This window comes from Oncorhynchus nerka, linkage group LG22, assembly GCF_034236695.1.
Source record: "Oncorhynchus nerka isolate Pitt River linkage group LG22, Oner_Uvic_2.0, whole genome shotgun sequence".
Taxonomy (NCBI): Eukaryota; Metazoa; Chordata; class Actinopteri; order Salmoniformes; family Salmonidae; genus Oncorhynchus; species Oncorhynchus nerka.
Window position 1 is genome coordinate 99,728,500 of NC_088417.1, and position 120,000 is coordinate 99,848,499.

The following is a 120,000-nucleotide window of genomic DNA, read 5'->3' on the forward strand; positions in this document are numbered from 1 at the left end:
AACAGTATTAGTGATATAAACAGTGTTAGTGATATAAACAGTGTTAGTGATATAAACAGTATTAGTGAGTGATATAAACAGTGTATTAGTGATATAAACAGTGTATTAGTGATATAAACAGTGTATTAGTGATATAAACAGTGTTAGTGATATAAACAGTGTTAGTGATATAAACAGTGTTAGTGATATAAACAGTATTAGTGATATAAACAGTGTTAGTGATATAAACAGTATTAGTGATATAAACAGTGTTAGTGATATAAACAGTGTTAGTGATATAAACAGTGTTAGTGATATAAACAGTGTATTAGTGATATAAACAGTGTTAGTGATATAAACAGTGTATTAGTGATATAAACAGTGTATTAGTGATATAAACAGTATTAGTGATATAAACAGTGTTAGTGATATAAACAGTGTTAGTGATATAAACAGTGTTAGTGATATAAACAGTGTATTAGTATAAACAGTATAAACAGTGTATTAGTGATATAAACAGTGTATTAGTGATATAAACAGTATAATATAAACAGTGTTAGTGATATAAACAGTATTAGTGATATAAACAGTGTATTAGTGATATAAACAGTGTATTAGTGATATAAACAGTGTTAGTGATATAAACAGTGTATTAGTGATATAAACAGTGTATTAGTGATATAAACAGTATTAGTGATATAAACAGTGTTAGTGATATAAACAGTGTATTAGTGATATAAACAGTGTATTAGTGATATAAACAGTATTAGTGATATAAACAGTGTTAGTGATATAAACAGTGTTAGTGATATAAACAGTGTTAGTGATATAAACAGTGTTTGTATTAGTGATATAAACAGTGTATGTGTAACAGATATGAAACAATCGGTAGCAATAAGGCAGTAATTCACTTCAAGCTCCCTGAGACTGATTCATAGGAACAACTGGGACATTTTTACATGAAGACAATGCTGTGTTCCTAATGGCACACTCTGGTCTAAAGTAGTGCACTATATAGGGAATAGGGTTCCATAGGGCTCTGGTCTAAAGTAGTGCACTACATAGGGAATAGGGTTCCATAGGGCTCTGGTCTAAAGTAGTGCACTATATATAGGGAATAGGGTTCCATAGGGCTCTGGTCTAAAGTAGTGCACTATATATAGGGAATAGGGTTCTATAGGGCTCTGGTCTAAAGTAGTGCACTATATAGGGAATAGGGTTCCATAGGGCTCTGGTCTAAAGTAGTGCACTATATATAGGGAATAGGGTTCCATAGGACCTGGTGCAAGTACTGACATTAATTTAAAACAGGAAAGGCTGTAATTTCACTAGTAAATTAATTAAGATTAGACATCATTCAAAACCACTGCAGAAGGTTTAGAGATTTAGTGAGAGTTTTCTAGACCCTAATATTCCCGAGAAGTGACACTTATCAACATCAACTGAATTGATTAACATCAATATCATCCCTAGTCTGTGACGGGTTATCCTCTGGGAATAGATTATGACACATGGAGAGATATGACAGAGAAAAAAACTACTCATTTAGTTTTCTGCATCGTACACGTACACACACACACACACACACACGCACACACGCACGCGCGCACGCGCGCACACACAAACACAAACAGCGCGAGAGAGACAGAACGCAAATTTCTATACATGTTTATGTTTTTTTAAATAATCTACATATTTTTCAATGCATTGTTTTGCAAGGTGCAGATCTCGATGAAGATGCAGCCCTTTTTCCACTGGCTACCATCAGTGGGCTGGGTTGGAAGAGTATGACTCACAGTCTACGGTAGGGTTAGTGATGACTCATGAGCGCAAAACATTGCAGAAATGTAGCAGAATGTGCAAATTGGAACAATGTATCTTGAAGCACACTTATGGCAACAATGTAACGAACAATGTAACAACGTAAGATTCTAGAATTCGCACTTACATTATAACACTGCTCGCGACTCAAATCTTGTTTGCAGGTGTCTGCTGCCTAGCCGATGTTTCTTTACCACTGAAACGATCCATCTTCACAACCTATGGAAAGCAAGTACAACGATAAAAACATAACGTCTACAAAACGTTTAATTTCAGCACAACACATTTCGTCGACGGTTTGCGAGAACGAATGTTCATGGATCCATGTAACAAATGTTTCAACGTACCTTTCGCAAACTATTATATTTGCACGGTGCTTCTTCGCTTCCTTGTGAGGATGGCTGACTTGTCTGTCGTGGACAGTGATCACAGACACTCTCTAGAAGAGTGGGCGATCCAACACGGTCCTAGTGCCGATGGGCCTCTTTGCGCTGTCGCTTCACATTCAACAGGTTACCTGTCCCATCCAATGGTCCCGACCTACACTCATAACCATAAAACACACCGAGAATATCACTGCAGAATCAGATAGATAGGTTCTTTAACACAGTGGAAGTATGGAGATAAACCACCGACATAATGATTTGCGTGTCCACAATAGATGTGTAGTTGTAAACACAATTTGCAAGTGTGTAAATGAGTTGTAAACATGAAAGAATCATTTGTAGTTGTAAACGCATTCTCAAACGTGTAACTGATGAGTTGTGAACATGAAGAGAAAAAAAAAACATTTGTAGTTGTAATCGTTTTTGCAAACGTGTAAGTTAATATTTGCCAGGAATAATTGCACCTGCGCATGTCAATTTCGGGCAATCATTATTTTTGACAGTACTTTAGCGCCCTACTGTGACAACAATATTTGCACATGTGCAAACAGCCATTTGCAAACAAAGAGAGGGAGAGCAGGAGCTCTGGAAGGTGGGACCTGTTTCTTCTAACCAATTAGATGAGGTTTTTCATAGACCCGTATACTCTACACTGGTTGGTTGGTGACAGCTCACAAAAGGCTGTGCTGTCTGGCGCAACCAATGTCCACCAATGATTCCCAGATATTAGCTGCAGGTCCCGCGCCAGAACGAATCAGTTGACATGTGATTTCTATAGGGGTGCCCGCGCCAGAACGAATCAGTTGACATGTGATTTCTATAGGGGTGCCCGCGTTGGCATTTGATTTCTATAGGGGTGCCCGTGCCAGAACGAATCAGTTGACATGTGATTTCTATAGGGGTGCCCGAGTTGGCATTTGATTTCTATAGGGGTGCCCGTGCCAGAACGAATCAGTTGACATGTGATTTCTATAGGGGTGCCCGCGTTGGCATTTGATTTCTATAGGGGTGCCCGCGCCAGAACGAATCAGTTGACATGTGATTTCTATAGGGGTGCCCACGCCAGAACGAATCAGTTGACATGTGATTTCTATAGGGGTGCCCGCGCCAGAACGAATCAGTTGACATGTGATTTCTATAGGGGTGCCCGCGTTGGCATGTGATTTCTATAGGGGTGCCCGCATTGGCATTTGCTTTCTATAGGGGTGCCCGCGCCAGAACGAATCAGTTGACATGTGATTTCTATAGGGGTGCCTGCGTTGGCATGTGATTTCTATAGTGGTGCCCGCGTTGGCATTTGATTTCTATAGGGGTGCCCGCATTGGCATGTGATTTCTATAGGGGTGCCCGCGTTGGCATTTGATTTCTATAGGGGTGCCCGTGCCAGAACGAATTAGTTGACATGTGATTTCTATAGGGGTGCCCGCGCCAGAACGAATCAGTTGACATGTGATTTCTATAGAGGTGCCCGCGTTGGCATTTGATTTCTATAGGGGTGCCCGCACCAGAACTAATCAGTTGACATGTGATTTCTATAGGGGTGCCCGCGCCAGAACGAATCAGTTGACATGTGATTTCTATAGGGGTGCCCGCACCAGAACGAATCAGTTGACATGTGATTTCTATAGGGGTGCCCGCGCCAGAACGAATCAGTTGACATGTGATTTCTATAGGGGGGCCCGCGCCAGAACGAATCAGTTGACATGTGATTTCTATAGGGGGGCCCGCGCCAGAACGAATCAGTTGACATGTGATTTCTATAGGGGGGCCCGCGCCAGAACGAATCAGTTGACATGTGATTTCTATAGGGGTGCCCGCGCCAGAACGAATCAGTTGACATGTGATTTCTATAGGGGGGCCCGTTTTTTTTCACAGGACCGCCTGAACAAATGTTCTTAATAAGTGTTATAAGACCGTCAGACAGGTCCTGAGTTTCAACTTCGGGAAACTTGATTATTTTATATGTACCTTTTCCGTTTCATTTCGATAACATGTTCTAAAAATTATTGTCATGGTTAATTATACAAATCTTAATTAAAATAAAATCAGATATAGCCTATAACTCAGAGATAGTCTATAACTCAGAGATAGCCTATAACTCAGAGATAGCCTATAACTCAGAGATAGTCTATAACTCAGAGATAGTCTATAACTCAGAGATAGCCTATAACTCAGAGATAGTCTATAACTCAGAGATAGACTATAACTCAGAGATAGCCTATAACTCAGAGATAGTCTATAACTCAGAGATAGTCTATAACTCAGAGATAGCCTATAACTCAGAGATAGTCTATAACTCAGAGATAGCCTATAACTCAGAGATAGCCTATAACTCAGAGATAGTCTATAAGGTCAGAGATAGTCTATAACTCAGAGATAGTCTATAACTCAGAGATAGTCTATAACTCAGAGATAGCCTATAACTCAGAGATAGCCTATAACTCAGAGATAGTCTATAACTCAGAGATAGTCTATAACTCAGGGATAGTCTATAACTCAGAGATAGTCTATAACTCAGAGATAGCCTATAACTCAGAGATAGCCTATAACTCAGAGATAGTCTATAACTCAGAGATAGTCTATAACTCAGAGATAGCCTATAACTCAGAGATAGTCTATAACTCAGAGATAGTCTATAACTCAGAGATAGCCCATATAGGCCAATACAGCAGTAGGCCTATAACTCAGAGATAGCCTATAACTCAGAGATAGCCTATATATCAGAGATAGCCTATAACAGAGATAGCCTGTAACTAAGAGATAGACTATAACTCAGAGATAGCCCATATAGGCCAATACAGCAGTAGGCCTATAACTCAGAGATAGCCTATAACTCAGAGATAGCCTATAACTTAGAGATAGCCTATAACTCAGAGATAGCCTATAACTCAGAGATAGCCTATAACTCAGAGATAGCCCATATAGGCCAATGCAGCAGTAGGCCCATAACTTCCATGGTCAACTAAGTAAAATGCATAGGCCTAAAGCCAACAAATGAAAACAGTAAAAATATCCTGATGAAAATTGCAAGTTATTTCAATCTCATTAATCTCTCTACTCCTCCACCAGTCTGCCTCCCTTTCTATCTGTCTTGATTTGAGCTATTGACTAGGGAAGTGCAAAATTGTATCAACTCAGCAGGTTTCCCTCAACGTTATCAGGACGCACGGAACCCCACGCGCTCACACGAAGCACTCCAAACAAAACACAATGAAAAAAAATGACAAAACTCCAAAATGATGGTTATGAAATAAAAACTCCAAAATGATGGTTATGAAATAAAAACTCCTAAATGATGGTTATGAAATAAAAACTCCTAAATGATGGTTATGAAATAAAAACTCCTAAATGATGGTTATGAAATAAAAACTCCTAAATGATGGTTATGAAATAAAAACTCCTAAATGATGGTTATGAAATAAAAACTCCTAAATGATTGTTATGAAATAAAAACTCCTAAATGATTGTTATGAAACAAACCAACACTTGTTTCTCACAAGTGTATCAGGTTGTGGACTCCGCAAACAACGTTTCGACTCCGAGAATGAGAACTGTAAATGACTGTAAAACATGCGTTAACAGAAATGAATGTAACCAAATGACATGGATTAACGGTACATTTACTAGCCTACTGGTGGCATATGTAATGGGGAATTTATATTTAAAAAATAATAATTTAAACAATCAAAGGGCAAACAATTCACACAATGAAACAATGAATGTGCAATTAATTAACGGGGAGACCGCGGACACGTTCTGGAGAGCTGAGTGCATGCATTCTTTAGAGTAATGTCCATATCTTCACCACACAGCCCTCCTCTTCTTCTTTTCTCAACTTTTTAATTTATACTGCCCAAATGACTGGCTTTCCAAATAGACATACGCCTTTGCACTTTATGATTTAGAAACAATTCACAGCTATTTAAAAACAAAAACAACAAAAATAATCCTCTGTGGCTAAATCAAGCTCTCTGGTAAAGTCTTCTGTATTATTTTATTTAGACAGGAGTAATTATATCATTTTGGCAAAACATCAATTTACTTTAGGGGAAGTCAGCATCCGAACAGTGCACTGTGCACCCGCAAACTTTCCTTTCTAAATCGCAAGTGGCTGAAACCAGAGATCTGTTTAAAAATAACGAGATGCTCATGTCTCCGCCATAATCGCAGGCAGTCATTGTAAATAAGATTTAGTTCATAACTGACTTGCCTAGTTAAATAAAAGTTAAATAAAATAATAAAAATTAAAACAATGCGAGTCGTTGTCCCGAAGGTGGGAGTCGACAGACTTTGGTCTGCATATTTTCCCCATAAAAAAACGCATTGGGTTTATTCAGGACAGAAAAGGTATGACCTGCCATACTTCCCTTTGTCCAGACAGCATCAGATAGATGGTCTACACATAAGGAAACAGAGGGGCGCTGTTTTTCACTCGCTTGGATGCTTTATCTGAGATTGATGCGTCTTTCTGACAGCGCGTGTAAATGATCAATATTTCAATATTTAATTTGGACCGGAAAGGAAGTAAGGTAGGGCGGGCCAGGACCCCTACGGCCCGCCCATAACACCGGCCCTGGTTGGCTGTCATGGAAGGTACATTTAAATATCTTTCTTTTATGGCTATGTAGCAAGATTTTTTTCATCATTGTATAATGTTATTGGAAGCTATTAGCCAGGTCATCGTTATGAAAGTTGCTCTACGTCACTATTTGGACGACCTGACCAAATTCACATAGAAATTAGAGTTTATTTTCTGCACTTTCTTTTTTTTGCTTCTTTTACTTTCGTTTTTTTTTTTTGTAAACCAGCTGAAAATATACTATAATAAAGAATATAAATGCAACATGCAACACTTTCAAATATTTTATTGAGTTACAGTTCATATATGGAAATCAGTCAATTAAAATAAATAAATTAGGCCCTAATCTATGGATTTCACATGACTGGGAATACAGATATGCATCTGTTGATCATAGATAGCTATTTAATAAAAAGTAGGAGTGTGGATCAGAAAACCAGTCACTGACCACCATTTTGCTTCATGCAGTGTGACACACCTCCTTCACACAGAGTTGATCAGGCTGTTGATTGTGGCCTGTGGAATGTTGTCCCACTCCTCAATGGCTGTGCGAAGTTGCTGGATATTTGCGGGAACTCGAACACGCTGTCGTACACGTCGATCCAGAGCATCCCGAACAGGCTCAATGGGTGACATGTCTGGTGAGTATGCAGGCCATGGAAGAACTGGGACATTTTCAGCTTCCAGGAATTGTGTTGAGTTGATGGTGGCGGATGACTGGCACGACAATGACCCTCGGGATCTTGTCACGCTATCTCTGTGCATTCAAATTGTCATCGATAAAATGCAACTGTGTTCATCGTCCATAGCTTATGCCTACTCATACCATAAACCCACTGCCACGGTGAGGCACTCTGTTCACAACGTTGACATCAGCTAACCATACACATGGTCTGTGGTTGTGAGGCCGGTTGGACGTACTGCCAAATTCTCTAAAATGATGTTGGAGGCGGCTTATGGTAGAGAAATAAACTTTAAATTCTCTGGAAACAACTCTGGTGGACATTCCTGCAGTCAGCATGCCAATTGCACGCTCCCTCAAAACTTGAGACATCTGTGGCATTGTGTTGTGTGAAGAAACTGCACATTTTAGAGTGGCCTTTAATTGTCCCCAGCACAAGGTGCACCTGTGTAATGATCATGCTGTTTAATTTGTTTATTGATATGCCACACCAGTCAAGTGAATGGATTATCTTGGCAAAGGAGAAATGCTCACTAACAGGGATGTAAACAAATTTGTGCACAACATTTGAGAGAAATAAGCTTTTTGTGTGACTATGGAATATTTCTGAGATCTTATATTTCAGCTCATGAAACATGGGACCAACACTTTACATATTGTGTTTATATATTTGTTCAGTGTACAATATTTTGGTTATGGAAACTATATTTCACAGCTGTTTAGATGGTATAATGATTCTCTACACCAGGGATGGGCAAACTCAGTTTGGGGGGGACGATGACGACGACTCAGTCGGGGTCTTAATTAACTTCCTGTTGAGAGTCAGAATAATAGAATGCACAAGGTGCAATTTCTAAATGTGTTTGTGCATCAGCGGTCACTCAATTATCTCATGTCAGCAACATTGTTTTAGATGGGTAAGTTAGTCTAGCAGCCAGCTATCTAAACGTGTAGTAAGCATGGTTGAATTACCGACTGGGGCGGGGCCCACTAATCATCAGTTATCCTATTAACTGCATACATTTGCCTCCACCCTATAGCAAAATAGGTAGAATTGCAGGAAATGAGTTGTAAAACTGCACATTTGTCTCTCTGCCCCATGGCAAAATGAGTAGAATTGCATGAAATTAGATATTAAAATTGTAAAATCTCTCTGCGACATGGCAAAATGAGTAGAATTACAGATAATAAGGGATACACACAGATATGCATTGAGATACATGAGATAATAAGTGATACACACAGAGATACATGAGATAATAAGCAATACACACAGATATGCATTGAGATACATGAGATAATAAGCAATACACACAGATATGCATTGAGATACATGAGATAATAAGCGATACACACAGATATGCATTGAGATACATGAGATAATAAGTGATACACACAGATATGCATTGAGATACATGAGATAATAAGGGATACACACAGATATGCATTGAGATACATGAGATAATAAGGGATACACACAGATATGCATTGCCAAACAACGCTACTGACACATTCTGGTTTGGAGTATTTTAACAAGGCTGAGTGTGGCAGTAGCGTTGCAGTGTGAACAAAAAAATAAATAAAGAGATTGACAGGAGACACTCTTTGCAGAGGTGCTAAGTAAATGTGGGCAGGCAAACATTTCAAAATTCTATTTGATGTGTCTGAGATTTTAGAATGAAAAAAAAAGAACTCTAGAACTCTAAAAAGGTTCCTTCTAGAACGTAGCCGGATGTTCCGGGTTTCCAGATGAAATTTAAAGACAGACTTCGAGGAGACTTACACTTTTGGACGTTACCAAGGCAACACGCCATCTTAACTCCTCCTCCACACACTCACTCTATTTATAAAATAGTTCTAAAGAAAACCTCTTCCGAATAGTGTTTTGTTTGTTGTTGTTATTCTGGTCAATACCGGTATGTCGGGCAGTGATTCCCAGACTCAGTGCACGTTTGGGCTTTTTTCCCCCCTAACATTACACAGCTGATTCAAATGAGCAAAGCGTGATGATTAGTTCATTATTTGAAGCAGCTGTGTAAGTTATTTATAACCTAATAGGTTTATTCTGTTGTCCCCATTGGAGAACCCTTTTTGGTTCCAGGTAGAACCCTTTTTGGTTCCAGGTAGAACCCTTTTGGGTCACATGTAAAGACCCAAACCAAAAAAAAGGTTCTCCCTGGAACCCAAAAAAAAGAGTTCTCCTCTGGGGACAGCCGAAGAACCCTTTTGAAAGCCTTTTTTCTAAGAGTACATGCAGGGCACAGCCAAGGCCCCCACTTAGCATTTTATTTACGTAATATGATGACAAGCCTTGTCCCAAACCATTGCATGACAAGCAAAGACTATGCACATCATCATGACACTTACACACAGATCATGTAGAACAGTCCCTCGGGCAAATCAGCATCAACTTTAAAATAAAAAAAACAGATATAACTTTATTGGTTCTTATGATAATGATGATGATGATGATGTCTGCTCATTACAGATTACATGACAGATGCTGCAGTTTTAGAAAATAAAGATTTGAAAATCATGCCTGTTACAGGCTAAAAAAAAATAGGATATTGTTTATTACTGTTTATTCTCTGTGTTGGTTTGGGGCGTGATAGTGATGAGGGTGGGTCATCTAGGTTTATTGTATTTCTATGTTGGCCTGATAGGGTTCCCAATCAGAGGCAGCTGTTTATCATTGTCTCTGATTGGGGATCATATTTAGGTAGCCATTTGCCCCATTGTTAGTTGCGGGATCTTGTCTACAGTTAGTTGCGTATTGTGCACACCAGTAGCGTCACGTTTCGTTTGTGCTTTTTTGTTTTTGTTTTGATGAGTTTCGATTTATTAAAAATATGTGGAACTCTACGCACGCTGTGCCTTGGTCCGACCATTACGACGAACGTGACCCTGAAGGGGGAAAGTGTGACAGGCTTTGGTTTTTCCATTTATGTTTTGAGGTTTGGACTTTAGCACGTAGAGCTTGTTAGCACGTAGGACACACCGATTGGTGTCACCTCGTTAGTCAGCTTGTCTTACACCTGTGCTGGTTGCCTTCTCGTTAGTTGGAAGGTGTTTCACCTGTGTTGGCCCAGGTGCTATTTTAGAGTGTCTGGCCCAGTGCTCCAGTTGTCTGGACAGACGTGGAGGGTCGACACCTTTAGTTGTCTTTCTAGATGTGGAGGGTCGACACCTTTAGTTGTATTGATAGATGTCAACTCCTTTAGTTGTATTGATAGATGTGGAGGGTTAACTCCTTTAGTTGTATTGATAGATGTGGAGGGTCAACTCCTTTAGTTGTATTGATAGATGTGGAGGGTCAACTCCTTTAGTTGTATTGATAGATGTGGAGGGTCAACTCCTTTAGTTGTATTGATAGATGTTAACACCTTTAGTTGTATTGATAGATGTTAACACCTTTAGTTGTATCTCCTTTAGTTGTATTGATAGATGTGGAGGGTCAACTCCTTTAGTTGTATTGATAGATGTGGAGGGTCGACTCCTTTAGTTGTATTGATAGATGTGGAGATTCAACACCTTTAATTGTATTGATAGATGTCAACTCCTTTAGTTGTATTGATAGATGTGGAGGGTCAACTCCTTTAATTGTATTGATAGATGTCAACTCCTTTAGTTGTATTGATAGATGTGGAGGGTCAACTCCTTTAATTGTATTGATAGATGTCAACTCCTTTAGTTGTATTGATATATGTGGAGATGTCAACTCCTTTAGTTGTATTGATAGATGTGGAGGGTCAACTCCTTTAGTTGTATTGATAGATGTGGAGGGTCAACTCCTTTAGTTGTATTGATATATGTGGAGATGTCAACTCCTTTAGTTGTATTGATAGATGTGGAGGGTCAACTCCTTTAGTTGTATTGATAGATGTGGAGGGTCAACTCCTTTAGTTGTATTGATAGATGTGGAGGGTCAACTCCTTTAGTTGTATTGATAGATGTGGAGGGTCAACTCCTTTAGTTGTATTGATAGATGTGGAGGGTCAACTCCTTTAGTTGTATTGATAGATGTGGAGGGTCAACTCCTTTAGTTGTATTGATATATGTGGAGGGTCAACTCCTTTAGTTGTATTGATAGATGTGGAGGGTCAACTCCTTTAGTTGTATTGATAGATGTGGAGGGTCGACACCTTTAGTTGTATTGATAGATGTCAACTCCTTTAGTTGTATTGATAGATGTCAACTCCTTTAGTTGTATTGATAGATGTCAACTCCTTTAGTTGTATTGATAGATGTCAACTCCTTTAGTTGTATTGGTAGATGTGGAGGGTCGACACCTTTAGTTGTATTGATAGATGTGGAGGGTCAACACCTTTAATTGTATTGATAGATGTCAACTCCTTTAGTTGTATTGATAGATGTGGAGGGTCGACACCTTTAATTGTATTGATAGATGTCAACTCCTTTAGTTGTATTGATAGATGTGGAGGGTCGACACCTTTAGTTGTCTTTCTAGATGTGGAGGGTCGACACCTTTAGTTGTATTGATAGATGTCAACTCCTTTAGTTGTATTGATAGATGTGGAGATGTCGACTCCTTTAGTTGTATTGATAGATGTGGAGGGTCGACACCTTTAGTTGTATTGATAGATGTTAACTCCTTTAGTTGTATTGATAGATGTGGAGATGTCGACTCCTTTAGTTGTATTGATAGATGTGGAGGGTTGACTCCTTTAGTTGTATTGATAGATGTGGAGGGTCGACACCTTTAATTGTATTGATAGATGTCAACTCCTTTAGTTGTATTGATAGATGTGGAGGGTCGACACCTTTAGTTGTATTGATAGATGTCAACTCCTTTAGTTGTATTGATAGATGTTAACTCCTTTAGTTGTATTGATAGATGTGGAGGGTCGACACCTTTAGTTGTATTGATAGATGTGGAGGGTCGACACCTTTAGTTGTATTGATAGATGTCAACTCCTTTAGTTGTATTGATAGATGTCAACTCCTTTAGTTGTATTGATAGATGTTAACACCTTTAGTTGTATTGATAGATGTGGAGGGTCGACACCTTTAATTGTATTGATAGATGTCAACTCCTTTAGTTGTATTGATAGATGTGGAGGGTCGACACCTTTAGTTGTATTGATAGATGTGGAGGGTCGACACCTTTAGTTGTATTGATAGATGTCAACTCCTTTAGTTGTATTGATAGATGTCAACTCCTTTAGTTGTATTGATAGATGTTAACACCTTTAGTTGTATTGATAGATGTCAACTCCTTTAGTTGTATTGATAGATGTTAACACCTTTAGTTGTATTGATAGATGTGGAGGGTCAACACCTTTAGTTGTATTGATAGATGTGGAGGGTCAACTCCTTTAGTTGTATTGATAGATGTGGAGGGTCGACACCTTTAATTGTATTGATAGATGTGGAGGGTCGACACCTTTAGTTGTATTGATAGATGTCAACTCCTTTAGTTGTATTGATAGATGTCAACTCCTTTAGTTGTATTGATAGATGTCAACTCCTTTAGTTGTATTGATAGATGTGGAGGGTTAACATCTTTTAGTTGGCTCTCCTTATTTTGATTTCTAGACAAACCATCCTTTATCTAATTTTGTTTTGCTCCGCCTTTTTGGTTTGCTTCCTGTCTTTAAGATTGATGTGGGTTTTTCCTCTACTTAGGCAAATTTAGTGGCCACTCATGGTGGGTGTCTTAGGTCCCAGTTGTTGTTGCTATGCAACTTTCAGTGGACACACCCATGAGTATCTTTCAGAACCTCTCCTAAAACCCCCACCTGTTTTGGTGGTTGTCAATGACTCTTTGTTAGTTCCCCTTTCTGTTTGACTGACATTTTTGGTGGGTTTTCTTGTTGGGGAACATAACACCACAAAAACACACGGTAGAAGTTACGTACTTTCCTTCTATAAAGGTTATCTACTTACTCCCCTGTTGTCATGGATACTCTTGATTCTACCATCAACACCTGTGGGGGGGCAGGTAGATTTTTTCAGGACAGCCTACTATTCTGTCTATAGTTTAAAAAAAGGGAAAGCTTTTCACAATACTGTCTATTCAATGTCTAATTAGTCTGAATACTGATAAAAAGAGAGTGTGAGCTGGGGGGGTGTGTTCCTTAGCTTTAGGTCATTGGTATAGTTCTGAAGGTACCGTTACTTCCTGAGTGGACCAGAGGATGACAATAAGAGCTTTTACTACCAGATGAAACATAAAACTACAGACATTTGTTTTTTCATTCATAAAATTGTTTAAAAAACAAGTTTCCATGACAACAAAAACTGTATGTGGAGAAGCAATGAATATCCAAATCCGTGCATGCATACATGTTACTGTTCACTCTGCTATTGAAGCAGAAACATTGGTTCTAAAACATTGGATCCCAAAATGTACCTTGACATGCCACATCTCACACCTGTGCATTCCCTTATAAACCTCTCTGTGCATCTTAACTCCAGTGTGAAAGTAGTGCTGTGCAGAAAATATTGCAATCAGTTAAATGGTTGGTTTTGGGGGGGGGGGGTCCCTGTTACACGTTCATGGAAAGGCTCTAGCTAATGGATTTTAGATCTAAAGAGACCTCCCTTCATTAATATAGGATAGGCCTATTATACTGTACTGTAGTGGGGGAAATTGATGTGATTCATGGTTCAGTACAGAGTACCGTAGGAGGAAAGCATATCACATTGACTTTCTCCCAAATTGCACCCTATTCCCTACATGGGGCCCTGGTCAAAAGCAGTGCACCAGACAATGAATAGGGTACCATTTGGGACACATCCATGGTTCAGTACAGAGAAGAAGGAAAACATAATTTAATTATTCATAGCTGTGTTCATAGATAATAACATTTCACTAGAACAAACAGGAGAGAAAGACATTGCCAGGAACGATCAGCACTTCAGGGTTATAATCATGTTTGATTTGCAACAGTCTACACCCCTAGCAGCATGCTGTGACAACACACAAGGCCTTCACATCTATCCAGGGAAAGAGATTAAATGGAGCCTATACAGTCTGTGTTTATTCATGTCTGAGGCTATACAGCCTCTTCTGCAAACTGTGTTTATTAATGTCTGAGGCTATACAGCCTCTTCTGCAAACTGTGTTTATTAATGTCTGAGGCTATACAGCCTCTTCTGCAAACTGTGTTTATTAATGTCTGAGGCTATACAGCCTCTTGTGGAAACTGTGTTTATTAATGTCTGAGGCTATACAGTCTCTTGTGGACACTGTGTTTATTAATGTCTGAGGCTATACAGCCTCTTGTGGACACTGTGTTTATTAATGTCTGAGGCTATACAGCCTCTTGTGGACACTGTGTTTATTAATGTCTGAGGCTATACAGTCTCTTGTGGAAACTGTGTTCATTAATGTCTGAGGCTATACAGTCTCTTGTGGAAACTGTGTTCATTAATGTCTGAGGCTATACAGTCTCTTGTGGAAACTGTGTTTATTAATGTCTGAGGCTATACAGTCTCTTGTGGACACTGTGTTTATTAATGTCTGAGGCTATACAGTCTCTTGTGGAAACTGTGTTCATTAATGTCTGAGGCTATACAGTCTCTTCTGGACACTGTGTTCATTAATGTCTGAGGCTATACAGTCTCTTCTGGACACTGTGTTCATTAATGTCTGAGGCTATACAGTCTCTTCTGGACACTGTGTTCATTAATGTCTGAGGCTATACAGTCTCTTCTGGACACTGGTTTATTAGAGTCTGCTCTCTTTTTTCTTTCCCCTTCTCCTATCATCACAATAATCCACGTACCAAATGTCACCCTATTCCCTATGCAGTGCACTATATAGGGAATACGGTGTCATTTGGGACAAAACATATGACAGGGAAGCATCGTGCCTACAGGGAAGAGTCATGCCTACAGGGAAGCATAATGCTCGGGAGAATGCCCTGCACTGACAGTGCCTGAATATCCACCCGTCTGATCTGTTTTCAACTTAGTTATAGGATTTAATCATTCTATTGGGGACAATTGATCATTTTGAGAAACATCAAGATTGGTCCATTTTCATGTATTTATAACATGTTATCTACCTCCTGTACATTAGAAATGAGCTCCATATTTACTTACTGCAGCGACAGGTCAGTGCACGGTAGTCTATTACTATAATACATATTACAGTCCGATGTTTGTTGTGAATGTGCCCTCTAGTGGAGCCAGCGTGGACGCGGAAATGTCCTTCCTGCCACGTGACGTCACACGAATTCGATCACATGACAACCTCGGAGAAAAAGAAAAACAGAAAATATTTCAGCCTGCGTTTTCACTTTGGTAAGTTTTACACTATAAATTCAGTGTTAATACATTTTTCATTTCACTATTACCAATATAGTTACTTATGAAATAGTAAAATACACTAACCGCTCATCGTATTGTTTTGTTGTTGAAAAATCGCCACTCTTCTAACCAAACTAGCACCTCTTGTTTAGCTAGAAATGGGCTCCTGCAAGCATCCTGTCTAGGCAGAAAAGCAACGCCCTCTTCTAGCTATGCAATTTGAAGAAGTAAACGATTGTAATGATGATTTATGTGTACATTAATAATTAGCGTGCAGTTATATTTTCTCTGTTTTCTTTCGTGTTTATTACTTGACTTACACGTGAGTGGTCCTCTGTAGCTCTGTTGGTAGAGCATTGCCATTGCAACGCGAGGATGGTGGGTTCGGTCCCCGTGATCAATCATACGTTACATGTGCATGCTTGCTAAAATGCCTATGTCTCACCGATAGCGTGAGGCATTTTGGTACACCAATGGAACGTTTTGGTACACCAATGGAACGCGGCGTTTGTGTTGCAGCATTGCGTTGCAAGGCGTTCTGTGTGGTGCATATCTTGGATTGATCAAACTGTGTGCGTGAACGGCTTGACAGAAATGGTAGCGGAAGGTGAATGTGAAACTGTCGGTGTGATCTAGGTGTACATGCGCAAAACGGTACGCAGCGTCAGCTGGATATGTTTACAACAACAGTTCAACATTCACCTTCTGCTACCGTTTCTGTCCAGCCGTCTACAGCACACAGTTTGACGTATTACGTGAGATAAATCCAACGTCCTCACCACACGGAACGCACTGCAACTTGTCTCTGCAACGCAATGCTGCAAGGAAAACGCAGCGTTTCATTGGAAAGGGATGTACTTCTGGTGGACCAAAACGCAATGTCTGTGTGATCGAGGAGTAAGTGGCTTTATACATTATTAACCCGATCACACCCGTTGTGTGTCATGTTGCTCTGACAGGGAGAGAGAAAGATGGGATCAGCTGTCGAGAGGACGGATGAACATGTCCGAGAATACTTGATATATCGTGGTTTCACCGGCACACTGAAGCACCTCGACTCTGATATGAAAGCAGACAAGGAGAAAGGATTCAGAGTATGTATAAAACAGTGTATTTGAAGTCATTAACCATCCAGGTATTGCAAAACGCACAACAGCAGTAGCTTGTTCTCAGCGTTGTCAAGACAGCACAAACAGATGTGTGACCAGGCTATAGCAGTTGCTTATAGCCTTGTTACTCTGACCGATAGAGACAGGTGAGAAGTTAGATCTTTGTATGTACACTATATATACAAAAGTATGTGGACACCCCCCCATTCAAATTAGTGGATTTGGCTATTTAAGCCACACCTGTTGCTGACAGGTGTATAAAATCAAGCACACAGCCATGCAATCTCCATAGACAAACATTGACAGTAGAACGGCCTTACTGAAGAGCTCAGTGACTTTCAATGTGGCACCGTCATAGGATGCCACCTTTCCAACAAGTCAGTTCGTCAAATGTCTACCCTGCTAGAGCTGCCCCCCGGTCAATTGTAAGTGCAGTTATTGTGAAGTGGAAACGTCTAGGAGCAACAGCGGCTCAGACGCGAAGTGGTAGGCCACACAAGCTCACAGAACGGGACCGCTGAAAAGCGTTTAAAAATTGTCAGACCTCAGTTGCAACACTAACTACCGAGTTCCAAACTGCCTCTGGAAGCAACGTCAGCACAATAACTGTTCATCTGGAGCATAATGAAATGGGTTTTCATGGCCGAGCAGCTGCACACAAGCCTACGATCACCATGCGCAATGCCAAGCGTTGGGTGGAGTGGCGTAACGCTCGCTGCCATTGGTCTCTGGAGCAGTGGAAACACGTTCTCTGGAGTGTTGAATCACGCTAAACCATCTGGCAGTCTGACGGATGAATCTGGGTTTGGCGGATGCCAGGAGAACACTACCTGCCCGGATGCTTAATGCCAACTGTAAAGTTTGGTGGAGGAGGAATAATGGTCTGGGGTTGTTTTTAATGGTTCGGGCTCCTTAGTTCCAGTGAAGGGAAATCTTAACAGTACAGCATACAATGACATTCTAGGTGATTCTGTACTTCCATTTTTGTGGAAACAGTTTGGGGGAATTCCCTTTCCTGTTTCTGCATGACAATGCCCCCGTGCACAAAGCGAGGTTCATATAGAAATGGTTTTTCAAGATCAGTGTGGAAGATCTTGACTGGCCTGCACAGATCCCTGACCTCAACCCCATCGAACACCTTTGGGATGAATTGGAACGCAGACTGCGAGCCAGGCCTAATCACCCAACCTCAATGCCCAACCTCACTAATGATCTTGTGGCTGAATGGAAGCAAGTCCCTGCAGCAATGTTCCAACATCTAGTGGAAAGCCTTCCCAGAAGAGTGGAGGCTGTTATAGCAGCAATGTTCCAACATCTAGTGGAAAGCCTTCCCAGAAGAGTGGAGGCTGTTATAGCAGCAATGTTCCAACATCTAGTGGAAAGCCTTCCCAGAAGAGTGGAGGCTGTTATAGCAGCAATGTTCCAACAGCTAGTGGAAAGCCTTCCCAGAAGAGTGGAGGCTGTTATAGCAGCAATGTTCCAACATCTAGTGGAAAGCCTTCCCAGAAAAATGGAGGCTTTTATAGCAGCAATGGGAGGACCAACTCCATATTAATGTCCATGATTTTGGAATGAGATGTTTGAAGAGCAGGTGTCCACATACTTTTGGCCATGTAGTGTTTATGTATGTACCAGAGGAGGCATCTGAGGGGAGGACGGCCCATTATAATGCCTGGAATGGAGTCAATGGACTGGAGTCTACCACATGGAAACCATATTATGAGCCGTTCTCCCCTCAGATGCCTCCTCTGGTATATACAGTACCAGTCAAAAGTTTGGACACACCTACTCATTCAAGGGTTTTTATTTAGAGTAGAATAATAATGAAGACATCAAAACTATGAAATAACACATATGGAATCATGCAGTAACCAAAAAAGTGTTAAACAAATCTAAATGTATTTTATATTTGAGATCCTTCAAAGTAGCCATTCTTTGCCTTGATGACAGCTTTGCACACTCTTGGCATTTTCTCAACCAGCTTCATGAGGTAGTCACCTGGAATACTTTTCCAACAGTCTTGAAGAAGTTCCCACATATGCTGAGCACTTGTTTGCTGCTTTTCCTTCACTCTGCGGTCCAACTCATCCCAAACCATCTCAATTGGGTTGAGGTCAGGTGACTGTGGAGGACAGGTCATCTGATGCATCACTCTCCTTGGTCAAATAGCCCTTACACAGCCTGGAGGTGTGTTTTGGGTCATTGTCCTGTTGACAAACAAGGATAGTCCCACTAAGCGCAAACCAGATGGGATGGCGTATCGCTGCAGAATGCTGTGGTAGCCATGCTGGTTAAGAGTGCCTTGAATTCTAAATAAATCACAGACAGTGTCACCAGCAAAGCACGCCCACACCATCACACCTCCTCCTCCATGCTTCACGGTGGGAAATACACATGTGGAGATCATTTGATGATCATCGCCTACTTTGCGTCTCACACTTCTTTGGTTACTACATGATTCCGTATGTTATTACATAGTGTTGATGTCTTCACTATTATTCTACAATATAGAAAATAGTCAAACTAAAGAAAAACCCTGGAATGAGTAGGTGTGTCCAAACTTTTGACTGGTACTGTATATATATATATATATATATATATATACACACACACACACACGAGGTACTTGTCAAAAACCTTTTGTTGTGTGTTTTTATCCCAGGTCAAACTTTAAATTATATCTTATTGTATTTCACTTCATAATATTTAAGCAATAAAGCCTGAAGGGGTGTGGTATATGGCCAAGGACTGGTCTTATGCACGACGCAACGCGGCGTGCCTGGACACAGCCCTTAGCCGTGGTATATTGGCCATATACCACAAACCCCCGAGGTACCTTATTGCTATTATAATCTGGTTACCAACATAATTAGAACAGTAAAAAATAAATGTTATGTCATACCCGTGTTATACGGGCTGATATACCACTGCTTTCAGCCAATCAGCATTCAGGGCTCGAACCACCCGGTTTATAATAAGGTTTATTGGACTATATATATTTTTGTTCAGGTGGATAAGATCATTGATCAGCTTCAGCTGTTCATCCAGACCTTTGACCTGAATGGCCTGAAGGACTACTGGGGATACCTGGACCGTAGGCTGTTCTGTAGACTGGAAGACATCTACAGACCCACAGTCTCCAAACTACGGACCAGTCTCTTCAGATACTACGTTGTTTACACTGTACAGGTGCATATAGCCTTCTGTTGTTGTTGTGTTCTTCTTGTTGTTCTTCTCTTGTTACTCAGACATTATGTGTGGATCGCCCAATGGTGTTGACTGATTATTGATATGCATGTGGATCGCCCAATGGTTATTGATAAACAGTATGGCCTCTCCCTACCTAACTCCTTCTCTACCTCTCCCTCTCTTCATCCCTCCTCCCTCCCTCCCTCTCTCCCTCCCTAACTCCTTATCTACCTCTCCCTCTCTTCATCCCCCTCTCCCTCTCACCTCATCCCTCCTCCTTCTCTCCCTCTCACCTCATCCCTCCTCCTTCTCTCCCTCTCACCTCATCCCTCCCTCTCTCTTCATCCCACCCACCCCCTCCTCTCTCCCCCCACTCCTTATCTACCTCCCTCCCCCCTCTCTCCCTCCTCTCTCTCCCTCCCTTCCTCTCTCTCCCTCCAGTTAAAGAACATAGAGAAGACACAGGAGTTTTTCCAGCGTCAGGCTCAGGAGCTGCAGGGCCAGCCGGAGTGGCGTGATTGGTTCATCCTGCCGTTTATGCCCGCCCCCGAGCAGAACCCCTTGTTCTCGCCGTACTTCTCCCGTCAGTGGTCTGACACCTTCCTGGTCTCACTGCACAACTTCCTCTCTGTGCTGTTCCAGTGCATGCATATCCTTTTGTTCTGTGGGAAACACTACAGACACACGATGACTACAGACACTCTAGACTACAGACACACGATGACTACAGACACTCTAGACTACAGACACACGATGACTACAGACACTCTAGACTACAGTACAGACACTCTAGACTACAGTACAGACACTCTAGACTACAGACACACGATGACTACAGACACTCTAGACTACAGACACTCTAGACTACAGTACAGACACTCTAGACTACAGACACACAATGACTACAGACACACAATGACTACAGACACACAATGACTACAGACACTCTAGACTACAGACACACAATGACTACAGTACTGACACTCTAGACTACAGTACTGACACTCTAGACTATAGACACTAGACTACAGTACAGACACTCTAGACTACAGACACTCTAGACTACAGACACACGATGACTACAGACACTCTAGACTACAGACACTCTAGACTACAGACACTCTAGACTACAGACACACGATGACTACAGTACTGACACTCTAGACTACAGACACACGATGACTACAGTACTGACACTCTAGACTACAGACACACAATGACTACAGTACAGACACTCTAGACTACAGACACTCTAGACTATAGACACTCTAGACTACAGTACAGACACTCTAGACTACAGTAAAGACATTCTAGATTACAGTGCAGACACATACTCTCAGAGGCTAGCCATCAGGGTAATATCGGTTCACTGTGTTTTGCTTGTCTTGGGAGATGTCACGCTGCATCGGCATCACACCAGGTTGTGTCGACACAATCTCCAGATGTCGTAAAGAGGAACGTGGAATCCTTTCAACACAAGGAAGTCAACGGCAACGTATCAATGTCCATTTCAAACGTCAACAAAACTATACATACTATCCTTTGAGTAGTTTCTTCCTTGACAGCAAACCACCGCAGCCTGTGCTCCTGAGCTTTGACTCTGAGGTCCAGAGGACCACTGGTCTACAGGAGGAGAATGATCAGCTCAGACACATGGTCTGTTTTCTCATCTAATAACGAGCCAGTTTGTGCTTAATACCAGAGAAGTTTGAAACCAATACACTCAACATTGATTTACTTCCTGTAAAAACCACACGGGGTATACTCATACCAACGTTGTTTAGGAGTGTGACAGTTACTTCACAGTTTACAGTTGGTTATTTACAGGAATCACTTGTTAAGTCTCTCCGTTTCCAAAACTGTGGCGCATACTGCTTCCCTCATGAGAAAGTCTCAAAGGGCCTAAGGATGGCTGCTAAAGCTCTCTCTTCTCTCTCTCTCTCTCTCTCTTCTCTCTCTCTCTTCTCTCTTCTCTCTCTTCTCTCTCTCTCTCTCTCTCTCTCTCTCTCTCTCTCCCCATCTTTGCCCCCCTCTCTCTCTCTCTCTCTTCCCATCTTTGCCCCCCTCTCTCTCTCTCTCTCTCTCTCTCTCTCTCCCCATCTTTGCCCCCTCTCTCTCTCTCTCTTCCCATCTTTGCCCCCCTCTCTCTCTCTCTCTTCCCATCTTTGCCCCCCTCTCTCTCTCTCTCTTCCCATCTTTGCCCCCTCTCTCTCTCTCTCTCTCTCGTCCCATCTTTGCCCCCTCTCTCTCTCTCTCTCTCTCTCTCCCCATCTGTGCCCCCCTCTCTCTCTCTCTCTTCCCATCTTTGCCCCCTCTCTCTCTCTCTTCCCATCTTTGCCCCCTCTCTCTTTCTCTCTCTCTCTCCCATCTCCACCCCCCTCTCTCTCTCTCCCTCTCTCTCTCTCTCTCTCCCATCTCTACCCCCCTCTCTCTCTCTCTCTCTCTCTTCCCATCTCCCCCTCTCTCTCTCTCTCTCTGTCGCTTCCCATCTCTACCCCCCTCTCTCTCTTCCCATCTCTACCCCCCCCTCTCTCTCTCTTCCCCCTCTCCCCTCTCTCTCTCTCTTCCCATCTCCCCTCTCTCTCTCTCTCTGTCTCTTCCCTGCCTCCAGCTATTTTCCCTGCAGGGAGAGGCTAAACTCAAGAAGCAGGAAGAGATGGTGCATCACAAACTCCCCCCCTACGTACAAAACATGGACCGCCTCGGAGACACTGAGCTGTGAGGACTAACTTTGAGCTTGGATTGACCCACTTTGGGGTTGAAGGGAGGGGTTTTAGTGAAGGTTTTAATAATTGTATGATATAGTTATTTGGTTTGTATTTTCTCCTCTTTGTACGATACTGTAGATGTATAATTTAACTAATATAATATATATTAAAACTGTTTTAATGTGTTAACGTATGAATAAGGACGATGAATAAACAATTCACCCTGAATTGTTGTTTTTCCACCATGATTAGTTTCAGTTGTTCTGTCTATTTGCTCTATCCTGGGATGCACAGCTCAGGCCCTTGAGGGCCCCAGTGGCTGCTGGGATGCACAGCTCCGGCCCTTGAGGGCCCCAGTGGCTGCTGGGATGCACAGCTCCGGCCCATGAGGGCCCCAGTGGCTGCTGGGATGTCTGGAGCTCTGGGCCTGTATTCATAAAGTGTCTCCGAGTAGAAGTGCTGATGTGCGATCAGCCCCCCCCCCCATCTTATTAATACGATTTAAAAGACCAAACTGATCCGAGATCAGCATTCCTACTCTTGAGACGCTTTGAGGACACGGGCCTTGGTATGAAGGGCATTGGTTGACTCCTGTCAGGGTTTGGCTTTGGGAAGACAATACCAAACACTATGTAGCAAAGGAACCACAACACAACGCTGTCTGAGGACATTTCCAGCTAGTCTGTAGTTTGGTCTTTAGTTTGTAACGTGTAACATTCTATTTAACAAAGCAAATGGCTCGCAACAAGGTAGGAACCACTCATAAAGCTTAAACACACCACTTAGTAAAGAAGTCCAGTGTAACAGATTCGTTGGAAACTGAATCAAAAAAAGTCTTCAGACAAGAAATCTAGTATGTGTATTTTCTCACGGCGCTTTCCATTTTCTTTCAGAACAGTCTTGGCTTGTCTCCCAAATAGACCTTGTTTACTCGCTAGGCACACAACAGCACATGGTAACTGACGGTTAATTGAGTTTTACAGCTGTGAGTGGACCTGCACACAGCATCAGCGAAGAATGGGGTTTTAAAAAGCAGCTGAGGTATCTGATATCTCTAAATGTTGAATCCATCTTATTGATGACAACTTTTCAACCACTTTGGTCTTCATCGCCTCTAATACCTCTAGATCTTCTTGATTCACATTTGATTCATGTTTGATTCCCGCTTGATTCATGTCTGACTAAATGTTTGATTCATGTTTGATTCACATTTGATTCATGTTTGATTCCCGCTTGATTCATGTATGACTAAATGTTTGATTCATGTTTGATTCACGTTTGATTCGTCTGTGCTCCACAGGGACCTGGTGACGAGCCAGCGTAACCCCGCCCTCACCACCACCCCTTCCAGGAACTTCTTCTCTACATTCCTGCCCCAGGCCAGACGGGTACCTGGCAAGATGCCTCGAGGACTTCCTGGGTCCTCGCCAACACAGGCCTCGCTGGGACGCAAGGACACCGCAGCCAATCAAGTGAGGCCATATGTTCTTCCGGAAATTAGGCTCTTTTTTGTTTTGTTTTCTGGGGGGGCATCGCTTGAGACTGAGACGCTGGACTTATAGACCCTCAGGGATGCGTTTTAAGGGGCTAGATAAAGTTTCTGTGGAAAATCCACTCACTGCTTGTGCCATATTGTTCTTGGATCACTGTTACTCAAGTAAACTTTTACCAATATTTAGCCGTTTACACCATTGATGACATGACTAGCGGTATGTATTTACAGTTGGTATCATACTGTAAGTATTCACCCCCCTTGGGATTTTTTTTTCCGCATTTGGTTGCATTTTCAAATTGGGATTGATTTTTTTTTGGGGGGGGGGGTCATTGATCTACACAAAATACAAAATTATTACAAAAATGTCAATCTAAAATATAGTCTTTACATAAGTATTCACCCCCCTTTGTTTAGGCCTAACTTAGTTCAGGTGAAACATTTTGGCTTAACGAATCACATAATACGTTGTGAAACAATAAGTTTACATAATACGTTTACGTAATAAGTTCCATGGACATTGTTTTTGAATGCCTAACCTTTCCTCTGTCCATACATACACCATCTGTATGGCTCTTCAGTCAAGTTTTTGAATTTCAAGGACAGATTCAACAACGAATGACCAACAAGCTTTTTTTTTTCTCGAAAAGCCTCATAAAGAATGGCAGTGATTTGGTAGATGGGTAACAATAACAAATCAGACGTTTTGAATATGTCTTTAAGCGCGTTCAAAGTGAATAACGATGCTGTGGATTTTTTATTTTTTTATTTTACCTTTATTTAACGAGGCAAGTCAGTTAAGAACATTAAAAACAAATTCTTATTTTCAATGACGGCCTGGGAACAGTGGGTTAACTGCCTGTTCAGGGGCAGAACGACAGCTTTGTACCTTGTCAGCTCGGGGGTTTGAACTTGCAACCTTCCGGTTACTATTCCAACACTCTAACCACTAGGCTACCTGCTGCCTCTACACTCTAACCACTAGGCTACCCTGCCACCTCTACACTGTAACCACTAGGCTACCTGCCGCCTCTACACTCTAACCACTAGGCTACCCTGCCACCTCTACACTCTAACCACTAGGCTACCCTGCCACCTCTACACTCTAACCACTAGGCTACCTGCTGCCTCTACACTCTAACCACTAGGCTACCTGCTGCCTCTACACTCTAACCACTAGGCTACCTGCTGCCTCTACACTCTAACCACTAGGCTACCTGCTGCCTCTACACTCTAACCACTAGGCTACCTGCTGCCTCTACACTCTAACCACTAGGCTACCTGCTGCCTCTACACTCTAACCACTAGGCTACCTACTGCCTCTACACTCTAACCACTAGGCTACCTGCTGCCTCTACACTCTAACCACTAGGCTACCTGCTGCCTCTACACTCTAACCACTACGCTACCTGCTGCCTCTACACTCTAACCACTAGGCTACCTGCTGCCTCTACACTCTACCCACTAGGCTACCTGCTGCCTCTACACTCTAACCACTAGGCTACCTGCTGCCTCTACACTCTAACCACTAGGCTACCTGCTGCCTCTACACTCTAACCACTAGGCTACCTGCTGCCTCTACACTCTAACCACTAGACTACCTGCTGCCTCTACACTCTAACCACTAGGCTACCCTGCCGCGACGTGTTGAACTCGCCAGACACATCAAAGATACAGTCGTCCTCAGAGATGTCACCAGGAAGACATTGGTGACTTTAAAACAGCTACAGGCTATGATGGGAGAGAACTGAGGATGGATCAACGACCTTGTGATGAGAACTTCAGACATACAGAATAAAAATATTCCAAAACATGCATCTTGAATGCAACAAGGCACTAAAGTAATACAAATAAATATACTATTAGGCCTAAATTCAGAGTTTTATGTTTGGGGTAAATCCAACAAAACACATCACTGAGTAACTGCCTCCTTATTTTCAAGCATGGTGGTGGCTGCGTCATGTTATGGGTATGCTTGTCATCGGCAAATACTGGGGAGTTTTTCAGGATAAAAATAATCGGAATGGAGCTAAGCGCAGGCAAAACCCAAGACGAAAACCTTGTTCAGTCTGCTTTCCACCAGACACTGGGAGATGAATTCACCTTTCAGCAGGACAATAACCTAAAACACAAAGCGAAATCTACACTGGAGTTGCTTACCAAGAAGACCGTGAATGTTCCTCAGTGTCCTAGTTACAGTTTTGACTTAAATCTGCTTGAAAATCTATGGCAAGACTTGAAAATGTCTGTCTAGCCATGATCCCCATCACCTTGACCGTGCTTGAAGAAATTGGGAAATAATGGGAAGATATTGGGAAAATAATACAGTATACAGTATTAATGTTTATTATACAGTATTATTGTTTATTTTTCATTAATCATTACAGAGTATTTTGTGTAGATCGTTGACAATTTAAAAGAAATACATTTCAATCCCAATTTGTAACACAATAAAATGTGTGTGTGTGTGTGTGTGTGTGGGGGGGGGGGAATACTTATGATGGGGTGTTTTTGATTACAGACTTAACTGTGTTTTGGAAAACAAACCGCTTTCATGTATTTTATTCTGGGAAGCCCAAGGAACCAGTAGCGGCCTCCAAGGAGCCCAGGCCGGTCTGTAGCGCTGGGGGAACCAGTGATCAGCAGGCTGGGTCTACTTCCCACCCCAGACAGAGACGACACCAGGACCACGAGAAGGAAAGGAAGGAGCTCTTCTCCAAGCCACAAATTCAGGTTTCACCTACTGTATTACTAAGGAAAGGAGGATGTTGCCTAGTGGACATATTTAGAATTGAATTCCACTTTCCCTCCTTCAATAAGCCATAGAATTATAATGACGTTCTATTTACATGTTACATTCCAAAGAGGTCAATTGGAATGACCAAAACAATGGAAATGCCATGGCAACGCCATTCAAGTTTTATCGTCACATGCACAGTAGAGTGAAAGGCCTTTGTTGTACACTCTAAACCCGACAGCAGTAACCAATAACAATGTATTACTAAAAATAACAAAAACACATGACTGGGAATCGGAGTTGGTTTGACATGACTGGGAATCGGAGTTGGTTTGACATGACTGGGAATCGGAGTTGATTTCACATGACTGGGAATCGGAGTTGATTCGACATGACTGGGAATCGGAGTTGATTTCACATGACTGGGAATCGGAGTTGATTCGACATGACTGGGAATCGGAGTTGATTTGACATGACTGGGAATCGGAGTTGATTTGACATGACTGGGAATCGGAGTTGATTCGACATGACTGGGAATCGGAGTTGATTCGACATGACTGGGAATCGGAGTTGATTCGACATGACTGGGAATCGGAGTTGATTCGACATGACTGGGAATCGGAGTTGATTCGACATGACTGGGAATCGGAGTTGATTCGACATGACTGGGAATCGGAGTTGATTCGACATGACTGGGAATCGGAGTTGATTCGACATGACTGGGAATCGGAGTTGATTCGACATGACTGGGAATCGGAGTTGATTCGACATGACTGGGAATCGGAGTTGATTCGACATGACTGTGTTTTCTCCGTTTCTGTATGAAAATATGTAGTGAACTCCATGACAGTAGCTAAAGCAAGGAGCTGTAGCAGCACACAAGTAGACTCCAAATGCATGCTGGGCCGGCATGCCCTGAGCTCCTGAAGTGAGTGCTACTGGAGAGAAGACCGACCTCCAGGCTTTGGGGAATCTCGCTCCAGTGAAATCGGGCACGTTCCGCTCCGCTCACATACTCTTCTGAGAATACAGATATGCATCTGTTAGTTACAGATACTTAAAGAAGGGTAGGGATGTGGGATCAGAAAACCACCATTTGCCTCATGCAGCGTGACACATCTCCTTCACACAGAGTTGATCAGGCTGTTGATTGTGGCCTGTGGAATGTTGTCCCGCTCCTCTTCAGTGGCTGTGCGAAGTTGCTGGATATTGGCGGGAACTGGAACACGCTGTCGTACATGTCGATCCAGAGTCTCTCAAACATGTTCAATGTCTGGTGAGCATGCAGGCCATAGAAGAACATGTTCAATGTCTGGTGAGCATGCAGGCCATAGAAGAACATGTTCAATGTCTGGTGAGCATGCAGGCCATAGAAGAACATGTTCAATGTCTGGTGAGCATGCAGGCCATAGAAGAACATGTTCAATGTCTGGTGAGCATGCAGGCCATAGAAGAACTGGGAAGGAAATGTTCAGATTCCAGGAATTGTGTACCGATCCTTCCGACATGGGGTCGTGCATTATCATGCTGAAACACGAGTTGATGAATGGCACAACAATGAGGCCCTCTGTTCACAACGTTGACATCAGCAAACCACTCGCCCAAACGACTCCATACACGCAGTCTGCGGTCGTGAGGCCGGTTGGACGTACTGCCAGGTTCTGGGTTGGCATGGTTACACGCAGTCTGCGGTCGTGAGGCCGGTTGGACGTACTGCCAGGTTCTGGGTTGGCATGGTTACACGCAGTCTGCGGTCGTGAGGCCGGTTGGACGTACTGCCAGGTTCTGGGTTGGCATGGTTACACGCAGTCTGCGGTCGTGAGGCCGGTTGGACGTACTGCCAGGTTCTGGGTTGGCATGGTTACACGCAGTCTGCGGTCGTGAGGCCGGTTGGACGTACTGCCAGGTTCTGGGTTGGCATGGTTACACGCAGTCTGCGGTCGTGAGGCCGGTTGGACGTACTGCCAGGTTCTGGGTTGGCATGGTTACACGTAGTCTGCGGTCGTGAGGCCGGTTGGACGTACTGCCAGGTTCTGGGTTGGCATGGTTACACGTAGTCTGCGGTCGTGAGGCCGGTTGGACGTACTGCCAGGTTCTGGGTTGGCATGGTTACACGCAGTCTGCGGTCGTGAGGCCGGTTGGACGTACTGCCAGGTTCTGGGTTGGCATGGTTACACGTAGTCTGCGGTCGTGAGGCCGGTTGGACGTACTGCCAGGTTCTGGGTTGGCATGGTTACACGTAGTCTGCGGTCGTGAGGCCGGTTGGACGTACTGCCAGGTTCTGGGTTGGCATGGTTACACGCAGTCTGCGGTCGTGAGGCCGGTTGGACGTACTGCCAGGTTCTGGGTTGGCATGGTTACACGTAGTCTGCGGTCGTGAGGCCGGTTGGACGTACTGCCAGGTTCTGGGTTGGCATGGTTACACGTAGTCTGCGGTCGTGAGGCCGGTTGGACGTACTGCCAGGTTCTGGGTTGGCATGGTTACACGCAGTCTGCGGTCGTGAGGCCGGTTGGATGTACTGCCAGGTTCTGGGTTGGCATGGTTACACGTAGTCTGCGGTCGTGAGGCCGGTTGGACGTACTGCCAGGTTCTGGGTTGGCATGGTTACACGTAGTCTGCGGTCGTGAGGCCGGTTGGACGTACTGCCAGGTTCTGGGTTGGCATGGTTACACGCAGTCTGCGGTCGTGAGGCCGGTTGGACGTACTGCCAGGTTCTGGGTTGGCATGGTTACACGCAGTCTGCGGTCGTGAGGCCGGTTGGACGTACTGCCAGGTTCTGGGTTGACATGGTTACACGCAGTCTGCGGTCGTGAGGCCGGTTGGACGTACTGCCAGGTTCTGGGTTGGCATGGTTACACGCAGTCTGCGGTCGTGAGGCCGGTTGGACGTACTGCCAGGTTCTGGGTTGGCATGGTTACACGTAGTCTGCGGTCGTGAGGCCGGTTGGACGTACTGCCAGGTTCTGGGTTGGCATGGTTACACGTAGTCTGCGGTCGGTCGTGAGGCCGGTTGGACGTACTGCCAGGTTCTGGGTTGGCATGGTTACACGCAGTCTGCGGTCGTCAGGCCGGTTGGACGTACTGCCAGGTTCTGGGTTGCCATGGTTACACGTAGTCTGCGGTCGTGAGGCCGGTTGGACGTACTGCCAGGTTCTGGGTTGGCATGGTTACACGTAGTCTGCGGTCGTGAGGCCGGTTGGACGTACTGCCAGGTTCTGGGTTGGCATGGTTACACGCAGTCTGCGGTCGTGAGGCCGGTTGGACGTACTGCCAGGTTCTGGGTTGGCATGGTTACACGTAGTCTGCGGTCGTGAGGCCGGTTGGACGTACTGCCAGGTTCTGGGTTTGCATGGTTACACGTAGTCTGCGGTCGTGAGGCCGGTTGGACGTACTGCCAGGTTCTGGGTTGGCATGGTTACACGCAGTCTGCGGTCGTGAGGCCGGTTGGACGTACTGCCAGGTTCTGGGTTGGCATGGTTACACGTAGTCTGCGGTCGTGAGGCCGGTTGGACGTACTGCCAGGTTCTGGGTTGGCATGGTTACACGTAGTCTGCGGTCGTGAGGCCGGTTGGACGTACTGCCAAATTCTCTAAAATGACGTTGAAGGTGACTTATGGTAGAGAAATGAACATTGCATTCTCTGGCAACAGCTTTGGTGCACATTCCTATTGTGATGTCATTATGGGGTATTGTGATGTCATTATGAGGTATTGTGATGTCATTATGGGGTATTGTGATGTCATTATGAGGCATTGTGATGTCATTATGGGGTATTGTGATGTCATTATGAGGCATTGTGATGTCATTATGGGGTATTGTGATGTCATTATGGGGTATTGTGATGTCATTATGGGGTATTGTGATGTCATTATGGGGTATTGTGATGTCATTATGGGGTATTGGGATGTCATTATGGGTTATTGTGATGTCATTATGGGGTATTGTGATGTCATTATGGGGTATTGTGATGTCATTATGGGGTATTGTGTGTAGATTGAGGGGGGGGAAACTATTTAATACATTTTAGAATAAGGCTGTACTTTCCAAATGCACTGTAGTAAAACAACTGATCTAAAGAAAATCAACTGATTTCCCCGAACAAAAAATACCTCTACCCCGTACAAGTGTTGTACATGTACCATAACCCACATAAGAATTCACACGAGACACGCTGTAACCTGCACATAGTCTACATAGGCTACTTGATGACCAGTGGACCTGCAGTCTTAAGCTATTGTAACCTACAATCACAGCTTTCAGCTGCCGACTGGCAGACATTTGACATATTATATAGATATTCAAATCCTCCTGTTGCAGGATTATTTTCCCCCTGTGACGAAATGGGTCAAATTAAGATCCCACGTCTGTATATGGGGTCTGAAGGGAAGTATAGGAAGTAGTGAAGTATGGAAGTAGTGAAGTATAGGAAGTAGTGAAGTATGGAAGTAGTGAAGTATGGAAGTAGTGAAGTATAGGAAGTAGGGAAGTATAGGAAGTAGGGAAGTATAGGAAGTAGTGAAGTATAGGAAGTAGTGAAGTATAGGAAGTAGTGAAGTAGTGACGTATGGAAGTAGTGAAGTAGTGAAGTATGGGAAGTAGTGAAGTATGGGAAGTAGGGAAGTATAGGAAGTAGTGAAGTATGGGAAGTAGTGAAGTATAGGAAGTAGTGAAGTATAGGAAGTATGGGAGGGATTCCTGGCTGTATTATCAGGAAGCTAAATCCATCTCGTCTCTTCTTTCAGGTGCCTGAGAAGAGAGGGGAAAGTGGGGACCCAGAGCCTCAACTTGAGGGGGGGACCACCAGCAGTGACCCGATAGACCCTCCTCCCCCCAGCCAGACACAGGTCAGCGGGGAGGGCCAGAGGGGTACAGGGGTGCTGGGGGTGGAACATCCCTTCATCAAGCTCAGTCAGGAAGAGTACGGAGAGCATCACTCCTCGATCATGTACTGCAGGTAGGACATCACCGTGACGACACACCTGTTACAGTCAGCGTCTAGTGGAGTGGAACTCCTGATGAACATTATTGATCTACTACAGGAGCTCTTAAGTAATCAGACATATTGATCACCGGGATATACTGAGTAATCAGACATATTGATCACCGGGATATACTGAGTAATCAGACATATTGATCATCGGGATATACTGAGTAATCAGACATATTGATCATCGGGATATACTGAGTAATCAGACATATTGATCATCGGGATATACTGAGTAATCAGACATATTGATCACCGGGATATACTGAGTAATCAGATGTAGTAATCATCGGGATATACTGAGTAATCAGACATATTGATCATCGGGATATACTGAGTAATCAGACATATTGATCACCGGGATATACTGAGTAATCAGACATATTGATCACCGGGATATACTGAGTAATCAGATGTAGTAATCATTGGGATATACTGAGTAATCAGACATATTGATCACCGGGATATACTGAGTAATCAGATGTAGTAATCATTGGGATATACTGAGTAATCAGACATATTGATCATCGGGATATACTGAGTAATCAGACATATTGATCACCGGGATATACTGAGTAATCAGACATATTGATCATCGGGATATACTGAGTAATCAGACATATTGATCACATATTGATCACTCCAGTGTTACATATCTGTTCTCCTTACTGAGCCAAACAGAGCTGTACTGCCCTGGTTACATATCCACCATAGTAACAGAGCTGTACTGCCCTGGTTACACATCCACCATAGTAACAGAGCTGTACTGCCCTGGTTACACATCCACCATAGTAACAGAGCTGTACTGCCCTGGTTACACATCCACCATAGTAACAGAGCTGTACTGCCCTGGTTACATATCCACCATAGTAACAGAGCTGTACTGCCCTGGTTACACATCCACCATAGTAACAGAGCTGTACTGCCCTGGTTACACATCCACCATAGTAACAGAGCTGTACTTCCCTGGTTACACATCCACCATAGTAACAGAGCTGTACTGCCCTGGTTACACATCCACCATAGTAACAGAGCTGTACTGCCCTGGTTACACATCCACCATAGTAACAGAGCTGTACTGCCCTGGTTACACATCCACCATAGTAACAGAGCTGTACTGCCCTGGTTACACATCCACCATAGTAACAGAGCTGTACTGCCCTGGTTACACATTCACCATAGTAACAGAGCTGTACTGCCCTGGTTACATATCCACCATAGTAACAGAGCTGTACTGCCCTGGTTACATATCCACCATAGTAACAGAGCTGTACTGCCCTGGTTACACATCCACCATAGTAACAGAGCTGTATTGCCCTGGTTACACATCCACCATAGTAACAGAGCTGTACTGCCCTGGTTACACATCCACCATAGTAACAGAGCTGTACTGCCCTGGTTACACATCCACCATAGTAACAGAGCTGTACTGCCCTGGTTACATATCCACCATAGTAACAGAGCTGTACTTCCCTGGTTACACATCCACCATAGTAACAGAGCTGTACTGCCCTGGTTACACATCCACCATAGTAACAGAGCTGTACTGCCCTGGTTACATATCCACCATAGTAACAGAGCTGTACTGCCCTGGTTACATATCCACCATAGTAACAGAGCTGTACTGCCCTGGTTACACATCCACCATAGTAACAGAGCTGTACTGCCCTGGTTACACATCCACCATAGTAACAGAGCTGTACTGCCCTGGTTACACATCCACCATAGTAACAGAGCTGTACTGCCCTGGTTACATATCCACCATAGTAACAGAGCTGTACTTCCCTGGTTACACATCCACCATAGTAACAGAGCTGTACTGCCCTGGTTACACATCCACCATAGTAACAGAGCTGTACTTCCCTGGTTACACATCCACCATAGTAACAGAGCTGTACTGCCCTGGTTACACATCCACCATAGTAACAGAGCTGTACTGCCCTGGTTACACATCCACCATAGTAACAGAGCTGTACTGCCCTGGTTACACATCCACCATAGTAACAGAGCTGTACATCCCTGGTTACACATCCACCATAGTAACAGAGCTGTACTGCCCTGGTTACACATCCACCATAGTAACAGAGCTCTACTGCCCTGGTTACACATCCACCATAGTAACAGAGCTGTACTGCCCTGGTTACACATCCACCATAGTAACAGAGCTATACTGCCCTGGTTACACATCCACCATAGTAACAGAGCTGTACTGCCCTGGCCATGGAACCATGCTGGAAAGGACAATGTGAATATAAACTGTCCGAGTTGGAAGTGGTGTTGGAGGGCCAGTAGGAGACCCTCTTTCCTCTCGTTTAAAAAAATATATATATATATCCCAATGCCCCAGGGCAGTGATTGGGGACATTGCCCTGTGTAAGGGTGCCATCTTTCGGATGGGATGTTAAAACGGGTGTCCTGACTCTCTGAGGTCATTAAAGATCCCATGGCACTTATCGTAAGAGTAGGGGTGTTAACCCCGGTGTCCTGGCTAAATTCTAAATCTGGCCCTCAAACCACCACGATCACCTAATCATCCCCAGCTTACAATTGGCTCATTCTTCCTTGTAACTACTCCCTAGGTAGTAAATGAGAATGTGTTCTCAGTCAAATAAGAGACACAACACGGTACGGTTCAATGTTTTTGAAAAGGGTGTTAATGAGGTCCAGCTCCGTTGTGTACGTTCACTGTGTCTCCTGTCTCCGGTCCCAGGGTGGACTGCTCAGGGAGGAGGGTAGCCAGTTTGGACGTGGACGGGGTGATCAAGGTGTGGTCCTTCAACCCCATCATGCAGACCAAGGCCACCATCATGTCCAAGTCCCCTCTGCTGTCCCTGGAGTGGGCCACCAAGCCCGACAGACTGGTATGACCTCTGACCTCAACCTCAATAAAAAAAAAATGTTTTTTTTTTAGGCGGCAAGGCCATTTGGCCTTCAAGAGGTAGCCAATCATCTTTCCAGGGCACCACGGCCCTCTGCTAGGGCACCAAGGGTATCTGCTAGGGCACCAAATGTATCTGCTAGGACACCAAGGCCTTCTGCTAGGACACCAAGGCCTTCTGCTAGGGCACCAAGGGTATCTGCTAGGGCACCAAGGGTATCTGCTAGGGCACCAAGGGTATCTGCTAGGGTACCAAGTGTATCTGCTAGGACACCAAGGCCTTCTGCTATTGCACCAAGGCCTTCTGCTAGGGCACCAAGGCCTTCTGCTAGGGCACCAAGGCCTTCTGCTAGGGCACCAAGGCCTTCTGCTAGGGCACCAAGGATATCTGCTAGGGCACCACGGCCCTCTGCTAGGGCAACAAGGTGCCCCTGCTAGGCCACCAAGGTGCCTCTGCTAGGGCACCAAGGGTATCAGCTAGGGCACCACGGCCCTCTGATAGGGCACCAAGGGTACCTGCTAGGGCATCACGGCCCTCTGATAGGGCACCAAGGGTACCTGCTAGGGCACCACGGCCCTCTGATAGGGCACCAAGGGTGCATGCTAGGGCACCACGGCCCTCTGATAGGGCACCAAGGGTACCTGCTAGGGCACCACGGCCCTCTGATAGGGCACCAAGGGTACCTGCTAGGGCACCAAGGGTACCTGCTAGGGCACCACGGCCCTCTGATAGGGCACCAAGGCCCTCTGCTAGGGCACCAAGTGTACCTGCTAGGGCACCACGGCCCTCTGATAGGGCACCAAGTGTACCTGCTAGGGCACCACGGCCCTCTGATAGGGCACCAAGGCCCTCTGCTAGGGCACCAAGTCCATAACCCAAATAGCAAATTAAATTGATTTGAAAGCCAAAAACAGTAGCTATTCTGTTAAGAACAATATAAGTGTATGTAAACGTCCATAAATAATGATCCTACATGTTGAAGTGTAGGTGGACAGCCTATTGGCTACAGTGTGTGGCTCAACGCCACAGCCTATTGGCTACAGTGTGTGGCTCAACGCCACAGCCTATGGTATTGGCTACAGTGTGTGGCTCAACGCCACAGCCTATGGTATTGGCTACAGTGTGTGTGTCGGCTCAACGCCACAGCCTATGGTATTGGCTACAGTGTGTGTATCGGCTCAACGCCACAGCCTATGGTATTGGCTACAGTGTGTGTATCGGCTCAACGCCACAGCCTATGGTATTGGCTACAGTGTGTGTATCGGCTCACCGCCACAGCCTATGGTATTGGCTACAGTGTGTGGCTCAACGCCACAGCCTATGGTATTGGCTACAGTGTGTGGCTCAACGCCACAGCCTATAGTATTGGCTACAGTGTATGTATCAACGCCACAGCCTTTGGTATTGGCTACAGTGTGTGGCTCAACGCCACAGCCTATTGGCTACAGTGTATCGGCTCAACGCCACAGCCTATGGTATTGGCTACAGTGTGTGGCTCAACGCCACAGCCTATGGTATTGGCTACAGTGTGTGGCTCAACGCCACAGCCTATGGTATTGGCTACAGTGTATCGGCTCAACGCCACAGCCTATGGTATTGGCTACAGTGTGTGGCTCAACGCCACAGCCTATTGGCTACAGTGTATCGGCTCAACGCCACAGCCTATGGTATTGGCTACAGTGTGTGTATCGGCTCAACGCCACAGCCTATGGTATTGGCTACAGTGTGTGGCTCAACGCCACAGCCTATTGGCTACAGTGTATCGGCTCAACGCCACAGCCTATGGTATTGGCTACAGTGTGTGGCTCAACGCCACAGCCTATGGTATTGGCTACAGTGTGCGGCTCAACGCCACAGCCTATGGTATTGGCTACAGTGTGTGTATCGGCTCAACGCCACAGCCTATGGTATTGGCTACAGTGTATCGGCTCAACGCCACAGCCTATGGTATTGGCTACAGTGTGTGTATCGGCTCAACGCCACAGCCTATGGTATTGGCTACAGTGTGTGGCTCAACGCCACAGCCTATGGTATTGGCTACAGTGTGTGTATCGGCTCACCGCCACAGCCTATGGTATTGGCTACAGTGTATCGGCTCAACGCCACAGCCTATGGTATTGGCTACAGTGTATCGGCTCAACGCCACAGCCTATGGTATTGGCTACAGTGTATCGGCTCAACGCCACAGCCTATGGTATTGGCTACAGTGTATCGGCTCAACGCCACAGCCTATGGTATTGGCTACAGTGTATCGGCTCAACGCCACAGCCTATGGTATTGGCTACAGTGTGTGGCTCAACGCCACAGCCTATTGGCTACAGTGTATCGGCTCAACGCCACAGCCTATGGTATTGGCTACAGTGTGTGGCTCAACGCCACAGCCTATGGTATTGGCTACAGTGTGTGGCTCAACGCCACAGCCTATGGTATTGGCTACAGTGTATCGGCTCACCGCCACAGCCTATTGGCTACAGTGTGTGTATCGGCTCACCGCCACAGCCTATGGTATTGGCTACAGTGTGCGGCTCAACGCCACAGCCTATGGTATTGGCTACAGTGTATCGGCTCACCGCCACAGCCTATTGGCTACAGTGTGTGTATCGGCTCACCGCCACAGCCTATGGTATTGGCTACAGTGTGCGGCTCAACGCCACAGCCTATGGTATTGGCTACAGTGTATCGGCTCAACGCCACAGCCTATGGTATTGGCTACAGTGTATCGGCTCAACGCCACAGCCTATGGTATTGGCTACAGTGTGCGGCTCAACGCCACAGCCTATGGTATTGGCTACAGTGTATCGGCTCAACGCCACAGCCTATGGTATTGGCTACAGTGTATCGGCTCATGTTGAACAAATATAATGTAGGATCATTAATATCTAAAAGCTCGATTCTGTCTTACTTGAAGCCCTGTTATGTGTTGTGAGCCGCAACATCACCACAACATCACCGCAACATCACCATAACATCACCATAACATCACCGCAACATCACCGCAACATCACCGCAACATCACCGCAACATCACCATAACATCACCGCAACATCACCACAACATCACCATAACATCACCGCAACATCACCGCAACATCACCACAACATCACCATAACATCACCGCAACATCACCGCAACATCACCATAACATCACCGCAACATCACCGCAACATCACCGCAACATCACCATAACATCACCGCAACATCACCGCAACATCACCGCAACATCACCGCAACATCACCGCAACATCACCATAACATCACCACAACATCGCCATAACATCACCGCATCATCGCCATCTGAACGGAGGCAGTCAACATTTTGGAAACTATTTAACCATAAACGTAATTGTTTAAATAAATCTGGGCGTACTTTTTTTTTTGGGGGGGGGGGGGGGGGGGGTAAAAATCTTACAGTGTTCCGAACACAGGAATTATATTAAAAGAGGGATTCTTTTATAAACACTTCCTCCTATGTCATTGAAACCAGCTCTCATGTTTTCACCTTTCTTTTGTTGTCCAGCAGCCAAAGACACAAGTCATAGTCATATTAACAAACTACGCGTTCTGGAACATTCCTGCTTACAGCCTACTACTGCCTTTGTGTGCTTCGCTTGCCTCGTATAAATGTGTAGAAATAGCCTAATAGTTTATCAACATTTTAAAAGCTAAACGTTCTGATATTTTGGTCCACCAGAATTACGTTAATTTCCAATGAAATGCTGCGTTTTCCTTTTCCAGCCGGAAGAAAGGAATTATTATAATTATGTTCAACCCAAGGGCACAACGGCCACTTTGGCCACAAGGCACAGATATTTTTAGGGGGCATTACGGCCACACAAGGGGGCTCTGACCTCTGACCTTAACACAGCTTCTCTAACCCTGTGCTCTCTCTGGAGTGGGAGCCTGACAGACTGGTATGACCTCTGACCTCAACACAGCTTCTCTAACCCTGTGCTCTCTCTGGAGTGGGAGCCTGACAGACTGGTATGACCTCTGACCTCAACACAGCTTCTCTAACCCTGTGCTCTCTCTGGAGTGGGAGCCTGACAGACTGGTATGACCTCTGACCTTAACACAGCTTCTATAACCCTGTGCTCTCTCTGGAGTGGGAGCCTGACAGACTGGTATGACCTCTGACCTCTGACCTTAAAACAGCTTCTCTAACCCTGTGCTCTCTCTGGAGTGGGAGCCTGACAGACCTGTCTGACCTCTGACCTCAACACAGCTTCTCTAACCCTGTGCTCTCTCTGGAGTGGGAGCCTGACAGACTGGTATGACCTCTACCCCAACACAGCTTCTCTAACCCTGTGCTGTCTCTGGAGTGGGACACCAAGCCTGACAGACGAGTATGACCTCTGACCTTAAAACAGCTTCTCTAACCCTGTGCTCTCTCTGGAGTGGGAGCCTGACAGACTGGTATGACCTCTGACCTCAACACAGCACATCAGGGCTATGTTCATTAGGGTACATCCTAGCAAAAAAACTAAAATGTCTTATTGGACAAGTCCCAGTTGTCCCTTCCTGTTTCAGTCTGTTTTACTTCTCATTGGGTGCCTGCCACATCTACACTCTAACCACTAGGCTACCTGCCGGCCCTACACTCTAACCACTAGGCTACCTGCCACCTCTACACTCTAACCACTAGGCTACCTGCCGGCCCTACACTCTAACCACTAGGCTACCTGCCACCTCTACACTCTAACCACTAGGCTACCCTGCCGCCCCCCATTGGGTGCCTGACGAACACAATCCGACCAGGTCTATGTTTACATGAGGTAGTTATGGCATCATCAGTCCTCAGCACCCTGTTCTCTGACTGTTTGCAGGGTGAGGTGGGAAAGTGGACCCCCCCCCCCCCCTCTCCCTCCCCATCAGTAATACTGATCTTGCGTCCCTTTCCTTTATAGCTGTTGCTGGGCAGTGGTGTGGGTACGGTGAGGCTATACGACACTAATGCTAAGAAGAACCTGTATGAGATGACCATAGACGAGACTCATTCACGGTAAGCTAAGTGTCTCTTATCCAGAGTGATTTGACCCAGCAGCCATGGTTGTAATAATGGATATCTGTAGCAGGAGTCTTCATGTCTCATCAGAGGGGTGGATTCCCAGACACAGATTAAGCCTAGTCCTGGGCAACAACAACAACAATTCTATGGAGATTCTCCCATCTTCATCTGTCTGGTAAACCAGCCTAAAGAGGTTTAATTATGGAAGGCATTACTGTACCTACTGATCTGTCTGGTAAACCAGCCTGAAGAGGTTTAATAATGGAAGGTATTACTGTACCTACTGATCTGTCTGGTAAACCAGCCTGAAGAGGTTTAATAATGGAAGGTATTACTGTACCTACTGATCTGTCTGGTAAACCAGCCTGAAGAGGTTTAATAATGGAAGGTATTACTGTACCTACTGATCTGTCTGGTGTCTCCTGAAGAGGTTTAATAATGGAAGGCGTTACTGTACCTACTGATCTGTCTGGTGTCTCCTGAAGAGGTTTAATAATGGAAGGCGTTACTGTACTGACTGATCTGTCTGGTGTCTCCTGAAGAGGTTAATAATGGAAGGCGTTACTGTACTGACTGGTCTGTCTGGTGTCTCCTGTCCTGTTCCTGAAGAGGTTTAATAATGGAAGGCATTACTGTACTGACTGGTCTGTCTGGTGTCTCCTGTCCTGTTCCTGAAGAGGTTTAATAATGGAAGGCATTACTGTACTGACTGATCTGTCTGGTGTCTCCTGTCCTGTTCCTGAAGAGGTTTAATAATGGAAGGCGTTACTGTACTGACTGATCTGTCTGGTGTCTCCTGTCCTGTTCCTGAAGAGGTTTTATAATGGAAGGCATTACTGTACTGACTGGTCTGTCTGGTGTCTCCTGTCCCTGCGTGGTGTTGTGTAGGATCCTGTCCCTGGCCTGCAGCCCCAACGGGACGTCCTTTGTGTGTTCTGCAGCAGCACACGCTGGGCCTGGGCGCTCTGGGAGTGTGACAGAGACAGTACCACGGCTCCCCAATCACCTCTCTGTCTCTGGACAGCTGCTGCTCTGGGACACCAAGACCGTCAAACAGCAGGTACTTCTGTAGGAAACACGTCACCAAAACACGTGTACTATGTCACTCAAACACGTGTACAATGTCACCCAAACACGTGTACTATGTCACTCAAAACACGTGTACCATGTCACCCAAACACGTGTACCATGTCACCCAAACACGTGAAGGGGGCAACTTGATAGTCTTTTTCTGAGATCAGGAACTTTATTTTGCTAAAACATTGTCGAAAATATTATTAGATTATTAATATTATTTAATATTATTAAATATGATATTATAGATACAATTTATAGATCTGTACTATATATTATCTAAATCTGTTACATGTATACTCTACCCGTCTGAAGTTAAAACCCTGTAGCCTCGTTCCTGTCTATCCTCTCACTCCATGTCCTATCCTATCGTCCTCAGCTTCAGTTCTCTCTGGAGCCTGGTCCTGTAGCCATCAACTGTACAGCCTTCAACCACAACGGAAACCTACTGGTAACTGGAGCTGCCGACGGAGTAATTAGACTGTTCGGTAAAGTCCAGTCATTTACTCTCACTCATTTTTGTTGACTTTTGCTCTTCATGGAGATTTTGATTTGAGGTGATAGTAGATAGATGTGGGATGAATAGTCTCTTCATAACACGTTATAACGCTTTTGACATACTGCAAGGGGTGGGGGGGGGTTATAGTACTGTATAGTATAACTAGGGCTGTCATGATGAAGGGGGGGGGGGTCTACAGTAAGGCACTAATAACTAGATCTCGGAGTTGACATAGCTGACTGCAAATGAGGTCTCTGAGTGAAGAGGAGGCTGTGAATATAGAATTACTAAGAATGAAAAAATGCCCCTCATTGACTTCAATGGAGAGTGCTGATCTAATAATTATATTTCTATGCGTGTTAACATGTGCCTCTATTTTCTCTCTGTCCTTCAGACATGCATCGCTATGGCTGTGCTATGAGTGGTTATAACATGTTCTTACCGCTCCTCCTCTTCAGACATCCAGCGTTATGAGCTGTTACAACATGTCTCTCTATTTTCCAGACATGCAGCATTAAGACTGCGCTATGAGCTGTTATAACATGTCCTTCTCGCTCCTCCTCTTCAGACATGCAGGGCTATGACTGTGCTATGAGCTGTTATAACATGTGCTTATCTCCCTATTCTCTCTAGACATGCAGCATTATGACTGCGCTATGAGCTGTTATAACATGTCTCTCTATTTTCTCTCTGTCCTTCAGACATGCAGCATTATGACTGCACTATGAGCTGTTATAACATGTCTCTCTATTTTCCAGACATGCAGCGTTACGACTGCGCTATGAGCTGCTATAACATGTGCTTATCTCCCTATTCTCTCTAGACATGCAGCATTATGACTGCGCTATGAGCTGTTATAACATGTCCTTCTCGCTCCTCCTCTTCAGACATGCAGGGTTATGACTGTGCTATGAGCTGTTATAACATGTCTCTCTATTTTCCAGACATGCAGCGTTACGACTGCGCTATGAGCTGGAGGGCCCACGATGGGGAGGTGTACAGTGTTGAGTTCAGCTATGATGAGAATACGGTGTTCAGTATCGGAGAGGACGGCAAGGTAACTGAACTCAGGTCGTAAGACAGTAGTAACATGCTACTAACACGGTAGTAACGTGGTAGTAACATGCTACTAACACGGTAGTAACATGCTACTAACACAGTAGTAACGTGGTAGTAACATGCTACTAACACGGTAGTAATGTGGTAGTAACATGCTACTAACACGGTAGTAACATGCTACTAACACAGTAGTAACACGGTAGTAACATGCTACTAACACCGTAGTAACGTGGTAGTAACATGCTACTAAGACGGTAGTAACGCGGTAGTAACATACTACTAACACGGTAGTAAGGTGGTAGTAACATGCTACTAACACGGTAGTAACATGCTACTAACACGGTAGTAATGTGGTAGTAACATGCTACTAACACAGTAGTAACGTGGTAGTAACATGCTACTAACACGGTAGTAATGTGGTAGTAACATGCTACTAACACGGTAGTAACGTGGTAGTAACATGCTACTAACACCGTAGTAACGTGGTAGTAACATGCTACTAACACCGTAGTAACGTGGTAGTAACATGCTACTAACACCGTAGTAACGTGGTAGTAACATGCTACTAACACGGTAGTAATGTGGTAGTAACATGCTACTAACACGGTAGTAACATGCTACTAACACAGTAGTAACACGGTAGTAACATGCTACTAACACCGTAGTAACGTGGTAGTAACATGCTACTAAGACGGTAGTAACGTGGTAGTAACATGCTACTAACACGGTAGTAAGGTGGTAGTAACATGCTACTAACACCGTAGTAAGGTGGTAGTAACATGCTACTAACACGGTAGTAAGGTGGTAGTAACATGCTACTAACACGGTAGTAAGGTGGTAGTAACATGCTACTAACACAGTAGTAACATGCTACTAACACAGTTATTTAAAAATATATATATTTTACTTTTATTTAATGAGACAAGTCAGTTAAGAACAAATTCTTATTTACAATGACGGCCTACACCGGCCAAACCCGGACGACGCTGGGCCAGTTGTGCACCGTCCCTATGGGACTCCCGATCACAGGCAGTTGTGATACAACCTGAATTCGAACCAGGGTGTAACATGGTAGTGAGACAGTAGTAACATGGTAGTAACATGGTAGTAACATGGTAGTAACATGGTAGTGAGACAGTAGTAACATGGTAGTAACATGGTAGTGAGACAGTAGTAACATGGTAGTAACATGGTAGTAAGACTGTAGTAACATGGTAGTGAGACAGTAGTAACATGGTAGTAACATGGTAGTGAGACAGTAGTAACATGGTAGTAACATGGTAGTAAGACTGTAGTAACATGGTAGTGAGACAGTAGTAACATGGTAGTAACATGGTAGTGAGACAGTAGTAACATGGTAGTAAGACTGTAGTAACATGGTAGTGAGACAGTAGTAACATGGTAGTGAGACTGTAGTAACATGGTAGTGAGACAGTAGTAACATGGTAGTAGATTGTAGTAACATGGTAGTAATATGGTAGTATACTCTAGTAACATGGTATTGAGACAGTAGTAACATGGTAGTAGATTGTAGTAACATGGTAGTAGACTGTAGTAACATGGTAGTGAGACGGTAGTAACATGGTAGTGAGACAGTAGTAACATGGTAGTAGATTGTAGTAACATGGTAGTAGATTGTAGTAACATGGTAGTAATATGGTAGTATACTGTAGTAACATGGTAGTGAGACGGTAGTAACATGGTAGTAACATGGTAGTAGATTGTAGTAACATGGTAGTAATATGGTAGTATACTGTAGTAACATGGTAGTGAGACGGTAGTAACATGGTAGTAACATGGTAGTAACATGGTAGTGAGACAGTAGTAACATGTTAGTAGACTGTAGTAACATGGTAGTAGACTGTAGTAACATGGTAGTAGACTGTAGTAACATGGTAGTTGACTGTAGTAACATGGTAGTAGACTGTAGTAACATGGTAGTAGACTGTAGTAACATGGTAGTAACATGGTAGTAGACTGTAGTAACATGGTAGTAACATGGTAGTTGACTGTAGTAACATGGTAGTAGACTGTAGTAGCATAGTAGTGAGACTGTAGTAGCATAGTAGTGAGACTGTAGTAACATGGTAGTGAGACTGTAGTAACATGGTAGTGAGACAGTAGTAACATGGTAGTAGACTGTAGTAACATAGTAGTAACATGGTAGTGAGAATGTAGCAACATGGTAGTAACATGGTAGTGAGACTGTAGTAACATGGTAGTGAGACTGTAGTAACATGGTAGTGAGACTGTAGTAACATGGTAGTAGACTGTAGTAGCATGGTAGTAGACTGTAGTAACATGGTAGTAGACTGTAGTAACATGGTAGTGGACTGTAGTAACATGGTAGTGAGACAGTAGTAACATGGTAGTGAGACAGTAGTAACATGGTAGTGAGACAGTAGTAACATGGTAGTGAGACAGTAGTAACATGGTAGTGAGACAGTAGTAACATGGTAGTAACATGGTAGTAGACTGTAGTAACATGGTAGTGAGACTGTAGTAACATGGTAGTAGGCTGTAGTAACATGGTAGTGAGACTGTAGTAACATGGTAGTAACATGGTAGTAACATGGTAGTGAGACTGTAGTAACATGGTAGTGGTACAATAGTAACATGGTAGTAGACTGTAGTAGCATGGTAGTAGACTGTAGTACCATGGTAGTAGATTGTAGTACCATGGTAGTGAGACTGTAGTAACATGGTAGTGAGACTGTAGTAACATGGTAGTGAGACAGTAGTAACATGGTAGTAACATGGTAGTAGACTGTAGTAACATGGTAGTAGACGGTAGTAATATGGTAGTAGACAGTAGTAACATGGTAGTAGACTGTAGTAACATGGTAGTAATGTGGTAGTTGACTGTAGTAACATGGTAGTGAAACTGTAGTAACATGGTAGTAGACAGTAGTAACATGGTAGTAGACTGTAGTAACATGGTAGTAGCCTGTAGTAACATGGTAGTAGACTGTAGTAACATGGTAGTAGACTGTAGTAACATGGTAGTAGCCTGTAGTAACATGGTAGTAGACTGTAGTAACATGGTAGTAGACTGTAGTAGACTGTAGTAACCTGGTAGTAGACTGTAGTAACATGGTAGTAGACAGTAGTAACATGGTAGTAGACTGTAGTAACATGGTAGTAGCCTGTAGTAACATGGTAGTAGACTGTAGTAACATGGTAGTAGACTGTAGTAGACTGTAGTAACCTGGTAGTAGACTGTAGTAACATGGTAGTAGACTGTAGTAACATGTTAGTAGACTGTAGTAACATGGTAGTAACATGGTAGTAGACTGTAGTAACCTGGTAGTAGACTGTAGTAACATGGTAGTAGACTGTAGTAACCTGGTAGTAGACTGTAGTAACATGGTAGTAGACTGTAGTAACATGGTAGTAGACTGTAGTAACATGTTAGTAGACTGTAGTAACATGGTAGTAACATGGTAGTAGACTGTAGTAACATGGTAGTAGACTGTAGTAATATGGTAGTAGACTGTAGTAATATGGTAGTAGACTGTAGTAATATGGTAGTAGACTGTAGTAATATGGTAGTAAACTGTAGTAATATGGTAGTAGACTGTAGTAACATGGTAGTAACATGGTAGTAGACTGTAGTAACCTGGTATTGGCACACTAGTAATAAAGTCGTAACGTAATACTATCTGATTAGAAGTGGCTCTGAATAAGTGTCTGCTAAATGACCATCCTGTCAATGTTACAATCACTTACTGACGTGTCAGTCTGTAACAGTAGTATAATAGTAACATAGACAGAAGGGCTGGGAAACCTAGTCAGTGGTACAACTGAAATGTGTCTCCCGTCTTTAACCCATAACCCCCCGCTCTGTATCAGTAACATAGTAGTCAGGTGGTAATCCCTGTAATTAACCCATAACCCCCTGCTCTGTATCAGTAACATAGTAGTCAGGTGGTAATCCCTGTATTTAACCCATAACCCCCTGCTCTGTATCAGTAACATAGTAGTCAGGTGGTAATCCCTGTATTTAACCCATAACCCCCCTGCTCTGTATCAGTAACATAGTAGTCAGGTGGTAATCCCTGTAATTAACCCATAACCCCCTGCTCTGTATCAGTAACATAGTAGTCGGGTGGTAATCCCTGTATTTAACCCATAACCCCCCTGCTCTGTATCAGTAACATAGTAGTCAGGTGGTAATCCCTGTATTTAACCCATAACCCCCTGCTCTGTATCAGTAACATAGTAGTCAGGTGGTAATCCCTGTAATTAACCCATAACCCCCCGCTCTGTATCAGTAACATAGTAGTCAGGTGGTAATCCCTGTAATTAACCCATAACCCCCTGCTCTGTATCAGTAACATAGTAGTCAGGTGATAATCCCTGTAATTAACCCATAACCCCCTGCTCTGTATCAGTAACATAGTAGTCAGGTGGTAATCCCTGTAATTAACCCATAACCCCCAGCTCTGTATCAGTAACATAGTAGTCAGGTGGTAATCCCTGTATTTAACCCATAACCCCCTGCTCTGTATCAGTAACATAGTAGTCAGGTGGTAATCCCTGTAATTAACCCATAACCCCCCGCTCTGTATCAGTAACATAGTAGTCAGGTGGTAATCCCTGTATTTAACCCATAACCCCCTGCTCTGTATCAGTAACATAGTAGTCGGGTGGTAATCCCTGTATTTAACCCATAACCCCCTGCTCTGTATCAGTAACATAGTAGTCGGGTGGTAATCCCTGTATTTAACCCATAACCCCCCGCTCTGTATCAGTAACATAGTAGTCAGGTGGTAATCCCTGTATTTAACCCATAACCCCCTGCTCTGTATCAGTAACATAGTAGTCGGGTGGTAATCCCTGTAATTACGTCTGTTCCAGTTTATCCAGTGGAACATTCACCGGTGTGGAGTGAAGCAATCAGAGAACTCCCTGCCCCAGGATGCCACGGGGCCATTTGTCCTGTCTGGCTACAGTGGGTACAAGCAGGTCCAGGTGCCACGCGGACGGCTGTTCGCCTTCGACTCCGAGGGACAACATGTCCTCACTTGCTCCAACAACGGAGGACTCATCTACAGGGTAAGACCGTTTTCCTAGTTTTAATGTGTCCCAAATCGCACCCTTTTCCCTATATAGTGCACTACTTTTGACCAGGGCCCTATGGAACCCTATTCCCTATATAGTGCACTACTTTTGACCAGGGCCCATAGGTATAGTAGCGTACTATGTAAGGAATAGGGTGTCATTTAGGACATGTTTAATTAAACCTAAGGTAAGGCTGTTTTAGAGCAGTGGCTCTCAAACCTCCCCAGATGTTTCACAATGTTTTGTTGTAGCCCTGAACTAGCTCACATGACCGACCTCGTCAAGGTTGGTTAGGATGGTTAGGCCCGCCTCAGTGCTAACAGTGGACTTCCTGCTAGGGCAAACCGCCTCAGTGGACTTCCTGCTTGGGCAAACCGCCTCTGTGCTAACAGTGGACTTCCTGCTTGGGCACACCGCCTCAGTGCTAACAGTGGACTTCCTGCTTGGGCACACCGCCTCAGTGCTAACAGTACACTTCCTGCTTGGGCAAACCGCCTCAGTGCTAACAGTGGACTTCCTGCTGGGGCAAACCGCCTCAGTGCTAACAGTGGACTTCCTGCTTGGGCACACCGCCTCAGTGCTAACAGTACACTTCCTGCTTGGGCACACCGCCTCAGTGCTAACAGTACACTTCCTGCTTGGGCAAACCGCCTCAGTGCTAACAGTGGACTTCCTGCTGGGGCAAACCGCCTCAGTGCTAACAGTGGACTTCCTGCTTGGGCACACCGCCTCAGTGCTAACAGTACACTTCCTGCTTGGGCACACCGCCTCAGTGCTAACAGTACACTTCCTGCTTGGGCAAACCGCCTCAGTGCTAACAGTGGACTTCCTGCTAGGGCACACAGCCTCAGTGCTAACAGTGGACTTCCTGCTTGGGCAAACCACCTCAGTGCTAACAGTGGACTTCCTGCTTGGGCACACCGCCTCAGTGCTAACAGTGGACTTCCTGCTTGGGCACACCGCCTCAGTGCTAACAGTGGACTTCCTGCTTGGGCACACCGCCTCAGTGCTAACAGTACACTTCCTGCTTGGGCAAACCGCCTCAGTGCTAACAGTGGACTTCCTGCTGGGGCAAACCGCCTCAGTGCTAACAGTGGACTTCCTGCTTGGGCACACCGCCTCAGTGCTAACAGTACACTTCCTGCTTGGGCACACCGCCTCAGTGCTAACAGTACACTTCCTGCTTGGGCAAACCGCCTCAGTGCTAACAGTGGACTTCCTGCTGGGGCAAACCGCCTCAGTGCTAACAGTGGACTTCCTGCTTGGGCACACCGCCTCAGTGCTAACAGTACACTTCCTGCTTGGGCACACCGCCTCAGTGCTAACAGTACACTTCCTGCTTGGGCAAACCGCCTCAGTGCTAACAGTGGACTTCCTGCTAGGGCACACAGCCTCAGTGCTAACAGTGGACTTCCTGCTTGGGCAAACCACCTCAGTGCTAACAGTGGACTTCCTGCTTGGGCACACCGCCTCAGTGCTAACAGTACATTTCCTGCTTGGGCACACCGCCTCAGTGCTAACAGTGGACTTCCTGCTTGGGCACACCGCCTCAGTGCCAACAGTACACTTCCTGCTTGGGCACACCGCCTCAGTGCTAACAGTACACTTCCTGCTTGGGCAAACCGCCTCAGTGCTAACAGTGGACTTCCTGCTAGGGCACACAGCCTCAGTGCTAACAGTGGACTTCCTGCTTGGGCAAACCACCTCAGTGCTAACAGTGGACTTCCTGCTTGGGCACACCGCCTCAGTGTAAGTCAGGTTCTTGGGCACATGATTACTGCATACAATAGCTGTGGGATCAGCAGAGGCATTCAGGGCAGTTAGAGGGACATATATTAGGTTACTTACATTGTGTCTTCCAGCGCCCCTGGGATAATGTACATTTGCTGAAGCATTATGGCAACTCAGCGACACAATGGTGGGGATTAACTGAGCTGGGCTTGGGTCATTGATAAGTCATTGTCTCAACTCAGCCTTATAGTGATGTGGGTGGATCCCATCCTCCTTATAGTGCTGTGGGTGGATCCCATCCTCCTTATAGTGCTGTGAAAGGATCCCATCCTCCTTATAGTGCTGTGGGTGGATCCCATCCTCCTTATAGTGCTGTGGGTGGATCCCATCCTCCTTATAGTGCTGTGGGTGGATCCCATCCTCCTTATAGTGCTGTGGGTGGATCCCATCCTCCTTATAGTGCTGTGGGTGGATCCCATCCTCCTTATAGTGCTGTGGGTGGATCCCATCCTCCTTATAGTGCTGTGGGTGGATCCCATCCTCCTTATAGTGCTGTGGGTGGATCCCATCCTCCTTATAGTGCTGTGGGTGGATCCCATCCTCCTTATAGTGCTGTGGGTGGATCCCATCCTCCTTATAGTGCTGTGAAAGGATCCCATCCTCCTTATAGTACTGTGGGTGGATCCCATCCTCCTTATAGTGCTGTGGGTGGATCCCATCCTCCTTATAGTGCTGTGGGTGGATCCCATCCTCCTTATAGTGCTGTGGGTGGATCCCATCCTCCTTATAATGCTGTGGGTGGATCCCATCCTCCTTATAGTGCTGTGAAAGGATCCAGGAACCCAGATGATTTGGGTGGATCCCATCCTCCTTATAGTGCTGTGGGTGGATCCCATCCTCCTTATAGTGCTGTGGGTGGATCCCATCCTCCTTATAGTGCTGTGAAAGGATCCAGGAACCCAGATGATTTGGGTGGATCCCATCCTCCTTATAGTGCTGTGGGTGGATCCCATCCTCCTTATAGTGCTGTGTAAGGATCCAGGAACCCAGATGATTTGGGTGGATCCCATCCTCCTTATAATGCTGTGGGTGGATCCCATCCTCCTTATAGTGCTGTGGGTGGATCCCATCCTCCTTATAGTGCTGTGGGTGGATCCCATCCTCCTTATAGTGCTGTGTAAAGATCCAGGAACCCAGATGATTTGGGTGGATCCCATCCTCCTTATAGTGCTGTGTAAGGATCCAGGAACCCAGATGATTTGGGTGGATCCCATCCTCCTTATAATGCTGTGGGTGGATCCCATCCTCCTTATAGTGCTGTGGGTGGATCCCATCCTCCTTATAGTGCTGTGGGTGGATCCCATCCTCCTTATAGTGCTGTGGGTGGATCCCATCCTCCTTATAGTGCTGTGGGTGGATCCCATCCTCCTTATAGTGCTGTGGGTGGATCCCATCCTCCTTATAGTGCTGTGTAAGGATCCAGGAACCCAGATGATTTGGGTGGATCCCTTCCTCCTTATAGTGCTGTGGGTGGATCCCATCCTCCTTATAGTGCTGTGGGTGGATCCCATCCTCCTTATAGTGCTGTGTAAGGATCCAGGAACCCAGATGATTTGGGTGGATCCCATCCTCCTTATAATGCTGTGGGTGGATCCCATCCTCCTTATAGTGCTGTGGGTGGATCCCATCCTCCTTATAGTGCTGTGGGTGGATCCCATCCTCCTTATAGTGCTGTGGGTGGATCCCATCGTCCTTATAGTGCTGTGGGTGGATCCCATCCTCCTTATAGTGCTGTGGGTGGATCCCTTCCTCCTTATAGTGCTGTGGGTGGATCCCATCCTCCTTATAGTGCTGTGGGTGGATCCCATCCACCCTGTCTGGCTGTGTCCTTATAGTGCTGTGGGTGGATCCCATCCTCCTTATAGTGCTGTGGGTGGATCCCATCCTCCTTATAGTGCTGTGGGTGGATCCCTTCCTCCTTATAGTGCTGTGGGTGGATCCCATCCTCCTTATAGTGCTGTGGGTGGATCCCATCCTCGTTATAGTGCTGTGGGTGGATCCCATCCTCCTTATAGTGCTGTGAAAGGATCCAGGATCCCAGATGATTTGGGTGGATCCCATCCTCCTGATAATGCTGTGAAAGGATCCAGGAACCCAGATGATTTGGGTGGATCCCATCCTCCTTATAGTGCTGTGGGTGGATCCCATCCTCCTTATAGTGCTGTGGGTGGATCCCATCCTCCTTATAATGCTGTGTAAGGATCCAGGAACCCAGATGATTTGGGTGGATCCCATCCTCCTTATAGTGCTGTGGGTGGATCCCATCCTCCTTATAGTGCTGTGGGTGGATCCCATCCTCCTTATAGTGCTGTGGGTGGATCCCATCCTCCTTATAGTGCTGTGGGTGGATCCCATCCTCCTTATAGTGCTGTGGGTGGATCCCATCCTCCTTATAGTGCTGTGGGTGGATCCCATCCTCCTTATAGTGCTGTGGGTGGATCCCATCCTCCTTATAATGCTGTGGGTGGATCCCATCCTCCTTATAGTGCTGTGAAAGGATCCAGGAACCCAGATGATTTGGGTGGATCCCATCCTCCTTATAGTGCTGTGGGTGGATCCCATCCTCCTTATAGTGCTGTGAAAGGATCCAGGAACCCAGATGATTTGGGTGGATCCCATCCTCCTTATAGTGCTGTGGGTGGATCCCATCCTCCTTATAGTGCTGTGTAAGGATCCAGGAACCCAGATGATTTGGGTGGATCCCATCCTCCTTATAATGCTGTGGGTGGATCCCATCCTCCTTATAGTGCTGTGGGTGGATCCCATCCTCCTTATAGTGCTGTGGGTGGATCCCATCCTCCTTATAGTGCTGTGTAAGGATCCAGGAACCCAGATGATTTGGGTGGATCCCATCCTCCTTATAGTGCTGTGTAAGGATCCAGGAACCCAGATGATTTGGGTGGATCCCATCCTCCTTATAATGCTGTGGGTGGATCCCATCCTCCTTATAGTGCTGTGGGTGGATCCCATCCTCCTTATAATGCTGTGGGTGGATCCCATCCTCCTTATAGTGCTGTGGGTGGATCCCATCCTCCTTATAGTGCTGTGGGTGGATCCCATCCTCCTTATAGTGCTGTGGGTAAGGATCCTCCTTATAGTGAACCCAGATGATTTGTGGGTGGATCCCATCCTCCTTATAATGCTGTGGGTGGATCCCATCCTCCTTATAGTGCTGTGGGTGGATCCCATCCTCCTTATAGTGCTGTGGGTGGATCCCATCCTCCTTATAGTGCTGTGGGTGGATCCCATCCTCCTTATAGTGCTGTGGGTGGATCCCATCCTCCTTATAGTGCTGTGGGTGGATCCCATCCTCCTTATAGTGCTGTGGGTGGATCCCATCCTCCTTATAGTGCTGTGGGTGGATCCCATCCTCCTTATAGTGCTGTGGGTGGATCCCATCCTCCTTATAGTGCTGTGGGTGGATCCCATCCTCCTTATAGTGCTGTGGGTGGATCCCATCCTCCTTATAGTGCTGTGGGTGGATCCCATCCTCCTTATAGTGCTGTGGGTGGATCCCATCCTCCTTATAGTGCTGTGGGTGGATCCCATCCTCCTTATAGTGCTGTGAAAGGATCCAGGATCCCTTATGATGCTGTGGGTGGATCCCATCCTCCTGATAATGCTGTGAAAGGATCCAGGAACCCAGATGATTTGGGTGGATCCCATCCTCCTTATAGTGCTGTGGGTGGATCCCATCCTCCTTATAGTGCTGTGGGTGGATCCCATCCTCCTTATAATGCTGTGTAAGGATCCAGGAACCCAGATGATTTGGGTGGATCCCATCCTCCTTATAGTGCTGTGGGTGGATCCCATCCTCCTTATAGTGCTGTGGGTGGATCCCATCCTCCTTATAGTGCTGTGGGTGGATCCCATCCTCCTTATAGTGCTGTGGGTGGATCCCATCCTCCTTATAGTGCTGTGGGTGGATCCCATCCTCCTTATAGTGCTGTGGGTGGATCCCATCCTCCTTATAGTGCTGTGGGTGGATCCCATCCTCCTTATAATGCTGTGGGTGGATCCCATCCTCCTTATAGTGCTGTGAAAGGATCCAGGAACCCAGATGATTTGGGTGGATCCCATCCTCCTTATAGTGCTGTGGGTGGATCCCATCCTCCTTATAGTGCTGTGAAAGGATCCAGGAACCCAGATGATTTGGGTGGATCCCATCCTCCTTATAGTGCTGTGGGTGGATCCCATCCTCCTTATAGTGCTGTGTAAGGATCCAGGAACCCAGATGATTTGGGTGGATCCCATCCTCCTTATAATGCTGTGGGTGGATCCCATCCTCCTTATAGTGCTGTGGGTGGATCCCATCCTCCTTATAGTGCTGTGGGTGGATCCCATCCTCCTTATAGTGCTGTGTAAGGATCCAGGAACCCAGATGATTTGGGTGGATCCCATCCTCCTTATAGTGCTGTGTAAGGATCCAGGAACCCAGATGATTTGGGTGGATCCCATCCTCCTTATAATGCTGTGGGTGGATCCCATCCTCCTTATAGTGCTGTGGGTGGATCCCATCCTCCTTATAATGCTGTGGGTGGATCCCATCCTCCTTATAGTGCTGTGGGTGGATCCCATCCTCCTTATAGTGCTGTGGGTGGATCCCATCCTCCTTATAGTGCTGTGGGTGGATCCCATCCTCCTTATAGTGCTGTGGGTGGATCCCATCCTCCTTATAGTGCTGTGGGTGGATCCCATCCTCCTTATAGTGCTGTGTAAGGATCCAGGAACCCAGATGATTTGGGTGGATCCCTTCCTCCTTATAGTGCTGTGGGTGGATCCCATCCTCCTTATAGTGCTGTGGGTGGATCCCATCCTCCTTATAGTGCTGTGTAAGGATCCAGGAACCCAGATGATTTGGGTGGATCCCATCCTCCTTATAATGCTGTGGGTGGATCCCATCCTCCTTATAGTGCTGTGGGTGGATCCCATCCTCCTTATAGTGCTGTGGGTGGATCCCATCCTCCTTATAGTGCTGTGGGTGGATCCCATCCTCCTTATAGTGCTGTGGGTGGATCCCATCCTCCTTATAGTGCTGTGGATGGATCCCATCCTCCTTATAGTGCTGTGGGTGGATCCCTTCCTCCTTATAGTGCTGTGGGTGGATCCCATCCTCCTTATAGTGCTGTGGGTGGATCCCATCCTCCTTATAGTGCTGTGGGTGGATCCCATCCTCCTTATAGTGCTGTGAAAGGATCCAGGATCCCAGATGATTTGGGTGGATTCCATCCTCCTGATAATGCTGTGAAAGGATCCAGGAACCCAGATGATTTGGGTGGATCCCATCCTCCTTATAGTGCTGTGGGTGGATCCCATCCTCCTTATAATGCTGTGTAAGGATCCAGGAACCCAGATGATTTGGGTGGATCCCATCCTCCTTATAGTGCTGTGGGTGGATCCCATCCTCCTTATAGTGCTGTGGGTGGATCCCATCCTCCTTATAGTGCTGTGGGTGGATCCCATCCTCCTTATAGTGCTGTGGGTGGATCCCATCCTCCTTATAGTGCTGTGGGTGGATCCCATCCTCCTTATAGTGCTGTGGGTGGATCCCATCCTCCTTATAGTGCTGTGGGTGGATCCCATCCTCCTTATAATGCTGTGGGTGGATCCCATCCTCCTTATAGTGCTGTGGGTGGATCCCATCCTCCTTATAGTGCTGTGGGTGGATCCCTTCCTCCTTATAGTGCTGTGGGTGGATCCCATCCTCCTTATAGTGCTGTGGGTGGATCCCTTCCTCCTTATAGTGCTGTGAAAGGATCCCATCCTCCTTATAGTGCTGTGGGTGGATCCCATCCTCCTTATAGTGCTGTGGGTGGATCCCATCCTCCTTATAGTGCTGTGGGTGGATCCCATCCTCCTTATAGTGCTGTGTAAGGATCCAGGAACCCAGATGATTTGGGTGGATCCCTTCCTCCTTATAGTGCTGTGGGTGGATCCCATCCTCCTTATAGTGCTGTGTAAGGATCCAGGAACCCAGATGATTTGGGTGGATCCCTTCCTCCTTATAGTGCTGTGGGTGGATCCCATCCTCCTTATAGTGCTGTGTAAGGATCCAGGAACCCAGATGATTTGGGTGGATCCCATCCTCCTTATAGTGCTGTGGGTGGATCCCATCCTCCTTATAGTGCTGTGGGTGGATCCCATCCTCCTTATAGTGCTGTGGGTGGATCCCATCCTCCTTATAGTGCTGTGGGTGGATCCCATCCTCCTTATAGTGCTGTGGGTGGATCCCATCCTCCTTATAGTGCTGTGGGTGGATCCCATCCTCCTTATAATGCTGTGGGTGGATCCCATCCTCCTTATAGTGCTGTGGGTGGATCCCATCCTCCTTATAGTGCTGTGGGTGGATCCCTTCCTCCTTATAGTGCTGTGGGTGGATCCCATCCTCCTTATAGTGCTGTGGGTGGATCCCTTCCTCCTTATAGTGCTGTGAAAGGATCCCATCCTCCTTATAGTGCTGTGGGTGGATCCCATCCTCCTTATAGTGCTGTGGGTGGATCCCATCCTCCTTATAGTGCTGTGGGTGGATCCCATCCTCCTTATAGTGCTGTGTAAGGATCCAGGAACCCAGATGATTTGGGTGGATCCCTTCCTCCTTATAGTGCTGTGGGTGGATCCCATCCTCCTTATAGTGCTGTGTAAGGATCCAGGAACCCAGATGATTTGGGTGGATCCCATCCTCCTTATAATGCTGTGGGTGGATCCCATCCTCCTTATAGTGCTGTGGGTGGATCCCATCCTCCTTATAGTGCTGTGGGTGGATCCCATCCTCCTTATAGTGCTGTGGGTGGATCCCATCCTCCTTATAGTGCTGTGGGTGGATCCCATCCTCCTTATAGTGCTGTGGATGGATCCCATCCTCCTTATAGTGCTGTGGGTGGATCCCTTCCTCCTTATAGTGCTGTGGGTGGATCCCATCCTCCTTATAGTGCTGTGGGTGGATCCCATCCTCCTTATAGTGCTGTGGGTGGATCCCATCCTCCTTATAGTGCTGTGAAAGGATCCAGGATCCCAGATGATTTGGGTGGATTCCATCCTCCTGATAATGCTGTGAAAGGATCCAGGAACCCAGATGATTTGGGTGGATCCCATCCTCCTTATAGTGCTGTGGGTGGATCCCATCCTCCTTATAGTGCTGTGGGTGGATCCCATCCTCCTTATAATGCTGTGTAAGGATCCAGGAACCCAGATGATTTGGGTGGATCCCATCCTCCTTATAGTGCTGTGGGTGGATCCCATCCTCCTTATAGTGCTGTGGGTGGATCCCATCCTCCTTATAGTGCTGTGGGTGGATCCCATCCTCCTTATTGTGCTGTGGGTGGATCCCATCCTCCTTATAGTGCTGTGGGTGGATCCCATCCTCCTTATAGTGCTGTGGGTGGATCCCATCCTCCTTATAGTGCTGTGGGTGGATCCCATCCTCCTTATAGTGCTGTGGGTGGATCCCATCCTCCTTATAATGCTGTGGGTGGATCCCATCCTCCTTATAGTGCTGTGGGTGGATCCCATCCTCCTTATAGTGCTGTGGGTGGATCCCTTCCTCCTTATAGTGCTGTGGGTGGATCCCATCCTCCTTATAGTGCTGTGGGTGGATCCCTTCCTCCTTATAGTGCTGTGAAAGGATCCCATCCTCCTTATAGTGCTGTGGGTGGATCCCATCCTCCTTATAGTGCTGTGGGTGGATCCCATCCTCCTTATAGTGCTGTGGGTGGATCCCATCCTCCTTATAGTGCTGTGGGTGGATCCCATCCTCCTTATAGTGCTGTGGGTGGATCCCATCCTCCTTATAGTGCTGTGAAAGGATCCAGGAACCCAGATGATTTGGGTGGATCCCATCCTCCTTATAGTGCTGTGGGTGGATCCCATCCTCCTTATAGTGCTGTGGGTGGATCCCATCCTCCTTATAGTGCTGTGAAAGGATCCAGGAACCCAGATGATTTGGGTGGATCCCATCCTCCTTATAGTGCTGTGGGTGGATCCCATCCTCCTTATAGTGCTGTGTAAGGATCCAGGAACCCAGATGATTTGGGTGGATCCCATCCTCCTTATAGTGCTGTGGGTGGATCCCATCCTCCTTATAGTGCTGTGGGTGGATCCCATCCTCCTTATAGTGCTGTGGGTGAATCCCATCCTCCTTATAGTGCTGTGTAAGGATCCAGGAACCCAGATGATTTGGGTGGATCCCATCCTCCTTATAGTGCTGTGTAAGGATCCAGGAACCCAGATGATTTGGGTGGATCCCATCCTCCTTATAATGCTGTGGGTGGATCCCATCCTCCTTATAGTGCTGTGTAAGGATCCAGGAACCCAGATGATTTGGGTGGATCCCATCCTCCTTATAATGCTGTGGGTGGATCCCATCCTCCTTATAGTGCTGTGTAAGGATCCAGGAACCCAGATGATTTGGGTGGATCCCATCCTCCTTATAGTGCTGTGTAAGGATCCAGGAACCCAGATGATTTGGGTGGATCCCATCCTCCTTATAGTGCTGTGGGTGGATCCCATCCTCCTTATAGTGCTGTGTAAGGATCCAGGAACCCAGATGATTTGGGTGGATCCCATCCTCCTTATAATGCTGTGGGTGGATCCCATCCTCCTTATAGTGCTGTGGGTGGATCCCATCCTCCTTATAGTGCTGTGGGTGGATCCCATCCTCCTTATAGTGCTGTGGGTGGATCCCATCCTCCTTATAGTGCTGTGGGTGGATCCCATCCTCCTTATAGTGCTGTGGGTGGATCCCATCCTCCTTATAGTGCTGTGGGTGGATCCCATCCTCCTTATAGTGCTGTGGGTGGATCCCATCCTCCTTATAGTGCTGTGGGTGGATCCCATCCTCCTTATAATGCTGTGTAAGGATCCAGGAACCCAGATGATTTGGGTGGATCCCATCCTCCTTATAGTGCTGTGGGTGGATCCCATCCTCCTTATAGTGCTGTGGGTGGATCCCATCCTCCTTATAGTGCTGTGGGTGGATCCCATCCTCCTTATAGTGCTGTGGGTGGATCCCATCCTCCTTATAGTGCTGTGGGTGGATCCCATCCTCCTTATAGTGCTGTGGGTGGATCCCATCCTCCTTATAGTGCTGTGGGTGGATCCCATCCTCCTTATAGTGCTGTGGGTGGATCCCATCCTCCTTATAATGCTGTGGGTGGATCCCATCCTCCTTATAGTGCTGTGGGTGGATCCCATCCTCCTTATAGTGCTGTGAAAGGATCCCATCCTCCTTATAGTGCTGTGGGTGGATCCCATCCTCCTTATAGTGCTGTGGGTGGATCCCTTCCTCCTTATAGTGCTGTGAAAGGATCCCATCCTCCTTTTAGTGCTGTGGGTGGATCCTATCCTCCTTATAATGCTGTGAAAGGATCCAGGATCCCAGATGATTTGGGTGGATCCCGTCCTCCTTATAGTGCTGTGAAAGGATCCAGGAACCCAGATGATTTGGGTGGATCCCATCCTCCTTATAATGCTGTGAAAGGATCCAGGAACCCAGATGATTTGGGTGGATCCCATCCTCCTTATAGTGCTGTGAAAGGATCCAGGATCCCAGATGATTTGGGTGGATCCCATCCTCCTTATAATGCTGTGAAAGGATCCAGGAACCCAGATGATTTGGGTGGATCCCATCCTCCTTATAAAACAAGCTTTGTTTCCAGAAGGTATCAAAATGGTCAGTAAATGTTACATCCACAGAGCTGCAATAGTCTGGTAGTCAGTTATGGAGGGATAACAGTCTGCTGATAGTCTGGTAGCCAGTTATGGAGGGATAAAAGTCTGGTAGTCAGTTATGGAGGGATAACAGTCTGCTGATAGTCTGGTAGCCAGTTATGGAGGGATAATAGTCTGGTAGCCAGTTATGGAGGGATAACAGTCTGCTGATAGTCTGGTAGCCAGTTATGGAGGGATAACAGTCTGCTGATAGTCTGGTAGCCAGTTATGGAGGGATAACAGTCTGGTAGCCAGTTATGGAGGGATAACAGTCTGCTGAACTATTCAATAGTCTGGTAGCCAGTTATGGAGGGATAACAGTCTGCTGAACTATTCAATAGTCTGGTAGCCAGTTATGGAGGGATACCAGTCTGCTGAACTATTCAATAGTCTGGTAGTCAGTTATGGAGGGATAACAGTCTGCTGAACTATTCAATAGTCTGGTAGCCAGTTATGGAGGGATAACAGTCTGCTGAACCGTTCAATGCCACGATTTAGGGAGGACAGAGGGACAGATATTATTTGTTTGTTATTTGGGTGTTTGTTGGTGTCAAGCAGAGACCCAATCAGTTGTTTAAAATCCATCTTCAGCTGTTCTGTGCTGCCCTTCATAATGTCATTGAATTACACATGAACTATGATCGACTACATTTCCTGTTGTAGGTTTATAATGTTTGGGAGCAGCTTATTGATGTCCTGTACTCGGGCTCCTGTGTAGCACAACGTTTTTGCTCCAGGGACTGAGGCATTTCTCACCATTGAACGGCCGGGGAAGGAGAAGTCCGCCCATTCCTGCCCTTCACACCTTTCATGGGCCCATGAGATGCAGGATAGCATAGGCCGGCAGCGCCCTGTCAGGTCCAGACCTCCCACAGCAGGCAGAGCCCTGTCAGGTCCAGACCTCCCACAGCAGGCAGAGCCCTGTCAGGTCCAGACCTCCCACAGCAGGCAGAGCCCTGTCAGGTCCAGACCTCCCACAGCAGGCAGAGCCCCGTCAGATCCAGACCTCCCACAGCAGGCAGAGCCCCGTCAGATCCAGACCTCCCACAGCAGGCAGAGCCCCGTCAGGTCCAGAGAGAGGGAAAGGAGCCGAACTCGACGACGAAGCCGCTGCTGGAGTCAGCTCAGCAGTGAAGGCGCAGGTAGATCCCAAGCTAACAGGCGAGCCAAAAACAAGCAAATATCGGTGCAGTACAACTCATCCTCGTCACGGATTGGCTATTTGCAGCAGACGACCACACCGGGGTTCCTATCAGCTAACAACAAGAACGAGAGGCTCCAGTGGGCATCACCAACACTGGACCATTGAGGAGAGGAAAAACATGGCCTGGTCCAACAAATCCCAGTTCCTGTTGTGTCTTGCTGATGGCAGAGTCAGGATTTGGCATCCATGGCCTCATCCTGACTGGTGTCAACAGTACAGGCTGATGGCGGTGGTGTGATGGTGTGGGGAATGTTTTCCTTGCATGCATTAGGTCCCTTGATACCAAATTGAGCAACGTTTCCATTCCCCAAAGAATGCAAGCTGTTCTGGAGGCAAATTTGGGGTCCGACCTGGTACTAGATGGGTGTACCTAATAAATATTTATACTATGAGTTTGGAATAATACTGTGAAATTGTTTTTAAAAATTACGATAATGCTCTTTTAGTGTAAGGACTGTTTGAAAAGTGTTTTGGTCCTAGCAAATTTCTTGCTTTGAGAAATTTCCCTTTGCTAAGAAGCATTGTAATTAACAGTAAGGTACTTAATTGTTACCTAGAAATGATTTGATATTGAGATGTTTTAAAAACGGCTAGGCGAGCTCACCGTTATTCCTTAAACATCCAATGACCTTATATGTTATGTTTAGAGGGAGACTGGCACTGACATCCAAAACAGGCATCAAAACGTCAGTCGATTCTCAATGTACGATATGATTATAGAAACAAAAAACCTTTTCACTTCCATATCACATCAAAATAATTTCACAAATGCAAAAAATATATATTATAAACTTAACCAGGTTTATTTTTCTGTTACAACATTTTTCTGATGTCTGTTACAGGCGTTCGGAGCATATGCTAGATCAGTGGTATCCAATTTTCGAGCCTTGGGTCGCAGAGCTTCGTGGGAGTTTTGAGTATCACTCGGTAGGAAGTCAGCAACTCGATTCGCTTAGTTTGGAGGGCTGAAAAGGCACTACGCCTCGCTCAAAATTGAATTAGGACAACACTCCCACTTTCATACAGCTCGCAGGATCGCTCAAAATGGAGGCTAAGTGGAAGGCTATTGAGATTGTGTGTGTGTGTGTGTGTGTGTGTGTGTGTGTGTGTGTGTGTGTGTGTGTGTGTGTGTGTGTGGCTGTTCACCCATCACTAATAGGAAAATATCCTGCATTGAGAGTGAAACCTATTATTTGTCGACTACCATATGAATTTAACACCACGAGTAATGGAACATCAGCTGCTCCTGAGGCTGTGACCTGTTTTATATATATATATATATATTATAGTCTCTGCTGAGATGTGAACAGACCTCATTAAGACTGGATGTCATGCAGGAGATGTGTTTTAGTGACGGGCCAGTGGAGCCTCTCCCACTCACACAATAAGCAGAATATCTGTGTGTAGTAAGAATAGCACCAACACAACATTTACATAAGTCATTTAGCAGAACACTCTTATCCAGAGCGACTTACAAATTGGTGCTTTCACCTTATGACATCCAGTGGAACAGCCACTTTACAATAGTGCATCTAGGTCTTTTAAGGGGGGAGAAGGATTACTTTATCCTATCCTAGGTATTCCTTAAAGAGGTGGGGTTTCAGGTGTCTCCGGAAGGTGGTGATTGACTCCGCTGTCCTGGCGTCGTGAGGGAGTTTGTTCCACCATTGGGGGGCCAGAGCAGCGAACAGTTTTGACTGGGCTGAGCGGGAACTGTACTTCCTCAGTGGTAGGGAGGCGAGCAGGCCAGAGGTGGATGAACGCAGTGCCCTTGTTTGGGTGTAGGGCCTGATCAGAGCCTGGAGGTACTGAGGTGCCGTTCCCCTCACAGCTCCGTAGGCAAGCACCATGGTCTTGTAGCGGATGCGAGCTTCAACTGGAAGCCAGTGGAGAGAGCGGAGGAGCGGGGTGACGTGAGAGAACTTGGGAAGGTTGAACACCAGACGGGCTGCGGCGTTCTGGATGAGTTGTAGGGGTTTAATGGCACAGGCAGGGAGCCCAGCCAACAGCGAGTTGCAGTAATCCAGACGGGAGATGACAAGTGCCTGGATTAGGACCTGCGCCGCTTCCTGTGTGAGGCAGGGTCGTACTCTGCGGATGTTGTAGAGCATGAACCTACAGGAACGGGCCACCGCCTTGATGTTATTTGAGAACGACAGGGTGTTGTCCAGGATCACGCCAAGGTTCTTAGCGCTCTGGGACGAGGACACAATGGAGTTGTCAACCGTGATGGCGAGATCATGGAACGGGCAGTCCTTCCCCGGGAGGAAGAGCAGCTCCGTCTTGCCGAGGTTCAGCTTGAGGTGATGATCCGTCATCCACACTGATATGTCTGCCAGACATGCAGAGATGCGATTCAGAGATGCGATTCGCCACCTGGTCGTCAGAAGGGGGAAAGGAGAAGATTAATTGTGTGTCGTCTGCATAGCAATGATAGGAAAGCATAGCAATGAGCATAGCAATGATCTTAAAGCTGGAATACAGAGTGGTGAAACTGCCATGTTTTTGTTGTGTTTTTTTTTGTTGCGAGATTAACAACAACAACAACAACGGGACGATACTTTGAAACAACAAGCTTGTTTTCCCTCTGACATCATCACTGCCTGCCTGTAAGAGCAGCGGAGTCTTTTGCCTTAGAGGCTCCTCCCCCTTTCAGGAACAAAACAATAACAAATGTTCCTGGGGTTACCATGGGGATTCCGTCAATGGGGATTCCGTCTTTAAGACGTAGTCATAGTAAATGCATTTTTCCTCGATTTAAAAGTAGCTATCGACAAGTGTGAGTACGAACAAGGCAAGGGATTTTTTTTTTTTTTTGCTGTTGCCCTGACTAAGTCTCTGTGTGTGTGTGTGTGTGTGTGTGTGTGTGTGTGTGTGTGTGTGTGTGTGTGTGTGTGTGTGTGTGTGTGTGTGTGTGTGTGTCTTGTCTTCACCAGCTGAACAGCTCCAGTGATAGTGGTCTGGAGAAGGTTCTACCGTTGGGGGGCCACAAGGCCCCTGTGGTCACAGTGGACTGGTGCTCTGCCATGGACTGTGGCACCTGCCTCACCGCATCCATGGACGGAAAGATCAAACTCAGCACTTTACTGGCACAGAAATCCTGATTGGTTGAAATTTAAAGGCCTCGAGGGAAAGGTTCCTCATTGGAGGGAAGCATTTTAATGCAGCATCACACTATTGAAGCCGATGTATTCTACAGTAGCGTTCGCCTTAAATCATTGTAATACTTTGTATTGACCTAAGGCAGTCAACAACATATCATGGATGAAACAGGGCTTTGGAAAATCATAATAGGATATTAACAATTAGAATAAAATCCAACTCATTCCTTACCTGCACGTGGTGTTCAGTCCATGTGAGAGACCATGTTATATTTGATGTAGTAGAGAAGTTGTGGCTTTAAAATCTGAACTGGTTGTTGTGAGAATTTGAAACTTTTGAGAGGCCAATGCATCTGTCCGAGGCCGACACCATGCAGAAGTGGAACCCTTCTCTTGCTTTTCTCAATAACACAACTCCTGATCAAGGGCTGTTTGTTTAATCATGTATGTGTGTATAATCGCTTGTGGATTGTGACAATAAATAATTTGTAGATAGTCCTGTATCAGTGTTTTTTTTCTCCTGTCGTTATGGATCTTTTTAGTGTCGGGGGATAAAAATCAACTGGATTCTAAATACAACAACCAATGGAATACGAGTTATACCTCACTAGACCCAAATATGGGCAATAGATCTCAGAACATTGGAATCATCCAAACTTACAGCATTATGGAAGCCAACGCAGAGATGTTAGCTACATATGTAGCTGGGGTGAGTAATGACGTGTCAAGAGTATCTCGGTGTGTTCTTCTACATGCATTTCCTCTCACATTATTAGGCTGACCACTGGAGAAGTCTGAACAGTATCACCTCAGAGTAGGAGTGCTGATCTGGGATCAGTTGGGACCTGATGTTTTGTGGGTACTGGCCCAGATCCCTAACTTTGACTTTTTAATGAGTTACCTGGACACCCAAGTCTGGTAAACACACTCTGCATAACAAATCATGTTCCGCTCGCCATGAAACTTGTCTTTAGAATTAACTTCACTCGATGCAAATTAAATGATTCATCAGACAAATCGGTTTCCTACCGTTGTGGATTCTCTAAAAGTCACTATATAAAAACAGACAACTAAACAAGCATGTTGTTGTGAACGTTCACTTTATTAAAACAGGTTCTGTGAGATCTTACTGCCTTATAAGGCATTACTGAATTCACAAGATGTTATGTGCCCTTGAGATATAAAATATAAACTTATATACAATACAAAACATTAGGCTATTAAGAGTAGTTAAATGGCAGACTATTATTGTGCTGTTCGAATAATAAATAAATAATCATGTTTGAATAATCAAGACACTGAAATTCTCCCCGTCATTGAGATTTTACTGGTTTGGCCCCTCCATGTTCAAATCAAGACCTAGACATTCTGCTTTTCAGACCATTTTCACGTAACCAACACACCGATGCAAGTCCTCTTTTAGAAAGATATGGCTGGTCTTCTACGAGTATTTCCCTTCCTGTGATGTGGCCTTCCCGCCAGCTGAGTCTTCAACTAGACTCTTCAATCTCCCAAGGTGATGCAAGGCCCTGAAACAAAACAAGATCGTTTATTTAATGGATTTTATGTGACAAGACTATCATGGGTCTTTTAAAATAAAATATACATTTAGTCTACTGTCTTATTCCAAATGTATCTATTTGTGTAAGTATTGTACCTCTTTAACGATTGTCCACCGAGTGCAGTGTCATAGTCATCGGACCTCTGTAATTCAGACAATGGTATCACTGCTCTGGTTCACATCAGTTATGTCAGGAAAAATAGATTCCTAACTAGAAACCAGATTAGTTGAAGTCTACACATCATTCATCTCATTCTCAGTACCATTATCATCTGTGGTTGTGTGCCGTCCTCCAACGTTGGCGTTGAACCATTCTCCGAGGTTACTTCCTTTTCTGTTCCATTCTCCGAGGTTACTTCCTTTTCATTCTCCAGACTGACTTGTTGCTCCACGGCTTGAAGGCTAAACAGCATTTGTTTGAGGGCCTCCACCGGACCAGGGTGTTTCCTGCTGCTGTAGCCTGACGAACATGAGCGTGAGGCAGCCTGCACAAGCACAACATGTAAGATGGGGGGAGTTAGGATTCAAGTTCATGGCTCTGAGGTACAACATATCCATCTCTCAAATGAGAATTCTTAGTTAAAACTTTACATGGACTAAGGAATCATCTCATCGAGGAGCATTTTGTACAGACCTCGTCTGTCCTGTCTCTCAAAATCTCTGTGGTGATCAGTGTGTCTTCTGCTCCCTCTACAGGTACTGGAGATTTACTGCAGAGGGAGAGAAGCAGAGAATTTAGCAACACCTTCTGTGAAATTATAGCTCAATAATAGTTGAGTTTACTAAAAGTACATTCTAAAAAAAAAAAAAAAAACATATCCTACTTAATCTTTGTAATGGATCGTGCTTAATCTTCGTTTTGTATTCATACATGTCACCACTTTTGACTAGCACTCACAATGTGATGGCAGGGTTGTCCCAAGAGCGATCAGCCTCTAGGACATCCTCTGAGCCACCAGGGCTGTGTCCCATGTCCTTCTGCAGCTGGCTGGTCAGGCCTAGTGAAGGTGAGTTAAGGACCTTCTCTGCCTTCAAGATCAAACTCTCGATCTTATCACCTGTGAAGAAACACAGTGGACAGCTCTTATGCAACTTTCACAATACATGAAAATACCAGTGTAACTGTAAACTGAGGACTAAGTCTGGACAAATGAAAACAAACCCTGGGTGTTGTTTAGACACGCAGAATGTTTATTTTACCTCTGAAGAGCTCGTCGAAATCAGTGCTCCGTTCTCCCTCTGCGGCTAAAGTTAGCCGCTCTGCAAACCGTAGTCTAAACTCCCTCAGTGTCCTGTGATCAGCCTCTCCTCTGAGAAGTTGTTGCCTGTCATCATCAGAACCAGAGACATCCTCAAGATGGCCGCCGTTACTATCCTGCTGTCCTTCCTGTAGCTCCTCATAGGAAGCCTCCAGCTCGCCCAGCCAGGAGGGAGGTCTAGGGGAGGGAGGCACGGTCTGGGTCGGGCCCCAGCCCCTACGCTGTGTCTTCTTATGAGACTCTGTGAAGTCTATATTAGTGGTGGAAATGTCTTTGGGAACATTGTCACACTCCTGGAGCCAGGCGGGGTACTTCAGGTCAGGAACGCTGGTGACCCCAGAGAAATCCATCTCTGACTTTTGGCTGGTCAGCCAGCGAGGGTAATCGTGGTGGGAGGAGAAAGGACCAGGGGAGTCTGTGGTCTGGTGGTAGAGACCATGCTGGGGCCGTAGGCTCCCCTTCACTCTGGGGCCTGTGAAGGGATCTGTCTTTTGAGTTTCCTCTGCTTGAGTTCCAGCTCTGGACTGGTACAGCTTGTGAGGAGTGTTGTGAGGGGCAGAGTAGTGCAGGCAGTGTTTAATATGAGAGCTGCTGTTAGGCCTAGGCCTCCTAGAGGACCAGGAGTTAGAGTAGGAGCTCTGCCCCGGGGGGTAGTCCCCAGACTGGGTGAGGAAGGCAGAGGTGCGAGTCACGGGTAGGGAGCCATCACAGGGGAGCACCAACAGATCGTCGGTGGTCAGGCTGATGCAGTCTGAGGTTCCACGGTGACCAGAACCCACAGGAAGATTCAGGAAGTCCAGCTCCCGGTCTGTTAGTCTCTCTCTAAGAACTGGGAACCATGGACAAGACTATTATATGATATGGTATACAATCAAAGTGATTAATTATTGTACATTAATTAAGATCCAAGTACCACTTGATAAAAGTATTATGTTTTATCTCCATATTCAAACAGCTTGGACAAATAAAAGTTAAACATTTCATAATCGATGACAAAAACCTAAATCTTTACCATCTTTATTCCTGAACTCGGTTCCGGGCAGAGCAGAACTTAGCAGGTTTTTCTGGAGCTGCAGACTCCCGGTAGAAGTTTCAGAAGTGTGCAGGCTTCTGTCAAAGTCTGCAATGTAGGCTTCCAGGGCCTCAGTAGCAGATTCATAGTCTCGGTCCCGGTATCTGATGCCGGTGAGAGACGGATCGTTGTCCCTTAAGGTGCCTCTCAGGTGTCCGGAGCTAGCCAACAAGGAGGTGATGGTTGACTCCGGAGAAAAGATAAGGTCATCTTGTCCGGAAGTCATTCTGTCAAACAAACTAACATGTTGTAAAGTTAGATAGTTTTCTTATTTTAACTTGTCAGATATCCAAGTTACACTACTATAAACTGATCGTAAAGAACACATGTGTTTATCTGACTAGTAACAAGCTGAATCAAATAAATAAATAAAAACAACACGCCAAAATGTTTGTACTCGCTGACTGTAAAACAAAAAACGTTTGTCATCTTTTTGTTGTTGTCGTACTCTTTTCGGTTTTACCTGCTTGTAAACTATTAAGTAAATCATTTAAACATTAGGAAACGTGTTATAAACTTACCGGTAACGCCTTTATAGTTGGTTCGTAGATAACAAGCTCCAACAAAGTCGTCACTAGTTACCACAAAGTCATAAACCCCGCTCATTTGTCACATTTCTCATCTTAAAATGTGATTTTTAAACCTAAAAACATAAGCTAAACCACACTGCTAACGTTATGCCTAACATTAAATAAGTATTAAACAAATATATAAATATTTTAACGATATATCCACTAGTGGAAACCCTCCCCAGCACAGCGGCAAATGTGTTGGCCAACAGGAAATATTCCATGCGTTTTCACGTCACAGCGGCTCGACGCACCGAGGTATAAAACAAGACTTCAAGACCGTCTGCACTGTGACGAGTTGTTCATTCACATCGTTATGCATAGAAGAGAGCCTACCTCTTCCCCGTCACTGTTCAATCAAATGGCATCCATGTTCAAAATGACAGCGGTACAGTTTGGAATATATTGCAGTGAATTGTCACTGTAGCCATAAGATTAGATGTTCAGGAGTCTTATGGCTTGTTGGTAGAAGCTGTTTAGAAGCCTCTTGGACCTGGACTTGGCCCTCCGGTACCGCTTGTCATGCGAATGATTGGATTTTCCATTGATTGATTGAGTTTATTTGCCAGTTTAACAAAAAACACATATGCACACAGTATATACATCTGAAAAACATGACGGGGATATCACAAGAGATTCTTATTTCCACTGTGGTCCCTAAATGACATAGATACATTACATAGATACATTACATAGATACAGATACATGACATAGATACATTACATAGATACATGACATAGATACATTACATAGATACAGATACATTACATAGATACATTACATAGATACATTACATAGATACATTACATAGATACATGACATAGATACATTACATAGATACATTACATAGATACATGACATAGATACAGATACATGACATAGATACATTACATAGATACAGATACATTACATAGATACATTACATAGATACATTACATAGATACATTACATAGATACATGACATAGATACATTACATAGATACATTACATAGATACATTACATAGATACAGATACATTACATAGATACATTACATAGATACATTACATAGATACATTACATAGATACATGACATAGATACATTACATAGATACATTACATAGATACATTACATAGATACAGATACATTACATAGATACATTACATAGATACATTACATAGATACATTACATAGATACATTACATAGATACAGATACATTACATAGATACATGACATAGATACATTACATAGATACATTACATAGATACAGATACATTACATAGATACATTACATAGATACATTACATAGATACATGACATAGATACAGATACATTACATAGATACATTACATAGATACATTACATAGATACATTACATAGATACAGATACATTACATAGATACATTACATAGATACATTACATAGATACATTACATAGATACATTACATAGATACATTACATAGATACAGATACATTACATAGATACAGATACATGACATAGATACATTACATAGATACATTACATAGATACATTACATAGATACAGATACATTACATAGATACATTACATAGATACATGACATAGATACATGACATAGATACAGATACATTACATAGATACATTACATAGATACATGACATAGATACAGATACATTACATAGATACATTACATAGATACAGATACATTACATAGATACAGATACATTACATAGATACAGATACATTACATACAGTTGAAGTCTGAAGTTTACATACACTTAGGTTGGAGTCATTTTAAACTTGTTTTTCAACTATTCCACAAATTTCTTGTTAACAAACTATAGTTTTGGCAAGTCGGTTAGGACATCTACTTTGTGCACGACACAAGTCATTTTTCTAACAATTGTTTACAAATAGATTATTTCACTTATAATTCACTGTATCACAATTCCAGTGGGTCAGAAGTTTACATACACTAAGTTGAATGTGCCTTTAAACAGCCAAATACTAATAGAGTGTATGTAAACGTCTGACCCACTGGGAATGTGATGAAAGAAATGAAAGCTGAAAGAAATAATGCTCTCTACTATTATTCTGACATTTCACATTCTTAAAATAAAGTGGTGATCCTAACTGACCTAAGAAAAGGGATTTTTTTACTAGGTATTAAATGTCAGGAATGGTGATAAACTGAGGTTAAATGCATTTGGCTAAGGTGTATGTAAAACTTCCGACTTCAACTGTAGATACAGACACATTACATAGATACAAAACATGCTAAATTGTTATATTGCTCGATCATTAGCCAGCTTTTAAAATGATTTTTAATTCAAGTTATGGTCGGCATGGCTTTGAGATGCTGTGGCAGTTTGTTCCAGCCAACAGCGCCGGTATGTAAAAAAGTGTTCTTCCCAGATACACTCTTGAATTTAAAACAGACAATATCAGAATCTCTGGCTCTGCTGCAGTATTGGGTGACATCTTTAATATCAGTAAAATAATGTGATTGGTGGCTGAGTCAGAAATAAATATGTGGACCAGCCCAGGTTGAATTCTGTTTCTTAAATTACTTAAGACCGCACACTCAAAATAGATGCAGGTATATAGAGTAGTTGCCCTGGTCTGTTTGGCTGCCCTTTTTGTGGAGAGGGATCACTCTAGCATGTTTCGTATCTGTGGGAACTCTACCCTGCTCAATAGAGATGTTGAGTAAACGGGTGACACAGGGGACAATAAGTTCAGCGCCATCTCTCAGGGAGTATTGTCGAGGCCGATAGCTTCAGGGCGGTTTAGTTCAGACAGTCCCTTGACAACTTCAGCCTGAAACACCGCTGTGAAGGATAAGGCATCAGTGTTGGAGGACACCCATAATAAGCAACTCCTTTTCTAACACAGTGAGAAACCTGAAACACTAGTGCTTCACTATTATGAAGATAGATCAATGATTTTAGGCTTTTTAGGTCATCGAGTACACTATGGGATACACAGAGAGGCTAGAAGGCTGATTAAAAAGTGATCTGCGGGTGCAGAGAGGCTCCTCTGTATTCTGTCTGGTTCTCTCTGGTTCTCTCTGGTTCTGTCTGGTTCTGCCTGGTTCTGTCTGGTTCTGTCTGGTTCTCTCTGGTTCTGTCTGGTTCTGCCTGGTTCTGTCTGGTTCTGTCTGGTTCTCTCTGGTTCTGTCTGGTTCTGCCTGGTTCTGTCTGGTTCTCTCTGGGTCTGTCTGGTTCTGTCTGGTTTTGCCTGGTTCTGTCTGGTTCTGCCTGGTTCTGTCTGGTTCTGTCTGGTTCTGCCTGTTTCTGCCTGGTTCTGTCTGGTTCTCTCTGGTTCTGTCTGGTTCTGCCTGGTTCTGTCTGGTTCTGTCTGGTTCTCTCTGGTTCTGTCTGGTTCTGCCTGGTTCTGTCTGGTTCTGTCTGGTTCTGTCTCTCTCTCTATTCAATATAGGCTGTGATGTTTTATTCCCTCAGCCCCGCTCAGCAGGATGAACAATACAAGACGAAGGGGCTCCCTGTTGTCTCTTCGTCAGGCCTTTTTTATTTATTTGGCCGCTTAGAGAATAAAAGCAATGGTCATTTGGGCTGCCCTTGTTGCCCCTATGAAGGGCTGTAAAAGGAAGGAGGAAGGGAGTGAAGACAAGGGGGGGGGGGGGCTATGATGATGTCATTTAGACAGCTTTTTAAAATGTTTTTTTTATCAGAATAAACAAATACGGTTTATACTGTAGATTTTATTTACATCGGAAATAACTTCATATCAACCACCATCACACATCCCCTCTTGTTAGTCAGACTCATACAGAGACAGTCCAGACTGGCCCAACATCATGCTCCACAAGGGCCTTCATGGATCAGGGGTGTGTGAGTGAGAGAGAGAGGGACCTCGGTAACAGTGGCTCTGAATATGATGAATCGTATAATATCTGTACACCCCTATCTAGAACCTAAAAGTTATTTAAAGACAAGATGGGGGACATGAACATTTTAGAAACAGCACAGTTAAAAATATATGTCAAGTAGAAATCAAACTGGATGGACATCAGAAGTAGATGGGAGAGGTTGAGGGTAGAGGAAGGACATCAGAAGTAGATGGGAGAGGTTGAGGGTTGAGGAAGGACATCAGTAATAGATGGTTGAGGGTAGAGGAAGGACATCAGTAATAGATGGTTGAGGGTAGAGGAAGGACATCAGTAATAGATGGTTGAGGGTAGAGGATGGACATCAGTAATAGATGGTTGATGGTAGAGGAAGGACATCAGTAATAGATGGTTGAGGGTAGAGGAAGGACATCAGTAATAGATGGTTGAGGGTAGAGGAAGGACATCAGTAATAGATGGGAGAGTTTGAGGGTAGAGGAAGGACATCAGTAATAGATGGTTGAGGGTAGAGGAAGGACATCAGTAATAGATGGGAGAGTTTGAGGGTAGAGGAAGGACATCAGAAGTAGATGGGAGAGGTTGAGGGTTGAGGAAGGACATCAGTAATAGATGGGAGAGGTTGAGGGTAGAGGAAGGACATCAGTAATAGATGGTTGAGGGTAGAGGAAGGACATCAGTAATAGATGGTTGAGGGTAGAGGAAGGACATCAGTAATAGATGGTTGAGGGTAGAGGAAGGACATCAGTAATAGATGGTTGAGGGTAGAGGAAGGACATCAGTAATAGATGGGAGAGGTTGAGGGTAGAGGAAGGACATCAGTAATAGATGGTTGAGGGTAGAGGATGGACATCAGTAATATATGGTTGAGGGTAGAGGAAGGACATCAGTAATAGATGGTTGAGGGTAGAGGAAGGACATCAGAAGTAGATGGGAGAGGTTGAGGGTAGAGGATGGACATCAGTAATAGATGGGAGAGGTTGAGGGTAGAAGAAGGACAGGACTAAAAACAAACTAAATATAAGAATAATAGTGAAGACATCAAAACTATGAAATAACATATAGAATCATGTATTAACTAAAAAAAAAGTGTTCAGCAAATCAAAATATATTTTATATTTGAGATTCTTCAAAGTAGCCACCCTTTGCCTTGATGACAGCTTTGCACTCTTGGCATTCTCTCAACCAGCTTCATGAGGTAGTCACCTGGAATGCATTTCAATTAACAGGTGTGCCTTGTTAAAGGTTCATTTGTGGAATTTCTTTCCTTCTTAATGCGTTTGAGACAACCAGTTTTGTTGTGACAAGGCTGGGGTGGAATACAGAAGATGGTCTTTTACCAAGTTCATTTGTGGGGTGTTAATTTCCTTCTTAATGTGTTTGTGCCAATCAATTGTGTTGTGACATGGTAGGGGTGGTATACAGAAGATAGCCCTATTTGGTAAAATACCAAGTCCATATCATGGCAAGAACAGCTCAAACAAGCAAATAGAAACGACAGTCCATCATTAATTTAAGACATGAAGGTCACACTGTTCCCCTCAATCAAACACATCACTTCCTGTTGAACGTGGAACGAGGAAGAGCTTGTTTTGAAAAGTTTGTAGTTTGGATCCCGTGATGCAGTTGGCATCAATTGCAGGGACTGCTATTCGCTGTCCGGTGATCCTGCTGACCAAGGATGGGTCTGAGGAGCTATTTGGCGTTGCAGCTAGCTTAGCTGCTAGCTAGCTGCATATCAAGCTAGAGGGGTTTTCTTGAGGGCTTGAACGCAGCCCGCAACGTGGTTAGCCATTGAAGCTGAGATCGCTTATTGTCCCTGCTGTTTGTTGTATTCAATCCTCCCTGTGACCTGCCCTGTCTGTAACTCTGAGGAGTAACAGTGCAACCTACGTTGCTAGCTACCATGCGCATGTTTACGGACATATTAAATCTCTCCCTATCCCAGTCTGCTGTCCCCACATGCTTCAGGATGACCACCATTGTTTCTGTAGACAAGAAGTCAAAGTAGTCAAAGGTAACTGAACTAACTGAACTAAATGACAATCCCCTCGTAGCACTCACTTCTGTCATCATGAAGTGCTTTGAGAGACTAGTCAAGGATCATATCACGTCCGCCCTACCTGACACCCTAGACCCACTCCAATTTGCTTACCGCCCCAACAGGTCCACAGACGATGCAATTGCTGTCACACTCCACATTGCCCTTTCCCATCTGGACAAGAGGAATACCTATGTAAGAATGCTGTTCATTGACTACAGCTTAGCATTCAAGACCATAGTACCCTCCAAGCTCATCATTAAGCTCGAGGCCCTGGGTCTCAACCCCGCCCTGTACAACTGGGTCCTGGACTTTCTGACAGGTCGCCCCCAGATGGAGAAGGTAGGAAACAACATCTCCACTTCGCTGATCCTCAACACTGGGGCCCCACAAGGGTGCGTGCTCAGCCCCCTCCTGTACTCCCTGTTCACCCATGACTGTGTGTAAATGCACGGCTTCAACTCAATCATAAAGTTTGCAGATGACACTACAGTAGTGGGCTTGATTACCAACAACGATGTGACGGCCTACAGGGAGGAGGTGAGGGCACTCGAAGTGTGGTGTCAGGACAATAACCTCACACTCAACGTCAACAAAACAAAGGAGATAATCGTGGATTTCAGGAAACAGCAGAGGGAGCAGCCCCCTATCTACATTGATGGGACAGTAGTGGAGAGGGTGGAGAGTTTTAAGTTCCTCGGTGTACACATCACTGACAAACTGAAATGGCCCACACGCACAGACAGCGTGGTGAAAAAGGCGCAATAATGCCTCTTCAACCTCAGGAGGCTGAAGAAATTTGGCTTGTCACCTAAAACCCTCAAAACCTTTACAGATGCTGTCGGGCTGAATCACCGCCTGGTACGGCAATTGCACCACCCTCAACTGCAAGGCTCTTCAGAGGGTGGTGCGGTCTGCACAACGCATCACCGGGGGCAAACTACCTGCCCTCCAGAACACCTACAGCACCTGATGTCACAGGAAGGCCAAAAAGATAATCAAGGACAACAACCACCCGAGCCACTGCCTGTTCACCCCGTTATAATCCAGAAGGCAAAGTCAGTACAGGTGCATCAAAGCTGGGACCGAGAGACTGAAACACAGCTTCTATCTGAAGGTCATCAGACTGTTAAACAGCCATCACTAACACAGAGAGGCAGCTGCCAACACACTGACTCAACTCATTGGCCACATTAAAAAATGGATCACTTGTCACTTTACATAATGTCACTTTAATAATGTCTGCATATCTTGCATTACTCATCTCATATGTATGTATTGTATTTTATATCATCTATTGCATCTTGCCTATGCCGCTCGGTCATCGCTCATCTATATATTTATGTGTACATAGTCTTATTCCATCCCTTTAGATTTGTGTGTATAAGGTAGTTGTGGAATTGTTTGGTTAGATTACTTGTTAGATATTACTGTTAGATATTACATTTAGATACTACTGCACTGTTGGAGCTAGAAGCACAAGCATTTAGCTACACTTTCACATTAACATCTGCTAACCATGTGTATGTGACCATTAACATCTGCTAACCATGTGTATGTGGCCAATAACATCTGCTAACCGTGTGACCAATAACATCTGCTAACCATGTGTATGTGGCCAATAACATCTGCTAACCGTGTGACCAATAACATCTGCTAACCATGTGTATGTGACCAATAACATCTGCTAACCGTGTGTATGTGACCAATAACATCTGCTAACCATGTGTATGTGGCCAATAACATCTGCTAACCGTGTGACCAATAACATCTGCTAACCATGTGTATGTGACCAATAACATCTGCTAACCGTGTGTATGTGACCAATAACATCTGCTAACCATGTGTATGTGACCAATAACATCTGCTAATCATGTGTATGTGGCCAATAACATCTGCTAACCATGTGTATGTGGCCAATAACATCTGCTAACCGTGTGTATGTGACCATTAACATCTGCTAACCATGTGTATGTGACCAATAACATCTGCTAACCATGTGACCAATAACATCTGCTAACCATGTGTATGTGGCCAATAACATCTGCTAACCGTGTGTATGTGACCAATAACATCTGCTAACCGTGTGACCAATAACATCTGCTAACCATGTGTATGTGACCAATAGCATCTGCTAACCATGTGACCAATAACATCTGCTAACCGTGTGTATGTGACCAATAACATCTGCTAACCATGTGTATGTGACCAATAACATCTGCTAACCATGTGTATGTGACCAATAACATCTGCTAACCATGTGTATGTGACCAATAACATATGCTAACCATGTGTATGTGACCAATAACATCTGCTAACCATGTGTATGTGACCAATAACATATACTAACCATGTGTATGTGACCAATAACATATACTAACCATGTGTATGTGACCAATAACATCTGCTAACCATGTGTATGTAACCAATAACATATACTAACCATGTGTATGTGACCAATAACATCTGCTAACCGTGTGTATGTGACCAATAACATCTGCTAACCATGTGTATGTAACCAATAACATATACTAACCATGTGTATGTGACCAATAACATCTGCTAACCATGTGTATGTGACCAATAACATCTGCTAACCATGTGTATGTAACCAATAACATCTGCTAACCATGTGTATGTGACCAATAACATCTGCTAACCGTGTGTATGTGACCAATAACATCTGCTAACCATGTGTATGTAACCAATAACATATACTAACCATGTGTATGTGACCAATAACATCTGCTAACCGTGTGTATGTGACCAATAACATATACTAACCATGTGTATGTGACCAATAACATATACTAACCGTGTGTATGTAACCAATAACATATACTAACCATGTGTATGTGACCAATAACATCTGCTAACCGTGTGTATGTGACCAATAACATCTGCTAACCGTGTGACCAATAACATCTGCTAAACATGTGTATGTGACCAATAACATCTGCTAACCGTGTGACCAATAACATCTGCTAAACATGTGTATGTGACCAATAACATCTGCTAACCGTGTGACCAATAACATCTGCTAACCATGTGTATGTGACCAATAACATCTGCTAACCGTGTGACCAATAACATCTGCTAACCGTGTGTATGTGACCAATAACATCTGCTAACCATGTGTATGTGACCAATAACATCTGCTAACCATGTGTATGTGACCAATAACATCTGCTAACCATGTGTATGTGACCAATAACATCTGCTAACCGTGTGTATGTAACCAATAACATCTGCTAACCATGTGTATGTAACCAATAACATATACTAACCATGTGTATGTGACCAGTAACATCTGCTAACCATGTGTATGTAACCAATAACATCTGCTAACCATGTGTATGTGACCAATAACATCTGCTAACCGTGTGTATGTAACCAAAAACATCTGCTAACCATGTGACCAATAACATCTGCTAACCGTGTGTATGTGACCAATAACATCTGCTAACCGTGTGTATGTGACCAATAACATCTGCTAACCGTGTGTATGTAACCAATAACATCTGCTAACCATGTGTATGTGACCAATAACATCTGCTAACCATGTGACCAATAACATCTGCTAACCGTGTGTATGTGACCAATAACATCTGCTAACCGTGTGTATGTAACCAAAAACATCTGCTAACCATGTGACCAATAAAGTTTGATTTGAAGACCAAAGCCGGCGGAATTACTGTTGAGGACAGTGGTATCTTTCTATCACAAGTGATATTTTTTGATTTTAAACAAACAAAAATAGTTCTACACGCAGTTGTTACGAGATAATAGCTTCAAGTGTTTTGTCCAAATACTGGTGGATTCAGCCTTAGAAATAATAAGGTTCGTAAAAAATCAATAACTTGCTAACATCAGATAACATTAATCTATTAGCCATTTCTGAGATTAATTTAGATAATACATTTGATGATACAGCAGTAGCAATAGAGGGATATAACATCTGTAGAAGAGACAGACATGCTTGTGGGGGAGGAGTTGCTGTATATATTCAGAGCCATATTCCTGTAATACTTAGAGAAGATCTTCTGTCAAGTGTTATTGAAGTGTTGTGGTTGCAGGTTCGCACATCTAAAGCCTTTTCTTTTAGGGTGTTGCTATAGGCCATCAAGTGCGAACAGTCAGTATCGAAATTATATGTCTGAAATGCTTGATAGTTTTTCATGTGAACAGAGAGGTCTACTTTCTTGGGGACCTGAATATTGACTGGTTTTCATCAAGCTGTCAGGTCAAGAGGAAGCTTCTCACTGTAACCAGTGCCTGTAATCAATCAAATTTCAATCAAAATAATTTATAAAGCCCTTCTTACATCAGCTGATGTCACAAAGTGCTGTACAGAAATCCAGCCTAAACCCCCAAACAGTAAGCAATGCGGGTGTAGAAGCAAGGTGGTTAGGAAAAACTCCCTAGAAAGGCCAGAACCAAGGAAAAAACCTAGAGAGGAACCAGGCTCTGAGGGGTGGCCAGTCCTCTTCTGGCTGTGCCGGGTGGAGATTATAACAGAACATGGCCAAGATGTTCAAACGTTCATAGATGACCAGCAGGGTCAGATAATATTAATCACAGTGGTTGTAGAGGGTGCAACAGGTCAGCACCTCAGCAGTAAATGTCAGTTGGCTTTTCATAGCCGATCATTCAGAGTATCTCTACCGCTCCTGCTATCTCCAGAGAGTTGAAAATAGCAGGTCTGGGACAGGTAGCACGTCCGGTGAACAGGTCAGGGTTCCATAGCTGCAGGCAGAACAGTCGAAACTGGAGCAGCAGCACGGCCAGGTGGACTGGAGACAGCAAGGAGTCATCATGCCAGGTAATCCTGAGGCATGGTCCTAGGGCTCAGGTCCTCCAAGAGAAAGAGAAAGATAAAGAGAGAGAGAGAGAGAAAGAGAGAGAAAAAGAGAGAATTAGAGAGAATGCTTAAATTCACACAGGACACTGGATAAGGCAGGAGAAATACTCCAGATATAACAGACTGACCCTAGCCCCCCGACACATAAACTATTGCAGCATAAATACTGGCGGCTGAGACAGGAGGGGTCGGGAGACACTGTGGCCCCATCCGACGATACCCCCAGACAGGTTCAAACAGGCAGGATATAACCCCACCCACTTTGCCAAAGCACAGCCCCCACACCACTAGAGGGATATCTTCAACCACCAACTTACCATCCGAGGCCGAGTATAGCCCACAAAGATCTCCCCAACGGCACAACCCAAAGGGGGTTGCCAACCCGGACAGGAAGATCACTTCAGTGACTCAACCCACTCAAGTGACGCACCCCTCCTCGGGACGGCATGGAAGAGCAACAGTAAACCAGTGACTCAGCCCCTGTAACCCAAGGGCGGTTTGTTGCTCCAGTGCCTTTCCGTTCACCTTCACACTACTGGGCCAGACTACACTCAATCATAGGACCTACTGAAGAGATGAGTCTTCAATAAAGACTTAAAGGTTGAGACCGAGTCTGCGTCTCTCACATGGATAGGCAGACCATTCCATAAAAATTTAGCTCTATAGAAGAAAGCCTTGCCTCCAGCGGTTTGCATAGAAATTCTAGGGACAGTAAGGAGGCCTGCGTCTTGTGACCTTAGCGTACGTGTAGGTATGTATGGCAGGACCAAATTGGAAAGATAGGTAGGAGCAAGCCCATGTAATACTTTTTAGGTTAGCAGTAAAACCTTGAAATCAACCATAGCCTTAACAGGAAGCCCGTGTAGAGAGGCTAGCACTGGAGTGATATGATCACATTTTTTGGTTCTTGTCAAGATTCTAGCAGCCGTATTTAGCACTAACTGAAGTTTATTTAGTGCTTTATCCGGGTAGCTGGAAAGTAGAGCATTGCAGTAGTCTAACCTAGAAGTGACAAAAGCATGGATACATTTTTCTGCGTAACTTTTGAACAGAAAGTTTCAGATTTTTGCAATGTTACGAAGATGGGAAAAATGCTTGTCCTTGAAATATTCTTGATATGTTCGGCAAAAGAGAGATCAGGGTCCAGAGTAACGCCGAGGTCCTTCACAGTTTTATTTGAGACCACTGTACAACCATCAAGATTAATTGTCAGATTCAACAGAAGATCTCTTTGTTTCTTGGGACCTAGAACAAGCATCTTTGTTTTGTCCGAGTTTAAAAGTAGAAAGTTTGCAGCCATCCACTTCCTTATGTCTGAAACACAGGCTTCCAGCGAGGGCAATTTTGGGGCTCTGCCATGTTTCATCAAAATGTACAGCTGTGTGTTGTTCGCATAGCAGTGAAAGTTAACATTATGTTTCCGAATGACATGCCCAAGAGGTCAAATATATAGTGAAAACAATAGTGGTCCTTAAACGGAACCTTGAGGAAGATGGAGGACAAACCATAAGAGGACAAACCATCTACGGAGACAAACTGATATCTTTCCGACAGATAAGATCTAGACCAATTTGGGTTTCTAATCTTTACAAAATAATGTGGTGATCGATGGTATCAAAAGCAGCACTGAGGTCTAGGAGCACGAGGACAGATGCAGAGCCTCAGTCTGACATCATTAAAAGGTCATTTGCCACCGTCTCAGTACTATGATGGGGTCTAAAACCAGACTGGAGCGTTTCGTATACATTGTTTGTCTTCGGGAAGGCAGTGAGTTGCTGCGCAACAGCTTTTTCAATTTATTTTGAGAGGAGATACGATATAGGCTGACAGTTTTTATATTTTCTGGGTCAAGGTTTGGCTTTTCAAGAGAGGCTTTATTACTGCCACTTTTAGTGAGTTTGGTACACATCCGGTGGATAGGGAGCCGTTTATTATGTTCAACATAGGAGGGCCAAGCACAGGAAGTAGCTCTTTCAGTAGTTTAGTTGGAATAGGGTCCAGTATGCAGCTTGATGGTTTAGAGGCCATGACTATTTTCATCATGGTGTCAAGATATATAGGATTAAAAAACTTGAGTGTCTCCCTTGATCCCAGGTCCTGGCAGTGTTGTGCAGACTCAGGACAACTGAGCTTTGGAGGAATATGCAGATTTAAAGAGGAGTCTGTTATTTGCTTTCCAATGATCATGATCTTTTCATCGAAGAAGTTCATGAATTTATCACTGCTGAAGTGAAAGCCATTCCTCTCTTGGGGAATGCTGCTTTTTAGTTAGCTTTGCGACACTATCAAATTTTTTGGGGGGGGGATTGTTCTTATTTTCTTCAGTTAAGTTGGAAAAATAGGATGATAGGATGATCTGGTTCAGGTTATTAATAAACCTACCAGGGTGTTTACAAACACTACAGGAACAAGATCATCCACATGCATCGATCACATTTTTACTAATGCTGTAGATGTCACGGATCCCTCTGGAACTTTCATTACGCACACCTGGTCCCTATTCCCACTGAATGTATTTCTGTAACTTTCATTACGCACACCTGGTCCCTATTCCCACTGAATGTATTTCTGGAACTTTCATTACGCACACCTGGTCCCTATTCCCACTGAATGTATTTGAATATATGTGTCCCCTTTGGTTTCTATTGGGTCTGCGATTATTGTTTCCATTTCCAGCTGTTGTGCTATATATATATATATATATATTGTGTATTACGGGTATCGACCCGTGGTGTTTAACGAGGTTTACCCTCGCTCATTTGCTTGGGTACAGCCCAGTGTTTTTGTACACGTGTTTGTTTGAGGTGTATTAGAAACCCCTATTGTGTATTTGGCAGATAGCCTAGTGGTTAGAGTGTAGAGGCGGCAGGGTAGCCTAGTGGTTAGAATGTAGAGGCGGCAGGGTAGCCTAGTGGTTAGAGTGTTGAACTAGTAACCGAAAGGTTGCAAGATCTAATCCCCGAGCCGACAAGGTCTTCTGCCTCTGAACAAGGCAGTTAACCCACTGTTCCTAGGCCGTCATTGAAAATACGAATGAGTTCTTAACTGACATGACACGCCTAGTTAAATAAAGGTAAAAATAAAAATAAATTCCTGTGCCTGTCTCAAATCCTTTATACCAGCGTGACAGTAGAACATTGTTCTAGAGCTGTATCTGTACCCATTGGGATGCAGTGATCACTATAGTGACAAATAGTGACTGTCACGTTCTGACCATCGTTCTTGTGTGTTTTCCTTGTTTTAGTGTCGGTCAGGACGTGAGCTGGGTGGGCATTCTATGTTGTGTGTCTGGTTTGTCTATTTCTATGTTTTGCCTGATATGGTTCTCAATCAGAGGCAGGTGTTAGTCATTGTCTCTGATTGGGAACCATATTTAGGTAGCCTGTTTTGTGTTGGGTTTTGTGGGTGATTGTTCCTGTCTTTGTGGCACCAGATAGGACTATTTCGTTTTTTTTCACGTTTCTTAAATAGAACCTGTCTGACAAAGTGAAGTAGGCCAAAAGATCTCAAAAAGCAAGACATCATGCCGCGGTCCAAAGAAATTCAGGAACAGATGAGAAACAAAGGAATTGACATCTATTTTTTTAGGCAAGTCAGTTAAGAACACATTCTTATTTTCAATGGCGGCCTGGGAACAGTGGGTTAACTGCCTGTTCAGGGGCAGAATGACAGATTTGTACCTTGTCAGCTCAGGGGTTTGAACTCGCAACCTTCCGGTTACTAGTCCAACGCTCTAACCACTAGGCTACGCTGCCGCCCCAGTCTGGAAAGGACTACAAAGCCATTTCTAAAGCTTTGGGACTCCAGCGAACCACGATGAGAGACGTTATCCACAAATGGAGAACATTAGGAACAGTGGTGAACCTTCCCAGGAGTGGCCGGCCTCCCAAAATCACCCCGAGAGCACAGCGACGACTCATCCAAGAGGTCACAAGAGAACCCACAACAACATTTTAAAGAACTGCAGGCCTCACTTGCCTCAGTTAAGGTCAGTGTTCATGACTCAACCATAAGAAAGAGACTGGGCAAAAATGGCATCCATGACAGAGTTCCAAGGTGAAAACCACTGCTGACGAAAAATAACATAAAGGCTCATCTCACTTTTGGCAAAAAAACATCTTGATCCCCAAGACTTTTGGGAAAATATTCTGTGGACTGATGAGACAAAAGTTTAACTTTTTGTGAAGGTGTGCGTCCCGTTTCATCTGGCGTAAAAGTAACACAGCATTTCAGATAAAGAATTGTATCTCTTGTATAGGAGATACGATGGTATGGTATCTCCCATGGTATGGTATCTCCCATGGTATCTTCCATGGTATGGTATCTTCCATGGTATGGTATCTCCCATGGTATGGTATCTCCCATGGTATCTTCCATGGTATGGTATCTCCCATGGTATGGTATCTCCCATGGTATGGTATCCCCCATGTTATCTCCCATGGTATCTTCCATGGTATGGTATCTCCCATGGTATGGTATCTCCCATGGTATGGTATCCCCCATGGTATCTCCCATGGTATGGTATCCCCCATGGTATCGTATCCCCCATGGTATCTTCCATGGTATGGTATCCCCCATGGTATCTTCCATGGTATGGTATCTCCCATGGTATGGTATCTCCCATGGTATCGTATCGCTCATGGTATCTCCCATGGTATCATATCCACCATGGTATCTCCCATGGTATTGTATCTCCCATGGTATCTCCCATGGTATCTTCTATGGTATGGTATCTCTCATGGTATCTCCCATGGTATCTTCTATGGTATGGTATCTCCTTTACCACTATTCGGCCAGACGGTTGGGTTTCAGTTAGAAATAGATTTGAGTGTGCGCGAGAGCGAAGCTATTCAAAGACAAGATGGTGACATGATGAAAATGTAGAATTAATTGAATATAAGAAATCGGCATTTTGAAGACTGCCTAAAGACTATGCTGTCAATGGAGTTATAATTCTGTGTGAGTAACTATACAGAAGGTTGCTTTGCTGCGGCCGCCGCAGTGGCACGTCTGACCACACAACTACACCTTTCAGATCATTTGCTAGGAACTTTTCTGTATTCTCGGGAAGAAACAAAAAAGTACACCATTTAAATATAATTATGGTGCACGTTTATAATCGGGAGGAGTTTAAAGAGGAGATTCATCTTTAGAGCCTTGGTGTTGCACCACTCTCGTCACCCCCTACATCACACGGATATGTATAAGCCAATGCTAAGACTTACAGAAACATTCAAATTGAAGAATTTTCAGAAATAAACGGTTCAACTTGATAACTTTTATTTTTTATTTTTTTAGGTTATTTTTTTTTACTGAATGTTGCAAATGTTGCATCACCGCCTAGGAAGGGGAGGAACCCCGTATAGAATTAGGAATTGGAAATAGGATCTCTAATGGGGGAAGCGAGAAGTGACGGGACGTTCCAGATAGGCGGGGCGTTGCTGTAGCGAGCGGTGCGGTTACCGGGCGCTGGGTCAGTGTGTGGGAAGTGCTGCAATATCTCACCGTCACTGCCACCGCCGCGGTCGAGGACCGACATACAATTTCTCATAGTTGTATAGTTGAAGATCAAAGAGGGAAAACCTGTCAAACCAACGATATATCTATCTATCTACCGAAAGTCCTCGATACAGAACGCGGAAATAAGAAGTTACTCGTTTTCGCGCTGGTTTCAAGTAGTTTAGCAGTTGATACGGATTCTCTGGTAGCTTTACGTTCACGTTAGATCGCCAGGTCAGCTGTATGTATTAACACGTTGTTGTATTCTTTAGCTATATCGTCGGTCTTGAATAACGATTGGGGGTGATTCCCAAATATAAAGTATTGCTAGATGATTATGGAGAAGAAGAGGATGGATTGCCCCTCTCTGCCACCGGGTTGGAAAAAAGAAGAAGTGATCCGGAAGTCGGGACTCAGTGCTGGCAAGTGTGATGTCTATTACTACAGGTAATGATCGATCATGAAGATAGATAACAGTAACCTTGACTCTCTTGATAGGTTCACAAGTTATGATAGTTACTTAGTTGTCTGATTAGCTACAATAACTATTTTCCAAGGAGAAAATTATGGGCTAAAGCTAACTAGCTAGCTAAACCTTAATAAGCTTGAACACCCCACTCACTCACACTCAGTGCCACAATGTTGCTAGTTAATGCTATCAGGGTGAACATTGTATCAAAAAACGACAACTTGGCACAAGTACAGTAGCAACATTGTATCACACTTTGTATTACCAGCAGACGTTCAAATGTATCTTAGTTTAGACTAGAGATAGTGAGATTGTGATTTATGAAAACTTTTTATTTGGTCACTTGCATTCTTGACCGTGTCTCATCACGTGATGATCTTGATAAATGACACCTCTGAAACTGAAACTCTGTTTGCAATCTAGGCTAAACCATTGGAACTCATCCCTCTGTCTAAAGTACATTATCCGTGCGGCTAAATTCCATGGCAATTTACAACATGGTCCTAAATGGTCTATAAGCTATAATTGGCGTCTATGCTTTTGGACTCTTCAAAGCTAAATGACAGTTCATCTTCTACATTCAGCAGCTTTGCTGTAAGGCCTTCACTCTTCCTCAGTAAGTCATTGATTGGTTACCCAGTTCAGGCCCCATCCAGTTTGTGGCCTAAAAAAGGTGTCCAAGCTTGTTGCTGACTATATGTGTGTTTGGGGGTGGGGGTCAAGATTAAAATAATCAATACTATGAAAATTCTAAACATTTGTGTGTTGTGATCATGTTCCTTACACCTGGGAAAATCAGACTGAAACGCAGCAATTCTTTCTCCCCCCTTCGAGGAGATTGAGATGGTTTGATACCTTTTGTCCTCCAGGTAGATCTAAGATCAGGGGGGGGGGGGTATACTACTAACTAGATGTTTTGGTTCATTCATAAAACTAAACTCCGATATGTGTTTTTGGTTGTTGAGTCAAAGAGACCATGGTCATTTTCAAGTTTATCTTTCAAAATAAAAAAATAAAATACAATGATATTTTGGCAAGTTAGCTGGCGAAATCATTGTTCCCCCTATGTACTGATCAGCATGAACAACAACTTGCAACTGAACACATACTAGCCTCCCCCCTCCCCGAGGCAATGCCCTCGGTCTAGCCTAGTGCCTCTGGAGTGTGACACTCCGGCTGCATCCTGGGGCCTGGGCCAATGAGCCTGCCTGCCTGTGTACTCTACACCCCTCCCTCTCACTGGTGAAAAACATACCTCTCATTCTTATTCAAATGGCCCAGCAGCGTGTGAGAAGTGTTGGCCGATGGGGTGTTGTTTGTTTGTTTGTTGGTAGACCTGTGAAAGCTGTGTAGCGTAGCTCTCGTGTGATAGCGTGAAGGTCTTGTTCGATGGTGTGTAGACCTGTGATGGTGAGTGTGTGGGTTTTGTACGACAGTGTGTGGTGAAAGCAAGCGAGGCCTTTGGATGGTCTCAGGTGCGGCCTTGTCAGTGTGTATCTAGGTGGTTCTGACATCCTGTACTGGCCGGCTCTGTGTTTGTCCCTTCTCATTGTGTGTGTGTGTGTGTGTGTGCGTGAGAGAGAGATGCCAACAACAGGGACTCTGGACACACACTGAGGAAGAACATACTATTCTACGCAGCTCAGCACCTCTCCACTCTGATTGGTTGCTAAAGCGGAAGCTTTTGATCCCAGAATTCCGCGTGGTGACGTTCCAATTTAAAACTCCTGTCTCAACAACAATGACTAGATTTCTAGAATAATCTGTAGCAGTGAGGTTGTGTAGATACATTGGTCAGCTGGGTTTCCCCTTGTAAAAAGAAAAAAAAAGAAGTTTTTATTTAATTTGAAAACACAACTCAACTGCAGTGAACCCACTTAACTATCCAAGACCCCCCACAGTCCCCACTCCCAAAACCTGCCTCCACCCCCTTGTTCAACAAAGCGACTTCTTTGCATGTCGTTGGTGCGTGGGATGTTGGGGGAGGGGTGTTAAGGTGCTGTCTGTGGTTGTGGCTGTGTGTCGGAGAGGGTAGGGTTGTTAAAAAAGACCCCACACTGTTGGTTGATGCTCATGTTAATGTCCCCCCCTGCTCACTCAGCAAGCTATAGGTTGACTGTGCTCGCCCCCCTGCTCACTCAGCAAGTTATGGGTTAACTGTACTCGCTCCCCCCTGCTCACTCAGCAAGCTATAGGTTAACTGTACTCGCTCCCCCTCCCCCTGCTCACTCAGCAAGCTATAGGTTAACTGTACTCGCCCCCCCTGCTCACTCAGCAAGCTATAGTTTAACTGTACTCGCCCCTCCCCCTGCTCACTCAGCAAGCTATAGGTTAACTGTACTCCCCTCCCCCTGCTCACTCAGCAAGCTATAGGTTAACTGTACTCGCCCCCCCTGCTCACTCAGCAAGCTATAGGTTAACTGTACTCGCTCCCCCGCCCTGCTCACTCAGCAAGCTATAGGTTAACTGTACTCGCTCCCCCCTCTCCCGCTCACTCAGCAAGCTATAGGTTAACTGTACTCGCTCCCCCCCCCCGCCCTGCTCACTCAGCAAGCTATAGGTTAACTGTACTCGCCCCCCTGCTCACTCAGCAAGCTATAGGTTAACTGTACTCGCTCCCCCGCCCTGCTCACTCAGCAAGTTATGGGTTAACTGTACTCGCTCCCCCTGCTCACTCAGCAAGCTATAGGTTAACTGTACTCGCCCCTCCCCCCTGCTCACTCAGCAAGCTATAGGTTAACTGTACTCCCCCCTGCTCACTCAGCAAGCTATAGGTTAACTGTACTCCCCCCTGCTCACTCAGCAAGCTATAGGTTAACTGTACTCGCCCCCTGCTCACTCAGCAAGCTATAGGTTAACTGTACTCGCTCCCCCCGCCCTGCTCACTCAGCAAGCTATAGGTTAACTGTACTCCCCCCCCCTGCTCACTCAGCAAGCTATAGGTTAACTGTACTCGCCCCCCTGCTCACTCAGCAAGCTATAGGTTAACTGTACTCGCTCCCCCGCCCTGCTCACTCAGCAAGCTATAGGTTAACTGTACTCGCCCCCTCCCGCTCACTCAGCAAGCTATAGGTTAACTGTACTCGCTCCCCCGCCCCCCTGCTCACTCAGCAAGCTATAGGTTAACTGTACTCGCTCCCCTGCTCACTCAGCAAGCTATAGGTTAACTGTACTCGCCCCCTGCTCACTCAGCAAGCTATAGGTTAACTGTACTCACCCCCCTGCTCACTCAGCAAGCTATAGGTTAACTGTACTCGCCCCCTGCTCACTCAGCAAGCTATAGGTTAACTGTACTCGCTCCCCCCTGCTCACTCAGCAAGTTATGGGTTAACTGTACTTGCCCCCCTGCTCACTCAGCAAGCTATAGGTTAACTGTACTCGCCCCCTGCTCACTCAGCAAGCTATAGGTTAACTGTACTCGCTCCCCCTGCTCACTCAGCAAGTTATGGGTTAACTGTACTCGCTCCCCCTGCTCACTCAGCAAGCTATAGGTTAACTGTACTCGCTCCCCCGCCCTGCTCACTCAGCAAGCTATAGGTTAACTGTACTCGCCCCCCTGCTCACTCAGCAAGTTATGGGTTAACTGTACTCGCTCCTCCCCCTGCTCACTCAGCAAGCTATAGGTTAACTGTACTCGCTCCCCCACCCTGCTCACTCAGCAAGCTATAGGTTAACTGTACTCGCTCCCCCTCCCCCTGCTCACTCAGCAAGCTATAGGTTAACTGTACTCGCTCCCCCTCCCCCTGCTCACTCAGAAAGTTATAGGTTAACTGTACTCCCCCCTGCTCACTCAGCAAGCTATAGGTTAACTGTACTCCCCCCCTGCTCACTCAGCAAGCTATAGGATAACTGTACTCCCCCCCTGCTCACTCAGCAAGCTATAGGTTAACTGTACCCCCCCCTCAAGCCCACTTCCTGCCCTCATTTTTTCACTCTCAAACTGATCTTAGATCACAGACTGACGCTCGTCCTTTTCCTATCAAAGCGAGGTCAATTTGGGTAGCCTAACTGTGATCTGTGTCTTGGCGTAGGTTACGTGCATCTCACGGTCCGCCAGCTCCCTCTCTCTCTGTTTATTGTTCTGTCCTTCATGTCTCCTCCATGTTGTTTTGTACACGGTACTGAATGAACCTGAAGTCTGTGGCATGAACCAATAATACAGTCAACATGTTTTGAGTTCCATGAAAATGATGTGTTCCTACCGAGTTCCATTAGGAAACGATGTGTTCCTACCGAGTTCCATTAGGAAACGATGTGTTCCTACCGAGTTCCATGGAAACGATGTGTTCCTACCGAGTTCCATTAGGAAACGATGTGTTCCTACCGAGTTCCATTAGGAAACGATGTGTTCCTACCGAGTTCCATTAGGAAACGATGTGTTCCTACCGAGTTCCATTAGGAAACGATGTGTTCCTCCCGAGTTCCATTAGGAAACGATGTGTTCCTACCGAGTTCCATTAGGAAACGACGTGTTCCTACCGAGTTCCATGGAAACGACGTGTTCCTACCGAGTTCCATTAGGAAACGATGTGTTCCTACCGAGTTCCATTAGGAAACTACGTGTTCCTACCGAGTTCCATTAGGAAACAACGTGTTCCTACCGAGTTCCATTAGGAAATGACGTGTTCCTACCGAGTTCCATTAGGAAATGACGTGTTCCTACCGAGTTCCATTAGGAAACGACGTGTTCCTACCGAGTTCCATGGAAACGATGTGTTCCTACCGAGTTCCATTAGGAAACGATGTGTTCCTACCGAGTTCCATTAGGAAACGATGTGTTCCTCCCGAGTTCCATTAGGAAACGATGTGTTCCATTAGGAAACGATGTGTTCCTCCCGAGTTCCATTAGGAAACGATGTGTTCCTCCCGAGTTCCATTAGGAAACGATGTGTTCCTACCGAGTTCCATTAGGAAACGATGTGTTCCTACCGAGTTCCATTAGGAAACGATGTGTTCCTACCGAGTTCCATTAGGAAACGATGTGTTCCTACCGAGTTCCATTAGGAAACGATGTGTTCCTACCGAGTTCCATTAGGAAACGATGTGTTCCTACCGAGTTCCATTAGGAAACGATGTGTTCCTCCCGAGTTCCATTAGGAAACGATGTGTTCCTACCGAGTTCCATGGAAACGATGTGTTCCTACCGAGTTCCATGGAAACGATGTGTTCCATGGAAACGATGTGTTCCTACCGAGTTCCATGGAAACGATGTGTTCCTACCGAGTTCCATGGAAACGATGTGTTCCTACCGAGTTCCATTAGGAAACGATGTGTTCCTACCGAGTTCCATGGAAACGACGTGTTCCTACCGAGTTCCATTAGGAAACGATGTGTTCCTACCGAGTTCCATTAGGAAACGACGTGTTCCTACCGAGTTCCATTAGGAAACGATGTGTTCCTACCGAGTTCCATTAGGAGATTTACAAGTCTTTGTTGACCAGCTGACTGGTGAATTCTTAGAATTCTACTAGTTCAGTATTCCCATAAACGGTGTTGTTGTGTAATGGAGCCTCGGCAGAGGACAGGCCCAGTACTAGACTAGTCCATGGAATGACATGTGACTGTGTGGCGATGTCGTCTGTAATCCCTGAAGTATATATTTCCGCTTCTCTTCAGCCTCTAGTCTTGATAGTGATGCTTGTTATGACTCAGTCATGAGCTGTGTCCTGAATCACACCCTATTCCCTACATAGCGCACTACTTTTGACCACAGCCCTGTGGACCCTCGTCAAAAGCAGTGCACTATGTAGGGAATAGGGTGCCATTGAGGACACAGGCCCCTGCTAGTGATGTTGTTATTATGACTCAGTCAGGGTTCGAGTCATTCTGATCCGATCTTCTTCACACATCCCCTCAGTCAGCCTGGTATGGCAACTGCTCGGCCTCCGACCACAAGGCACTACAGAGGGTAGTGTGTACAGCCCAGTACATCACCGGGGCCAAGCTTCCTGACATCCAGGACCTCTATAGCAGGCCGTGTCAGTGGAAGGCTCTAAAAATTGTCAAAGACTCCAGCCACCCTAGTCATAGTCTGTTCTCTCTGCTACCGCACAGCAACCGGTACAGGTATATAGCCTCCACATTGACTCTGTACCGTAATACCCTGTATATAGCCTCCACATTGACTCTGTACCGGTACCCCCTGTATATAGCCTCCACATTGACTCTGTACCGTAATACCCTGTATATAGCCTCCACATTGACTCTGTACCGTAACACCCTGTATATAGCCTCCACATTGACTCTGTACCGTAACACCCTGTATATAGCCTCCACATTGACTCTGTACCGTAACACCCTGTATATAGCCTCCACATTGACTCTGTACCGTAACACCCTGTATATAGCCTCCACATTGACTCTGTACCGTAACACCCTGTATATAGCCTCCACATTGACTCTGTACCGTAACACCCTGTATATAGCCTCCACATTGATTCTGTACCGTAACACCCTGTATATAGCCTCCACGTTGACTCTGTACCGTAACACCCTGTATATAGCCTCCACGTTGACTCTGTACCGTAACACCCTGTATATAGCCTCCACATTGACTCTGTACCGTAATACCCTGTATATAGCCTCCACATTGACGCTGTACACTTGTTGTATTCAGCGCTTGCGACAAATAAAATTTGATTTGAGACGGAGTTCCTCTCTTCTTCCCACATCACCTCAGTCAGTCCCAGAGACGGAGTTCCTCTCTTCTTCCCACATCACCTCAGTCAGTCCCAGAGACGGAGTTCCTCTCTTCTTCCCACATCACCTCAGTCAGTCCCAGAGATGGAGTTCCTCTCTTCTTCCCACATCACCTCAGTCAGTCCCAGAGACGGAGTTCCTCTCTTCTTCCCACATCACCTCAGTCAGTCCCAGAGACGGAGTTCCTCTCTTCTTCCCACATCACCTCAGTCAGTCCCAGAGATGGAGTTCCTCTCTTCTTCCCACATCATCTCAGTCAGTCCCAGAGATGGAGTTCAGTTCATTGCTTGTGCTTCTCCTGCCAGAGTTCGTTGTGTTTTGACAGAGTTATTGAAATGAACCTCCTCTGGGCATTCCAGCCACTGCTGCTTTGATGGTTCAGGAGCGGCTTGCATTCACAACAATCCCAGGCTGTGGGAAGGTAGGAAGGACTGAATACAGGTATCTGAGGCAGAGGGCAAGAGTCGGCTGTTGTGAGATCGGGTTCTGTGTGTTAGGCTAAGTGGATAAGGTTTGTGACAAAAAAACATGTTTTAATGTGTAGTCGTTCTCTAAGTGAAGTGGCCCTACTCGGCATTGTTGACACTTGAAAGGAAACCTGAGATGATTTGAATCTCTTCGGAGTGAGAGGCAACTCCACTCGACTCCTGAGGTGAATTGAATCTCTTCGGAGTGAGAGGCAACTCCACTCGACTCCTGAGGTGAATTGAATCTCTTCGGAGTGAGAGGCAACTCCACTCGACTCCTGAGGTGAATTGAATCTCTTCGGAGTGAGAGGCAACTCCACTCGACTCCTGAGGTGAATTGAATCTCTTCGGAGTGAGAGGCAACTCCACTCGACTCCTGAGGTGAATTGAATCTCTTCGGAGTGAGAGGCATCTCCACTCGACTCCTGAGGTGAATTGAATCTCTTCGGAGTGAGAGGCAACTCCACTCGACTCTTGAGGTGAATTGAATCTGAGAATGAACCCAGCTCGACTCTTTGCCCTCAGAGGTTTGTAGAACAGTAACTGAGGTCATTAGTAAGGTTATGGGATTACTACAACTCAGTGCTTGTCCTCATAGGTCACACACACACACACACACACACTGCCTGACTGTGAAGCTGAAAGAGACAACATGTAGCCATGGTTACCGGGCTATAGAATGAAACCATGTAGCCATGGTTACCGGGCTATAGAATGAAGCCATGGTTACCGGGCTATAGAATGAAACCATGTAGCCATGGTTACCGGGCTATAGAATGAAGCCATGGTTACCGGGCTATAGAATGAAACCATGTAGCCATGGTTACCGGGCTATAGAATGAAGCCATGGTTACCGGGCTATAGAATGAAACCATGCTTACCGGGCTATAGAATGAAACCATGCTTACCGGGCTATAGAATGAAACCATGCATACCGGGCTATAGAATGAAACCATGCATACCAGGCTATAGAATGAAACCATGCATACCAGGCTATAGAATGAAACCATGCTTACCGAGCTATAGAATGAAACCATGCATACCAGGCTATAGAATGAAACCATGCATACCGGGCTATAGAATGAAACCATGGTTACCGGGCTATAGAATGAAACCATGCTTACCGGGCTATAGAATGAAACCATGCTTACCGGGCTATAGAATGAAACCATGCTTACCGGGCTATAGAATGAAACCATGCTTACCGGGCTATAGAATGAAACCATGCTTACCGGGCTATAGAATGAAACCATGCTTACCGGGCTATAGAATGAAACCATGCATACCAGGCTATAGAATGAAACCATGCTTACCGGGCTATAGAATGAAACAATGCTTACCAGGCTATAGAATGAAACCATGTAGCCATGGTTACCGGGCTATAGAATGAAACCATGCTTACCGGGCTATAGAATGAAACCATGCTTACCGGGCTATAGAATGAAACAATGCTTACCAGGTTATAGAATGAAACCATGTAGCCATGGTTACCGGGCTATAGAATGAAACCATGCTTACCGGGCTATAGAATGAAACAATGCTTACCGGGCTATAGAATGAAACCATGTAGCCATGGTTACCGGGCTATAGAATGAAACCATGGTTACCGGGCTATAGAATGAAACAATGCTTACCGGGCTATAGAATGAAACAATGCTTACCGGGCTATAGAATGAAACAATGCTTACCGGGCTATAGAATGAAACCATGTAGCCATGGTTACCGGGCTATAGAATGAAACCATGCTTACCGGGCTATAGAATGAAACCATGCTTACCGGGCTATAGAATGAAACCATGCATACCAGGCTATAGAATGAAACCATGCTTACCAGGCTATAGAATGAAACCATGCTTACCGGGCTATAGAATGAAACCATGGTTACCGGGCTATAGAATGAAACCATGGTTACTGGGCTATAGAATGAAACCATGGTTACCTGGCTATAGAATGAAACCATGGTTACCTGGGCTATAGCATGAAACCATGGTTACCTGGGCTATAGCATGAAACCATGGTTACCTGGGCTATAGAATGAAACCATGGTTACCTGGGCTATAGAATGAAACCATGGTTACCTGGGCTATAGAATGAAACCATGGTTACCTGGGCTATAGAATGAAACCATGCTTACCTGGGCTATAGAATGAAACCATGTGACCAGGGGGTTTGTGTAGGCTACTGCTCATTGGTTTGGTAACTGGCATCCGACCGCAAGGCGCTACAGAGGGTAGTCCGTACGGACCAGTACATCACTGGGTCTGAGCTCTCTTTCATCCAGGACCTCTATACCACGTGGTGTTTTTCTGGGGTCAGAAGCTTCTAAAACCATGACGTCATTTTCTGGAATATTCCAAGCTGTTTAAAGGCACAGTCAACTTAGTGTATGTAAACTTCTGACCCACTGGAATTGTGATACAGTGAATTACAAGTGAGGTAATCTGTCTGTAAACAATTGTTCGGAAAAATGAACCTAGGTGTATGTAAACTTCAACTGTAAATTCAAAACCTGGGAGGCTTCTGGTTCTCACCCCCTTCCATAGACTTACACAGTAATTATGACAACTTCCGGAGGACGTCCTCCAACCTATCAGAGCTCTTGCAGTATGAACTGACGTTGTTCACTCAATCAAAGCATTAGAGACAGTGCATAAAAAGCACACCTCGCCACCCACCAAATTTGGCGGGTAGATTTAGGTATTGCTCGTTAAGAATGTCTATTCCACCCGCCATGCTCTACAGTGCGTTACGTTTGTGAATAAAAATAGTCAAAAGTCAAGTACATGCGTGTTGCAATTTATTGCTGCAGTAGCTGTTTTCAAAGTACGTTTTGTTTCATAGCTGCTGATCGCACAAAGCAATAGGAATCCTATGTCTCTGTGCACAGACATGAAAGTTGTTGGTCTAATTGTTAGAAAGTCTACAAAGTTCGACATTGTCCTCGTGTCTCACACACGGTGACTCGAGTGGTAACCTCTCGCCCTTAAAGGGGTAGCTGAACATTTTTGTCTCATCTCCTATTTTGGTTAAAAGACTCAGGTTATAATAAAAAATTAAAAAATGTAGCAATATACCACATGACTTTATTATAATAATAAATGTATTGTTTTAAGAAACGTTGCAAAGCATTGTCATCCTTTTTGTTATGTAATTATGGAGAATTATTAATGGGGGCTGGTAAAAAACACCTGAGTAGTGGATATAGACTTCAGCTAGCTAGCACTGCAGTGCATAACACAGCTATTTTCAGGTCTCTCCAGAGATGTTCGTTTTGTGTTCAAGTCCGGGCTCTGGCTGGGCAACTCAAGGACATTGAGACTTGTCCCGAATCCACTCCTGCGTTGTCTTGGCTGTGTGCTTAGGGTCGTTGTGCTGTTGGAAGGTGAACCTTAGTAGGTTTTCATCAAAGATCTCTCTGTACTTTGCTCTGTTCAGCTTTCCCTCGATCCTGACTAGTTCCCAGTCCATTGCTACTGAAAAAACATCCCCACAGCGTGATGCTGCCACCACCATGCTTCACCGTAGGGATGGTGCCAGGTTTCCTCCAGACGTGACGCTTTGCATTCAGGCCAAAGAGTCCAATCTTGTTTCTGATGGTCTGAGAGTCCTTTAGGTGCCTTTTGGCAAAATCTAACTTGGCTGTCATGTGCCTTTTTACTGAGGAGCGGCTTCCGTCTGGCCACTACCATAAAGGCCTGATTGGTGGAGTGGTGCAGAGATGGTTGTCTTTCTGGAAGGTTCTCCCATCTCCACAGAGGAACTCTGAAGCTCTGTCAGAGTGACCATTGGGTTCTTGGTCACCTCCCTGACCAAGGCCCTTCTCCCCCGATTGCTCAATTTGGCCGGGCGGCCGGCTCTAGGAAGAGTCTTGGTGGTTCCAAACGTCTTCCATTTAAGAATGATGGAGGCCACTGTGTTCTTGGGGACCTTCAATGCTGCAGAACTTTTTTGGCACCCTTCTCCAGATCTGTACCTCAACACAATCCTGTCTTGAATCTCTACGGACAATTCCTTCGACCTCATGGCTCGGTTTTTGCTCTGACATGCACTGTCAACTGTGGGACCTTATATAGACACAGGTGTGTGCCTTTCCAAATCATGTCCAATCAATTGAATTTACCACAGGTGGACTCCAATCAAGTTGTAGAAATATCTCAAGGATGATCAATGGAAACAGGATGCACCTGAGCTCAATTTCGAGTCTCATAGCAAAGAGTCTGATTTCTTATGTAAATAAGGTATTTCTGTTTTTCCTTTTTTATACATTTACAAGAATTTTGACAAACCTGTTTTTGCTTTGTCGTTGTGGGGTATTGTGATGTCATTATGGGGTATTGTGATGTCATCATGGGGTATTGTGTGTAGACTGAAGAGGAATTCTATTTATTTGATCAATTTTAGAATAAGACAGAAACGTAACAAAATATGGAAAATGGGAAAGGGGTCTGAGTACTTTCTGAATGCACTGTACCTAGGTAGCGAATACAGCTAGCTAGTTTAGCCTACTTTAGCTAGCTGGCTCTGTTAGCTAGCTGGTTATGTTAGCTAGCTGGCTATGTTAGCTAGCTGGTTATGTTAGCTAGCTGGTTATGTTAGCTAGCTGGCTATGTTAGCTAGCTGGTTATGTTAGCTAGCTGGCTATGTTAGCTAGCTGGCCATGTTAGCTAGCTGGCCATGTTAGCTAGCTGGCCATGTTAGCTAGCTGGCCATGTTAGCTAGCTGGCTATCCAACACTATAACTATTCCAAGTCCAGGTCAGCTTTTGGTTTTATTAATTTATTGCCACAGGTCCCGGCAGTGTAACTGCTAAACTGCTAAACTGCTTGCTGTACACTATACACTTTAATAAGCGTTAGTTCTAGTAGCCATGTTGACTATAACGTTAGCTAATATAGTGACAAAGATGTAGTCTGTGTTTAGTGGTTATTGTATGAAAGTTTGGCTTGGAAAGGTTTTTCTGCTTGGTCACAGACAGCTGTTTTGTGCACTGAAGTCCACAAGCGAAGGGAAAAGGTGAGAGGAGGAGAGAGCGTAGATGCGAGAAGGAATCATATATATATACACAACGATCAACGTGATCATGCTGTTTTGTACGTGGCTGCTATGAAAGTGAACTGTGTTTGCTGGTGATCAGTGGTGTATTCATTCTGTCGATTCTGTTGAAAAACGTTTCTTAAACGTAAGCAAATGGAATGAAACGAGGATAAACACACCCTCAATGTGTCCAATAGAAACGTTCGTTTTTTCAACTGTTGGACTCATGATTCCACCCTAGATCAGCTAGACACAGTTAATAATGTGCAAGACGGTATTGAATGTGTCACTGTCGGTCACATTGATTCCACCTCGTCTTTCTCTCCACCTGTGTGCACTTATGTTGCGAACTTTCCTTCGTAGGCTAGGTTGTAGCAACCTCCTGATTTATTTTTATAGGGAAAATTCAAGTATCATGTAGTATCCTCTATGGATGTTACATTGAACTGGGTGAATATGAATGACAGTAACCTAAACCTGTCACTGTTACATTGAACTGGGTGAATATGAACGACAGTAACCTAAACCTGTCACTGTTACATTGAACTGGGTGAATATGAACGACAGTAACCTAAACCTGTCACTGTTACATTGAACTGGGTGAATATGAATGACAGTAACCTAAACCTGTCACTGTTACATTGAACTGGGTGAATATGAACGACAGTAACCTAAACCTGTCACTGTTACATTGAACTGGGTGAATATGAATGACAGTAACCTAAACCTGTCACTGTTACATTGAACTGGGTGAATATGAACGACAGTAACCTAAACCTGTCACTGTTACATTGAACTGGGTGAATATGAATGACAGTAACCTAAACCTGTCACTGTTACATTGAACTGGGTGAATATGAATGACAGTAACCTAAACCTGTCACTGTTACATTGAACTGGGTGAATATGAATGACAGTAACCTAAACCTGTCACTGTTACATTGAACTGGGTGAATATGAATGACAGTCATCCAATATGCTGTAATAGAAATAAGGCCGTGCTCAATAAAAACTAAAAACCCCCGTCTTTAATTGGCACCGACCGCCACTCGTCTACACCTGTTGTTTACGAAGAATGTGACAAATGACATTTTGATTTGATTTGAACACGCAACACCCCATATAACACTGACATTGTCTACGTTGGTTTTCTGTCGATTAGGCCTTGGTCCTGGTGCTGCAAAATGCTGGGACTTTAGTCTGTCTTTAACACTGATTATCAATGTAGGCCTAAATCTGCCATTTTATCTGTTCACACAACAAGTCCATTGTTAGTCAGTCTGCTCAAGCAGAAGAGTTGAGGGGGACGTAGCAGAGAGAGAGTCGCCACGGCCATTTTGAAGAGACAACTCTATGCGAGTGTGAAAAGCAGCTGTGTGGTGGCGACTGAAACGAAGGGCTAACTGTGCTAGCGAGCGCTGGCTGGGTTCAGGTTGGTTCACTCACCTCAGTGGACGCTGTACTGAACTGTACTGTAGCTTAGAGCCACGGTGCAGTTCACTGATCCTCACAACTGTCTCTCTCTCTCTGTCTCTCTCTCTCTCTCTCTCTCTCTCTCTCTCTCTCTCTCTCTCTCTCTCTCTCTCTCTCTCTCTCTCTCTCTCTCTCTCTCTCTCTCTCTCTCTCTCTCTCTCTCTCTCTCTCTCTCTCTCTCTCTCTCTCTCTCTCTCTCTCTCTCTCTCTCTCTCTCTCTCTCTCTCTCTCTCGGCACAGCGCTAAGCTACTGACCTACATGTCACTGTGTGCTGTCTGTCTGCCTGACTGGCGTGCTAGCTAGGTAATGGCTGCATCTTTAAAGGAGTAGAGTTCAGTACAGTAGACTACAGTACAATATGCTGTACTCTTCTTTACTGTACTACTGTCTTGTATTGGACTGTGCTGTGTTCTACTCACTACACTGTGCTGTGTTCTACTCACTACACTGTGCTGTGTTCTACTCACTACACTGTGCTGTGTTCTACTCACTACACTGTGCTGTGTTCTACTCACTACACTGTGCTGTGTTCTCACTCACTACACTGTGCTGTGTTCTACTCACTACACTGTGCTGTGTTCTACTCACTACACTGTGCTGTGTTCTACTGTGCACTACACTGTGCTGTGTTCTACTCACTACACTGTGCTGTGTTCTACTCACTACACTGTGCTGTGTTCTACTCACTACACTGTGCTGTGTTCTACTCACTACACTGTGCTGTGTTCTACTCACTACACTGTGCTGTGTTCTACTCACTACACTGTGCTGTGTTCTACTCACTACACTGTGCTGTGTTCTACTCACTCACTGTGCTGTGTTCTCACTACACTGTGCTGTGTTCTACTCACTACACTGTCCTGTGTTCTACTCACTACACTGTGCTGTGTTCTACTCACTACACTGTGCTGTGTTCTACTCACTACACTGTGCTGTGTTCTACTCACTACACTGTGCTGTGTGCTGTCTACTCACTACACTGTGCTGTGTTCTACTCACTACACTGTGCTGTGTTCTACTCACTACACTGTGCTGTGTTCTACTCACTACACTGTGCTGTGTTCTACTCACTACACTGTGCTGTGTTCTACTCACTGTGCTGTGTTCTACACTGTGCTGTGTTCTACTCACTACACTGTGCTGTGTTCTACTCACTACACTGTGCTGTGTTCTACTCACTACACTGTGCTGTGTTCTACTCACTACACTGTCCTGTGTTCTACTCACTACACTGTGCTGTGTTCTACTCACTACACTGTGCTGTGTTCTACTCACTACACTGTGCTGTGTTCTACTCACTACACTGTGCTGTGTTCTACTCACTACACTGTGCTGTGATCTACTCACTACACTGTGCTGTGTTCTACTCACTACACTGTGCTGTGTTCTACTCACTACACTGTCCTGTGTTCTACTCACTACACTGTGCTGTGTTCTACTCACTACACTGTGCTGTGTTCTACTCACTACACTGTGCTGTGTTCTACTCACTACACTGTCCTGTGTTCTACTCACTACACTGTGCTGTGTTCTACTCACTACACTGTCCTGTGTTCTACTCACTACACTGTGCTGTGTTCTACTGTGCTGTGACTACACTGTGCTGTGTTCTACTCACTACACTGTGCTGTGTTCTACTCACTACACTGTGCTGTGTTCTACTCACTACACTGTGCTGTGATCTACTCACTACACTGTGCTGTGTTCTACTCACTACACTGTGCTGTGTTCTACTCACTACACTGTGCTGTGTTCTACTCACTACACTGTGCTGTGTTCTACTCACTACACTGTGCTGTGTTCTACTCACTACACTGTGCTGTGTTCTACTCACTACACTGTGCTGTGTTCTACTCACTACACTGTCCTGTGATCTACTCACTACACTGTGCAGTGTTCTACTCACTACACTGTGCTGTGTTCTACTCACTACACTGTGCTGTGATCTACTCACTACACTGTGCTGTGTTCTACTCACTACACTGTCCTGTGTTCTACTCACTACACTGTGCTGTGTTCTACTCACTACACTGTACTGTGATCTACTCACTACACTGTGCTGTGTTCTACTCACTACACTGTGCTGTGTTCTACTCACTACACTGTGCTGTCCTGTGTTCTACTCACTACACTGTCCTGTGATCTACTCACTACACTGTGCTGTGTTCTACTCACTACACTGTGCTGTGATCTACTCACTACACTGTCCTGTGATCTACTCACTACACTGTGCTGTGATCTACTCACTACACTGTCCTGTGATCTACTCACTACACTGTGCTGTGCTGTGTTCTACTCACTACAATGTGCTGTGATCTACTCACTACACTGTCCTGTGATCTACTCACTACACTGTGCAGTGTTCTACTCACTACACTGTGCAGTGTTCTACTCACTACACTGTGCAGTGTTCTACTCACTACACTGTGCTGTGTTCTACTCACTACACTGTGCTGTGTTCTACTCACTACATTGTCCTGTGCTGTGTTCTACTCACTACACTGTGCTGTGTTCTACTCACTACACTGTCCTGTGCTGTGTTCTACTCACTACACTGTGCTGTGTTCTACTCACTACACTGTCCTGTGATCTACTCACTACACTGTGCTGTGTTCTACTCACTACACTGTCCTGTGTTCTACTCACTACACTGTGCTGTGTTCTACTCACTACACTGTACTGTGATCTACTCACTACACTGTGCTGTGTTCTACTCACTACACTGTGCTGTGTTCTACTCACTACACTGTCCTGTGATCTACTCACTACACTGTGCTGTGTTCTACTCACTACACTGTGCTGTGTTCTACTCACTACACTGTGCTGTGTTCTACTCACTACACTGTGCTGTGTTCTACTCACTACACTGTGCTGTGTTCTACTCACTACACTGTCCTGTGATCTACTATCAAATTAGTGAGAACATACGTCTTTGATAGGTTCAGGTTTGGTCCGGTCCGTCTGTATACGGTAACGTCAAGGCCAAGGTGGACTGTCCAAATTTCAACTACTTTTCAACGTCCATGGACATCCGGTGTCAGTCGTGATCAGTGGGTGAGGATGCTGGGTACAGTAAATGGAAAGAGAGGGGGCTCATGGGTCGGTGTGAGAGAGGGAGAGGGGGGAGAGACGGGCAGAGAGAGAGGCAGGGAGAGAGGCAGGCAGGGAGAGAGGCAGGGAGAGAGGCAGGCGGGCAGAGAGAGAGGCAGGCGGGCAGAGAGAGAGGCAGGCGGGCAGAGAGAGAGGCAGGCGGGCAGAGAGAGAGGCAGGGAGAGAGGCAGGCAGGGAGAGAGGCAGAGAGAGAGGCAGGCGGGCAGAGAGAGAGGCAGGCGGGCAGAGAGAGAGAGGCAGGGAGACAGGGAGAGAGAGACAGGGAGAGAGGCAGGCGGGCAGAGAGAGAGGCAGGCAGGCAGGCAGGGAGAGCGAGGCAGGCAGGGAGAGAGGCAGGGAGAAAGGGAGAGAGAGGCAGGGAGAGAGGGGGAGACAGGCAGAGAGAGGGGTTGTCCTTACTCAGACTGTTTTTACAGTCTTGGTTGGACCACCAGACAAAAGAAAGAAACAGTTATGAGCTGAATATAACAGTATACCAGTGGAAGGGGAGACAGTAGCAGGAGACAGTTATGAGCTGAATATAGCAGTATACCAGTGGAAGGGGAGACAGTAGCAGGAGACAGTTATGAGCTGGATATAACAGTATACCAGTGGAAGGGGAGACAGTAGCAGGAGACAGTTATGAGCTGAATATAACAGTATACCAGTGGAAGGGGAGACAGTAGCAGGAGACAGTTATGAGCTGAATATAGCAGTATACCAGTGGAGGAGACAGTAGCAGGAGACAGTTATGAGCTGAATATAGCAGTATACCAGGGGAGGAGACAGTTATGAGCTGAATATAGCAGTATACCAGTGGAGGAGACAGTTATGAGCTGAATATAACAGTATACCAGTGGAGGAGACAGTTATGAGCTGAATATAGCAGTATACCAGTGGAGGAGACAGTTATGAGCTGAATATAACAGTATACCAGTGGAAGGGGAGACAGTAGCAGGAGACAGTTATGAGCTGAATATAGCAGTATACCAGTGGAGGAGACAGTAGCAGGAGACAGTTATAAGCTGAATATAGCAGTATACCAGTGGAGGAGACAGTTATGAGCTGAATATAACAGTATACCAGTGGAGGAGACAGTTATGAGCTGGATATAGCAGTATACCAGTGGAAGGGGAGACAGTAGCAGGAGACAGTTATGAGCTGAATATAGCAGTATACCAGTGGAAGGGGAGACAGTAGCAGGAGACAGTTATGAGCTGAATATAACAGTATACCAGTGGAGGAGACAGTTATGAGCTGAATATAGCAGTATACCAGTGGAGGAGACAGTTATGAGCTGAATATAGCAGTATACCAGTGGAGGAGACAGTTATGAGCTGAATATAGCAGTATACCAGTGGAAGGGGAGACAGTAGCAGGAGACAGTTATGAGCTGAATATAACAGTATACCAGTGGAGGAGACAGTTATGAGCTGGATATAGCAGTATACCAGTGGAAGGGGAGACAGTAGCAGGAGACAGTTATGAGCTGGATATAACAGTATACCAGTGGAAGGGGAGACAGTAGCAGGAGACAGTTATGAGCTGAATACTATTCTATTATGACCATTATGATTTCACATTGTAGCTAATTCAGGTGCTCTTATTCCATTACATATTTTTTCCAATTTGGGAACGGAATTATGAGTTTTAATCACTTCATAAACACAATTTATATCAGTAAAATGACGAACTAATTGGTATGTCTACCATTATTTGTTACCTCTGTGAACTTTCATGATTGTCCCTCATTAGGGAGAGAAATTAGACAATATCTTAAAGAAATGTGTGTTTTTTGGTAATGGAATTACAAGGCAATATTTCTTAAATTGACAGAAGATAACACATTTCTCCACAACAAAACCTAAGTGTTGATATTAGATGGCAGGAGTCTCTACGTCAATATTATTGTGTTTTGATGTATTTCTGATACCCTTTTGAAGACTTTTTCTGGTAGATGTTTACTAAGACCCCCCCCCCCCTTTCCAGAAATCAACGCCATTTCTCACGTCACATTTTTTTGTTGATGAAAAAATGTTAAATCTTCATTTCCTCAAAATATATAGGCTATTAGCTTTCATTTGACTTTGAATTCGATATGATCCTACGAACTTCTCGTTGGTGCTCGTGCGGGTCTTTCAGATGGAAATACGCTCCATTCTGGGGTTGAGCGAGGGGATTGATGGGAAGGGAAGCTGTGGGTAACGTGGAGTACGTCAGTAGGAAATGCGATCACTTCAGTGGAATTAATTACACCATAATGATCTTTCTCTTCCACACAGGCTTTTGTGCGCTGATTCCCTCTCATCTGTCTCCGTGTTGGTATATTTCAGTATCGCTGTCTCTCTGTCTCTCCTATCACTTCAATTCAATTAAAGGGGCTTTATTGGCATGGGAAACATTGCCAAAGCAAGTGAAGTAGATAATAAACAAAAGTGAAATAAACAATAAAAATTAACAGTAAACATTACACGCACAAAAGTTCCTAAAGAATAAAGACATTACAAATGTCATATTATATATATACAGTGTTGTAACAATGTACAAATAGTCAAAGTACAAAAGGGAAAATAAATAAACATAAATAAGGGTTGTATTTACAATGGTGTTTGTTCTTCACTGGTTGACCTTGTGGCAACAGGTCACAAATCTTGCTGCTGTGATGGCACATTGTGGTATTTCACCCAGTAGATATGGGAGTTTATCAAAATCGGGTGTCTGTCTCTCCGTTAGTCTCTCCTATCTCTGTTAGTCTCTCCTATCTCTGTTAGTCTGCCTGCCTGTCTTGTCTGTCTGTGTCCCTGCCTGCAACCCAGCTGGTGTGAAGCGGGCTGTCAGCAGTGAGACAAAAGGGTGTCGGTCGGAAAAGGTCTGTGGTTACACTGGGGGAGGGGGGCAAGCATGCCGTGAAAGTGTGCCCCCTGCCCTTCACTCACTTCACTTAGCTGCTCTCACAACTACACACAGAGTCTGCCGCCAGGCAGGCAGACAGACTGATAGCTAGGCAGGCAGACAAATAGCCAGGCAGGTAGGCAGATAACCACCCTGAGCTGGTGTCAACGCCCAGGGAGAAGTCCAGGGAGAAGTCCAGGGAGAAGTCCAGGGAGAAGTCCAGGGAGAAGTCCAGGGAGAAGCCCAGGGAGAAGCCCAGGGAGAAGTCCAGGGAGAAGTATTGAGGCTACTCTCTCACTCCATCTGCTCTGTTTCTCCGCTCCTCTCTTCCATTTTCACAGCCACTTTGCTGTGTAACTTACTGGCACAAATGTACATTAGCATGATAGCTAAGCTAACTATGGGGAAACAGGCACACATGCACATTAGCATGATAGCTAAGCTAACTATGGGGAAACAGGCACACATGCACATTAGCATGATAGCTAAGCTAACTATGGGGAAACAGGCACACATGCACATTAGCATGATAGCTAAGCTAACTATGGGGAAACAGGCACACATGCACATTGGCATGATAGCTAAGCTAACTATGGGGAAACAGGCCTACATGCTGAGAACGGTCACTGATATTTCACAGGTCTGTCTAGGACGTTGACATTTGGAGGGATTTCTGGTCTTCTTTGTTCCTTCAAGCCTGCTATGGTTTCTCTGGTCCACATTACATGAAGAAAGCTAACCAATGTGGAATTCCACACCCTCAACCTCTCTCACTAGTGAGCCGTGTGGTAGAGACAGATAGTCACTCTGTTCTACACCCTCAACCTCTCTCACTAGTGAGCCGTGTGGTAGAGACAGATAGTCACTCTGTTCCACACCCTCAACCTCTCTCACTAGTGAGCCGTGTGGTAGAGAGGGAGTCAGTCTGAGACTGGGTTAGGGTGTGTTTGTGTCTTTGTGAGTTTCCCTGAAAGGCGTTGTTATGTGGAAGGGTGAGTTCTCTCTGGCTCGGCTTTGACTCATCGCTGAGTCACCTACTCACTCTCCCCTGAACCAAGTCACGGTCACACACTCATCTCTGTCTTTCCGACCGCTGGTCACAGAGGTGGATCTCCATAGCATTGAGGCACAGAGCTCGGCGCTCGTTCCGTCTGCATATGAGAGGAGCTAGATGGAGGAGGTTGTCAACCTCCACCAACTGTTTTCAACACTCTTTCAGTTTGCCTGACGCTGGGCATATACACAGCACGACTTTTAAAATCTTAACGGGTTTCGATTTCATTTCCTTCTCTCAAGTTTTTTGTTTGATCTATCCTCAACCCCAGGATGTTGGTGCTCACTTTACATCATGGTTTCCTTGTTGATCCTAGTTTCTTGGTTGTCGTAGTTTCTCGGTTGTCGTAGGAAATAAATGCCCGAACAGTGAGCTGCTTCATTAGTGCGTTACAGGTACGTAGGCCTTAACGGTTTGTTGGCACCGTTGGGCCTTAACGGTTTGTTGGCACCGTTGGGCCTTAATGGTTTGTTGGCACCGTTGGGCCTTAACGGTTTGTTGGCACCGTTGGGCCTTAACGGTTTGTTGGCACCGTTGGGCCTTAACGGTTTGTTGGCACCGTTGGTCACCGTTAATGTATTGTTTAGTATTCACATGCTGAAACCCCCCACTGTACACTACACCCCTCAAACTCAACTCTGGACCTCAGCCATTGTGTTATTGTTCCCCTCTAATCAGGGACTGAGTTAGACTAGAGGTCGACCGATTATGATTTTTCAATGCCGATACCGATACAGATTATTGGAGGACCAGAAAAGGCCGGTGCCGATTATTGGAGGACCAGAAAAGGCCGGTGCCGATTATTGGAGGACCAGAAAAGGCCGATGCCGATTATTGGAGGACCAGAAAAGGCCGATGCCGATTATTGGAGGACCAGAAAACACCGATACCGATTATTGGAGGACCCGAAAAATGCCGATACCGATTATTGGAGGACCCGAAAAATGCCGATACCGATTATTTGAGGCTAAATTGATTTTATCGATGTATTATATTAAATTAAAATATGTGTTCATTCAGTATTGTTGTAATTGTCATTATTACAAATACTTTGTATTTTTTATTTTAAATCGGCATCGGCTTTTTCTGGTCCTCCAATAATCTGTATCGGCGTTGAAAAATCATAATCGGTCGACCTCTAGTCTAAATCAGTCCCTGATTAGAGGGGAACAATAACACAATGGCTGAGGTCCAGAGTTGAGTTTGAGGGGTGTAGTGTACAGTGGGGGGTTTCAGCATGTGAATATTGGCGGGGCAAACAGATGTCTCCAAAGCCACAATACTAAACAATACATGAATTGAACTATAACGGTGCCAACAAACTGTTAAGGCCTACGTCCCTGTCCCAACAGCAGAGCTTTATTTTTCAGCACCATGGAGTGAATCCTCACCACCGCTACACCTGCCTCGTCTGGCAGCGAAACAGTTCATTCAGCCTCCTTTACTGCCTTCTCCCCGTACACCAAGTCAGAACCGTAGGATAAATAAAGGGGGCATTTAAACAGATAATGAAAGCTCTTACGATATTTGACGATGTTATTTCTCTAAAACAGGTTATAGACTACATGTGTACCACCAAGTCAGAACAGTAGGCTAAGTTATGAGGGAGAAAAGAACCAAATCATAAAGTCTGACATTGTCTGGATTTATGGTGCTTTCAAGACAACTGGGAACTCGTGGGAAAAGCAAGGTCAAATCATGATGTTAGTGATCATCAGGTCGGAGCTCTAGAAAAGAGGCCAGAATTCCCGACTTGGAATTCCGAGTCAAAATGTTCAAAATGTATTTTTCCAGTCGGAGCTCGTCCCAGTTGTCTTTAACTCAACGACGTCTGAGATCTCCTAGTTTCCAGTTGTTTTGAATGCGGCAGAAGTCATTCTGGATTGACAACATGGCCAATATATTCATTTTTTGGGGCCCATTGGTGTTGCATGTGAATGTTTATCCTTTTTAAATTTAGAAAAGAGACCCTTAAACCCAGACTTGGACCACACACCCACTCCACTGAATAGCAGGGGAAGCAAAATAGTGATTGCTTTGCAACGCTTGCAATTAGCCACTGATTCCTTCTAAACCACTCATTGTTGAATTTGTGATTTCCAACTTGTGTAATGTTTGTGTCCAATGGCTGATAAGCATCGATATGTTTTTATCTATAATTTCTCTTCTTTCGACAAGGATTGAAAAGGATTTGCCAGTAGATTGTCGACGTGATTCATGATGATGACAGCTTGCTAGCTAAAATCTTGAAGCTATGATGTTGACATTATCAGTCCAATCAAAGCTACGGTAGATATAACGTGATTTGACGTCATTTTATCTGTGGCCAATGACCTTGAGCCTTGGATGGGCACTGACAGAACAGTGAGTCAATCACTGAGCAATCAGAGAAGATTTACCAACCCTTACGCTCTGTCTTTTTTCTGCTGGCTGCCGCACCACCACAGAAAGCACTGAGTTAGACTAAAACACCTGCATTACTCAAGAAAACAAAAAAAAGAGACCATGTTTGTATGCGGCTTTATTAACTCAATAATATCTATTTGTTTCACATTGTTTGCAAACTGATACGCGACACGTATTTAATGCCAAAATAACATACAAAACAGGTTCTGCCCAAACTGCCCTTGATGACGGGTCGTCACTGGTAGTGTATACCTGGCATAAGTGATAGTCTGAGTCACACTGGTAGTGTACTCCTGGCATAAGTGATAGTCTGAGTCACACTGGTAGTGTACACCTGGCATAAGTGATAGTCTGAGTCACACTGGTAGTGTATACCTGGCATAAGTGATAGTCTGAGTCACACAACGTTAAGGTTTTAAGCTTCGGGCACACGGTGATGAGGAACGGACCAAAACAGCGGGTGGCCGTCTGTACAATAGTCAGAACACTAACAGAAAATGTCATTTCATATTCTAGTCACTGTCTGCCTTCTAAAATGAGATCATATCAATGATTACATACTGTGCTAACTGAATACAAAACCAAATGAATCAAATCTATTTCAACATTGTTATTATATGATAATACATATTAATAGACATACTTGCTTTTGAGGCAAGCAACACTGAACCATGCGTGAGAGCACCAGCTGTTCCGTACGACTGTGTGATCTCGCTCTGTGTAGCTGAGGTGAGTAAAGACCTTTAAACAGGTTAACATTCACAATGCCGCTGGGCCAGACGGATTACCAGGACGCATACTCAGAGCATGTGCTGACCAAATGGATAATGTCTTCACTGACATTTTCAACCTCTCCCTGACCAAGTCTGTAATACCTACATGTTTCAAGCAGACCAGCATAGTCCCTGTGCCCAAGGACACCAAGGTAACCTGTCTAGACCATGCTCAGCGGTCTAAGGCACTACATCTCAGTGCTAGAGGCGTCACTACAGACACCCTGGTTTGAATCCAGGCTGTATCACAACCGGTCATGATTGGGAGTCCCGTAGAGCGGCGCACAATTGGCCCAGCGTCGTCCGGGTTTGGGCAGGGTTATGTGGGTGGGTTTGACCAGGGTTATGTGGCTGGGTTTGACCAGGGTTATGTGGCTGGGTTTGACCAGGGTTATGTGGCTGGGTTTGACCAGGGTTATGTGGCTGGGTTTGACCAGGGTTATGTGGCTGGGTTTGACCAGGGTTATGTGGCTGGGTTTGACCAGGGTTATGTGGTTGGGTTTGACCAGGGTTATGTGGCTGGGTTTGACCAGGGTTATGTGGTTGGGTTTGACCAGGGTTATGTGGTTGGGTTTGACCAGGGTTATATGGGTGGGTTTGACCAGGGTTATATGGGTGGGTTTGACCAGGGTTATGTGGCTGGGTTTGACCTGGGTTATGTTGCTGGGTTTGACCAGGGTTATGTTGCTGGGTTGTGATGCCATGCTGGGTTTGACCAGGGTTATGTGGCTGGGTTTGACCTGGGTTATGTTGCTGGGTTTGACCATGGTTATGTTGCTGGGTTGTGATGCCATGCTGGGTTTGACCTGGGTTATGTTGCTGGGTTTGACCAGGGTGATGTTGCTGGGTTTGACCAGGGTTCTGTTGCTGGGTTTGACCAGGGTTCTGTTGCTGGGTTTGACCAGGGTTCTGTTGCTGGGTTTGACCAGGGTTATATTGCTGGGTTTGACCAGGGTTCTGTTGCTGGGTTTGACCAGGGTTATGTTGCTGGGTTTGACCAGGGTTATGTGGGTGGGTTTGACCAGGGTTATGTGGGTGGGTTTGACCAGGGTTATGTGGGTGGGTTTGACCAGGGTTATGTGGGTGGGTTTGACCAGGGTTATGTGGGTGGGTTTGACCAGGGTTATGTGGCTGGGTTTGACCAGGGTTATGTGGCTGGGTTTGACCAGGGTTATGTGGCTGGGTTTGACCAGGGTTATGTGGCTGGGTTTGACCAGGGTTATGTGGGTGGGTTTGACCAGGGTTATGTGGGTGGGTTTGACCAGGGTTATGTGGGTGGGTTTGACCAGGGTTATGTGGCTGGGTTTGACCAGGGTTATGTGGCTGGGTTTGACCAGGGTTATGTGGCTGGGTTTGACCAGGGTTATGTGGCTGGGTTTGACCAGGGTTATGTGGCTGGGTTTGACCAGGGTTATGTGGTTGGGTTTGACCAGGGTTATGTGGCTGGGTTTGACCAGGGTTATGTGGTTGGGTTTGACCAGGGTTATGTGGTTGGGTTTGACCAGGGTTATGTGGTTGGGTTTGACCAGGGTTATGTGGCTGGGTTTGACCAGGGTTATGTGGTTGGGTTTGACCAGGGTTATGTGGTTGGGTTTGACCAGGGTTATGTGGCTGGGTTTGACCAGGGTTATGTGGTTGGGTTTGACCAGGGTTATGTGGTTGGGTTTGACCAGGGTTATGTGGTTGGGTTTGACCAGGGTTATGTGGGTGGGTTTGACCAGGGTTATGTGGCTGGGTTTGACCAGGGTTATGGTGCTGGGTTTGACCAGGGTTATGGTGCTGGGTTTGACCAGGGTTATGTGGGTGGGTTTGACCAGGGTTATGTGGGTGGGTTTGACCAGGGTTATGTGGGTGGGTTTGACCAGGGTTATGTGGGTGGGTTTGACCAGGGTTATGTGGGTGGGTTGTGATGCCATGCTGGGTTTGCTGTTGTTGTTTGTGTTGTTTGTGATCTGTTGTTATTTGTGATCTAATGCTCTTATTGTTGTTGTTGTTGTTGTTTGTCTTTCCTCTCCCCCCTCAGTCCAAAAGGGAAGAAGTTCCGGAGCAAACCCCAGCTGTCCCGTTACCTAGGCAACACGGTGGACCTGGGATGTTTCGACTTCCGAACGGGCAAAATGATGATGCCCAGCAAGCTGCAGAAGAACAAACAGAGGCTACGGAATGAGAACCTCACCATCAACAAGGTACAGGTTCACCTCGGCTACACATCAGGGGGTCCTGCTGTTCACTACATTCTAACAAAGGCCAATGGTATTTATTTAGTCTTTATTTTAGCAGGGAGTCATTATGAGACCAAGGTCTCTTTTTACAAAAGATTATTCTCAGTTCCTTACAAGTCTCAGCCCTGTGCTAGCATTGGATCAGTCTAGTCTCAGCCCTGTGCTAGCAGTGGATCTGTCTAGTCTCAGCCCTGTGTTAGCAGTGGATCTGTCTAGTCTCAGCCCTGTGTTAGCAGTGGATCTGTCTAGTCTCAGCCCTGTGCTAGCAGTGGATCTGTCTAGTCTCAGCCCTGTGCTAGCAGTGGATCTGTCTAGTCTCAGCCCTGTGTTAGCAGTGGATCTGTCTAGTCTCAGCCCTGTGCTAGCAGTGGATCTGTCTAGTCTCAGCCCTGTGTTAGCAGTGGATCAGTCTAGTCTCAGCCCTGTGTTAGCAGTGGATCAGTCTAGTCTCAGCCCTGTGTTAGCAGTGGATCAGTCTAGTCTCAGCCCTGTGCTAGCAGTGGATCTGTCTAGTCTCAGCCCTGTGCTAGCATTGGATCAGTCTAGTCTCAGCCCTGTGCTAGCATTGGATCAGTCTAGTCTCAGCCCTGTGCTAGCAGTGGATCAGTCTAGTCTCAGCCCTGTGTTAGCAGTGGATCAGTCTAGTCTCAGCCCTGTGCTAGCAGTGGATCAGTCTAGTCTCAGCCCTGTGTTAGCAGTGGATCTGTCTAGTCTCAGCCCTGTGCTAGCAGTGGATCTGTCTAGTCTCAGCCCTGTGTTAGCAGTGGATCAGTCTAGTCACAGCCCTGTGCTAGCAGTGGATCAGTCTAGTCTCAGCCCTGTGCTAGCAGTGGATCTGTCTAGTCTCAGCCCTGTGCTAGCAGTGGATCAGTCTAGTCTCAGCCCTGTGCTAGCAGTGGATCTGTCTAGTCTCAGCCCTGTGCTAGCAGTGGATCAGTCTAGTCTCAGCCCTGTGCTAGCAGTGGATCTGTCTAGTCTCAGCCCTGTGTTAGCAGTGGATCTGTCTAGTCTCAGCCCTGTGCTAGCATTGGATCAGTCTAGTCTCAGCCCTGTGCTAGCATTGGATCAGTCTAGTCTCAGCCCTGTGCTAGCAGTGGATCTGTCTAGTCTCAGCCCTGTGTTAGCAGTGGATCAGTCTAGTCTCAGCCCTTTGTTAGCAGTGGATCAGTCTAGTCTCAGCCCTGTGTTAGCAGTGGATCAGTCTAGTCTCAGCCCTGTGCTAGCAGTGGATCTGTCTAGTCTCAGCCCTGTGCTAGCAGTGGATATGTCTAGTCTCAGCCCTGTGTTAGCAGTGGATCTGTCTAGTCTCAGCCCTGTGTTAGCAGTGGATCTGTCTAGTCTCAGCCCTGTGCTAGCAGTGGATCAGTCTAGTCTCAGCCCTGTGTTAGCAGTGGATCAGTCTAGTCTCAGCCCTGTGCTAGCAGTGGATCTGTCTAGTCTCAGCCCTGTGCTAGCAGTGGATCAGTCTAGTCTCAGCCCTGTGCTAGCAGTGGATCAGTCTAGTCTCAGCCCCGTGTTAGCAGTGGATCAGTCATCAGTCTAGTCTCAGCCCTGTGCTAGCAATGGATCAGTCATCAGTCTAGTCTCAGCCCTGTGTTAGCAGTGGATCAGTCATCAGTCTAGTCTCAGCCCTGTGCTAGCAGTGGATCAGTCTAGTCTCAGCCCTGTGTTAGCAGTGGATCTGTCTAGTCTCAGCCCTGTGCTAGCAGTGTTGTTGTAGTAGTTGTTGAGTATATCTGTTGTTGTAGTAGTTGTTGAGTATATCTGTTGTTGTAGTTGAGTCAGTTTTTTGTATTTATTTAACCTTTATTTAACTAGGCAAGTCAGTTAAGAACAAATTCTCTTATTCACAATGACAACCTGATAAAAGGTCTCCTGCGGGGCTGAGATTTAAAAAAATAATAATAATAAAAAATATAGGACAAAATACGCATCACGACAAGAGAGACACCACAACACTACATAAAGAGAGACCTAACAACGTAGCATGGCAGCAATACCACATGACAACAACATGGTAGCAACACAACATGACAACATGGTAGCAACACAACATGACAACAAAGGTGGTAGCAACACAACATGGTAGCAACACAACATGACAACATGGTAGCAGCACAACATGACAACAAAGGTGGTAGCAGGACAACATGACAACAACATGGTAGCAGCACAACATGACAACAACATGGTAGCAGAACAACATGGTAGCAACATAACATTACAACCACATGGTAGCAACATAACATTACAACAACATGGTAGCAACATAACATGACAACAACATGGTAGCAGCATAACATTACAACAACATGGTAGCAACACAACATGACAACAATGTGGTAGCAACATAACATTACAAAAACATGGTAGCAACACAACATGACAACAATGTGGTAGCAACATAACATTACAACAACATGGTAGCAACACAACATGACAACAATGTGGTAGCAACACAACATGACAATAACATGGCAGCAGCACAACATGGCAGCAGCACAACATGGTAGCAGAACAAAACAGGGTACACATATTATTGAGCACAGACAACAGCACAAAGGGTAAGAAGGTAGGGACAACAATACATCACACAAAGCAGCCACAACTGTCAGTAAGAGTGACAGCTCCATGATTGAGCCTTTGAATGAAGAGATTGAACTGCACGATTAAACTGCCCAGTTTGAGTGTTTGTTGCAGCTCGTTCCAGTCGCTAGCTGCAGCGAACTGAAAAGACGAGCGACCCAGGGGTGGGTGGGTGGGTGTGTGTGATATCCAGGGATGTCTGTTCTAGTTGTGTAGTGCATAGAAAGTGCATAGAAAGAGAATCGATGGGAATCCATACTAGTAATTACGTTTCTATGTTATCGGCTGGGTTATTTGTAGGTATTTGTAGGTCAGAGGTCATACAGACAGAGGCTGCCAGTCAGTCAGTACACATCACCTGCCAGTCAGTCAGTACACATCTAGTACCCCAACCACCATACAGTCATTCAGTACACATCTAGTACCCCATCCACCATACAGTCAGTCAGTACACATCTAGTACCCAATCCACCATACAGTCAGTCAGTATACATCTAGTACTCCATCCACCGTACAGTCAGTCAGTACACATCTAGTACCCCATCCACCATACAGTCAGTCAGTACACATCTAGTACCCAATCCACCATACAGTCAGTCAGTACACATCTAGTACCCCATCCACCGTACAGTCAGTCAGTACACATCTAGTACTCCATCCACCGTACAGTCAGTCAGTACACATCTAGTACCCCATCCACCGTACAGTCAGTCAGTATACATCTAGTACTCCATCCACCGTACAGTCAGTCAGTACACATCTAGTACCCCATCCACTGTACAGTCAAATCAAAATCAAATCAAATGTATTTATTTATATAGCTTTATTTATATCCACCTACCAGTCAGTCAGTACATATCCACCTACCAGTCAGTCAGTACACATCTAGTACCTCATCCACCTACCAGTCAGTCAGTACATATCTAGTATCCCACCCACCATACAGTCAGTACGTTGGGGAGAGTGCACTGACCCAGAGCTGGAGAGGAGAGTACTCCTTCCTCGTGTGTGTGTTCTAATCAGGGACTGATTTAGACCTGGGACACCAGGTGGGTGATTCCCCTCTCATCAGGATCTGATTTAGACCTGGGACACCAGGTGGGTGATTCTCCTCTACACAGGGACTGATTTAGACCTGGGACACCAGGTGGTTGATTCCCCTCTAATCAGGGACTGATTTAGACCTGGGACACCAGGTGGGTGATTCCCCTCTAATCAGGGACTGGTTTAGACCTGGGACACCAGGTGGGTGATTCCCCTCTAATCAGGGACTGATTTAGACCTGGGACACCAGGTGGGTGATCCTCCTCTAATCAGGGACTGGTTTAGACCTGGGACACCAGGTGGGTGATTCCCCTCTAATCAGGGACTGGTTTAGACCTGGGACACCAGGTGGGTGATTCCCCTCTCATCAGGATCTGATTTAGACCTGGGACACCAGGTGGGTGATTCTCCTCTACACAGGGACTGATTTAGACCTGGGACACCAGGTGGTTGATTCCCCTCTAATCAGGGACTGATTTAGACCTGGGACACCAGGTGGGTGATTCCCCTCTAATCAGGGACTGGTTTAGACCTGGGACACCAGGTGGGTGATTCCCCTCTAATCAGGGACTGATTTAGACCTGGGACACCAGGTGGTTGATTCCCCTCTAATCAGGGACTGATTTAGACCTGGGACACCAGGTGGGTGATTCCCTTCTAATCAGGGACTGGTTTAGACCTGGGACACCAGGTGGGTGATTCCCCTCTAAACAGGGCCTGATTTAGACCTGGGACACCAGGTGGTTGATTCCCCTCTAATCAGGGACTGATTTAGACCTGGGATACCAGGTGGGTGATTCCCTTCTAATCAGGGACTGGTTTAGACCTGGGACACCAGGTGGGTGATTCCCCTCTAATCAGGGACTGGTTTAGACCTGGGACACCAGGTGGGTGATTCCCCTCTAATCAGGGACTGGTTTAGACCTGGGACACCAGGTGGGTGATTCCCCTCTAATCAGGGACTGATTTAGACCTGAAGAAGAAAGATGAGTTCAACAGGAAAGTCAGTCTGTCAGCTATCCAGTAGCTCCATCTCTCACGGTCCCCGCTCTCTCACGATCCCTGCTCTCTCCTTACTTTCCTACGGTGAGTCTGACCACAGAGAAGGGGCTCCATCTCTCACGGTCCCCGCTCTCTCACGATCCCTGCTCTCTCCTTCCTTTCCTACGGTGAGTCTGACCACAGAGAAGGGGCTCCACCTCTCACGGTCCCTGCTCTCTCCTTACTTTCCTACGGTGAGTCTGACCACAGAGAAGGGGCTCCATCTCTCACGGTCCCCGCTCTCTCACGATCCCTGCTCTCTCCTTCCTTTCCTACGGTGAGTCTGACCACAGAGAAGGGGCTCCATCTCTCACGATCCCTGCTCTCTCCTTCCTTTCCTACGGTGAGTCTGACCACAGAGAAGGGGCTCCATCTCCCACCTGGTGGCGAAACTCGAGTCGCACCGCATCTGCCTCAGGCACAAATTCATGTTGTTCCTATGACCAGAGAAAGTGAGATTATTTCTTGATATTAAAATAGACACGACAAGCTGCTAATAATACAACCGCAGGCCTGTCGATACACTTGGCTACTCATTCACTGCAGCTCAAGTGGAAGTAGGGAGAAGTGTGTTTTTATGTTTTGTAATAGCGTTGAATAAAAAAAAAAGGTTTGAGTTTAAACATGAACTCACTGAAAAAACGGCAGCTCGTCGCTGAATTCTTTGACCGTCTCTCTCTGGTCACTGTTTGAAAAGTGATCCAATCTCACCCAGTATCAAACCTTTCCGTGGGGTCATTGAAGTTGTAGGCATGTTGATTTTGAGCTATCGGATTGGCCAGCGCAGTAGGCACAGTCTAATTTAGCCCCCGATGTCCCGGTCTGCCTGGTAGTGGGTGTTTTGCATATGGAGCAGTTGGCTTGGTGTTGTAGTGGGTGGAGCAGTTGGCTTGGTGTTGTAGTGGGTGGAGCAGTTGGCTTGGTGTTGTAGTGGGTGTTTTGCATATGGAGCAGTTGGCTTGGTGTTGTAGTGGGTGTTTTGCATATGGAGCAGTTGGCTTGGTGTTGTAGTGGGTGTTTTGCATATGGAGCAGTTGGCTTGGTGTTGTAGTGGGTGTTTTGCATATGGAGCAGTTGGCTTGGTGTTGTAGTGGGTGTTTTGCATATGGAGCAGTTGGCTTGGTGTTGTAGTGGGTGTTTTGCATATGGAGCAGTTGGCTTGGTGTTGTAGTGGGTGTTTTGCATATGGAGCAGTTGGCTTGGTGTTGTAGTGGGTGTTTTGCATATGGAGCAGTTGGCTTGGTGTTGTAGTGGGTGTTTTGCATATGGAGCAGTTGGCTTGGTGTTGTAGTGGGTGTTTTGCATATGGAGCAGTTGGCTTGGTGTTGTAGTGGGTGGAGCAGTTGGCTTGGTGTTGTAGTGGGTGGAGCAGTTGGCTTGGTGTTGTAGTGGGTGTTTTGCATATGGAGCAGTTGGCTTGGTGTTGTATTGGGTGGTTTGCATATGGAGCAGTTGGCTTGGTGTTGTAGTGGGTGTTTTGCATATGGAGCAGTTGGCTTGGTGTTGTAGTGGGTGTTTTGCATATGGAGCAGTTGGCTTGGTGTTGTAGTGGGTGTTTTGCATATGGAGCAGTTGGCTTGGTGTTGTAGTGGGTGTTTTGCATATGGAGCAGTTGGCTTGGTGTTGTAGTGGGTGGAGCAGTTGGCTTGGTGTTGTAGTGGGTGGAGCAGTTGGCTTGGTGTTGTAGTGGGTGGAGCAGTTGGCTTGGTGTTGTAGTGGGTGTTTTGCATATGGAGCAGTTGGCTTGGTGTTGTAGTGGGTGTTTTGCATATGGAGCAGTTGGCTTGGTGTTGTAGTGGGTGTTTTGCATATGGTGCAGTTGGCTTGGTGTTGTAGTGGGTGTTTTGCATATGGAGCAGTTGGCTTGGTGTTGTAGTGGGTGTCTTGCATATGGAGCAGTTGGCTTGGTGTTGTAGTGGGTGGAGCAGTTGTTGGTGTTGTAGTGGGTGTCTTGCATATGGAGCAGTTGGCTTGGTGTTGTAGTGGGTGTTTTGCATATGGAGCAGTTGGCTTGGTGTTGTAGTGGGTGGAGCAGTTGGCTTGGTGTTGTAGTGGGTGTTTTGCATATGGTGCAGTTGGCTTGGTGTTGTAGTGGGTGTTTTGCATATGGAGCAGTTGGCTTGGTGTTGTAGTGGGTGTTTTGCATATGGAGCAGTTGGCTTGGTGTTGTAGTGGGGTGTTTTGCATATGGTGCAGTTGGCTTGGTGTTGTAGTGGGTGTTTTGCATATGGAGCAGTTGGCTTGGTGTTGTAGTGGGTGTTTTGCATATGGAGCAGTTGGCTTGGTGTTGTAGTGGGTGTTTTGCATATGGAGCAGTTGGCTTGGTGTTGTAGTGGGTGTTTTGCATATGGAGCAGTTGGCTTGGTGTTGTAGTGGGTGTTTTGCATATGGAGCAGTTGGCTTGGTGTTGTAGTGGGTGTTTGCATATGGAGCAGTTGGCAGTTTTGCATATGGAGCAGTTGGCTTGTTGTGTTGTTTTGCAGGAGCAGTGGGTGTTGTTGCATATGGAGCAGTTGGCTTGGTGTTGTAGTGGGTGTTTTGCATATGGAGCAGTTGGCTTGGTGTTGTAGTGGGTGGAGCAGTTGGCTTGGTGTTGTAGTGGGTGGAGCAGTTGGCTTGGTGTTGTAGTAGGTGTTTTGCATATGGACCTGTTGGCTTGGTGTTGTAGTGGGTGTTTTGCATATGGAGCAGTTGGCTTGGTGTTGTAGTGGGTGTTTTGCATATGGAGCAGTTGGCTTGGTGTTGTAGTGGGTGTTTTGCATATGGTGCAGTTGGCTTGGTGTTGTAGTGAGTGGAGCAGTTGGCTTGGTGTTGTAGTGGGTGTTTTGCATATGGTGCAGTTGGCTTGGTGTGGTAGTGGGTGTTTTGCATATGGAGCAGTTGGCTTGGTGTTGTGCCACCATCACAGTGTTGCTCATGCCACGTCCCTGGGACTCTGTGCCCTGATATGCAGCTCCTCCCTGGGACTCTGTGCCCTGATATGCAGCTCCTCCCTGGGACTCTGTGCCCTGATATGCAGCTCCTCCCTGGGACTCTGTGCCCTGAGGACTGCCTCCTCCCTGGGACTCTGTGCCCTGATATGCAGCTCCTCCCTGGGACTCTGTGCCCTGAGGACTGCCTCCTCCCTGAGACTCTGTGCCCTGATATGCAGCTCCGCCCTGGGACTCTTTGCCCTGATATGCAGCTCCGCCCTGGGACTCTGTGCCCTGATATGCAGCTCCGCCCTGGGACTCTGTGCCCTGATATGCAATTCCGCCCTGGCTGTGTGCCCTGGTATCCTCCCTAGGACTCCATAAGCCCTGATATGCAGCTCGTCCTAGGGACTCAGTGTGCTCTGATACGCAGCTGATCTCTGGGACTCGATGTGCGCTGACATGAAGCTTGCCTCTAGGATTTAATGTGCCTTGGTAGGCAGTCGGTGAGCTCTGGTATGCAGCTCCTCCTAGGGATCCTGTGTGCCCTGGCTGGTACACAGATCCTCCCGAGGACTCAGTATGTGCTAACTAAGAGACAGATCCTCCTCTCCAGTTAGGCCTAGGGCCCTGAGCCGGTGTCGCTCGGCTGAGTGAGTAGTGCAGGCATTTGGTTTAAGTTTGGCCCCGCTCTGCTCTGCTGCTCTACACATGTCCTCTTTAGGGAGGAGTCCCCCTCCCCTCCCCCTGGTGTGTCTGCCAAACCACAGATCAGAGTTAACCCCTTCAACCGTCGCTGCACACAGCACATGTCAGCAGAGCACCTCGCTAAGCAGCCGAACACACAAACAACCGTTCACTTTGAATGTGTGTCACTAGTTGTTTGAACTGAACACTAGTTTCCGTCCGCGCTCTCCTCTGACTGTCCCTCTCTCCTCTGACTGTCCCTCTCTCCTCTGACTGTCCCTCTGTCCTCTGACTGTCCCTCTGTCCTCTGACTGTCCCTCTGTCCTCTGACTGTCCCTCTGTCCTCTGACTGTCCCTCTGTCCTCTGACTGTCCCTCTTTCCTCTCCTCTGACTGTCCCTCTCTCCTCTCCTCTGACTGTCCCTCTCTCCTCTCCTCTGACTGTCCCTCTCTCCTCTCCTCTGACTGTCCCTCTGTCCTCTGACTGTCCCTCTGTCCTCTGACTGTCCCTCTGTCCTCTGACTGTCCCTCTGTCCTCTGACTGTCCCTCTGTCCTCTGACTGTCTCTCTCTCCTCTGACTGTCCCTCTCTCCTCTCCTCTGACTGTCCCTCTCTCCTCTGACTGTCCCTCTGTCCTCTGACTGTCCCTCTCTCCTCTGACTGTCCCTCTGTCCTCTCCTCTGACTGTCCCTCTCTCCTCTCCTCTGACTGTCCCTCTCTCCTCTCCTCTGACTGTCCCTCTGTCCTCTGACTGTCCCTCTGTCCTCTGACTGTCCCTCTGTCCTCTGACTGTCCCTCTCTCCTCTGACTGTCCCTCTCTCCTCTGACTGTCCCTCTCTCGTCTCCTCTGACTGTCCCTCTCTACTCTCCTCTGACTGTCCCTCTCTACTCTCCTCTGACTGTCCCTCTCTACTCTCCTCTGACTGTCCCTCTCTACTCTCCTCTGACTGTCCCTCTCTACTCTCCTCTGACTGTCCCTCTCTCCTCTCCTCTGACTGTCCCTCTCTCCTCTCCTCTGACTGTCCCTCTCTACTCTCCTCTGACTGTCCCTCTCTCCTCTCCTCTGACTGTCCCTCTCTCCTCTCCTCTGACTGTCCCTCTCTACTCTCCTCTGACTGTCCCTCTCTCCTCTCCT

The 120,000-nt window shown here is 45.5% G+C and overlaps 4 protein-coding genes and 1 long non-coding RNA gene across 6 annotated transcripts in view; 2 read left to right on the forward strand and 3 right to left on the reverse strand.

Moving 5' to 3' along the window:
- Positions 1-2,253, reverse strand: part of LOC135563846 (ras-related protein Rab-27B-like) — a 109,837-nt gene extending 107,584 nt beyond the window's left edge. For both annotated transcript variants that reach the window (XM_065007652.1, XM_065007654.1), the window contains exons 1-2: positions 2,148-2,253; positions 1,928-2,019 (exon numbers count right to left, since the gene is read on the reverse strand). In XM_065007652.1, the coding sequence (XP_064863724.1) occupies positions 1,928-1,929 (2 nt within the window). In that variant the 5' untranslated portion in view covers positions 1,930-2,019; positions 2,148-2,253. The remainder of the gene's footprint in view (positions 1-1,927; positions 2,020-2,147) is intronic.
- Positions 2,254-13,934: 11,681 nt separating this feature from the next.
- LOC135563847 (uncharacterized) lies at positions 13,935-16,319 on the reverse strand. The gene is made up of 2 exons (XR_010460605.1): positions 16,045-16,319; positions 13,935-15,901 (listed from the first exon to the last, which is right to left on the reverse strand). It is a non-coding gene; the product is annotated as an uncharacterized LOC135563847 (long non-coding RNA).
- On the forward strand, positions 15,643-63,819 carry wdr91 (WD repeat domain 91). Its single transcript, XM_065007655.1, is given in 17 exon segments — positions 15,643-15,681; positions 15,683-15,718; positions 16,684-16,818; positions 19,843-20,022; positions 20,464-20,670; positions 21,595-21,678; positions 22,634-22,740; positions 24,031-24,202; positions 26,797-26,955; positions 31,702-31,913; positions 34,654-34,804; positions 39,727-39,821; positions 40,716-40,887; positions 41,281-41,389; positions 42,345-42,457; positions 47,320-47,517; positions 63,160-63,819. Coding segments are annotated over 17 exon segments (2,319 nt in total). The 5' UTR covers positions 15,643-15,660; the 3' UTR covers positions 63,328-63,819.
- Positions 63,820-64,407: 588 nt separating this feature from the next.
- Positions 64,408-68,006, reverse strand: lg22h18orf54 (linkage group 22 C18orf54 homolog). The gene is made up of 8 exons (XM_029654117.2): positions 67,738-68,006; positions 67,157-67,455; positions 66,086-66,973; positions 65,784-65,943; positions 65,520-65,595; positions 65,149-65,370; positions 64,982-65,028; positions 64,408-64,853 (listed from the first exon to the last, which is right to left on the reverse strand). Exons 2-8 carry the CDS (start codon positions 67,440-67,442, stop codon positions 64,766-64,768), a joined length of 1,767 nt encoding a protein of 588 aa, XP_029509977.2. The 5' UTR covers positions 67,443-67,455; positions 67,738-68,006; the 3' UTR covers positions 64,408-64,765.
- Positions 68,007-83,951: 15,945 nt separating this feature from the next.
- The window catches only part of mbd2 (methyl-CpG binding domain protein 2), a 94,339-nt gene continuing 58,290 nt past the window's right edge, over positions 83,952-120,000 (forward strand). Inside the window, exons 1-2 of the mRNA XM_065007656.1 lie at positions 83,952-84,463; positions 110,398-110,560. Coding sequence (XP_064863728.1) covers positions 84,348-84,463; positions 110,398-110,560 — 279 coding nt within the window. The 5' untranslated portion in view covers positions 83,952-84,347. The remainder of the gene's footprint in view (positions 84,464-110,397; positions 110,561-120,000) is intronic.

Bases quoted from the DNA above. Each gene is read 5' to 3' on its own strand.
- lg22h18orf54 (XM_029654117.2), bottom strand. From the start codon at position 67,442: ATGACTTCCGGACAAGATGACCTTATCTTTTCTCCGGAGTCAACCATC. The intron at 65,944-66,085 runs GTAAAATAAACA...GTTTCTTCACAG, and splicing joins TTTCGACGAGCTCTTCAGAG to GTGATAAGATCGAGAGTTTG. The intron at 64,854-64,981 runs GTACAATACTTA...GTTTTGTTTCAG, and splicing joins GGTGGACAATCGTTAAAGAG to GGCCTTGCATCACCTTGGGA.